The sequence below is a fragment of the Odontesthes bonariensis genome, chromosome 9, assembly GCF_027942865.1.
Source record: "Odontesthes bonariensis isolate fOdoBon6 chromosome 9, fOdoBon6.hap1, whole genome shotgun sequence".
In the NCBI taxonomy this organism is placed as follows: Eukaryota; Metazoa; Chordata; class Actinopteri; order Atheriniformes; family Atherinopsidae; genus Odontesthes; species Odontesthes bonariensis.
In genome coordinates, this window is record NC_134514.1 from 15,207,277 (window position 1) to 15,351,455 (window position 144,179).

At 39.5% G+C, this 144,179-nt stretch overlaps 3 protein-coding genes across 11 annotated transcripts; 1 reads left to right on the forward strand and 2 right to left on the reverse strand.

The window, feature by feature from the left end:
- Positions 1-9,400: 9,400 nt before the first annotated feature.
- Positions 9,401-84,390, reverse strand: LOC142388255 (muscleblind-like protein 1). 9 transcript variants are annotated; one of them, XM_075473297.1, is made up of 12 exons: positions 84,073-84,389; positions 78,394-78,555; positions 58,090-59,105; positions 26,565-26,735; positions 21,570-21,776; positions 18,481-18,720; positions 16,910-16,963; positions 15,962-16,112; positions 14,902-14,937; positions 13,966-14,057; positions 13,571-13,644; positions 9,401-12,305 (listed from the first exon to the last, which is right to left on the reverse strand). In XM_075473297.1, exons 3-11 carry the CDS (start codon positions 58,261-58,263, stop codon positions 13,588-13,590), a joined length of 1,182 nt encoding a protein of 393 aa, XP_075329412.1. In that variant the 5' UTR covers positions 58,264-59,105; positions 78,394-78,555; positions 84,073-84,389; the 3' UTR covers positions 9,401-12,305; positions 13,571-13,587. The 9 variants fall into 9 exon arrangements, with proteins under 9 accessions (XP_075329412.1, XP_075329411.1, XP_075329410.1 ...); XM_075473296.1 differs by lacking the exon at positions 78,394-78,555; XM_075473295.1 differs by lacking the exons at positions 78,394-78,555; positions 84,073-84,389 and adding an exon at positions 77,861-77,966.
- A 31,523-nt stretch (positions 84,391-115,913) lies between these two features.
- On the forward strand, positions 115,914-117,504 carry LOC142388817 (succinate receptor 1-like). Its single transcript, XM_075474378.1, has one exon. The coding sequence runs from the start codon at positions 115,941-115,943 to the stop codon at positions 116,859-116,861; it is 921 nt and encodes a 306-aa protein (XP_075330493.1). The 5' UTR covers positions 115,914-115,940; the 3' UTR covers positions 116,862-117,504.
- Positions 117,505-120,367: 2,863 nt separating this feature from the next.
- aadac (arylacetamide deacetylase) lies at positions 120,368-129,358 on the reverse strand. Its single transcript, XM_075473305.1, has 5 exons — positions 128,968-129,358; positions 126,897-127,125; positions 126,297-126,366; positions 125,168-125,339; positions 120,368-122,793 (listed from the first exon to the last, which is right to left on the reverse strand). Exons 1-5 carry the CDS (start codon positions 129,106-129,108, stop codon positions 122,167-122,169), a joined length of 1,239 nt encoding a protein of 412 aa, XP_075329420.1. The 5' UTR covers positions 129,109-129,358; the 3' UTR covers positions 120,368-122,166.
- Between the last annotated feature and the right edge of the window lie 14,821 nt (positions 129,359-144,179).

Here is a 144,179-nt window from a genome sequence, read left to right on the forward strand (position 1 = left end):
CTGTTGGTGAATTAGTTAGCTTTTCAAACAAATAAGACTCACTTTGATATAACATGTGACCCGCAGTAAACAAGAAACCACGGTTTTACTGCATGAAAAAAGTTGATTGTTTTTTTTGTCTCTTTATCACAACAGACATCAAAAGAGTTTAAAGGATAAGACCGGTTTTTTGACATTGGGCCCTTGATTTCACATTATAACATGATGTTCTACTCACCCCTGCTTGTTGTTGAACATTTGGAGCTGTTCCGAAGATATTCGCGAGGCGTCTGGCTGCTCTCTTGAGATATTCGGCCATGAAACGGTTTCCTATGGGCAAGCTTATACAGGCACAAACTATGCTGTTTATAATTTATTAATTACTGTACACTAGCACTGATAACGTGGAGGTGCGTCGCTTACTTAAAAAAATCCGGGTTATTGTAATTTAGATTTTTTTGTCGTAAAGTGGGTGTTACTGACGTCCTCCTCGTGCTACTGCCACAGACAGCCCACAGACCTGCTGCCTATTTATTCATTCGGCTAAAATTCAAAATTATTAACCCGGATTTTTTTAAGTAAGCGACGCACCTCCACGTTATCAGTGCTAGTGTAGAGTAATTAATAAATTATAAACAGCATAGTTTGTGCCTGTATAAGCTTGCCCATAGGAAACCGTTTCATGGCCGAATATCTCAAGAGAGCAGCCAGACGCCTCGCGAATATCTTCGGAACAGCTCCAAATGTCCAACAACAAGCAGGGGTGAGTAGAACATCATGTTATAATGTGAAATCAAGGGCCCAATGTCAAAAAACCGGTCTTATCCTTTAAGGCAGACCTGGATTCTGGACCTGATGGTGTGCAGCGGTGGAACCAGACGCAGGACATTAACAGGTTAAATCACACAAACAAAAAGAAAGGTAAACAAACTCCAAGGCTCAGCACTGCGTGGTCATGCAGGCAAAGCAGAAGGCAAAAGAAAAAAAACAATCAAAGTACAGTGTAGGATTGTAGGGTTATCAACCAACTCAAAACAGGTGTGAAACAAAAGGCAGGAAGCAAACTTAGATGTACCAGAACAAAAACAGTTTTGGAATAGTTTTGGAAGTGACCTTAAACCTGAATGAAATGCATGAGGACAGTAGCCTGGAAATTCCCATGCTGCTTTGCGCGCGATTTCATTCTCACTGCAAAGTCAGCCTGGAAACCACCGCCCTTATTTTTGCCAGAGTTTGGGAACCAATCACAGAACGGGGGGGGGGGGGGGGGGGGGCAGCAAGACGATGACGACGTCTATGCGCTACACCGAAGCTTGTATAGTGTTAATCCAACATGGCAGCGGACACAACGTTACCGTTCGATGCAGCCTTAGAAAGTGTTTTAAGTGGCTTAGAGCGCAAGTTTACTTTTATTTTAATTTTTTTTCTTCTTCTTCCTCGTTGAATTTCTGTCGTCATCTGGTATAAGTGATACAATTGGCTATGAATCGCGCGCAAAGCAGCATGGGAAGAACCTGACGTCATTTGATAGACATTCGTAGGCGCCCAATAAACGGCTCTAGGCATTCGTAAACCACGCCTCAAATACGAGAAAATGAACACCTAGTTCCCAGACCACCATCTCATCGAGATTGTGGACGCGTCAGCCAGGCTATGAAGACAGAGTGTCTCCCAAAAAATATAGAGACCAAAATAAAATTGTCATGGGTGATTTGAAACTCATAGTTCTCTGCCCATTTCACTATGGGAAGTGATTTCAGTGGACAGAGAAAAGCAGCACATGACTCCGTGAGACTGCACTGCAAGGAGGAAAGGAACACTCAACGAACAATAAAATTCAATTCAATTCAATTCAAATTCAAAAATACTTTATTTATCCCAGAGGGAAATTAAATGTTGATGTAGCTCAATTAAATCAAAGAGTTATTATAGATGCTGATGGCTGTGGGCAGGAAAGATTTCCTGTAGCGGTACGTTTTGCATCCAAACTGAAGAAGCCTTTGACTGAAGAGACTCTGTTTTCTAATAACAGTCTCATGGAGAGGATGTTCAGGGTTGTCCATAATTCTCTTGATTTTATGCAAAATCCTTCTTTGCATTATTGTCTCCAGAGGTTCCACAGTCGTCCCCAGAACAGAACCAGCCTTCTTTATCAGGTTGTTGAGTCTTTTTAGGTCCCTGGTTCTGATGCTGCTGCCCCAACAGATGACGCAAGAGGAAATGACGCTCTCAACAACAGACTTGTAGAAGATCTGCAACATCTTGTTGCAAACCTTGAAGGACCTTAGCTTCCTCAAGAAGTACAGTCTGCTCTGTCCTTTCTTGTAGATTGCTTCACTGTTGTGTCTCCAGTCCAGTCTGTTGTCCAGATGAACACCAAGGTATTTATATTCCTCAACCACCTCCACCTCTTCTCCCATGATGGAAACAGGGTTTGATCTGACCCTGTTTCTCCTGAAATCTACAATCATCTCCTTTGTTTTGTTAACATTCAAGATGAGATGATTGTTCCCACACCATGCCACAAAGCGGTCCACCAGCTCTCTGTACTCAGCTTCTTGTCCATCTCTGATACACCCGACAACTGCAGAGTCATCTGAATATTTCTGTAGATGACAGGAGTCTGACTTGTACTGGAAGTCTGAAGTGTACAGAGTGAAAAGGAATGGTTAAAACAAGGAAGGGGAGCATAAAACAAAACTGACAACACTTAAACAAGTAAGAATTAAATGTAGATGTGTGTGTGTTGACACTGTACAATAAGTAAACTAGCTTACCTATTGAAGGACTGCTTTGTGTTTACCAGTTTAATGAGGTTGTCTCCTTAAATGGTTGGCAGTGAAAAGTTAACTTGTAGAATTTCATGTCTGAGACTCAGATTAGTTGTGCAATACTGAGGTAGTGTTGGCATATGACAAAAGTCCTATTTAGCTTGTCAGTCTATGTGAGTTCCTCCAAATAAGTAGCATTATTTACGGCCTGTTTGTTTGATGTATTAAGAGGCTAATTAAACTCCAGGAAAAAGAAGGAGACTCTCTTACTTTGTCTCAACACCCTGACATGCATATATGAAGCCCACTATATTTAAATATATATTCTATTTCGATCTCAAGTAGTTTTTGCTGATGATTATGTTTTGGGATGATTAGGAAATACCAATGCATAACTAGTATTTATAGTACTGGGTAAATTTCCTGAGCCACCTCATTCCTTTACATAAGGGCAGGAAAATAGAAAATGGGTGCGGTAATTTATTGAAAAATAGATAAAACAAACATAAATGTAAATAAAGTTTGTGAAGCAAACACAGTGTCTACAATTCCAACAAGCTTGAAAGTCAATTTGTCATGCTTAAATGATTGGTCAGTGTTCGAGGGTTTAACAAAAGGAAAAAAAAAAACACACCTCTGAAAATGATCAAAAACTAGAACTAACACAGCAGTCAATGTTAAAAGGAGACCCTTAAAAAGTCTGAAGAACTATTGGTCAAATCCACTTCAAAAGTCTGTAAGAAAGCAAACTATAAAGGAATGACAGGTGAGACAAATGACAGTGACAAGGTGTGCTAAACTGGTCTCTTGGCAGACTCGATACAAATGTGTTCTTGGCGATTTCGTAAAGTCAAGAGAAAAAAAAAGCGTGGACTGCCAGCAAAGTGTTTCAGGAAGCTCAGGTGCAGTGTTCTCTGAGAGAGAGAATGACTCTCTCTGTTTTGGATTAAGCTACACTATAAAACACAGTGAGGGAGACAGAACTATCCAAACAGTATAATATGGCGTCCATAAAGAGATATGGTTGCACAAACTTTAGAGGTCTAGTATTCGAACCGCCTTGAGCAACACAACTCCATCAAAAACGCACCCAAACATCTGGCCAGTTAATGGCAGTACAGCAGCCTACCTCCTGTTAAATTCAGTGATGGACTTCCAGCAGCCTGATCAATATCTCTCCTCTTTCAGCAGGATATATGATTAGCCTAACCCTCTACTCTTCCACTCTGTTGTTCCACAAACACAGGAAAACACACACACTTTAAACACACACACCTGGATGCAAACACACACATACATATACCCACAATATTAAAATGAAAGGTTTGAGCTAGGTGCCGAGAGCACTCAGTGAAAATCAAGTTGTGACTCAGCAATCAGATACCAGCAAAACAAAGACACTAAAGGGGTTTAAGTAAAGACGAGGAGGATGGTAGCTAAATATAAATATCATGGACATTATTTCTGACAAAAAAATTTCAGAGTTAGGAAGATGATAATCTAAGCTATCTCTTTTGGTTTGCACACAAACTACTTACGATGCCTGTTTTTGCTCATTTTTTATTAATCTCAGAGGAAACGCATCATTATTCTTTCACTCACGCACACTTCCTGCCACAAGTGATATTCAAGTGATTTAGAGACTCTCTTAGTCCACCTTATCGTCCTCTTTCATTTTGGCTTTGAAGGATGTTTTTTTTTCTCCTCCTTTCCTCCTATTATTGCCTGCATAATAAGGTCAGAGCGTTAGTCCATTATGGGACTAGTATTTTTTTTTTTGTTGTTTTCAAAGCACTTAAGTCAACTGCTTATCTCCCCACTTTAACAGAACAGACCTCACTTTCTTGTCTGTGTCTATAATTCAAAAGCCAGAAGTGTTTAAATCGTTATTGCGTTCCGGAGTATTTTTTTCACCCTGAGAAGTAATTCATTTAACAACATTTATTGGGTATTAATGAACACTTGCGGCTGAGTGCTCACAGTGCAACTCATTGGTTTCTTTCTGTTTTTTTGCCCACATGACAGCTTAGCCGGGGGTTAAGTCTTTTTGTGCTCTAACAGAAAACCATTCACACACACACACCACACACTATTGAACTTTTTTTTTTCCATTTTATAGGGCGCCTGATTGAATAGCTAGGCATGTTGAGGGGGCCACTGGTGAGCGAGATTCATGATGTGTAGCGGACGGGAGGTCATACATCATATTTTGTGAGGCAGGCGACAGAAGCTGCCATTATTGGATCAGCACTGCTTCATTAAGCCTCCACATGACATAGTTTGCTGCTAACGCCTGTGGATAGAGAGATGGCAGAGAGGGAGGGCAAGGGAATCAAGAATAAAAGTGAATGCAAAAGCAAAAGAAAAAAACTGAGGAACTGAGGAGGTAAAGGGAAGATTATGACACACGGTGCAGACAGGGGAAATGAAAGGGTTGGAAAAAAGAAACCAGGGACATGCTGTACAGCAAAAAGGAAGTTTGAATATCACAAAGAGAAACTAAAACTAAACCTCACTCATCCATAACTTTTCAGCAGTTGAAGATAATTCAATGTTTTTCTTTTTTTAAAGTTTTCTAACAGATACTGTGTGTGAGGACTAGATGCAGTAAAGGCCTGCAGCATTTTGAAAATGCTGTCTTTGTCAACTGTCTCACTTATGTTGGCGTCCCCTCCAACAGCTTGCCGCATTTTTTAAGTGCCACAGACTCATTACTGTCCTTCCATCCATCTTTGACAGAGATTATTGTTCTCCATGTTTTTATCTTCACTTCTGTCGATATGAATAGTTAATAGAATTTATTTGTACAATTTGATTTTACCAATGATGGCTTAACAGGTGATGATAGATTCCTTTGTTGTGTATTTTGTTGAAGTGGGAGCTGAATTTTCAAAGAGATGCTGTCATCTACTGGCTGTTCTGGGAATCACGTATTTTGACCATCAGCGTTGGGGTCTGGGTTACAGAAATGAATTACAGATTAGCTGATTATACTCAGACCTCCTGGGCACCTTTTTTGCTGAAGGGATAAATCAAACAATGTAAAAATGCTTTGGCTGATTGATGAGTTCTTCACAAGACAAAGCAACATTATGAAATGCTAGTATGAACTATACTGCTTCAGATTTGTTGTCAGAATTACCTCAGTATTTGAAAGCGTTCCTGACAACTTCTTTTGCTTTAAAACAACCCAAAAATAATTCAGTCACGTTGAGATTCTGTCAGTACACTAGCATATTGCTCAAAGAAATCAGGCTCGCATGTCCATTACCATCTTTGTTCTTAATTAGAAGCTTCAGTGGTCGTGATGCATCATTCATTGATTTTTCTGAAACAAGATTTTAATGAATACCTCAAAGTCAGTGTTGCCTCTGAGTGCATTTAGAAGGGTAAAAATAAGTCTCAAACATATTGCATTTTTTTCAAATTAATTATTACCCCGTTTTTTTTTTTTAAGAGCGAGCACAAACTTCAAATGGCTTAACTGTAAAGTGCAATAACACTTTAACTTGAAACATAATTTGAATAGTATTAGCTTCTAATCACCCACAGTGGTGCATGTTGAGCCATAAAAATGTGATAAATGTCCTTTAAATGTGTCAGCTTGTTATTAGAAGGCATCATTTGCATTTTCTCACAGTATTCTGAAGCCCAGAGCTATCTCAGTTATGCCCAGAGCTATCTCAGTTATGGATATCTATAGGTTTCTTGTTTGTAGTGCATTTGCTTTCTAGTCTCTTAACTTTTTTGTTTTATTTATTGTATTTACTGTAGTCTGAGTATATCAATATTTGATTGAACTCTGGTAATATGCACATAAACAGTTGTGTGCTTTGCAAAAGATGTACAACACACAGAGGCCTAGAAATATTGCTGTTGCCCCCAGAGGTATAATCATGAAACTATGGCTGATGCGTGTTATGTGACATTACTGTTTATGTTTTTCTACATGATAACTTATAAAATGCTGGCTTAAAATGAACAATTTCCCAAGTCAGTAAGCAATGTTTTTTTCCCCCTAAGGTTAGATAAAAGGATCATCACTACTCACGCATCTGTAGCATAAAGAGGTAGCTACAACCAGCAGCCCATTAGCTCACAACAAAGACTGCAAACAAAAAGCTCTTTCTAAAGAAACATAACTGAGTCTTGGTAACATTTCCAGTTTATATCACAACACTTAATCATTTGTTTGAGTAATTTATACTTAAAACAAAGTGGGAAAGTGCCAGGCAACCAGTAGAACCCCACTCACCATTGCCAGCTGATTCCTGTCTTTATGCTAAGCTAAACTAAGTGACTGCTGGTCAGTCAAACTGTGGTTTTGATGTTAAAATTTCAAAATGCAAAAAGAGACTCTATCTTTCTCTAGAAGTGGTCACTGTTGCTTCTGTTCACATCCTGTCCTCCTTTCTTTATTTTCTCCAATAAGCAACCTGCACTATGACCCAAAGGAGAAGCTGTGGAGACCAATGCCTTTATTCCTCAGCAATGCCTATGCCAGTGTCTATGAGTTGGGATGTGTGAATGGAAGCACATAAGGCTGCTGTGCCAGGGTATATAAACCACGGCCCGTTAATCTTGCTGATAAAAGGTGCCTAATGTTTTCGTTGCATCAACTGTTTCATTATTGAACTGACTATCCCTCAGAAGAACAGCATTTTAGGATGTTATTTAAAACTACCAACAAATGCAGCAGGTGTCACATATTTCAAAACTAAATCCAGGATTAGTGAAACAATATAAGTGAAAGTAATGATTTAATTTAAGGTTTACTCTGGAACAAGTAGTGTGTTTCTTTGATATCACAACCTGTCTTATAGGGTACTGAATGCAGTTTAAAAAAAAAAGTCTTATGCAGTAATTTATTTTTAATAAAACAACAAATTGAAAATGATCTCTCTGTAAGCCACATCAAGCATACCTTACATCAGCACCTTCACAGGTGCAGCAAGTGACACCATTCGGGACATTTAAGACCATGCACCATCATAGACTCTATATGGTGCATGAGAAGGGACTGTGAGAATGCAAGGAGATGCAATAGAACAGACTTGGGTATGTGTGAGTGACCCGATAATAAACTAGTCTGTTGTGGCATTTTGACCCACATTGACTGTTGTCACAAATGTAGTGCAAGTTGAAGTTAGACCTCTTGGTATTGCTGGTACTTTGGAAACACAACTATAATATTTACCTCTGAAGTGGGGATGTCTCTGCCTGCATTTTCTATGATTGTTGTAAACATTGGCAAACTAAAAATTTTGCTTTGCTTTTAAACACTACAAATACTGTATGCTAATTTTGTCCAAATCATGTACTGATGGCTCAGTGGTTGTTTTCAAAACAGTCCAGGACTGTCACTTTTTCTACAAAGTGAATATAAATTTGAATGAAAACATATGAATCAAACAAATTACAGTCAGCAACCACTTCAGACCACAGAGTATATAGAGGGATGCATCAGACGATTCAAATACATTTATAGAATTGCATGTCGATTTAATTTTTTTTTTAAACTGGACTTTTTGAAAAAAATTGACATGCCTACTATATCAAGAGAGAAACACAGTATGAATGAATAAGACAAAACAATACTACTTCTGGGCAATGCTTCTGTCTCTTGATATGGACTGACTGGACTGGACCAGTGACATGCTATTACTGTATCCCCTAAGATGTGAGACATTGAAACGGTTCACAATTTCATATTCTGTTGATATGTTTTATAATTTCTCATGGTTTAAAGTAACGAAAAGATATTCCATATCCCACCCTTTAATACCCACAAAAAGTCCAACTACTACCGGTACGTATTTGACATGAAAACACCTTAAAGTCTTTTGATAGAAAACAAATGACTCGTTTGAAGCAAATTCCTCTTCAGTTCATTTGTGAATTTTTATTACATTTTTTTTTAATTCATAACAGCAAGAATCAAATATAGCAATGCAGGCCCCATGAAAAAAATATGTAAAGACTTTTTTTTCTCAACTACACACAACCATCAAAGTTGGCACAGCAATCCAAAAGTTATATTAACTACCCTTCATGAATTATTACATGGTGATGTAGTTAATAAGACCAAGGCAAACACATTTCTCTAGCTTCAAAGATACTATGTCCCACCTGTTTGTCATTTCTTCTCTTATTTCATTCATATTATTATATTTTATGGCTTTAGACTGTTGCAATCAATGTTAATCATTCTCTACAGTTGCTTTCCAGTCGAGGTGGCCGGCATGCAAACATATGACATCCTTTCAGGGGTCCTGGGAACAGTAAAACAAGCAAAAACAAACTGCAGCAGACGACAGAATACATCATCTCAGCACTACAAGCAGAGAAAACAAATAAGAAAAGAAAAAAAAGTTCTGTTTACATTATATCATAAATGTAAGAGCGCGTGCTTGTAGGAGATGAGAGATGACTGAAATGATCAGGGCAAAAAATTTAAACCAACGAGTTAATGACCAAACCACAGAGCAGTTCTTCAGTCTGTATTTGCCTGATGTTGTACAACATTCCTGTTTGGTCAGTTTCATCAACTAGAAGCACAGCACACACAAACATAAAGAACGCACTTATAGCTATGGTGTTTGTGTTGCATGTATTTTAACTCTCCGAGTGGTGACACTTTAGTGAGTATAGTCTCTGGAATCTTTTTTTTTTTTTTTTAAATGAACCACTATTCTATTTTAGTTTTTTTTTAATATACATATTTGAATCCATTACATTGATAGAATATTGTATAATGTAAATACATCTTTCTGTGTAAATGTTTTTCTTATTCAATATTACTGTGTTGTGATCTTGTTTTTTTTAAAACAGTATATGTATTTCCTTTAACATGCATTCCTCTCTGAGTAAGGTAAAGAGACAGGACGTGTTGTGATTGGTTGGGCCTGGAAGGGTGTGGCCATGACGCAAGACCTGTGAGTACAGGCAGGTTCGGGGACCCCACAAACCCAGTCAGGCTCTTACGCTGGAGGGCAGAGGACGCCTCCTCCGGAAGGTTACCTGGCAAACTACAAGCTGCTGACAAAAAAGAAGAGCAACACTTGGTCTTTTCTGAAAGGGGTAAGAGAGTGAGAACTCGGTGCCCTTTTAATGCAAGCAATTTTGTTCAGCCTTTCATAAGATTTTTGTTGTTATCCTAGCAAAATTCCTCGTCATTATAGACATTATTATTTTCTTTTTTTATTCAAAATAAGATCTCAATATACATGATTCTCTCTTTTTTGACTATGTACAGAAGTGCAAAAAAGTCAACCTTTATCACCTCTATCGCCTCAGTATTCCCCACCCCACCCTTGTTGTTTGCAGTTGGCAACATAAGAAATGAGTGCAAAGACTCAGTTCCCTACTCACCGCGTTCACCTTGACCCCACCAGCAACGCCCATAAAAGTGATTAAATATGCAGCTTGTTTTCCAACATGGCCCAATTTCCAGGGAGAGTAGAAATATTAAAACAATAGTTACTATTTGAAATGGATACAGTAGAAAATAACATCTTTACTCTAAACATCTAAGAACTAGATTTTTATAATAGCTTTTTTTTTCTTATATGACTAGTTACAAACCTTACAATCATTAAAATATTACTCAGGTATTGGCGATGGTTGCCACAGTGACAACTGAGCCTCTCTGTTCTATTATTTCATCACTGTTAGATACTCATATAAAACATCTTTGTTCAAAGAACACAAAAAAAGACTAGAGAAATTAACAATATGCATACGGTTCAACAATATGCATAACGTAGAAAATATCGAGTTTACAATCATAATCATTCTAAAATGAACATTACATGGAATTTCAGGAAACTGTGCATGAGGAACACACAAACACACTGTACCTTATATTCATTATCATAAAGATAAATATAATACAGTAAGCAAAACTAAAAATCAGAACTAATATCAACATTTTTTCCAAACAAAATAAAACACTCCTTGTCTAAGAAAGAAGAAAAGAACTACGACAAAGTTAAGAAAACACTGACAAAAAAGTGACAATTACATAGTGCTCTGTGTGTGTTGATACGGCGTGGATTAGGCAACTGGATGGTTCAAAATGGCATGTTGCATTGTGCTGACCCGATGGTACATTCTAAGGCTTTGGATGAGTAATACAATCGTTTAATATTCTTGCCACTTTCCCTGTACTATCCAACAATTAAATATGCCTGAAGAACACCCAGAACACAAAAACAAAAAGTTCTAGAGATCTACTCTAAACATCCGTACCTTCTTTGGGCTACGCATATTTTCAAAATTTAGCCCCACTAGTCTATCCAAACTCCTAATAACAGTGACACAAATAGACTTTGGCTGACTATCTGAAAAAACAGTTCTCAGGTTTTAAACAAATACTTTTAAATATGTCGGACTATATACACACTACACTGAATCTACTTTGACAACGTGCCTTAAAATATGCATAACCATACAATCGAAAAAACAATTCATGTCATACAAATTACATCTCCGTCGCCAGATGCTTTGCAGATTTTTCACTTGTGTCACACAGCAGTTTCAACACCAACTCATCGCCCTGTGGCTTCCAAGCTATTCTTCATGACGTCTTCATCACAGAGAGAGTCTTTGGTCTCTCACACAGGCCAAAAACTTTTTGCATGGACAGACAGCTCTCAGTTAATACGGATCCAGTCATTTCATGTCTAAACTACTGACATCAACAACAAAGTCAAAGAAAAAAAAAAAGTTTGTCAATAGAAGATTTGGGGAAAGTAATCTAGTTATCAGTGGTGGCAATGGGAATCACAGGTATTGAGAAGTCATCAGATTGGACACTACATGCTGTCCAAGAGAGAAGATAGACGTATTAAAGGGCATTGTTGAGTTTAACACTACTTGAATACCATTTATGTATTTTCTGAGATGTATGGCACTTTACAGGGATGCCTGCAAGGTTAAAGACATGTGCTTAAGAGATAGAAAGGTAGGCTACAAAGGTTTGAAAGACACCTAACAGACATTCAGTTGCTATTTTGCTTCTGAGTGCACTCATTTAAATTCCCTTATCATTGGTTTAACAAAATGAAATCAGAAACAAATCCTGTGCATGCATATGTGATTCAGTCAGATTATTTGTTTATTTTACCTCAGCTGAAATACAAGGTAGGTACACCTTGGTGTAAACGAATGAAGACATTTATGGTAAAAGACCAACAACCAATGAATAAACAAACAATATGTGATTCTTGGTCGATGGACGCACCGATTCAGTCGGTTTTCCTGACGATTGCTTCACACATTTACCTCATATCAACATTCAACATATGTCTGGTGAATAAAGGTTAGTTGCCTCTGCAGAACCAAAGGCAGTCTTTAATGTAATGGCGTTCTTTTCTGCTTTTGTGTGATAGTGAACTTCACATGAAAACATTTCTAACAGACTGCATCTCCTATGTTAACATGCAGATTTATTTCGAACCAGTTCAGATTTGGTTTTCCTTTCCGCTCTTGATGTCACGGGCATGAAGGGTGACTGCTAGTCCTGGACTCGACACCAGCACGCTCCAGTTCCATCTGGACAGAGGTTTACAAGAATACAGCAAATCAATTGTGATGGACATCCAATATCAATGTAATCAGCAGACAGGCCACACAATAATCAACTGAGCAAATCCCGAATGAATGTTCACTGTTGATACTTTTCCAATACTTTGCTTTATAAAACATTTTTTCTTGACAAAGTAACAGTTAAAGGGAAGCATGGCTGCAGTTGATAAAAAATCTGCAGCCGATTACTTCCTTTATTGACTCTGAAATGAATGTACTACTTTGGGATACTAACACTGCGGCCCTGAGGATCAGAACAACAAACAGAAAATATTACTTCACCATCTATGTTTTTTTACAATTCTAATTCAATGTTACAGTGTATAATTGCAGTGCATCAAAATTCTGTAACACAGGAGAGTTTTTACATCTCTATACAAGGGCAGTCATGGCTGAGGTGAAGAGCAAGATATCCAGCCACTGAGTGTGTTGAAATAATCTCGGGCAAGTGTAGCAGACACAGGTTATAGAGAGCAAATATATAAGGAGCGTTGGATGAGTGTGTCTGTAAATAGGTGAATTAGAAATAAAACATTAAGTGCTTTGTAGAACCTAGTAAGGATTAACAGGCAATACATAAATGTTTACCGTCTTGAACTCCATTCCTCACTGAACTCCTTTGGCTATCCATGGTTCCACAAATCAAATCAAAGTAATTGCCGCCTGCCCTTGAAGTGACTACAGGGTCTGCCCCTTGAGATCCGAGCTCACTCATACAGGCTTATGCACCTTCTTGACCAACCCGCTCCTCTCAGGACCACCGTCTTGTACTTCCACCCCTAGACTATTCTCATTTGTGGTTCCACTTTGGTGAAACAATCCACCAAATAATATCCGAGCAGAGACGTCCCTCTCTACCTCCAAGAATCTCAAAGATTAATCTCTTCCTGACACCTCCAACAGCATAACACATCTAAGCTGGACTCACTTGGTCCTCTGTATAGGTTAGGTGTAAGCATTCTGTCAATTACATACTAGAAATTGATTTATCACCTATTGTCAATAAGTGATATTACAAGGACTTATTACAAGGACTTATTACTTAACTGAATTATGTTGTATTAACCCTCTCATTATAATTACAGCAAACATTCCCTGAAGTTCTACATTAAGTTACTGTTGAAATAAACAACTTCGTCAGCTGTAAAAAAAAAAATGCAGTTGTTGAAATTCTGTCACAGAACTTGTGTTGTTGAAAAGTGTGAAATGCTGGAACAAGGTGCAGTACATACTGTTCTGACTGAGACTCCTACATCTGGGTCACATACTTGTGACTAGTCAGATGGTCTGCAGATATTATTGGAATCTGATTGAAAAGGGAAAAGAGAAATAGAGGGGGAGGGGGAGATAATGAAGACAGAGAGAGAGATAAGCAGATGGATAAGTTGAAACGAGGACAAATGGCACTTCAACTAAAACTGAAGGCAAAGATAAGCATGGCGAGTATGTTCATAATCACAGATGGTCAGAATAACTAGCAAAGACCATGGAAGAACCTAGCCTTGCGCACCATACATGCATTTTTAATTAAGAGGCAAATCGGCATCAAAAGATTTAAAAGTCACTGAAAAGTCTGAGTTGATAAGAGAAGTGAGATGGAGTGAGAGGAGGCAGGAGAGGAGCAAACCTGATTGGCTGTTGCTGTTGCAAAGGGAACACTTGTGGCAGATGTGGAGGCTGCAGACACAGTGGCTGGAGAAGCACCGTGCATCATGGGTACTTGAGGAAAAGATCACAAAGGCAGTTGAACCAGAGCAGATTTAAAGCTTTTTTATGCTTCACACCACTTTCATGTCTGTGTATAGAAAGCTGATAAACATGAGAGAAGTTTGTAGTTTTTAAATGGCTATAAGTTTGGCATGTCATTTTTAGTTATTCTAATAGTTTATGCTGTTACTGTTACAGTGATGTATCAATTTGACAAAAGCTTTAGCTAGGGTAAATATGCTATTTACCGGGAGTCCTGGGTAGCTTACTGTTAACTCGAAGAGCAGTCGGACAGCAGCATGATTTCTTTTTTAGTGCAGATGAGGCATTCATAAGAGTAAGAGTTTATTTTTGCTGGAAATATTCTAATGTTGATGAAAATGACTAAAATTAGCCACCACAGTGATTACCTCTAACATTTTCTCTTCTACCAGTAACTATTCCTCATGTTTATGTGGCATTTATAACCAGACAATAAAATGAGGTGCTCATAGGGTTAGAGAGCTTGGGATTGAGGCATAATGAGCGAGGGGAATTTTTTACTGCAACAAGCATTAGGTGACAGACAGACCTGTGGCAGAGCAAACAGGAGGCACATTCCATATCTCAACGATTTATTGCAGATAACAGCAAAACACAGTCAGAGCTTCAAATCAAAATTACAAAATGAAATAAAATAAAGATATACAATTCTTGTTTCACCAACCATAAAGAGATTACATGTGCAACTTTAAGAAGAAGTCAAAGCCTAATTTCTTAAAATGGAAAAACGTGGTCACTTTATGCGGTGAGCTGAATGAGATGTGAGAGACTACAACGGGCTCAAAGATAATCAGTAAGGAAAGCTGGCACCTACCAATACTTGTTGCAGGTGTCATGCACAATATCGAGCCTGCCCATCATGCATTGCAACAGGGAGTGGAGTGAATAGGGGAGAGAAGAAATCAAGACAAGTGTTACAGAGTCAGACAATATTCACACTGGATTTGATATGAACAAATGGTGATCTGAAAATGTTAACCTGCTGGGCTAAATATAGTGACTTCTAGATGATTATTCATATCAACGATCAGTAACTACTCAATTAATAGTTACTACAAAGCAATGAAAGCATATGCATGTAAAGTGGGAAAAAACTCCTGGTCAGCACAAGTTTACTTTTCAATCACTCCCATAAATCCAGATGACAAGAAATTGTTGCAGTTGCCCTATTTTCCCATCAGCAGCTGTTTGTACTATGGAACATTTGAATGACCTCTTTTTTTTAATCCCTCAAGTGTGTTGTAGTGACCTGACAGTCCTAGTGGGAGACATATGAGGATCTGAGTATCTCAATATCACAGTGGGGCAGGCTATTTATAGGCCGTAAGATGAGAATATGGGCTAGAGTGTAAGATGACTAGGCAGTGCAGTAGCACAGAGCAGTTCAAATAAGTTGTGCATTAATGTACGTGTTCATACTATACAGAATATAGTTTTCTCCATCGATGGGCAGGACATGCCCCTTTCACCTTTAAAATGACAGTTTCAGAGTTCCTACTTGATTTAATAAATCTTTTTTTGACATCTGTTGTTCATCTGGTTCACCGTGTTACAGTGTTTGGCTGTAGGATGAGCATGGTGGGGCCGGAAAAGCATATTACCTCCATATCCCAAAAAATCTTTAAAGCATTATCTTTCATAAAGGCCTGACTTTATTTATCCTAGCCACCAAGCCAACATTCATGCTGTATGTGCAGTACATATGCAGATAATTCCATGCAACTTTATGTCATCATTTCCCCAAAAATCAAAACACCCATTCAGCCATTCTCTTCTGATGCCAAAACATAATCTGTGAGTGTGAAACATGTGATCTGGCAGCCAGCAGTGGCATAACAATCTCAAACATGGATAAAAGATGGCCGGGGCCTTACCTGATGGTATGAAGGCAGCCTGCTGCTGAAACTGCATGTTGGCCAGGGCCTGTTGGTACTGGAATACACCAGCATTGAACATAGTGGTGGCACCGTTGGCTTTTTCAAGTGCAGGTCTCTTTGGTAAAGGAGGCAAGACGGGAGGGAGCCCCTGATGAGGGGACAACACCAAAAAAAACAGGATGGGAGTGAGGGAAATCAAAGGATGGTGGCAGTGACATTCAGGACAGAGAGAAGAAAGAATTTACATTAGAAAAATAAGGTTGCTCTTCAATAAAGCTTTTACAAATTACAGCAAGCAGGCAGTAGACTACACTACTGCTGTCAGAGCAAGAGAGGAGTGTGGCGCTATATAATACAAACTGTGACATCAGTCTATCTAGTGACAACAAAAACAGTCCTCAGCACATTGTCATGAACCTCTTTTTAGGATTCTAACTGATAGTTACAGTAAGAAATACTCATTTTGAAGCCTGAAGTATAAATAGACCTTTCTGTAAAGAGAACTTAGTAACAGTGATGATTCAAAATATTGTAGCTACTCATTAATGGACCCTCAATAGAATTGGTCGTTAGGAAAAGCTGCACTGCCAGCTCCATGATAATAGTAGAATGTTAAGACTGTCATGACAACTCTTCAACACTTACTCATGCAGTATGGGAAGTGACAAAATCATGCAAAGACTACCATACACTGTTATTAGATATTTAACAATTGCCCATGAATAGCTTTGAAGATTCACCAAAGGTGATGAACTGACCTTAAAATTTTTTTTTTCATTTTAGTCCTCCTCTCTTTTTTTGGTCTCTTACTTCTTTAAGAAATAAAACTGAGGACTGCAATCAGTTCATCACCTCTCAGTGTTTCCTCAGTTTAGTTAATTAATTACAACCATATCAATCACACCACAGCTACATGCCAAGCTAAAAGGTGAAAGGTCATAGTACCAGGTCAAAAGTTGCGTCGAGGGGTCGCTTCAGCGATTTGACAGCCGACTGAGTCTTAATTAGCAGGCAGCGAGCACATGATGGCAATGGGCCAATGGGGTTCAAGCGCAATAACATAAACCAGCAAGCGGAGGTGCATCATGGGGGCAGCAGTGCAGTGTGGGTTGGTGAAAAAAAACAAACAAACAAAACAACAAACAAACAAATAAAAAAACAAATCATTGGAATGCAATATACACCAATTACAAGACTACGGCATGCACATAGGGTTACTGAAAAGAAACTCTGGCTTTTGACGCCATTTACTTTTAGAGGAAAATTAAGTTTTATTAAAAATAACTTCAGTTCAAGTGAATTTCTGGTCCAAAGAGGAGGATTAGCCAAGTAACCAAATATCTGATGTTCAGTCGATGACTTTTATTATAATATTTAAAAAGTCCAAGTTGGTGATCCAGATAATCTGCTTTGACACAATTTGTGGTGACAGAGTGATGTAAACTATCACAAACAAAGTGTTATGATGGCACATTAACTTGATCAGATCAAGTCTAAAGACAAAGCTTCTGCGCACAACAGTCAATATTTCTGGGCCAGTCATTGTTTGACTGCAGATTGAATGAACATTAAAAAAAACAGCAAGAAGCTGACGTGTTGAATTCAAGACACCAGAAAAAGAAATTATTATTCTACCCTTACTTATGTGTTTTTCTTGAAACTGAAATATAGGTACAAAAAAGTCTAATAAGGATAATTTGGTCAAAATCTGTAGCCCCATTGTTAAGTTAGCATGTTAACCACTACTGTTCATTTTAAAGAATGTACAATCTAATTAAAGGCGTTGATCCGGTCACCACAGTTCACATTTTAAAGAGATAAAAGGATACAAACAAATGGGTACACACTTATAATACTGTTTAACTTTGAGGGCAGGCCTAATCACATTGGGTCTGTTTTGGTTTTCTGGAGTAATCAGAATGTCAAAGGTTAACTGAAATCGAGCTAATCCTCCTTTCTGGATTACCTGATACACAATGTCATCTACAGCACTCGGCTGAACAAAACCTCATTGTGTCTCTTGAGAGAATGATCACTGCATTGCGGAAACACAATTAAACCAAACAGTGCTCTCTACACAGTTGTCCCCTCAGCAAAAATTTAGCACAGCCTTACAAATATACAACTAACAAAGCAGCAAAACAAGGACGGCAGGAAGGGGAGCAGAGGGCTCAGTCACATACTAGCATGATCACTACAGCCTGCTGCCAATAAAGCACACACTGACTCTGTATCTCTGAGCTGAGGAGAGCAGTGACAATAAAGATCTGAATGTAGAGTGTAAAATTTGCTCTGCCTATATCTGTTTTTTTTTGTTGTTGTTGTAGTGCTTGTGCTCCAAACTCACCTCATTGTTACAATCAAATATTTTCATATTGTCATGATTTCAGTCAGCAAATCAAGTGAGGTTTGTTTTAGATCAACAATCTGGACTCTGGGTCCTAACATTTTATTTGTTTGAGATGTCCCGTGGCTTGAGTGGTTCTTGGTGGCCTTATCCGAAGGCAGATACCTACCATGGCTGCTGCAGCCGCAGCCTGGTTGACTTGGTGTTGGGCGGCTTTGATTTTGGCCTGCAGGTGGGCCGGAGGGTGAAAGTACTTGCACTTCTCTCGCGAGCAGCGGCCCTTTATGTAGTCCATACACACGGTGACTGTGTTGTCGTTGGTGTCAATCATAGTGCTATCTGAAGGGTGGGCAAAGCGACAGTCGTTCTCCCCACGTGTGCAGTTACCTCGCTGGTATTCCCGGCATACCTGCATCACAAACACAACAGAAGGATTTTGATCACAAGCCAAACATACGAAACCTTCTTCCATGAATACACACAAACCTCAGGCTAACACACACACACACACACACACATCATGAAGTTACTGTTCACTTTACTTCACATTTGATGAAGTACTCAATCAGTTCAGTCATTTCAGAACTTGACAATCACTGCACCAGACAGAGCTAACCAATCTTAATGACAGGTTCGGCCATTACTGAAGATTGATAAGCAGAACAGATTTTGACCGGCGTTTACAGGCTCATCAATCACATAACATGGCTCCATCAGTCAAATCAGCTGTGTTGTTGTTGTTCTTCCTGAGATGGACAGAAGGGGGCAGCACTTGCATTAGCTGAAGCAAACTGAGAGGGGACGTGATTGCCTCACTATGAATGTCGGGGCTCAATGAGGCTCAATGAGGCTCATGGGAAATATGAAGCTTGTTACCCTCAAGGGAGGCTGTAGTTGACGTAATCCTCAGCCCACACAAAATAAATAACAAGGACAAACATACACACAAGCCAGGCTCACATAAATAATGAGGCAGCAATTTGTATTTTTTTAAAAAAAACGAATTTTGACCCTGAAGAAGCTGACAAATAAGTTCAGATCTCTCCTTGAGAACCAACTGCATTACACTCAAAAGCTATCCTCCATTAAATGAAATGTAATTTTGTGGTGTGTTCTATTGATCTATCTGTTATCGTAACAGAATAAGCAATCTAGCCAACAGGTCTGTTTACCTCACTGCCTTCATGCATAAATGATCTGATTTGTGGAGGAGTGGCTGCCAGACAAAAGGCCACCAGCACCGTCATCTACAAACTAACCCTGTTCTGCCTCCTGTCAAGATGGACAATCATCCACCATCACTGATCAACATGATGGATCTCAGTCTGTTTTTACGCACATCTCTCACACTAACACATTCTCATAAAAATGTTCGCCAACCTGCGCACACAACGATATTAATTCCCCACCACTGCTATCATTACTAATCTTGCTAGTGGCCTTTTCTTTTTTTTTTTTTTTTTCAAAGACAGACTGCCTTGTTGTCAGGCAGAAGTAGGTGAAGCGGGTGGGGGAGGGCGGAAGAAGATGTAAGCATGGTTGATGAATAAAGAGAAGAGGATTGACAGATGGGGATTGAAGAGACAAAGGTGAGTGTGGCTGCCACTGAAAAAAATGAGATGAGCAAGAGAAGATTAAATAGCAGCAATTAGATGTTGAGGGTAGCAGGTGTGGACCAGTCTGATTCTCTTAATAGTTATACATTAGCAGAAGCTAAACCAATAGAACAGCTTCACTGGACAAACAACAATAACGAAAAAAGGTCTGCTGATCATATTTCTGTCCCCATGGTAACTGTCCCCCTGGGACATTTAATACACGACTGCAGGTAAGCACCATATGATTTAATGCATGCTTAGATGTTGCAATGTCCTGTAGCAGCATAAGATAAAGAGTGAGAGAGACTGCAGGAAAATATTTTCTTTAACCAGCCTGCAGGATTGTCTTCTAAAATAGGAATTTCTCAAGGAACCAGTCTGCAACTTTATCTTCGACTGGTATGTGTGTCTGTCCACAGAATTCCAGCTATGTTTACTTTGAATGAAACACACTGAAAAAAACTAAAACATACAAAAAAGATTAAAGAATAAAAAAGTTTTTAAAAAAGCTAATATATGAATGCTCAGAATCAAAACAAAAGAGTAAAAGTGAGATACTTTATCCTTTACTGATCTACTAAACTTTTGTGCCAAATACTGTCAAGCTTTTTGCCAGACTATTTCAATTCTCAGTTGAATTAAGACACACATATTCCACTATTAAAAACAACTACTTGCCTCCAAATATCCTTAACCACCACTTCTTTCATGAAATTCAATCACTGCTATTTCCTTTGTTTCTGTTATCTTTGTCTCCACTTGCTCCAACCTTCGACTGATGACCACAACAGGTCTAATAATTGATTTCCAATTTCCCACTCCATCTCTCCTTCCCGTCATTGACCCGTTCCCTCGCGTTGCATGTTGTCCACTTCTTCACTGCTTGTAGTGACTTACTCAGTCTCACCCCCATTAATTACGCAGCTACCAAACATTACAACTTAAATGTAACCTTGCTAACGTTCTCGCACGCCTCCTGCCTGCCTCCAACGATTTCCCCATTATTTCGCTGCGAGTGTTTCCCGGGTGGAGCTACATAAAGGATGAGATTGACTTACTGTCCAATTAATGTTTATGTGAGGACACAAGAGGAGGGGCCTCATAAAGTTTCAAATGACTAATTGCTTTCATATAAGAAGAAAAAAAATTAATTTAAATGACAAATCTGTACAGAGCAACTTAAGCTTGTCTGGCACAAGCTTAAGTTGCTCTGTATAACGTGTCTCCTGGCTGTTGTGGGAAGTGACAAGGATGTGTGCAGGGAGATTACCGTCTTTCTTTATTCGCTTAAGTCTCTGTAATGGCTACATTATGTTAATAGGATGTAGTTACTGTAACAGCAACTGTGTACCAGATGCATAATTAAAGTCTACAAACAGAAACTGTTATGGCAGGACTCTCCAACCCATGCTTTTAATATTCAAAGAAGTACATCTCACATTTCAAAGCCCGGTCTGTTTGTGTAGCTGTGAAAAAGATCCTTGCTGGGTGCAGCATTTACCGGAGCTTGGTTAATCTGTTTTCTAATCTATAACTGATTTGGAACGGATAAAACAAATATGCAAATCCTGTCGTGTCTGTGATCATTCGGGTTTGTGTATATTCATTTTTCTTTCATGTGCTCACATTTCATCCTTGCATCTCTGTCTGTGAATCTCACCTCCAGTCTGTCCGTCCTCATGAGCTTCTGTGCAGCGGCAGCGGCAGCAGCAGCAGGTACAGGTACACCAGGGTTGCTGGTGACCAGCACAGGAGCACTGGGCAAGATGTCAGCGGGCATCAGCCCGGGCGACACGGGGCCAAGGTAGGGGTTAAATGCAGCAGCATTGGCATTGGTTGCAAGGCCGGGTGTGACTGAAAACATGGGCTGCAGGGTACAGGCAGAGTAAAAATTAGTAAAAATTCAGCTAATTCAGTGTCTCACAAAGTCAGTTTATATAGAAAGTATAGTTTATTACATTACAAGTAATGTAATACTTGGATATACATATGATTGGTAAAGAAATAAAAGATAAAAGCAGTTGTCTTTAGCAAAGATCAGTGAGAATTGTGGCTGAGGAGAAACATAACAATAATTAACTTACAAGCTTACATTTATGAAATATAAATACATGTTCTTTTCTGGCTGAATGACTGTCATTTGCATTACATTTAGAGGAGGCTTAGAGTTAGTATGTAGCACAATCTATTCTCTTTGATGAGACAGACTCAAGTGATCCTTACACCAGATATCCCACAGATAGCAGCAGTAATTATGAGGACGCTAAGTTGCGTGTTCATGTGAGGTGGGAGGGGGGCTGTGCTGTCTGTATGCATTGTGCTGGAGTTCCATAGGGAAAACATCCTCCTTACCCTTCCACAATACTCCAAGAGAGAGGCTAAGGAGTAAGCTAGCTTACATAGCACACTTCAAGTTTTCCCTGCACGTTCCTGACCTCAGCCCCAGTCTGAGGATTGTCTCTTGAGCTCCTGCCAAGAGGACGCAGTGAGTAATAGAGCAATGGCAGCAGCCAGAGCTGGACAGCTACATTCCTCCCAAAACCTCCTCACTGCTCTGGGATGGCTCAATAAATAAGAAATGACGTTGTGGACTTCCTAATTCCTCCATTTCTTTGCCCAGGAATGCCTGAAGAATTATGCCCTATCTCCAGAAAAATAGATGTATCATTTTGAGATACTTGCAGCTCAAGGTTGAGATGGGAGGTGTCTTAAAAAATGCTCACAGTCACGAGGTTTTAACAATGCAGTGATGTCATCCTGCGAAGAATTAGTGACCTTGCTTATCTCCTTTTTAGGGTGTTGCAGATTCCTTCTGTGGTGTAATTTAAAACAGTTAAACTGAGTGTTTGAGTTGTGTAAAATGAATAATGTTTGCTCTAGTGGTGTCTGTCTCTCCCTTATATGACAGGGATCATGCATTTTTAAACAGAATGACTCAGTTTGAATCAATGCAGACCAACACAGTTCTTGATATTTCTTTTACGTGGGTATATATTATCTACTGTAAATAAAAACAAGCAATTTCTCTAAATATGGCATTGGATTGGTAAGCTCATGTCAAATAGATATATTTAACCCTTAAAGACATGTTGCTGTTTTAGAGCAGTGGCTATTTTAACTATGGGTAGCAGCAGAGACCTTTGAGGGTTAATAAAATACCCTGAAATCACAAGAATCGTTGTGACTTAATATTTATATAGAAAGAAAAAAAAAACCCTACATTTTCTTTATTTTGAAATAGGAGTCTCATGGATCATATTGTCAAAGCACACACTGACTCATTTGTCAAATTTCCTGTCCCAGCTATCCCTTGCGTAACTCAGCTAATGTGGTGTTGAGTGGTACAATATTTGATTTTGTTAAACAATTTTGTAGTAACAAGTTTATCCTATGGTGGCCCTGAGCTGCAAAAGATAACAATGATAGCAACGATGACAAAAATGAAACAACTGCAACAGGAATGTAAATACACCTGAGATTTAAGAAAACACAAGAATACAGAAAAGACAACAACGAGCAAAAACACTGAGAAAACACCACGGCCACACAAAATAGAACAATTCTGAAAAGTTTTTGGTTTAATGCTTTACTCTGTTTCGTTCTTTGCATGTCAGGGACATAGTTTGCTTGCAGATTTTATAACTCAAAATATGTGCACGATAGATTTACTATTTACACAACATTTCCAGCTGTTTGTGTAGTGTAAACTGAAATTACTGAATTAATCATTTTAAGGATTGATTGAATTATTTCAGGACTGGAAATGTTAAAAAGTCATAAAAGAAGACATAGAACATTATTATAAGGAACAAAAAAATCTACCAGAACATGCAAGAATAAATCAAAAAATATATTATATATATAATTTTATTATAAAAGAATAACATAAAATCAGCTGACAAACATTTAGAAAGTTGATGTGATTAAGAGAGAGGTATGGCAGAAATCTTTGGAGTCTGACACGAATGGGTTGAAGTATGAAGCTTTTTCATACTTTTTGGACACTCACCATGAGTGTGTCGTTTGACTGTGGATTTTATGGCTTTATTTCTCTAATATTCACGCAGTGACTGTACCAAACAACAACACGTAATTTCCATTACTGTTTTTTTTTTTTTTTTTGTATAAGAAGAAGAGAGAATGAGTAAATGAATCAGTAAGTAAACACTGCGGGTAATTGTGTAATGTCAACTGTGTGCTGAACACCATCATGAGCACCATCGCTCTCAGCTAGACATAATGGACCCTTATTACCTCGCCCTATGTACAGTTCCATTCATAGAAATGAAACTCTTTTTTTTACCCACATTCTGGGGTGATGCATTGCAGCAAATAAAAAGTTGCGGAAATACTGATGAAAGCAGGAAACTAGACACAAGAGGAGAGGCTTATACCTGGTTTCATCCTTTGTTCCTTTAACACACTCTTTTGCTCTTTTTTAAACTTTTCTTTGTGGGGCAGGTCTAAAGGTCTGGTATCATTCTATCGCCTTCACTTTACCTGGCTGCCTTTAGTCTGTCCATTTATCTCCTCCTGCCGCATTCAGTGCTCTCTTTCTTCTTCAGCTGCGTCCTTCTCTGTCAGCCTGACTTCCTCCCCCTCGCTTCTCTCTTTCTCTTTCTCCCAAGACATAAACAGTAAAGGAGGGCTTTGCACTCCCTGGGAGATCTATTGCTCCTCTAAATCCTACGACGATTTTCTCTGTTCCTCTCATTGGATCTCTCGACTCAGCCCATGTTTCCCAGATAAGGGTGATAGTCATTGAATAAGTGTGGACATGCATGTGTGTTTTTCCAAGTGTGCCACATCATAAACTCTTAATAATAGTGTGAAACAAAATCATTCCATTGCTCTCCATTACACAGAGGAGAGGAATTACTCAAAGCCTGACTGGCAGGTCTCATAAACTCTTTGAGGTATCAGGAAGGATTCATTTGAAGTGGCTGACTCGGGCTCTGGCCATCACTTTGAAGATCCTCGAGGGATGCAGCTCAGTAACAGCAATTTCTGATATTGTTTTCTCTCTGTGTGTTTGTGTGTGTGTGTGTGTGTGTGTATTCTTGTTTTACAATCTTTGTGGGGTCTGTAAATGGGAGCCCAAATTGTGGGCAAATCATGTTTAAGGAAATTTGACAAATCTTTTTATGGTTTTATGGCTAGAATTACAGGTTAAAGTTAGGTTTAGAGTAAAGGTTAGGGTTGTGGGCATCCAGTTGTTCTGGTTGGGCTCGGGAAAGGGGCTGTGGAATGCATTATGTCAATGGTGAATCACCACAGAGATAGAAATACAACTTTGTGTGCATGTGTCTGTGTGTGCATGGATTTGTGGGCATGTTGACAAGTGCATGATGATAATATGATTCTTTATTGATCACGGTAATTCCCTGAGTTGTCTTAGACCTAGACTCTGACCTTCAGCAATTGCTCATCTAATTCACTTACATGATGAACTTAAATGACCATGGCTAAATACATAAATTAAATAATGAATACATATTTTAATTCAAGGTCAAGTTACTCGCTTCTTCTGCTACAGAAATGAGCTTTTTAGGTTTTTAGTTTCTGCAGTATTGAGACCCAAAGCATTGAGGAATGTTTTAAGGTCAAGAATAAATTCATGGACTCAATTTATCCATCTATTTATTTGTTTACTGTATAGCTTTGATGATTTTTATTAAAGTAAAAACTCTGAATTTAAGTGATACATATCATACTTTCGCAATTTTCTTCTCTAGTACAAGTTCCAATATTAGGGCTGCACGATGGTGTGGTGGTTTGAACATTCACCTCACAGCAAGTGGGTTCCTGGTTCTAATCCCAGCTGGGGCCTTTCTGTGAGGAGTTTGCATGTTCTCCCTGTGTATGCGTGGGTTCTCTCCGGGTACCCTGCCCTCCAACCACCACCCAGAAATTGACCGTAGGAGTGAGTGTGGATGGATGTTTGTCTTGTGTGGCCCTGTGATGGACTGCTGACCTGTCCAGGGTGTACCCTGCCTCTCGCCCAATGACAGCTGGGATGGGCTCCAGCGCCCCCATGACCCTGAGTTGGATTAAGTAACCATAAAGCTGCACCCATGCCTCTTAACGATATGATTTAGTGACACTCGTGTTTCAGTCCAACTGTCAGGTGAATCTGGAGTAAACTTTTGAAACATTGCTCAGTAGAAAAAGTGCATCAAGTATCGTTCCATTAACTTGTTTTGAGCAAATAAACTGGGATACATAGTGTCGTCAGAAAGTGACGACATAAGCTACACATGGCCATGGTAAACAGAGTCATAGTTGCACAAATTGTTCACAGTGCCTGTGAAGAGAGGCAGGAAGAGGTCTTCTGATTTTTTTTTTTTTTTTAGCAAGGATGTTGTGAATGCTTTTTTTCCATGGCACTAATATGACCACGAATATTGAATAAGATCTTCATTTTCATTCTCTGTCTTTGCCGAGGTCATCAGTTTGACCACATATTCATAGTAACTGCTGATGTCTGGGAACAAACAAATTCAAACTTGTTTTAAATAAACATGCAGATAAATTAAACTAAAATGTCCACATATGAAAAAAAGATACTCGGAAATATTCGTGCATGTGTTATTTTGTTTGGGAGGTGTGTTGCATTGTACTAATTGTCCTTTTCACCTTTTATATGTCTACTCACCACTGGTTGTAGCTGTGTGCCGGGGATCATGGCATTGGCGAGCTGCATCTGCTGGGCCAACATTGCCATGTTTTTCTGCTGGATGAGGTTGTTTCTTCCATTGATCTCCAGCTGTGTCTTTAGGTGTGGAGGAGGATGCAGGTACTTACAGTTCTCCCTGGAACAGCGACCCTGATGGGGTGGGAGAGGAGAACAAAGTTGGAGAAAACAAGTAACAGTCGAAGGGTGAGGAGGATAAAGACATGGAAAGTGGGTAGATTAGAACGGTGTTCACATTAATCGCAGCCTAATGTAAAGAAGTAATGAGCCTTGACTCAAGTTGATGCCCTCACATTTAGCAGGGGCTGACCTTACGTCCCTGACATCTGTGCCTGCCACCCCATTTGTTCTAAAGAAAAAAATCCCTTTCCTGGTCAAAGCCACGGGCTTGTTACTTTACCTATTTTCGAAAAGTCCCACCAAGGGACAAATTAGTTCCAGAAGCCGAGATAAAGGGGATTAACTGTCTATCTGCCTCAGCTAATAGACTGCTTTATACACAGAAAATGATAAGACAAAGACAATGTTGCGGTGTCTAAAGGGCACTTTTATTTTTTTATTAATGTGTTAATCATTTTATCCACAAATTAAAGAAAATTTAAAAATATATTGTTTTGAATTATGATTTGTTAAAGCCCAATGTAACATCTTTAAGTGTATGATTTTGTCTAAACACCAAAACAAAGGACCAGGACCAAAACAAATGTTTGACATTATTTGAGAAGTAATCCAAACTATATATCATACATTAGACAAATATTCCTTTACCTAATTTTCTTCTCCCTTCCCCCTAAATAGGAGTAAGTGGGTATGGAAAATTAATGAAATAATCATTTATTTTCTAGTTGAGCAGATAAAAATAATCACTGAAGCGATTCTCTCTTTCTAGTTTTATAAGATGTGAAACCAACCAGAAAGAGAAAAGGAAAGACAGTGAAAGTGCTCCTGCTTTAGAGATAGTATTTGGGGATTCTCATTTCCCAAAACCCTATGGTCTCTAGCACCTTTGAGGCCTACCAACTTGATGGTGGATGTTTAACAAATCTGAATCACCATTGATTGCCTCCCGAATGAACCAAAAGACATTATTTCACAAAAAGGAAATGTGGGAGTCCTGATGCAGGATCAATACATGATTGGACACTTCTGTGACAGCAGTAAATATACACACATTGTGCCAATCTAAAATTGTGTTTGTATCTTAAAGGCGGATTTACAGTTGACGTGTCGCTCACGGGCGGGGGCGGCCCGTGACGTCAAAATGACGTTGCAGTCCTGGCGCTTGCCTTGAAAAGACGCCGCAGCGCGTTGTCGTGCTCCAGTCGATTTTTGTAACTTGGCTGCGCCGAGAACAACAAACCGGATGGCCCAATGTGAAATCAGGCTCAGTCAGGAGGTGCATTTGTACAGGCACCTGTACGAAATTGCAGTGAAACAGCACAGGGAGCACGTAAACTCCCAAAACCCGTGGACAGAGATTGGCAGAACTTTGGGGAAAGAGGGAGAGTTCTGTAAGAATGTGTGGAAGAAGCTACAGGACAGATACATGAAGGCAATGAAGAGGGCAGAGACTCGAAGTGGTGATGCCGGGGGCTTCAAACATTCACCTCTTTTAACTGAATTAAAAAATTAAAATTATCCAGATACTGCAACAGTATCATTAATGACAGTGTTCCTGCTCTTGACAGTGGCATTGTTTTCTTCTCGACTTTCGTGGTTTTAGAGTAGCGGTAACCTTCGCGTAGCAGCGCCACCTCTGTGACGGAGAAAATTGCAACTACTGGCGCATCGACTTGCGCCACTATATATAGCCGGCACGAAATCGTGACGTCATCAACACCGCTCGCGCTAGCAGACGCGGCAACCATGCTAGAGCCTTGAGACAGAGCAGTGTGTGCTTGGGTTCTAGCTACTTTGGCCTCCTCTACAGAACACTCCCCCAAGAAGGGGTCATTTCTCAGATATCTCCTCCCTTTTTGCTCCCACATTCCTGCCATATATTTACTTTTACTTAAATCACACATGCATCCTGAGCTTCTTGCTGATATTTGTTCTCCTCATCATGACTACAGAGCAGTGCAAGTGCAGAGGTGCTGCTGTGATCTGTGTATGTTCATGCTTGTCTGTAGAGTGTGTAGAGCAGGGGTGCTACTTCCTTCCCGTCTTTTTCCCTTATTTACCTCATCAAAATGCCTCCCCTGTCTCTTCCTTCCCATCGCTGCTTTATATAAATCTCCTTGCAGGAGGATTTGGGGACCAGCCCGGCAACAATGCCACAGTACCACCTCCCATGAGGAATTAAAGGCTGGCTGTCATGCTACTGCTTATCTCGGTGAAATTACCTGCTGCTCACTGCGACCCACTACGACAGCTGCTTTCACAACCGCATAGGCTCTCCAACTCATCCCTTATTCCCAACACCTCTCTCTTTCTTTCCCCTCACGTCTAGTCTCGCTCGATCTCTCCCTCTTAAAACCTTGCATTTCATCACGCAGCCTGTTCTGCCTGGCTACAGCAGCGAAGAGAGTTTGCATTGGAAGCAGCAAAATATTAAGAGTTCCTCCAACATTTTCATTGGCTGACAGCTGAGGGGAATAGTATTCCCAGCCTGCCTCCTGGCCTAGAGGCACACATTAACAATGCTCCAAGTCTGGCTCATCCCTGTCTGGCTGTGACTATTGATCAGTGCTAATTGGTTAATGTCTTTTGATTTTCAGTACTTTCCCTCTGGCTGACTAAACCCAAGCATGTCATCTCAGGCCATGCGTTTGTGTGTGTGATCAGCTGTTACTATCCATAGCTCACAATTACATAAAAGCCTACCACTACTTCCTACTACTCTTTTAATTGATTCTTTGCATTGCTTTGAAGTAGTCAGAGTTGAATAGACTCTAAACATTAACAGTTTAAAAAGTTAAATTGGGAATACAGTGCAAAATAAGACATGGATATATTTACTATTCTGTTGAATTCCTTTATCTTTTATCACCCCTTTCAGAAACGTATTCCTGTTACTGATTGGAGTAGATATTTAGTGGCTCGACAGTTTAAAAGGGAAGGTTTTATTTCACAAGGCACCAAATGTTTTTAGTGAGGTTACACGTCCCAAGTCTTTTTGTTGAAGAAGCAACAAAGTTCTCATAAGGAGGAACTAGGGGGATGGGTGAAAGACAGGCCCTCTTGTGACATGATATCAGGACTAACATATATAAGTGATTTTTTTACCATCTGAGTTGCATTCAGTGAAATAGAATAGAATAGTAAAAGAGTAGGAAAATACTTTATTCAATACGCAACAATTTATGAAAACACATTTGTCACTCCCACTTCTCCAAATAAATGAAGATTATACCATGGCATGTGCACACAGATATATTCCTTTAGCAGAAATTTTCATCCAAAATGACTTACAAGTGAGGAACACATTTTAGAGTATCTTGCCCAAGGATACTTTGATATTTAGACATGGGAAGTTGGGAATCAAACCTGCAACCTTCTGACTGAAGGACAAACACTACATACACACCTATACTTTCACAAAAGTTGGGTTTCAACTGTGCTAATAAAAAAGCTTGATGACATCTTCCCTCTTTAGCCCAGGGGACATTAGTCTTTCATCTTCTAGTTTATGATTTCTGAAACAAATGTCAAATTTTGGTGTGTCTGACCACAGGGCAGCTTTCCTCTTTGACTCATTCCAACTGTGTGCCAGAGAGGGTGGCGGTGTTTTTCTTTGTTTTGTTTTTTCTAATCTTGCTAACAATGTTGATGTTTTTTTTTTTCTTTCCACGTTTGAGTCTTAACTTGTGTTTGTAGATGTAGAAAGTAACACTATTCACTGTCAGTGGAGATCAGTTTCTGAGCCAATGCAGTGATTTCCACTGTAGAACCATGTCTGTTTTTAAAGCATATTGTATGGGGGTCAAAAGATCCCACCTACTTAACATTGGTTTTCCACCATGTCCCCTGTATAGGTATATTTCTCCAAATTATTTATTTATCTTTCAGTTACATAAACTACTGTGAATGATGAAACTGATGTCCCTAAAAAAAATTTTAAACAGTTAAAACATATTTTCCACACAGTCCTTCATATGCTGATGAGCTCTTCTTTATGTGTGAAACTTATTGTTAAAAATAATTTTTTATTGCCACTCATGTTACTGGCAAATTAACCTAATTAGTTGAGGTTGCATCTGCAGTTTTGTTTATATTTTAACTGTACATAACTTTACCAGTCTTGAGTTGTGCCTCCTCAAACTTTTTTTAAATATTTTGCTAAAATCAAAATCAAAGCATTTTTTCATATATCATCATTGCGGTTTTTTCATTGATATTTTACGCAGTATCTAAAGTTTTTTGAAAACCTGGTTGTAGAATCTTTAAAATGACCGCCTAAATAATTTGCCTAACTTTTACTGAAGAGGTTTTACATTGGACAGAGGAGGAATTTGAAGAAACAGAATCGCATTTACCGCTCAGGCTATAATCAGAAATGTCAGCACCCCTTCATGTTCCTTTTCCCTTTAACCAGTCTTCCTACTATCTGTTGCTGTGTTGTTCTCTGGACAAGACAATCATGCATGAGGTCCCTGCTAATCACAGCTTGTGGTGACAATCATCAGGCTTCCCTCCTGCCTCTTTTCCCAGCGGTTTTCTCCACTGTCATCACAATGTCAGTACAGGTTAATGCTGAGCCCTTCTGATCCAAAGCCGTGCTCCCTCTGGCTGAGGTGTGTAACTCCCAGCCTTTACTCTGGCTGACTCTGTTCTGCCTTCACCTGTCTGCCTGTCCTTTCCTGAGACACAAATGTACAAACAGACTACTTTCATCTGTCCCTCACCCTCTCTCCTGATTGCTCCATCTTCTCATCATCTTGTCTTGTTATCTACTTGTCTCCTTTCTGTTTGTATCTCCCTATACAGGTCCAGTTCCAAACATATTCAACGAAGGATTCTTTCTTCTTTTTCAAGCTTTTTGAATAACTGAACTGTAATATTTCAGTTTCTGGATACAAACTCAGTTTCACATACAGACATTCATTTACTACAATTTTTTTTTTGTGATAATAAAATATCTTAGGTTATATCTAAAGAAGAATGGCTATAATGATGTAAAATATATTCCCAGGTCCCTCTATGTGCGATTGCAGATACCCATGGATGCAAATATTTATCCTTATCTTGAGTTACTCCACCTGCCACTGTGGTATTTCCACTCTTTTAGGGTCTCACATGTACCTGGTTAAGATTACGGCAGTAACTTGGTTTCAATCAACTTAAATGATACATTTCAGGCTGCTTGTGTTGACAAATGCCCATTCCTACCAACAGTCTGCAGACTCTCCTCATTTAATAGAGTATTTTAGCAACCTATTTCAGAGTCCTGCAGGTACTGGATTCATTTCAGAAGTGGGGTGGGCCCAAAATGAGCTTGATGGGGTGATTTCTGGTAACTATTTCTGATGTGTTTAGGTGTCTGACAAAAGAAATCTAAAAATATACAAATAAGAACAACTTTATGGGGAATTCTGCTGTGTTAATATACACTTATGCTTCACAAAAAACAAGCTATCTCTCATGGTTATTCATTGTTGTTATCAGTGGGGTTTTTTACGCTACTGGACGGGAACTGGCCAGTTTGAGTCTAATTGAGTGTAAACTTGCAGGATTAATTGGACTCCTGTGTGTTAGTCTGGCTTTGAGAAGCTTTATTGGAGACACTGTCAGTTGCACCAACATGTTTACATGGATTTTAAAAGCCCAGCTTTGGTTGGACAAACATAATTCTTTGTATTTTTCTTGTGTCATGTAAATGTACCAAGTGGAACTTGATACAGAGAGTGAAATTGTTAGGGTTATGTTTGACTGAGCTAAAGCCAAGAGTCTGTTGGAATTTTCTCCACTGATACTTACAACAAGGTTAAATAACAAGAAAAGCTTTAAAAGACTTTAAATAACACATGAAATGTCCTTGAAAGACACCTGTGATGAATTAAAAATATTTTTCTTTTTTTTTATTAGTTTAAACATGGCCCTTGATGTGTTCTTAAGTATGGTGAATTGTCTGGTAGGGACTCTATGACATAAAGGCCATCATCAGATGTCATCAGGATGTATGATGAGGCTCTGTGCTCTCATTCATGTATGAACCAGCTTGTTGTAGCCAGAATATGTTACATGTCCTCCAAGCAAACTAGCAAGCTAGTCGGGTCCTTCTAAAAGAGCCTAACTGCTCCCATCAAGCTGTTTATTAACAGGTAGCTGTTTTCAGCCAAAATATATTATAACTTAGGAGATCACACATCAGAACCAAAGAAACATGTCATTGTTGCTCCTTATCTGCTAGGTATTGTATGTTTTCAGCTTTAGAAGGTGGAAATATGTCACTATTGTGTTGAGTTCAATCGTGGCCTCCAAATAGTCAAAAAAATTATCATAGTAGGTTGGATTTTTCTAATTAATTTAATTATATTTTTCAATAAACAGATCACTGATTATTATACACTTGTCTCATCATACTCGGAAGCACATTTATGATACCATAACATCGTATTTTGTTTTTATTTTAACCTTAAAAATAAGCATTACCTTCAGGGCAGTCTGGTTGACATGTTTATGATGTCAATGATTTTTTTCTTATGTGTGTGTGTGTGCCCGTGTGCATGTTGTAGGATGCCATGATCAAAACCTCACACTGTCAGGGTGCCTGTGGTACTTTGGCAGCTCTGTGAAGCCTGTAAGAATCCAGTGAATAAAACCTGGGGCAGAATTCCTCTCATAGACTGACAACAGAGGCAAAGACAAGAACAGAAGAGAAAGATAGTAAGAGATGTTCAGAAATACAAAGAGGGTGAGTCACAGACAGAGACACAGATGCAAAGTAAGCTTTTCCTATTAACATGAATCAAATCTATGTATAGGTGATTTCAGCAGAGTTTTTGACATTATATCCTCTGAAGGGTGTAATGGGACATTGCCTTCAACACAGCCTTCTACATGCTCACTCCTGTAATCTCCCACTGATGTTAAAGGTTCTTTTTATCTCCCCGTCCAAAATGACAAATTCTGACTCAACCACACATAATCCAACACCTCAAATGTGTTCTGTATTCTCTGTATGTGTGTGTATGTGTATGTATGCGTGTGTCTGAGCAGGCTGCTGCTGCACTGTGAACACCGTGACCAGTGTGACAACTGTACAGCTCAAGTCTGGACAACCAAACCCCTGTACATTATTAATCCTCTCTCAACAGCGCTCAACCTCTCCTTCCTGCTCCCAGAGACAAGCATCAATCAAGAAAGCACCAGCTGGATGAGAACTGTGATGAGAATTCGCAAGCATGCTGGGGTGCCGACATACACAAACATAGGCATGTGATTTTCTGAGCAAAGGTTCTTGTTGCCAAGCATACGTCAGACAAATTATGACATCAGACACACCACAAAGACCAGCCTGTCTAAGGACTGAGAGTGTTGCCAAGATAGGCCAATAACACTCACACAAAGACACTTATATTGCTTTCTTATTATGCAACACACTCCAACTGTGCACTGGCCAATCATGCTGCATGTTAGGAAGTAAACCTCATGACAAACAGGTTTTTTTTTCGTTTTCTCTCTCTCCATCTCATTGTGTACTAATACCAGAAGTCTATATAAGACTCATTATCTCCATATCCGATCATTTATCAAATCTGGAACACCCCTGGTGCAATAGCACAATAGCCTGGACCAGTTAATGACCTTAAAAATCTCATTTTCGTCGGCAGAGAGATAGGCCTCTGAGGCATGGACAAAGATGGATCTCTGGACAGAGGACTCACAGACAATGAGAGACAGAGGTGACAAGCCGCAGTTAGTAGAAAGTATAACAGGGATGAAACAGCTGATGAACTAACTGACAAATACTGCTCCAGAAAGGAGCAGAAAGCTCCTACACGTCATAAATGACACACAGTTCGAGGAAAGCTTTCAGCTGTGGAGCTCAATTAGCCAAAACACCAATTACAGCCCCCAATCGCTGGGAGTGTTAGCATGTTTTGGGTGGGTGCGAGCACAAAATCGTTAGAACCGGAAGCTAATGATGGGGCAAAATCATTAGCCATAATGGCCAATGACATGACTCTGCTCCTGTTGTGCTGAGCTGTTCCAGCTGTGATCCAGTATTAGGCATTGCTGCAATGTCTGCTCATTTCAAATTAACTGTTTATCACTAGATATCAGATATTTTTTGTCATTAGGATATGCTTTTGAAGGCACTTACATTTGTGAAAGTATATCTGATAGTAATATAAGCACTGCAGCTAATAAACATTGATATTTTCAGAAGTTAAAAACAAAGAACCTCTTTATCCAAAGAAATTGGTATGCTGTTGGACTTTTATGTGCTGTGATGTCTCGGGTGGACCCTGAAAAGGATAAAATGGCTTTTGAACTGTACTAAAATAAGTGTTGACCCAAAAGAGGCAACAGTGTTTCTGTATCTTTTTTTCAGCTTTAACTTTCATTTTTTGATGGAATAAATCCTATCATTGACAATGGTCTGGTCAATGGAGTGATTGTCTCTGTTTTTAATGCGGAGCTGCCTGAGGCTACAGAGGTCAAAGCCGTCGGGTTCTCTACACACATACTTACAATCCAACAGCACAACTAAGCTCAACTGTGATTGTATGATATCCTACAGGCACTCAAGTACATATATTCATATAATTCCATATTTCCTTAATTTCTTGTAGTTTGAGATATTTCGGCATCTTATTATACTTTGTATTTGAGAGTTTGGCAACATGTCTAAAGTCCTTTTTTGTCTTTGGATATTATATATAGCACTCAAAGTGTGTTGAGTATTGTCTCAAACAGTGTGCCTGTATAAAATATGTGTGTTGATCTAGTGAAAAGTAAATCCTCTATGTAAGACTAGGAAAATATCAACAGTCAGAGCCAAATTCCTGATTTGTGTTACTTGGCCAATGAAGCTGTTTCGGATTTTTTTTCTTGGCTTGCTATTTTGCTCCAGCCTTCCTGACACTCAGTAAAGACATCCAGGTTATTACCCATACGCGTAATTAACTTGTCTGTTTCAGTGAAATAAGTCTTAGTTCTTCAGAGTATGTGCATCAACAATATACTGTTTATATGGTAATTATGAGCAAGTGAGCTAAAGCAAACATGGGAACTTCCTGCTTTTAATTCTGATACTGAAACTTGAAGATGGAGATAATATACTGTACAAACATCTGCGTAAAATACAATATTTGCACTAAAAAGCTATCATCCTATTTATATAGGAGTGACACCCAGTTTGCATCAATAACTGGACTAGTTTATTCAAACAACTCCAAATTAGAATTTGACACAGTTGATACTTTTTGGTTGGTTAAATATGGTACTACTGACTATGATTAACATTGTAGCAGTCACAGTGCCGTGTGGATTAAGAGTTTTTCAAACTTTGACAAAACCAACATTCCTGTGGGGGATGTTTACGTATGTGGATATAAACCAGATCTTCATTTTCTTTCCACAAAGGAAAAAGAGACAGAAACTGCCTAATTTACGTTCACCTTCTACCCTTTTAAAAGCTTTTTGGGAGTGAAAAAAATAAGCAACAGACGCTTGCAATAAAAATTGGGATAGACTCTAACGAACAAAGAACTCACTCTTGGAAAAGTGGGACACTTACTATCTTATCTGGACCATAACTCGAAAGTTGACACTTTAACACCCCTTTTCACCAGCAAACCGACCAGATGGCTACATACGAACTGAGAAGACTTCATAAGACTCACTTTTAGTCGAATCTTAAAACTATATTAAATGTGTTTGATAACCGTGTACAATTTCTTTCAGGTTTCCAGCTTGATCACAAGACGCATATAGAGACAATTTGTACGATTCTGGCTTAAATATTGACGAAGAAACAAACTTGTTGGAAAATGCCCAACCTGCCTGATGGAACCACATTGCCCCCTAGTGGTCTGCAGTGTTGATTAGTTGAACATTTAAATCCCAGAGGACTCAGTAAAATGGACAATATATGCAACTATTAACTTCTAACGATGTCCCTTCGGTATCTATTTGGTATTTGTTTGGTGTCCCCATTGTTAACACAGAAAATTAACATTGTGTGGTTCACTATTCATATGTCACGATTTCATAGATATTCATCTGAATTTTGAAAGTCATAATTGTCTTTATCATGTGTGTTATTTTGATGTCTTTATATTACAAGTCTATGTTATATCTTTAATCTGCATATCTTAACAAGATGTGGTGTTTTCAGAATCACCGAGACAAATGTTCTATGAGATGGGAGTAATGGAGAAATAAGAGTTTTCTTTGTCTAAATCCAGAAATCCCCATATAGCACAGATCACCTTACACAGACATGCACACAGTTCAAGCATGTCATTGGCTGAAAAAGTAGTGTAAGCCCCGCCTCCGAGAGTCAAAACCCGGAACCCGCGAAAAACACGCGCTCTCTAGTTCTCTCGTTTGCTGGCTCGCTTCAGGCGTCTGCTCTCTTGCTTCTTGCCTCTTGTTCCAAGAGGGTTCCAACCCAGAGTTTCAGAAGGAGATTTGAGCAGAGAACAGCTGCTCAGAGAGTTTTAGAGATGGTTTAAGCAGAAGAGAAGAGCTCACCAGAGTTTGGGAGTTTTCCCATAATCTCAGGAGAGAGCGGAAGGACGTGTGGATAACGATGCAGCGGACGACCGGAGGAGACCCTCCAGAACTCAGTGAGACCCCGGAGACGAGAAAGAAAGACCCGAACAAAGAAACAGATTGAAATACTCTGAAGATGCACGTTTTACGTGTTTTTGTTCGTCCCTCGCCATCCACGTCCTTCTACGTCGCACGTCCTAACCTCCGCTGTTTCACGCCATCATCACCTTTTCCTACCAAGAAAGCCAACTCCAAGCAACCTTTTATTAATCTTCTGTGAACTTAAGTTCACTTCATCAGAGAAGCAACGGACCCACTGACACCTAAAAGATTCGATCATCTAACCACAGTCCTCGGCACCATCGTTTCGGTTTCCCGGTGAAAGAAGCAACTGAGAAGTCCGCTAAAGTCAGCCACCACAGCCAGGAAGGCCCAGAGAGCGGAAGAGAAATCCCCTCGGACCCCGCGTGGCCGCTGCCGTGTTCCGAACCGACTAAACAGAACTTCAGCACAGTAAGACCGACCCGTTTTCACCTTAAAGTGGGTTTGATGGATGTCTCGAGGCTTTCACAGAATGATAAATTAATCCAAAATGTCAGTATTTAGCGTCAAATAGTCAGCCAACCTGAACTATTTGAATAAATCCAGTATCTCTCCATTCCCATATTTTATTTTATATTCACTAAGTGTTTTATATAATCACCCATATTCCATGCATCTCCTGTTTGTTTAAAGGTTCATGTCTAAGATCATATCATTGTAATAAACAGTTCATATATCTATATATATATGTTATAATCACAGATTGTGTCGTATGCTTTCTTTACGTAATGTCTGTCCAACCAAACGAGAACTTCACGAAAGTAGCGAGATATGAGACTGAATATTAATTGATTATTAATTGAAAGATTAATTTAACACCAGGATCGTAAGATTTCGAACAGTTTTCCTACCTGACTGTGACTTAAATCAAGTTAAAAACCTAGGTAGGTGGTGCCCTGAATTCGAGGTAAGGTTTATTTGAGACTGTAAGAACATCTCATAAATCCTTATATTTGATACGTATATAAATACCCGGTAACGCTACAACATCATGGGCACTCATCTTGTAAAGTGTGTGAACACTCTAAAGTCTGAGTGATGGGAAACTGGCCTTTTGTCACAATTGGCTGTAATTGCAGGGATCAAGTTTATGTCTCCAAACAAATGAAGATAGACGGTGCGCTTTCTGAATAACATAACCTGGACAAAGATATTTGTGGAATAACAGTGTTATCACAAAACCATTATTGAGTCGGTCTCCAGTACAGACTTATTACACAGTGGGCCAACCCTGACGCCTTGAGGACACAGGGTGAACACAGGGTCAGAAGCTGGATTTGGGCATCAGTATAGAGGCCTTTGTATCATGTGATCATTACATACCCTTGGCCCTTAACAAATCAGGACACATTGCTCACTGCTCAGGAAGTGAACATTCCTGTGGTCAGTGCTAGAATTTGAAAAATCAAGACGACAGGGAGTTAAGGGATTAAACATGATGTCAACCTCACCAAATCAGCAGCAGTAGAGCCTCTTTTTCATCTTTTCTCACTACACTCCTTTCACCGACCTGACTGCAATCACATAGCCTTGACTTTTTCATTTTCCTCATGCTTGAATAGTCTGCTTTAAACCAAGAAAAGTTCAAATGAAAAAGCCTCTGCAGTGTCTGTCCCTCCTAGAAGGCAGCAGTATAGGTGGCAAGTGCTGTAGGTCCAGCGAGAACGTGACTGTCGAGATGTGCAAGGCAAAGTCTCTAATTAGCTTTGTTCTCATTAGGCCTACAACACTATCTCCCCTCAGACAGACAAACACACACTTTCAATCACAAATGTGTAGACAGGGAGGTAGAGAGAAGAAAGAGAGGCCACCCCACAACCCCTGAGATCTGGCCCTTCATCTCTCTTTCACTTTCAATTAACCCTCTTTCTCCATCCTTTATCTGTTCATCTTTTTCTTTCTGCTTTAATTTCTTTTTCACTTCTAGCCTCAGCATTCTCTTTTCACAATCTGAGAAGTTTAGTTTAATTCAGTTTTATCTCCCATTCACTAAGCCAAGGAGAAAGAGCCATTAGAATGGAAGAGGGGTGAAGAGAAACACTGGATTCAACAGCTTTTAGGCCTAATTATTTTCTGCCCATTTGGTAAAATTCATGCAGCAGATATATGGGCCTCAATGGCTGCTGGGAATAGACCTCTGTTTCATAATATTTAAAGTGCCTCCTTTTTTTACATCTTGTTCATCACCTTTTTTCCCACCTTTTTTCATATTTCTCGCAGCCATTGTCATCAAGTGTTAATCAAGAGAAGGACAAAGAACTTTTGTTGTATGCTTTGCTTGGAAGTGTGGAAAAAAGAAAAAGGAAGAAGTTGTCCTTGTAAATGAACAAAAGCTGACAAAGACTGGCAGATGCCTTTGATTTGTGCCTTCAGAAGCTACATAAAGTGGCTCAAAGTGAAAACAAAAGATGCTTTTGGCAACAGGCATCAAGTAAAAAACTGTATTTTTGGAGACAACTAAACGACACAGCTGCCAAAGAACACAAACATTATTAATCCAGCCATTTGATATTAAGACCTGTATCAAATGACTATTTCTTTTAGCTTTAACCTCCAGATGAAATGAGTCAGAATAAGATGGCTGGAAGTCAGAGGGCTGGAATGTTCTATTGAATTCAACTTCTGATGAATCATGGGGGACGTGGCAGATAATCACAAGACCACACCCTGAAGCTTCTCAGAGGCAAAAGGAAAAAAACTGAGAGAAAGTCTTTAGATGCTAAAAAAAGACATCTCTTTCACATGCACGTTACACCTTAATCCACGCTCGCACACACTCTCCAGTTCTCCTCCGGCAAAGGGTGTCAGTCTACAGACATCAGCAGCTAGTGTCATTGCCTTTGGGTTAAAGCAGATAAGAGAGGATTAGCATTCATTACTCTGCAGAGTATAGGTATACCCACCAAAAGCTCACACAAAGCGATGCACCTTCTCAAACACATACACACAGGTCAGAGACAATTATCTTCTCTGTAACAACAGCTTCTTAGATACTACATTAATGAACAAAGGGAAATAATTAACAACAGCCTGTAATTGTAAAAGCCTGTCAACTGAGGCCTTGAAAGTTCATGATAAGTGCAGAAAATGTTCGACCTGGGAATACCTCAAAAATAGAAAGTAAGTATTACCTCCAAAAAATATTTTCTTCCTATCAAATCTTTGGCTTCATGCCTGCAAAGGACCATTCAACAGATGTGCACTGTGTCTTGTTTCCAGAAAGACGCTCAAGAGAGTCAAAGGGAAAGACAGACAGGAAGGACTAAAAGATAGGCCGAGTCATTTACAGGTTAAGGATATATTTTGTTAGCTCAATATATCATGTGGAGACCAATGACAGTCTGTGTCTTAATTCCTTCCCACACACACAGTGTGCGACAGAGCAGAGGGGCATCACCCCCTCCTTCTCCATGCAGCACCTTCCGGCTGCACACTCATCCACATCGATCCACATTGATCAAAGTCGGCTTGTACCACTTCAGCAAGGAGCGAAGGGGACAGTGGCCAGTGTTATCACCTTCTCTTAGCACTCTAACGAAGTAAACATCCGTTGTCAGAGTGGCTGCTGCCGCATCTAGTATCTGTGGTCACAAACAGAATTTCTTTCTGTCACAGGAGCCAAAACCTAATTAAAGTGACAGAAAATAAATGCTGAACTTAGGTTGGTGGATTCATTGGATGACTAAGTAACTTATAATCTAGTTATAATTTATATTTCCTACTCATAAAATCCTATTGTGCGGTCTGGATTGGAGCAGGTATAGGGTGACAGACAGGAAGATGTCGGCCGACCCAACACAACACAGCTGATGTGGCTCTTTTGATGGCTGAACCTGATACTGCTGTAATCCAGTTAAAGCCTTTTGAGGAATCACAATGTCCAACAGCAAGCCCTGCAACATGCACTATAACAATAAAGGGATATTACAGACATTCTTCAATCTTGAACATTTGGAACTGACGACTGACACAGCTCCCGTTCAATTCCACACTCTGCCCCTCTGTTATTACTTCTCTCCATCCATCCATACACCATCTATCAGCAGTTCCTTCCTCTCCATCTGTCCATCAATGTCCACATTATTTTATATCTATGCACCCATCCATCACTCTTTCAATCTTTTTCACTCCATTCTGTTGCTGAGCAGTCTCTGTTCTTCTGTGGTGTTAATCTGCTGGCTTGACACCACCCTCCTGCCTGTCTTTCTCTACAGGGATCACATTCTTTGCCTCATATCAAATGACATGATAATGCAATTACAGATGCAAGCATTTTTTCAAACAGCATTAGGAATTCCACAGCTAATCCTCCTTTTGCTACAAAATTAGCACGTTCAGAGACTTAAAAACAAGTGGATTTTCCACATTTTATGATTTAGGGTTAATGAATAAGCTTTTGTGAGGAGACGGGCAGTGAAAAAAAAGACAAACCCATGCTGAAAGCAGCTGAAAACATCCGCTCCATAATGGTCGTGCAGGATCAATATTGCATGGAGACAAAGTGCTGCTAAACAATGCAGTTTCTGTTAATTAGCACTCTCCTAATGATCTATTTATTCTCCATTCCTTTTTTTGTGTACTTTTTCACTTTTTGTATCTTTCTCTCTGTCCATTTGCTCCCTCCCCTTCAAACAAATTTCTTCTTTTCTTCACTTCTTGATCCTTCCTTCCGTCCACAACTGTTGACTCTGTCCTCCGACTAAAGTTCTATCTCACAGCAGAGAAAGCAAAGTCAGAGGGGGTATCTGAGTTCTTTTCACAATCGTGATATATATCCCACTTATGTGTTTATGGCTGATGGCTCTCAAGGATGAGATTTAATGAAGCTCTCATCCAACTCTGATTATTTTCTAATTAAAGGAGTGACTGATGGCAATGACTACATTCATGAATGCATGTTTGCAACGGCGTGGGGAAAAAAACAAAACAACAAACACTGTGATGACAAAGAAAGTAATTACGCTCCTTGCTTACTGTACTCCCTCGGGAGCAGAGGTTTTGTTAGTCAATACCACTCTAAAACAAATTACAAATCTAACATCAAATGCAGTCTAATATGTATTGTAAAGTATATTTGCATCTGTACATATATTTCTTAGTTTTATCAATCCATCCATACTTGCCTGCTAACAGACCTGCAGACATATTTCTCAGTCCTCATAGACCGGGTAGGTTTAGAAGTCATTGATTCAATCACGTTTAATGTATCTCTCATTATAAACCTGCTACTGTACAGACCATTTTGTTGTTCTGCCAATGTCTAACTAATGACAAGATCTGCAACAAAGTTGCCTCATTAAAATGTTGATAAGTGCGTGTTAGAATATTTGTGCATTGTCACCAAGGGCAAGCTATTTCAGGATGGCACACAGTCATCCAACCTATTTGACCACATTTCTGCTCAAGATATGATGCAATCCAGTAGGTATTTTTGAAAGTCTATAGTGAAGCATTTACATTTTAGGAAAGGTTGACAAAGTCAACAGATGGAGGCTAGACGGCTGTTGAAATAACTCACAGGACTCTCAATTAGACGAACCAAACATCAAGTCCTGTGATTATATATTATTAAAAAGTATAATTTTATTATTGCACTTTGTTTAAGGTTATGTTTAAGATAATCTTTAACTTTTATTTACAGTTTATATTTAGTTTTGACTCAGTCTTTGGTTAGGTTCAACAAATCTATTTTCAACATCATTGCTTGGGATAAATTGTTATGTCATAAAGCCAAATCTACAGTCAATTGTTTTTTTTTTACATGCTTTTTCACCACTACTAGATGTTGCTAAGATTTAATACAGAAATATCTACTGCGACTACAGTTTACATAAATAAACTAAGCTATCTTATGGATAATCATGATTTTTTTGTAAATCTCTCCTCATTAGCATTTGTCCATTTTTTCGAATTCCAGAAAAAGGCCTGAAGAAGATTGAAACAATCCTTTTGAAGAGAATACTTTGATTAAATAAATCATCTACAGCTGACAACAACATTTTCCATCCATCCATTCATATTTTATACCTGCTTAATCTAATTAAGGGTCGCAGGGGGTTTGGAGCCTATCCCAGCTGCCATTTACGAGAGGCAGGGTACGGCCTGGATTGGTCGCCAGTTGATCACACGGCTAAAACAGAGACAAAGTACCATGGAGTACCCAGAGAAAACCCACGCATACACAGGGAGAACATACACACAGAAAAGTCCCAGCTGGGATTCGAATCCTCTGTTGCTGTGAAACAATGCTAACCACCACACCACTGTGCAGCCCCGGCAACAAATCAGTTTAATTATAATTTTGCTGGATATAAAGCTTTAAGGTGAGCAGACCTTTTTGTGACCTGTAGAAACATTTCATTTGTTTAATTTTATTTCCTGTATGGGTATACATTTCATGCCAGTTTATTCAGTTTGATTTCACACATTTAACAAAAAACACAATAGTCAACTACTAGTGGCAGGCTGGCCACTCCAAACCAGTTTATACATTATCCATAAATGATAACACATTTCTCCAGTTAACTGGTGATGGCACGTGCATGTACGATCAGTTAAAAAAAAGTCCAAAGACACAGGATTGAGAGACATGCCAAGTGCCCCCTTTCCTATCTGTTGTAGCCTACAATACCATTAACAAGGCACCGAAGCCATTATGACACGATTACCTACCTGAGACGAAAGCTCAAGATTCTTCAGAACTCTTTCTGTTACTGAGATCAGTGCTGTAGAGAATAAGTGTTTCTGTTTGTGTTGATTAGTCTGTTTATGTGCTGGAGGTTGAAAATGAATGATTATCCATCAGAGAGTTGAATGCATGGTGCCCAAACTGCCGAGATTATATAAAGAGGATTGGTCGCTGACAAATAGACGGAAAGAGGAGATGGAGGAAAGACAAGACAGAATTACGGTGCTGCCAAACGATGAAGGCGTGGATACAAGTTGGCAGATGACTCCCTGTCCTGTGCTGAATAATGTTCCGTTGCTTCCACCTTTTCCATTTCCCTAACCCGACACCTTACTCGTCTGTAGTCTAATTTAAGTGTTTTGCTGTATTACAAAATTACAAAGGAAGGGGAGGTGATCAGTGTACATAGAGATATACAGGAAGTTAGTTAGGTGAGATGGGAAGGAGGGCGAGACACACAAGCAGGAATAGATCAGGCCATCAGTGATTAGATATTCCGTTCACAACAGCAGTAGCAGCAGTAGCAGCAGTAGCAGCAGTAGCAGCAGGACCAGCGATAGCGATAGGACATCACGCCTCAGCACGCAGAGATGATATTACCTTCAGACTGTCTAAACGTCCAAGGCCCTTTAGCTTTGTAAGAGGACACCCACAGAGGTACACATGCATGGGCATCATTCATATTTGGACAGAGATTCACATGAATAGAGCAAACTTAAGATTAGAAGTTTAAGAATGAAGGGTGCCAAAAGTGAAAGAAGGATGACTGCACGTGGTTGGAGGCTACTTCTCAATGCCCTTGTATGTCATTTGGCTTTGGTGTTGTTGTGTCATGTCTCCATGCTGATGCAGCATGTCTAAAGATGGATGTGTGTGTGTTTGTGTGTCTATGCTGATGCAGCATATCCACAGATGGATGTAGAAAGGGTGGCCTCTGAGGACAGAGAGACATTTAGAGGAGACGTTTCAGACAAAGTTAATAGCTGCTGGCTGTGTGTTTACTGCTTCTTTCGTAGCACCATACTAATAAAAGCCTCTTTTCATAATGTCCTGTGTAGGCCAAGATGAGAGAGCAATCAGATATGGCATATCCTGTTTAGTTAGACCAAAAAATATATTCTATTAAGGGATCTGCAGGGGGTTCGAGATAACAGTTTTTTTAGGAGTGTACTCACTTCCTACCAATGCGGTTTTAATGTATCTTTTAGTCTATATATTTAGGCAATAATGTCAATACACGTCCATAGAAATTATCTCATCAAAGTTGACACAAATTGCTTCTTGATAAAAAAAAAAAAAATCACCTCATCTTGAATTTAATGGTCGGAACATTAAATATGCCATATCTGGCATATCAGGATATGCCAGATATGGCATATCCTGTTTAGTTAGACCAAAAATATATTCTACTAAGGGATCTACAGGGGGTTCGAGATAACAGTTTTTTTAGGAGTGCACTCACATCCTACCAAAATGGTTTTAATGTATCTTTTAGGCAATATGTAGGCAATAATGTCAATACACATCCATACAAATTCTCTAATTGAAGTTGACATAAATTGCTTCTTGATAAAAATAAAAAAATCACCTCATCTTGAATTTAATGGTCGGAACATTAAATTCGGAAAGCTGGAGGGACATATTATAAGTAATTAAGTTATTTTACAACAGGTCTTTTTATATGTGATCATATAACACAATTGGGTATATTGTGATCTTCGGGCCCTCATGCGGCACTGCAGTAAAAAAACAGATTCTGTCATGTAAAACACTGCATGAGCTCAGGAACACTTTCAGATATTGTCAGGCAAGAAAGGGAAAACATTCCTCTCCCAAATGTCCAATAACGAGTCTCTTCCATCCCCAGATGTTTACAGACTGATGTTAAAAGAAGAGGAGATGCTAAAGAGTGATAAACATGGTCCTGTTTATCATTTTTGTCTCTCTTTCAACATTTGGTTGTGAATCAAATATTGGTTTATGAAATTCCAATTTCTTTGGAATTGGATTAATTTTGTGATGAATAATATAGGTGTGGATAATGGCAAATCTCCTGAGGTCTTCACAAAACAAAAACTCCTAAAAGTGAAAGTACAGCCAGTAAATGCTCAGTTTTTATTTTGTCGGTCCATGAACAGTGGCAAAGTGCATATAGTCTGCACAGACATCCCCAGAAGGGTTCACATGGACGATGACAGATTCAGACAGATGACAAATTTAATACCTCTAAGCAGTATCCATCAATGAAATATCATTGTTTGTGTCTTCTGACCGTTGACCGCAGCTGAACAAAAAAAAGAAAAGCTGAGGCAAAAAAAAAAATAGTCTTCCAAACTGTGATGAAAAGCTATAAAAGATAGAAATCACCTCGAGTGAAATGGAAATGAAAGCGTTTGGGACACCTAGAAGAGAGAAAAAGAGGACAGGAGAGCAGGGGGGTTGGAGGATGGGCTTAGTGAGAACAGATTAACAGAGGTAATGAGAGGAGAAGATGAGAGCAGGAGCATGACAGCAGAATACAGATACAGAGCAGATTAACTCCGTTTGAGTACGTTTCCTTTTCAAAGAGTTCTAATCCAATATACTGCATCCCTCTGTGCACTACAAACTGACTCAGTATTTTTTTCCTGGGACTCTCATCTCAATATATATTGCATCACCATTCCTTCTGTTATCTGTTTTCTTTGCTTTCTCTCTATGTTGTATTCACACCTTGATTTTTTTTCCCTTTCTCAAGGACTCGGACGTATATCAAATATGTTGGTCACCGTACGTTTGCAGTGTTAGAAAGCATAATTCGAGACTATGTGTTTAACTATAGGTGAGTTGATTGTTTTAATGTAAAATGCACAATACTAATGTAGTGAAGTTGATCCGACTTGATGTGAGTAAAGGGTATAGAAAACAACAGGAGAAAATTTTCAACTCAATAGAGTACCAAGTGTAGATAAAACAACCAGTAGGTAATATAAGTTTACATATTAAAGTGATCATTCATTAAAACACCAGGTTCTACAACATACCAATGCTACAACGTACCAATAAAAGTAAATCACTTTCGCTGGTTTAGAAGGAAATGAGTCTACAAAAGTAGTACAGTTGTTTTTCTTATAATCTTACATGAATTATATATGTGCTTTTGGGGATTTTGAACAAATATGAAAAAATCCTTTTCATAATGATGTACCTCTCTTACAATGTCCCAAATGATGGGTAAATAAAAGTCTTTTGATCTGTGTACACTAAAGATACATCTGTATGTGTGTCTGTGTGTGTTGCCTTTATGCAAAAAGGGGATTTTAGTGGAGACCTTAGTCTAAACTACCATATTAGCCATTTTAATAACTCATTTTCAAGGTGTTTAGACGTCTCAGGAGCTTGTAAACTTTACAAATGCAACTTTTTTTAAACTATGAGTCACTAGCTCCACTCTATAATGCACTTCAATGAACATTTGAAGACGCTGTTTTAAGTCGTTTTGAGGGCATGATATGCACCTGCCTCATGAAGGTAGGGAATACCCTTTGGCACCGCAATAACATGTTCATCAGTTCTCAAGGACACAGTCTATTCTTTTCCTTGAATGAGAGGCATAATGAGAATGGTGTTAAATAAACATCCAAATCTCTTTAGACAATGATGACACTGATGATGATGATGTTTTTTTTATGTCTTTCTTATTCTTTTTAAAGTATTGCGACACGACTGGGTAGAAACAGCATCTGTCTAAAAATAACTGCATACTGTCTGTATTTCAGAGAGTGTGAGCTAAACACCCCTTGATTTACCTCTAAGTAATTTTGTGTTCCCTTAACACTTGTCAAACCTCAATATTTCATCAACAAAAACAGTGGCTGATCCTTCTTTGTTTAACTGTTTTGGTTTTTTTTGACAACCAAACCTCTGAATACCCATCCATCCATCCATTTTTTCTATACCCGCTTAATCCAATTAAGGGTCGTGAGGGGGCTGGAGCCTATCCCAGCTGTCATTGGGTGAGAGGCAGGATACATCCTGGACAGGTCGCCAGTTCATCACAGTTATCTCAGTTATATGATCCAGTCAATTTGAAATTTTTCTCTGTAAAAATATTCCTTTTTGGAAGTTTGGCTCTACATGATGAGAAAGGTGTGGGTCATCAGCATTTAAACTAGCCAACAAAAAATAAAGAAAAAAACATTTATCTAAAAATATAATTCCCGATAGATTGTTGAGAATGTGATGTACTGGTTTCACACAAGATGTGACACCAAAATCTGCCTCCCTTTAAAAAGTGAAAGAAAAGTTTTAGCTGTCATGCTTCATTGTACAAAAGAGAGAGAAGCAAAAGTTAAGAGGAAGTGAAAGAGTAGCTGCTTTTAACAACAAAGAAAGCCTGCGTAGTTATAACAATGAGCTGTGCAAGGCCAGACAGCTGCATTTATCTGAAATGATTAATAAGAATGTCAACAATTCTCAAACTCTGTTTGTTATGGTTGAAAAACTCACAAATCCTCCTAAACAGTCAAACCCAGACCTCCTCTCCACTGAGAAATGCAACGAATTTGCCAACTTTTTTAGCCAAAAAGTCAAAACAATTAGACAAAACATTCACGCAACACAGACAAACAAGAAAACTAATCTGTGTCTAAAACCTAGAAATAACTCTGACGTTATGTCACAATTTAATATTGTTAATTTAAAAATGCTAGAGGAAACAGTGCGGCAGCTGAAATCAAGAACTTGTTCTCTGGACATAATACCATCTGACTTTTTAAAAACTGTTTTTACCTCAGTAGAAAGTGATCTCCTACGAATAGTTAACAGCTCACTGGCATCAGGCATTTTTCCCAAGTCACTAAAGACAGCTGCCATTAAGCCACTCCTAAACAAGAGAACTCTAGACGCCTCTATGATGAACAACTACAGACCTGTCTCTAATCTCTCTTTTATATCTAAGATTATTGAGAAAGTTGTATTTAACCAGCTCAATGACTTTCTGAATGAAAGTGGAAGTCTTGATAACTTTCAATCAGGTTTCAGACGTCATCACAGCACTGAAACAGCTCTGGTCCAAGTGTTAAACGACATCAGGTTGAATACTGATTCTGGTAATGTTTCAGTCCTGGTTCTGTTGGACCTCAGCGCTGCGTTTGATACTGTAGATCACAGAATCCTGTTGCACAGGCTGGAAAACTGGGCTGGACTTTCTGGAGCGGTCCTTAACTGGTTCAGGTCCTACTTAGAAGGCCGGAGTTATTTTGTTACAATTGGCAGCTATGAATCTGAGCGAGTGGCCATGACTTGTGGCGTCCCCCAGGGGTCAATTCTTGGACCTCTTCTGTTTAACTTGTATATGCTCCCTTTGGGTCAGATATTGCAGAATTTTAACATAAATTATCACAGTTATGCAGACGATACACAACTTTATGTGTCTCTGTCACCGGACGACTGCAGCCCAGCAGACGTACTGTGTCAGTGTCTGGAGGAAGTAAACACCTGGATGAGAGAGAATTTTCTACAATTAAATGAAGACAAAACTGAGATCATTCTGTTTGGTAGCAAAGAGAAGAGAGTCAGCGTTGGTAAATATCTTGAGACTCGGGACCTTACAATCACTGACCAAGTTCGTAACTTCGGAGTGTTGATAGACTCAGATCTGACTTTCAGCAGCCACATCAAAGCTGTCACCAAGGCAGCTTTTTACCATCTCAGAAACATCAACAGAATTAAAGGTTTCCTCTCCCAAAAAGACCAGGAGAAACTCATCCATGCATTCATCTCCAGCAGACTCGATTACTGTAATGCTCTTTTAACTGGACTTCCCAAAAAGAGCATTAAACATCTGCAGCTCATCCAGAACGCTGCTGCTAGAGTTTTAACCCGGACTAAGAGATCTGAACACATCACACGAGTTTTGAAATCTTTACACTGGCTTCCAGTCAGTCACAGAATAGATTTTAAAAGCCTGCTGATGGTTTACAAATCCCAGAACGGTTTAGGCCCAAGATACATCTGTGATATGTTCAGAGAATATAAACCTAGCAGAGCTCTTAGATCCAAGGACTCAGGTCAGCTGGTCCAGTTCAGAGTCCAGACTAAACATGGAGAAGCAGCATTTAGCTGTTATGCTGCCAACAAGTGGAACAAACTGCCAGTGGAGATTAAACTTTCACCAAATGTAGACATTTTTAAATCCAGGTTAAAGACATTTCTTTTCTCATGTGTCTATGCATGAAATATCTTTTAACTTATCTAGACTGTTGCCTGTTTTTAAATTCATTTAAATGATTTTATTTGTTTCTCTTTATATTCTTTTATGTATTTTTAATGCTTCTTACACTCCCTGCTGCAATGCTTTTATTTTATGTAAAGCACTTTGAACTGTTTGTACATGAAATGTGCTATATAAATAAATTTGATTTGATTTGATTTTGAACAACTACGAACAAACTTTCACACGGCCATATCTGCCACCTAATATTACTATTATAATCATCCAGTGTCAGTACAAACCATGCATCCATCACATCCACATTTTATCACAAGATGAATGGAAGAGGTCACCAATTCAAGAAACTTTTAAGTTTGTGTAATAAAATGAAATGTTGGAGCAATTTAATATCCACTTTCAGCTCTGCTCTCTTTTTGAATTTCCTTTATTTGCAATGAAAAAAACATAAACATGAATATTTCATGTCAATGCTCGAAAGAAAAAAAAGAAAAAGAAAGAAATTAAAAAATGAATTTTTTTCCCCAAAAAAGTACACATTGTGGGAGTGAAATTGTGAGAAGATTGCATTCTTCTGATGTGAACAGCACATATTATATCACAGCATTAGGGAAAACAGCATCAGTTATCTTACATCTGCAGGCATCAACAACCCTAAGAGAAACTAGGTGGGAGTTGAATTGTTAAAGTTAGGTTTCCTACAATGTTGTAAATATTTATTTCTCCTGGGGAAATACTGCACCGTGGTGTGGTGGGAAGTACTGTTGCTTCGCAGCAAGAAGGTTACTGGTTTGAATCTTGGCGTTTCTTTGTGGAGTTCAAATGCCCCCCCCCCCCCCCCCCCAAAAAAAAAAAAAAATTGTGAATATTTAAGCAACATGAGCTTGAGGACATGGATGAATACTGGTAAAATTAGAAATTAGTAATTAGTAACTTTCTTTTCATGGCTGGTCATATAACATAGAGTACTTTCCTTTAAACATTGAGTAAAGAAAATTCATACATAGAGGAGCTTTCTGTCAGCCTCATAACAGAGAGCTCATATAAGATAAAATAGTCAATACTAATTTACATGTAAGACCCCAGGCAAGTATGTCATGATTTTTTTGTCTCTAATGTAACCATGTTTGAGGCAGTATGCTACATTTTCAAGATTATAAGCGTTAACAAACTGGTAAAAATCTGTTAACTCAAAAGTACACGTTAAAGCTTTTTCCCCTGTAGGCTTGGAATAAAACTGTTTGAAAAGAAAAAAAGTTGCAATCATTTAGAGAACAGCAACTTCATGGTGGATCCACAATTGACTGTGCTTTAAAAGAATTATCATAAGGCACATAAAAATGATGGAAATCTTAATAAGAGGGAAATCAACCCCCTGTCCGATCATTTTAGGACGTCATCAGCAGCCAGTGAAGCCCCTGTGTCTTTTTGACTCACTCTCACCTGTTTCCCATCACATCACAATGGTGAGTTTATTGTATTTCGTCAGACTAAATACCCCCAGATTTGCTTTTATTCACTTGCAATAAGTAAAAGCTTTGTCTCCAGCTGCTAATTGCAACAACATGCTTAATCCCTTCAGTAGAAGCCAAAAGGACATTCACACACTCCTTCCTTTATTTCTCTCCAACTATACAGTTGTTCAACTTGTCCAAACTTGGTTGTTTGTCTGTTCTTTCTAAAATAGACTGTTTAGCAGCCAAGTTACTGTTTTCTGGGACCCTTTTGGCAAGGGTTCGGTCGTGCGTATGCAACTGAAAATACAGAGATAGGATCAAATCTACTCCTCAATCAAAGTCTTGACGAGTCATTTACTCAGACTTTCATGTAATTCTCAAATGGGACTCAATGCAAAGGTTGTCTTTTTGGCAAACTTTTAGAATTTTAGAGATGACATAACTGCATGGAAACTCATGGGAGAGAAAGTAGTGGGCAATTAGAAATGGGGAAAGAGTCGAGGACCTGTCTAAACGTTGTTTAAAATGGTAAAACTTATTCCTTTGTCTATGTTTTCACGTCCTTTAAGCACAATTTTTTTTTACAGACCCCTTTGATAGATTTGGGCAAGACTAGTTAAATACAAAAAGAAAGAAACTTAAAAAACTTAAAAAGCTACCTATGCCGCTTTGTATTCCTAATGCTGCAGGCCCTCCCTTCCTTTGCCGGCCTGCATTTCAATACCAATAAAGGGTAGGTGGTTTGACAAATTGTCCAGGACTGAGAAACCACGTTTACCAACATCTCTTCCTTTACTCCCTTTTTTTCCCTCCACATTCTCCTGCTTGTCCTTTCCTTATCCCCTTGCCCCATTCTCCAAGCCCTGCTATGTGTTATGAATTCAGATCTATCATTCTATGATAGCTGATCTATCATTCTGTCACAAAGGCAGGGAAGGGAGGTAGACTGTGGAATGCCCTGGCACTGAGAGCAGGGAAGGGCTCTGTGCACGATGCTATGCTTCCTCGCACATTCCCTGCTGCACCTCCACTTACCATCTTCGGCTCAGTTTGCCTGTCTGTTTTCATGATCCGTGCAATGCCCCAGCACCCACCCTTATGCATATTACCTGCACAAAACCAAACCCCTCGCCTCAAGTCATCGGAGCTTTAACCAAACGGTCCATATCTGCAATAACACAGTCCTTGACTTATCAAGAAATCCATCCCCAGGTACAGTACAAACCAAGGAAAGCAGCGGCCTGGGCTGCTTGACTGGGTGCCAGCTCTGGTCTCTTGTTACAATGAATAACACCCTGCTTGCCAATCAGATAGGAGACAAATTAAAGGCCATGCGCACAACATGGCAGACAGAACTGCCGGATTGAGAACCATTGTCAAAGTACCCAGGCTGATTTCACTGATACTGCTGTGTCTGACACATTTACAAAATCTATGAAACAATGAGACAGTGATATGAAATTTGTGTGTTATGTGTACACACTGGAACTTAGAATACTTCAGTACATGTACATGCAACATAGGATTTTTGTATTTGCCATACAAATATTTATGTATGGTTCTTACCCTTATAAAAGCTACCATGTGTTATGATTACATGTGTTTTACTGATGCTTTCACCGTTGTTAGCAAACTGTGTAACTAGATGAACTGCATACTCAGTGTCTGCAGTTTACCAGATCTATGTAAAATAAAGAAATATCGGTCCACGTGTTTGAACGATCTTTACTTGTTTACCGAGGAAGGAGTCTGAGGTAATGAATGGTAATTTGTCCCGTTCAGCTTCACTGACTTGCAAATGAAAACAGAAATTATTTTTATCCCGAGCTGAGCAGTGCTCACTTATCAAGGGAGTTGACAATCACTATTTTTAAGAATTTAGCAGTCGGGGGCTCTTTCTCACACGTCTGCACAAAGCCACAGCTCACAGAACAACAGAGGGACAGAGTCATTCGTCTATTTGCGACCAGCCCGGGCAGAAAAAAACTTAGTCAGGTGAATTAATATCAATCACTCCTCGATTTTGAATCTGTAACAACTGTGTAACACTAATGGGACGGCTGCAGATCAATGCCAGCCAGATGAACCATTTGTGAGTACAACCTATTCGGGTCAATGCATTTAGGATTCACTGCAGAGTTTAGGCAGCATCAAAAAAATGTTGCTAATTTTGCATGTGGGCACAAGTAAGAGGTGACCAGAATGGCAACCAGTAACATTGGTTTCTGGTAATATCATGTTGGTAATATCTTGACAGTGAAAATGTGTTAAATAACGCACATTATGATAACATACAGTCTCATGCTAAAGTTTTTGTTTTGAAAGATTTTGGAGTGAAAAAAAGGAAAGCTTGGGCATCCCAAGATATATTACAGATGACCAAACGTTTCATAACTTTATTTGAGGTTTGTTATGATTTATAGTTGCTCCGATGTGGCAAACCTTTTCAGAGGCCTTGAGCTCCTTAAAACAAACTTTGTAGTACACTGATTTTATTCAAATTAAGGTACCCCGCCTCTCGCCCGATGACCGCTGGGATAGGCTCCAGCCCCCCCGCGACCCGACCGACGGATTGAGCGGGTATAGAAAATGGATGGATGAATGGATAGACATAAGGTTTGAGACGGCTATAAGACAATATTCAAATAGCCTTTCTGAATGACGTGTTTCTTGTGTTGGGGTGGCCGTTGCTCAGCAGGAAGATTGGTTGTCCTCCACTTGAAAGGTCAGCAATTTGATCCCCTGCACCTCCATGTGTCAAAGTGTTCCTGGGCAGGACACAAAACCCTACATCTCCCTTGACATGTTTATCAGTGTGAGCAGATACATAATTCTAAAAAGTGCTGTTGTTTGTATGAAAAGAGAGGCATACTTTAAAGCTTTCTGTAGAACCCAGTAGGAGCTGAGAGGCACAGTATACATGTGGACAATTTGGTATTGCTAAAAAGGCAAACCAAAATCCCAATATGACTTCAAAAGATCTTTGTAGACACTAGAGTGCTGGTGCACTGCTCTACTCTGCAGTAGAGTAGACACTTGCGCAAATAAGATCTCACTGAAAGTGTCTTCAGAAAAATCTTTTCAGCTTCCTCACCACAAAAAAATCAAGTTTGAAAACTAAAATCTAAATGAGTCAAATTCAATTTGGAAATAAGTCCTATAGAAAGGGGGAAGACAACATGGAACGCTTTGGTGACAAAATGCAAAGGAAAAGAAAAATATGATGACATGAACAGTTGTCCAACTGTAAACCATTGTGTTGAATTCAATGGACCAAGAAACATTTTACTGAGAGAAGCAATCAAGTCAAGGACAGTTTGGAAGGGAAACTCACGCTATCTGTAAGAAAGATGAAAATTAAAAGGGAATGGTTTCTAGAGCAGGATAATTGTCCTTATAATTGTCCTTATAACCCACAATGGATTACTTCAAGAGGCACAAACTAAGGGTCATGTCATGGCCTTTAAAGTCCAACAAGCTTAACATCATCAAAAAGCTGTGAAAAGATCTCCAAAGAGCAGTAAATGCAAGATAGAACAAAAATCTCACCCAAGAATCTAGAAACATTTTGCAAAAAGAATTGGTGGAAATCCCCCAAACGAGATCTGAAAGACCTTTTGGTGCCACAGAAAACATTTAAAAACTATATTTGCCAAATAGTGTTCTACTGGGTGCTGACCATGTAGGGTGCTAAAAGTTTAGTTTCAGGTCCTTTTCTTTTTTTCTTTTTCTCTTTTGAAATAGTACAAGTTAGCACTAAATATTGAGTTATTCATGCTCTACTGAGTCAACTGGAAATCTATATTTTGTACATGGCAAACACAGCATGACTAGTTATTTTGCAAGTCACAGCAACCAAATAAGGTCAGTGAAGCTATGTTGGTAACAGTTCATGATGAAAAACACAATGCTGATTTAAATATTGAAACAGAATGTGTTAATTTTTCAGCCATGTTAAGGCTGTTGGGGTGGCAATGTTGCAATGTCATCACTTTGAAGGTGACCCTTAGCCTGGCTGACGCGTCCACATCTCGATGAGATGGTGGTCTGGGAACTAGGTGTGCATTTTCTCGTATTTGAGGCGTGGTTTACGAATGCCTAGAGCCGTTTATTGGGCGCTACGAATGTCTATCAAATGACGTCAGGTTCTTCCCATGCTGCTTTGCGCGCGATTCATAGCCAATTGTATCACTTATACCAGATGACGACAGAAATTCGACGAGGAAGAAGAAAAAAATGGAAGATAAAAGTAAACTTGCGCTCTAAGCTACTTAAATTGACAACAAAGTAGGCCTATATGCTATATTCTACATGAATTTTTATGTTGTAGAGTTGTGAATTTATTTTAATAATGGAGAAATTGAGCAGCCTTGCTTTGTTGTCTACAGTAGTAGATCAACCCTCATCTTACTTTGAAGCTCCCAGCTCCCAGAAGTGACGTCGACCTTTAGCAGCAGAGAAGCTATCAGGCTTGTGTTGATGATAATAATAAACTCCTGGACTATGTACAAACTCCCAAATGCATCGTTTTGTGAGTACAGACCATATTTGTACTACTGTAGAAGTTTGGTGTCATGACATGTGATTCTAGTGTGGTAATTTTGGAGATACTGCCAGGGTCCGTTAGCGCTTGTACTAAGCTATTCGGGATAACTCAGTAACTCAGCTGATGTTCAGCCAATATCGGAAAAACTTCAGGTGGGCTACTTGGCTGGATGTCACGGTTCAAATGACCCTAGGGTGAATCTACTCCGAAACACTTTCTAAGGCTGCATTGAACGGTAACGTTGTGTCCGCTGTCATGTTGGATTATCACTCTACAAGCTTCGGTGTAGCGCATAGACGTCGTCATCGTCTTGCTGCCCCTCCCCCCCCCCCCCCCCCCCCCGTTCTGTGATTGGTTCCCAAACTCTGGCAAAAATAAGGGCGGTGGTTTCCAGGCTGACTTTGCAGTGAGAATGAAATCGAGCGCAAAGCAGCATGGGAATTCCCAGGCTAGGTGACCCTTGCAGTTCTGAGCGAGCTGCTCATGGGATAGAAAGAACATTAGTACACAAATATATTTTCGCTACAAAATGAGCAGTAAAATGTTGTTTTGCAGTGATTTCAATCAATCCAATAGGTATGTTTTTTACTGAATTTCCATAAGCTCTACATGTTTTTGATGTTTGCTTCTTATTGGCAGAAGTTTGCACACCAGCACATAAAAAGATAAGACAGTGACAGAGTTGTTTCTATGCCTATGGACCCTCAGTCTTGAACAAAATTTGATCCGAAACATCCCTAAGAAAATTGCTTAAAACCAAGTCAAGATGTCGACCTCAGTGTACAGGGTCACACCTCTGATCTATATTCTACAACTACACTGTCCTGCAACATATGTGCAATACAAAAATGGCGCTGGGCTGTCAAGAATAAATCCAAATTGTTGAATCCAAGTGACAATCATTTAAAAAAAAAAACAGTTTAGTGGGACATAAATAGATTTTACTGGACGATGGGCTGTTGATATATACAGCCATATAAATAAGAACTGGCATTAAATTTATATTCACCAAGAATTATCATGAAGGTTTCTATTAAGACCAAACTCAAACATTTACAATTTCTAAAGATCAGCTTTGCCACAGCGAGTTCCTCATTTTCATATTTTTATTTTCTTCACAACTTCCCAGCCCAGTCCACTCTATTTTCCCACCTCTTTCCATCCTCTGCTGTTTGAATTTTCTTCCCCTGTCTCTGTGAGGAGCTGCATGGTGGGAGTGTGTTGTCTCAGTGCCAGGGCAAAAATAGACAGAAAATTACAGGGCCTTCTGAGAACACCCCACTGTGCAGTATGACCTCAAAATAACACACACACAGACATATACTCGCGGAGTCACATACAAATTTGAAATACACAGTATGCTGTCCTACTTATGTTTCCCATTCAGCCTCTTGAAGAGACAGTCGAGCAGACTGCCTTTAACAATGTGCCAACCAACAGTCCTGCACTAAAGTTATGTGCCTGAGAAGGAAACTCTGACTCTGATTCACAGATGTTAGTGTGATTACGGCCTCATCTCGGCTTACAAAGACACCCATACACACTCTTAAAAGTATTTGTACAGCTATGTATTAACTCCCTGGCCGAGGCTTAACTTCACCACTGCTATTTCCTTCCTATTCAATGATGATTTTTCAAAAAGAAGCCGCTGTTCAATTCTGCACTAATGTCTGAATCCCCATTTTATACATACTGTTATAACAAAATACGGTCCTGCCTTACTAAACCTCTGACACCACTTGTCAGCACTGTAAGCTTGAAAAAAAGAGAAAACAGGGAAGAGATGAATGAACATCACAGGTGTTTGTCATACTCACCTTGAGTGAGTCAAAACAAGCAATGACTCTGCCATTTTCCACTTGGCAGCTCTTGGCAGGGTGGGCGAACTTGCACTCATTGTCCGGTCGTGAACAAGTTCCTCTCTGAAATTCCCGACAGACCTCCAGCGTCAGCCACTTTGTGTCCCGTATCGGTGTCACACTCACCGCCATTTCAATGCAGGCAGGAGGAGTCGATAAAGGGGAATAGATATCCAACAAATGAAATTATGTTTATGTCTTTGTTTTTCTAATAATTGTAGGACAAATGTTGAGAAAGAATAGATAAAGGACATGGGAGAAAGCCAGAGTTCAGTAGTTTTGTCCCCAGGGTCTAATTGGAATAAAGCCTATGAGGCCTTGGACTTGCCTACCACCTGAGGCCCATCCTAAGAGTCTGTTAGTGGCTCAAATAGGAATTCTTCAGTCCCTGTCACCCAGGGCCTGTGCTGAGGATGGCCAAAGAGCTCTGCTTTGTAATCTCTCTCCAACAAAAACTCACACACACCAGTTCTCTCAACTTGCTCGCTCCTCAGCTGAACTTTCAGATGAGACAAACGGCAAAACACATTATCGATCAAGCTGGCCCATGATGAAAGGGTGCAGGGCTGGAGGAGGGAGGGAAATATGGAAAAAAGAAGCAGAGAAGAAGGACAAGGAAAAGAAAGGTGGAGTGGACAGCAATGAAACAATTTTCTTCCGCTCACAGGGACCGATAAAAGCTGTTTGCCTTCAGAATCAGGCTCTATCTGCAGAGAAGGGGGAAGTGGTTGGCCCCCGCAGAGGAGCGCTGAGTGGCGTCGATGGAGAGAGGTCTGGCTGGCAGACAGAGCAGAAGGGAGGGAGCTGAGAAGGGAGGTGTCAGTGGTGTGGAGACAGCCTCAGTGGACGGGGCTGGCAGTCCTGGTGCTCCTGGTGTGGCTGGCAGCTCCGGCAGACATGGACAGGCACAGAGGCACAGGCGGCTTCAATGGAGCCAAACAGCCACAAGGGTCAGCAAATGAAGGCACTTCTCTCTGTGAAGAAGCAGTAAAGAGTGTCAGTGGAGTAGGGCTTAACGCACGCACATGCTTACAAACACAAGGCTGATGTACTTACACGTACAAACAGATTCATACACACAACTTTATAATGTTTCCCAATCATTCTGTTGTACATCCGCCTTCTCAGAAGCCATAAAATAATCTGTGAGGGTCGAAAATCAAACAGAATATAGCTAACTGCAAAACTCAATTGTTTTGACATAGAAAGAGACAAAGAGAAAAAGAAAAAGAGGGAAAAAAGGCAGAAAGAAGAAGGTTGCAATTATATTCATTATTCTGACTCCTTTTTCAAATAAGATAAGATTTTTATGCATTCCAAGAGAATAATCAGTTTCACAGATATGTGTCGAAATAACCTGCTTTCAGATCTTAAAAATACTGAGATTATAGAAGCTTATGTTGTAACGTTGTAATCATTAGTAATGATAGCTCAGACATCAATAAAGAAATAAGAGTGATTGAGCATGAAGGCAGTGATTAGTGAGTTATCAGTCAGCCTATTCCCTGGAGAGATTGAAAAGGGCCAAACAGCTCGGTAGATGGTTTCAGCATTATTGCTGGCAGGTGGCCAGGTAAGATAGTAGAATAATGACTGGATAGGTCACTATGAAGGGGAGAAAAAGAGGAAAACAGACAAGTTTCTGAAATTCAATCAGACACAGTCATCCAATAAACCCCAAAACTCCATCAATCAATGATTATGTCATATCTATTAGTTTTGTTAAGTTTTAAGTTCCTGCTTAGTCTCTAGTTTTTGCCATGTTTTCATTAGTTTGTCTTGCTCTGCCATCAGCTTCACTCACGTCACCTGTGTTTTTCCCCTCAGCTGTACTCACTCCCCAATCACTCCCTCAGTATTTAGTTTCCAGGTCTCCTCATGTACTTTGCCAGATCCTCACAGTCCCTTGTGTCAAGTGACTGTATTCATGTCAAGTCAGGTTTGTTCTTTATGGTTTTTTCACAGTTTTAGTCAGGTTTTGCTTTTTCATAGTTAGGTTTTTATATACCGGCTCAGCCACACTTTTTGTTGTCAAATTTACAAAGAGGTGCAGCACAATTGGTCAAGTTTTGTTTTGAATATCTGCATCCGGGTCCTACCTTCTCCACGTCACGTGCGACGCATACCTACTAAACGTGACAGATTCAGCTATTTTCGCTTAAAATTACACCCCAAAACCTACGTCCTGAATGTGGTCACATCACTTCCAGGACACCCACACAAATGCAATGTTTTTGTGAATATGTTATCATGCAATATTAATATGACCGTTATCAAATATGAAGGAGCCAGACAAACTGAAATCTATAGAAACTTTAAAATTACTTGACTGAAAAAGATACATTAGTTTATCTGTTATTGCTTTATTCCCAAATATGCAGGCTCAGGAATATGCAACTCCTTTTTCAGTGGTGTAATGAGTCAGTATCAGGCCGCAGTGCAATATGGTAAGAGCAGATCCTTCCCACTGCATCATATTGCACCATAAGCTATTTTTTTCTCTTTTTATATATTGCTACATTGTGATATGGATGTCTGTAATTACCCAGCACAGCATGCAGGCACATCTTCTAATTCTAAATCATCCAAAAATGTCTAATGAATCTATTTAAATAAAGAAATGTATATTGAGTTATTAATCAAGATTATGTTATGTGAAAAAACAGGGTAGCTGTCGCTCAGGAAAAGAGATGCCCTCCTTTGCAAGGTTGTTGGTTCAATCCCCAACTTCTCAGTCTGCAGGTTGAAGTCTCCTTGGACAAGATACTGAACCCCATATATCCCCAAAATGTTTCCCAAACTTTAAATTGCTTTGAATAAAGCAGAATTAGCCATATGGATGGTTTGATTTGAATGTTTGATTAATGAGAAGTGAAACTGTTAAAATAATGAGTAAACAGATTGAAGATGCAAAAAAAAGGAGAGTCTGAACAGGTCAGCTATACATACCTGGCTTTTTTGCAATTGCTGAAATACTAACATATAAGCAGCACTTGAACGAACAAAAGAGATTCTCTGCTCATACCAATGTTGTATTTCACTGATTCAACATAATCCCAGTCCACTCCAAAATGAAAGAAATAATCCTGCCAGTGCTTCAACCCTTCATAAAGTTGCATAAAATCCTCCTTGGATCATACCTTAGCATAGGAAAGAACATGCTAAAACATTATAGCACTTGTGTAAGTGAAACTGATTATGTGTTCCTAGAGACCAGATGTCCTGCACTTGTGTGAAAAACCCACTCTCAGCTGGACCAATTAAAATCCAGGCATTTTTCTTTCTGTACCCTAAAAGGGCATTCTGGGAACAGAAAGTAATATACACTGAAACCAAAGATTACTCTGGTTGAAGAAGGCACCATCGATCGGCCACTGACTGTAAGCCGACATTTTCAGCTTGATAAAGTAGGTCATGACCTCTGACCACCTATTAGACTTAGATATATCCAATTCCAGATCTATGCACGTCAAATTTACAAAGAGGTGCAGCACAATTGGTCAAGTCATACCACGTCTGCACAGTGGCGCAGTAATTTCCCACAAGTTTATATGCTCTTGGGGTGGAAACTCTTTACGCTTTGTGATGCTCTCAATTTTTAATTCATGTGAGGCCAAAATAATCCAAGGAAGGATAATTGTGAAAGTGTTCGAAACATTAACTTAATCGGATACTTAAAACATCATCATGCTGATGTCAGTTTTGAAGAAGCAAGCAAAGACAAAGCAGCTGCAACGAGAGCTGAGATCCAGCCACAAATGGAGTGTGCAACTGTCCGACTCTCTCTTGAAAAAAACAGTGTCCTCTGTTAATTTTTTCATGTTTAATAAGGTGGGATGAACCTAAGGCTGGATGTCCAATAACCTTAATATCTAAAAAAAAAAAGAATTGACATTGCAATCAATGCATCACTTAAAGTCATTTCCATCTTTTCATCATAAAACGAGCCTCGAACATGCTAATCATAGCATATTTCAAACAATTACAGAGCATTCTCTTTTTTTTCTGCTGTCTCTTATCCTTTAATGGGGCTCACACAAATACAAAAATGCTGGTTTGAGGGCAATAAAGGAATAAAGAGAAGAGGGGGCAAATAAGTAAAAATAAGTGGCCAAACATTGGCTGCTTATGTATTACACTCTTCTTATATTTGGACCGGTCACTGGGCTGAACTACTTCTCCAACCAAAAGCTGATATTTTGGGCAGTATGTCTGTGTGGTTGCACATATAAAAGCAATAAGCCAAGCTAGCCAACTGTATATGGTAGGGTGGTTGTGGTAAGAAGAGGAAAATACAGCGAGAACTACCATTTTCAATGCATTACATATGGAGTGGCAAAATGAGTAAACCAAAATGCCTGCTCTTACTCACATCCTGGCCTCTCCTGTTTCCTTTTTTCACTGTGTAACACAACTAAAGCCCTCACGTTGGTGATGATAGATGGATTTTTTTTCAGATGAAAATTAAAACAGGAGGACCTTTATTTTTAAAAAAAAAGTGAATTACTTTAAGAATATTAAAGTTTAAATTTCTTAAAAAAGTGGGTCTCATGTTTGACTGTGTAAAAGATAATTCCATCACATTCTTTAATTTGTTTTATTTATGTCTGATGGAGTGCACACCCCTGTTTATTTTTAGCCTAAAGGCCAACAATAACATTTTTAAGAAGAGGAAGAATTTAAAAGCTTGAAATTAGCACAACTTCATAAAACCACATGGTGTTGTGGAGACATGCAATGGGAAAATTATAGAAACTCAAGCTTTTGTTAGACAGACATTTTCAAGGATTTCTGCCAGTACAAGGCCTATCAAAAAAAGTAACTAAATACAGCTTTTGGTGTCTGAACACTATTTCTCACTTTTTCTTTTTAATTGCTTTTCCTTCAGCTTAAGAAAAAGCAACTGAAAACAAAAGTAACAATGGCCTAATAGATTCGTGAAAAACAATATCACTCGGTAATTAAAGATTTCCCGGTTAAAATATTTGCACCTATGCTGCACTACCAGCACTGTCTCCAATCCCGAAAGAAAAAGGATTATCCTGCTTCTAAAATCGAGCAAACAGTTTGACATGTCTACAACAAGTAAATGTTGTTTCCATCACTAATTGAGACACAGTTTCTGTGGCGCTTGCAGTCATGGTTCATGGTTTCTTTTGTTGAATGTCCTGGTTTTGATAGGTTTAGCATTGGTTTCACTATACTTCTTAATTTTGTAATGCTACTGTTTTGTGGTCAGTTAATATTTCTTTATCTGTGTATTATTATTTGTAAGAGCTTTATGCCTTATGGTTTTTGTTTAGTTTTGCTTCCTGTTCCGGTTTTACACTCAGCCATTATCTCCATAAGTATAAATTTGTGCAGTGCCAAATTGTTGCAATTGTAGGTTTTGTGTGTGTAAGTTGATGGCGTTGATTTATTTGACACATATCCTCTTTCCACCTTTAAGCAAGTGTTTGGGTTCTCCACGACTACTACACCAATCATTGACACCAGCCCATTATTTCTACATATTAAATGCCACCAACATATAACTTTTTTTTTTCTTGATGGCTTGCTTATTTCACAAGTTTTTGCAAGATCAGATAACCACTCTGATCTGATCAGTCTAGAATCAAAGTTTCCTTTTCATTGTCTTAACACTGAGTGAAAACATCAGCATATGGGCGGGTTAAATCCTTGTTCCCAGTCAGAAACTAGCCATGCTCTGAATGAACACAGCCATATGTTCAGCTGCATCTTGGACTGAAAACTTCCGATTCTTGTAACCCTGCCATCAGGAGCAATTCCCTGCTGTCATAGAAATGATCCGTACTCTTCAGATCAGAGCACTGGAAGAGTGATCTTCAAAGTCTCATCCCAGATACAACTGCACAGGCACCAGCCTTTATTTGGAACATGGTTAGTTTCCGTGAATAGATATTTCACATACCTGGATGCTTTCACTCAGTGTAAATCATCTTGCTTTGTTCAATGTACCATGTTATCAAGGTTCTAACCCATGAAGAGCTGAAGTGCCCTGTAAGCATGGGAACAGATTTAGCCTTTGTTGCATTTGGTCTCAGTGGGTTCAGATTTGGAAAAGGGGTCGGGGTATCAAAATCAGAAGTATGTATCAGTACCCATCCTCGAGATGATTTAAGTGTGCCTGTCACTAAACTCCTTTCTAAAAAAAAATCTTCCTTAGTCTGTCCACAAATAAACACTGACATTTTATGTTGCGGATACCTGCACAAGGTGAAACTTTCAAGCAAACCAAACAGTAAGCATGTACAGCATATTGGATGTATTTGTAAAGCATGAATGTATTTTAGAAATGGCATCAAGCACCTAACAGTATAAAAAGCCTTTATTTGGAATGTGTTGAAGTCATAGATTTTGGCATAGAGCCAATGTGAGACCAGAGCAAAAGTCTACATTATATTCAGTAGCACTGACTTGTTTGTGCTCTGATATCAAAGAGAAAATGCACAATTTATAATAACTGCATGGATGAAAAGGAAGCAAACAGCCAGAAAACTCAACAAATTTGATTCGACAAACTTACTCTTGAATCCTCAAGCAATGACATGCTAGTTTTCTCAAATAATTTATGCTTTCTGTGTACTTCCATTGTATTTGTGCAACGCTCTGATGGAAACAGCTAAGTCAGAGTCAATAAATGGAGCTCCAACCTGATATGTATTATTAGTGCCATTTCAACCCAGAAGAATGAATGAGGCTCCTGACATGAGGTTCACCTCAAAACACACCAATGAAACAAAGGGATATCAAATGTGAGAAATGACTCTGGCATTGAGGAAATATATAAATAAAGGAGTCATCAATAAGCATCTTAGCATTTGTGAATAATGCATGTGGCCATTTCCCATAGCCAGAGGCAGAAGATATTATTACACCATCAGATCAACTAGCCAAGGTAATAAGTTGGGGTAGAGGAGGCGGTGGAGATGGCTGTGGATATGACGCATGTGTAAATACCCCATTCCCCTTCAATCCAAAGTGTGCACATACACACATACACTACATCAAAGGTGCATAGGGCAAAATATTGGCTAAACATTTCGTCTCATCCCAACTCAACCTGAGCTGTTGACATGTGGTCCATTCAAAGTACAGTGTAATGCCAAGAGTGCCATCAGGGTTCATGTCTCCGCTTGGTGAAAGAACGCCATCTGATCTTGTGCTAAACTGTGCTAAAATTGTGCCACTTGTTTTGGGCCAAAGTCAGGATTATCTAATGCTTATGACACCACTTGAGGAAAAGACATTCTGATAAAGCCCTGCGTGACACCACTGCTGCTAAATTACTATTCATTATAACCCAAGCACACATACACGCATGATAGGAATAACTTCATCTTATTTATTCTAGTCGACAACATTCATCTAGTTGGTAACAGTCTGGTTGTAGAGCAAAATACATATAAAAAAAAATTATTATTGATAATCTCTTAACCAGATGAAGAATCTCAACCATGCTAGAAGGTACAAGAGGTTGTCTTCAGGCACAGTGGAGCTTTGAAAAAACGTTTTTGATCAAATGTAGAATGTATAACAAATGTTTTTCACAAGCTGAGATGAAGGCGCTTCCAATGGAGTTAGCGCACTGAATGGATGTTATCTGTTGTTATCACTCCCACCGATATAGCCAGTAGATGCCCTTGTCTGCCTCATAATAGGCTCAGAAAGCTGTCATCGTCCATTGTAATCACAGATAAACAAATAGCAACCCAGACTGCATTGAGAATAAGTGCATTTACAATATTCAGAGGTATCGAATTGTATATATTTCAATCCCAAACCGAAAACGGGAACTTTTCGAAAGTAGTTTTGTTGTGTGAAATAGTTTTGTGGCGTAATACAGCAAATGAAAACAGATAGTGGAAAGTCAAATTAAAACTAAACGCCAAAAATAAAAACCAATCGGGTGTCAAAGCAAACACCTTGTTACCCCTCCATATTCACTACTACTGATCATGTCATGTGTATTTGAACTCTGTATGCACTCAGTTGCTGTGCAGAGTGTGCAGTTACCAAAATGTCAGGTGATTACTCTTTCCAATTGTGCGCTCACTGTTACTGTTGATATGTAGCCGTGTGTGTGTTTTGTAGAGACGCCGTTCTGTGTCTATCTAAATGAATAAGAGTTAGCTGCTCTCTTCATAAAAACTGTTTTCACTCAGTCCTTTTGAAAACATGACTGCCGTTCCTTCATCATGTCTCTAACTGCAGACGCAGAATAGGGTCGAGAAGTCGACGCCTACAGATGACAACCCCTGCTTTAGGGAGAGCAAGCATGGCAGACCACCCCAGTCTATCCAAAAACACCATTGTGATAGTACACATTGATGCAGTACTGGGTCTCCTCTGTTTGGCCTGTTTGAATTACCAAAGAAGAAACAGCAGCAGCTTAGTCAGTGTGTCTTTTGAGAAGTATAAGAAATGTGTCACTTCTTTGAGCTTGTTACTATGTCAATGCAATTTTGGTCCGTTTTTTTTTTTTCTGTCATGACCATGAATTGTTACAGCGAATGCTTAGTTATTCGTCTCTATTACAATACCTGTCATTCATATTGATGCAGTTTGGCCCAGTATGTTAATTTTTATCTGTGTAGATACCTATTTCTTGCTTAGGTTTGTCCAACTGTCTATGCAGGATCGCTCTCGCCCAACTCACAACATACACACCACAAACCATTATTACTCTTTGTTGAACCGTTGAACTTTTTTCAACTTGTTTTTTTATAAAGCACACTTTGTATACACCCCTTTGCTTTCCCCTTGTGAAGGATGATACCCGGAGCAAAACTATGAATGCTGCATCTCTGCTTTTACTCTCTCAACTGAACACGAGTGTCCTGTCCTGACACCTTGAAATGACCGCTGCCGCACTTGGAGATGCATTCACATAATCTTACAGAGAAAAAAGAAAACAACAACAACAAGACAACAACTGTCCCTCACAGTAAAACTGTACAATGCAGAAGTCTCTTGGGGTAAATTCTTGCATCAGACCTATTCAGCTATCAGTTCCTTTGCCTCCAAATGTGGATTCTGTGCTGCACAAATAGGTGACCATGGTTTACTGAGTTTCCACGGAGTTAGGGAAGTACAACTACTGGCCATATCTATGGGAAATATGACAAATTGTAACAGAAACTTCATGGGCTAATAATATCCAAATGATATGCTTACATTTAGTGATTACAATTACAGACAAAGTATGGTTTAAGCTAACCCATTATCTGAGTATTAGTCTCGTTGAAATTTTCAGTTGACAGCGCTGTTAAAGAAAAGGTAAAGAAAGTATCACAGAAGTTATTCTAAATCATTCTGAATTACACAGCTTGTAATTAAGCTTTTGAGTACGTTTGGTACGGAAGATCTGTTTCTTCATGCATTTCCTCATTCCCTGGTGTTTGGGCTTTTTTATTCTGCTGTTTTTCAGAGCAGTCAAATCAACCTCATTCGTGAATCTGTCGTCACCACCCTGGTCGAATGGTCTTCTTGCCCACTAGCTCTTATTTAAAACAGTCTTTTGTTCTGTCAGTCCACCACCCAGCCACTCTCATGAAACCTGCCTCCTCTGCATCACCACCTCTTTCTGATAACCAAGAGGTCTCATCAAATGTCTTTGAAGACATCGTCTTCCAGAAGTTGTGAGACAGGCCTCAACTCTGACAATGTTTAAATCCAGGCTGAAAACAGTTCTATTTAGCTGTGCATATGACAAATGAAATTATTTTATCTGCACTCTGCTTTTAATTAGATTAATTAATTAATTTTTTTATGTTTTTTGGAATGATTTTATTTGCCTTCTTGTGATTTTATGTAGCTGTAAAGCACTTTGAATTGCCTTGTATACGAATTGTGCTCTACAAATAAACTCGCCTTTGCCTTCTCTCTATTCATCATCCCAGGGGGAAGTCCTATCTTATCCCATTCCTTCCTACTTGTCACTGCTCCAATGAGATGACCAATCAGAGTCTAATCGCCAAAATGACTGTTTTAAAATAATCCTTTGTGTTCTCTCCTTACTGAACAACCATATAGTCAGTCATTATAACATTTCACTTAAAAACACAAAGCCTGCAAGTCAGCATGCTCCCGGCATCATTGAAAAGGTCACTAAGTCAAAAAGATTAATCGTCTTGGTACTGTAAATGTCTCAACAAAATGTCAAGGGGTAAAAACGTAGTTGTTTAGACTATCTGGTTTAAAGTTGCTGACCAACCATGGACTGGCAAACCAACTGAAAGACTGATACTGCTAACCCTGGACTGACAACAAATAGAACATATACAGGAGTCTGTTCATGACAACGTGAGCACCAATTTTTTAGCTTGACATTGAAGCACATATTGATATTGATGTGCACCATTTGGAATTGCTCATGAGGAATTCCACAGTTAACTCAAGCCAAACTCAGCCCTGCACGTGAGAGCAATATACAGAGAGAGAATGAGGGAAAATGGGGTGAACAGAAGCCAGACATCTGAGCCACTCACTTACCTTGAATAACTCCAACTGAAAAGACAAAGATGACGAAGACTAAGAAAAGTAAGATGAAATGAAGAGAGTGAGAAAGTTGGTTTGTCAATGTTAGATTTCCTATGACACACTGATCTCTGACACACAGCAGGGAGAGAAACAAAAAAATGAATATGAGGTAAGAGAAAAACAATTTGCTTCAAAACAATTATTTCCAAAGAGTCAGTGTTTAAATGAGATAAGTTAAAGTGCCCTCAGAGTGACTGTCCAGCCATCAAAAGGCTTTGTTTGTTTAGGCAGAAAGTTAACAGTTTAGACATTCCTTAAGTGATACAAATTCAGTGAAAAGAATGTGATCATGCTGTCTCTTTGGATCTTGGAAAATAGAGTTTATGAGAGAAAGATTATTGGAATTTAGCTCAAATGTAAACATGCTAAATTGGCAAGTCAGAAGTCGGTGGTGTAATAGATGCAACTTTCACAAAGCAGCTGAAAAAGAGGACGTAAAAAAGAGGAAGAAAAGATGGAAGGAGGGAATGAAATTCAGTAGCGTGAGAGGTTAAAGGGCGCTGGCTGCAGCAGCAAGAAGCAGATGCTGGACGCCTCATATTACACCGTATCACCAGCTGACTAGTATATCATCTATAAACGACCTGAGCTGCCCTTTACACTATTAGAAGCATAAGGGGAAGTTGGAATGGGGGAGGGGAGTAAAGGAGACCAGTAGTTTAGACAGGAAAAGGATAGCTGCTAGCAGCAGAGTGACCGGAAGCGAACAGGAGTAATTAGTACAAGTTAGTGAGAGGCAGAGGTTGGGATCAGGTAGAGAGAATGAGCAAATTAAAGGTAAGTATTGGCAGGCAAGAAACTTGAGGAAATAGAAAAGTAGGAATGAAAAAGCAGATTACATTACAAAGCAGTGCTGGCACTCTGCAGTGATACCATCTTGACATTTCTCATTTCCCTTCATTTATCTTTCTCTGATCCCCACCTGTTCTCCTTTTTTTTGTTTCTATACACTCATATGCTTTTCTGTTTTTAGCTTTTTCTGTCCCCATGTGTTCTTCTTGTTAAAAATCTGCTCGCCCTCTGTTAAGTTGCACTGAGGGTGTCATGTGACATAAACAACTGTGTGAACGTGGCTCTTTTAATAGTAGCTGTCCTCATTTTATTCGCCCACTGTCTCAGCCAACTCTATCTCTCCTTCTCGCCGTCTCTCATCTCGGTCTTTGTTCACACAACACCTTATGCTGCAGTACCACAGTGATATGCTGCAAGGTCATCATTGCTACGGCAACTGGATAAACCATGCTTAAAGCAAGGACAAAGTGGTTAATGGGGTCAGGTCTAGCTTAATATCATAGCCATATGGTGAAAACGGCATGAAAGGCTTTAAATATTGCCAAGACTTCGGAATAGACTCACACCCTAAACTCATTGACTGTCCTTTACGGAGGGAAGGACAATGCCTCTGACACCCAAATTATTGAAATTAAAGGTTCAATATGTAAAATTATTAGTTTAAAAACTGTTAAAAATATCCATAAGAGTTCAAACTATCACAAAAATACCAAGAAACAGCTTTTGTGTTAAGTCAAAGACATATTACACACATATTGGCCAAAGCTAGCATGCTTGCTTTTGCTGTCAGATAGCCTTGTGTAGCCCCACTTTGTTTGAGTTACTGTAACATCCAGTCCGCCCTTGGTAAAGTATTAGAGGAAGAGGTAGCACTCCCAAGCATCTGGGTGCAGTCAGAAAAATAGCCTCCTATATTCTTCTCCAAAGTACTTTTCCTTGACCTTGTGGAAAATGTCATAGGGTCAAGAAAAGGTGTTGGAAGAAATTATTAAGAATTGCACTGCAATGAGAATCTTTCACAAAGCTTTGATGTGCCTCTGCAGCACTGAACCTACAGCTGTTCGAAAAATATTCCATAAAATGAGCATTGAGCATTTGTAGACTATATGTATGTCCTGTTAGAATAAGATACGATATTCCTTCACCACCAAGGTTGGTAATTGAAATAAAAAGAAAAATATATATATATTGTTGTCACAGGCTTTATTTACATCAATCTGTCAGTTCATCTGGATGAAAATAATGGAGCATCAATTAATATGATACGGCAGCAAGGAATTGTAGGACGGTCCTTTCATAAAGGAATGGTCCAGTGTTTACAAAGATCATACAGGAAGTACAGAATCCCCTTTTTTTTCATGGCTGCCACTCAGATACTTCATTTTACTCAGTAAAGGAAGCTTCCTAACCAAAAACTGTCTGTTCGACCTGAATCCATGCTTCTTTTGATACAGTGTATGATTTGTCAGATGGTGAAGGGCATGCGATCAACTAATTAAACAGTAACCACAGTGATGGCTTTCACTGAATCATATCTAAAATTATTTCCCTGACTCAAAACTTGCCTTAATAAACCCAAAGTCACAATTCCATTACCATCTGATCTTACGTCTTAATTTATTTTAAAATGATGTAATTTAATTCATTTTGAAAGAATGTAATGTGATTATTTGCCTTTATAACATTTTATTAATTTGCAGGTGCTTTCATCCAAGGTAACTTAGGGGTGAAAAACTTTATATGAGCTTGCGAACCACTCAAGGACATCTGTCTTTACAAAATAATGTCTAGACGGAGAACAGAAGATCCCCAACCTCTGATGAAAATAAAGTTGTATCTTATTGCAATAACAGAGACAAAATCTAAAATTCCCCTCAACATTGTTGGCAGGAAGATCTTCTTCCTGGCCCATACATAACGAATTCTCATTTGAGCCACATTTGTACATATCAGTCCAGGCTATAACAAAGCCAAATTAGATAATAGCTCTGTATTTTCTCTTTGCCGTGGAATGACTGTATGAGAATACAGTATAACATATGTATTATCAGTAAGTTCCCAGGAAGGTTTCTTTAAGAATCAAATGAACATCAAATGACCTGAATCGAAAAAGTTGGCATTGTTAAGCATGCATTTAAGTTTGTTTAATGGTAAGTGTCATAATTTAAAGTCATGAAGAAAAAAATCACGTCAAAGTTGATAAAGACCTTGTCGGTGAGGTTGTATCCAGGTCTCCTTGGTTAAAAGTTTGTTTGTAGTGATAAAACACTAATTCTGCTATGTATCTTTGCACTGTGCAGGAATGTTTTCTGTTGGCATTAATCTGGATGACACCGCACAGCAAAGCTGATAGAACAAATTTACATGCAACACTATCAAGGTAGGAAGTTTTTGATTTGATCTAGACTCGAGATCTAGATTAGATCTCATAGATTCATAGATTCGTGTTGTTTTTGATTAGTTTGAAACAGCTACATTTACTGTCTGTCCAATCAAATCAATGTTCACTTCTCTAAGTAACCTGAGTCCCTGCGAATATGACCAGCTGACTATGCCAAAGAGTGGGGTTATAATTTAATTTTTCCTTCACTGCAGCCAAAGTTCGAAGTTTAGTTTCTACGCTAATCAATGTCTTTGCATTTAGGCAAATAAACAAAAATCTACAATCAAATGTCTGCAAAACATTGTCCTGCTGAAATAACTACAGACCTCCCAGGAAAAGATCTCACAGAATCACCACAAATGCTGGCTTTTGCACTTTCTCATTGATACTAGCCTGGGCAGTGTTTCTCCTTTTTGGCCTGTAGAACCAGACATCAATGTTTTTTCAAAAGCAGCAGAAACATGGACTCATCCGACCACAAAACACATGTTCACGATGTTTTCTGTCTATCTGAGATGAGCTTTTGTCAAGAGAAATTGCTCGTATTTCTGCTCATAGTGTATACATGGTTTGTTCCTCATGTAATACAGTTTCAGGTTAGTTTTCTGGATACAGTGGAGAAAATGGTTTTCTGAGTCACTCCTGAACCCACATGGCCATATTGATCATGGTGACAAGACGGTTTCTCATGCAGTGCCGCCTGAGAGATTGAAGGTCACGCAGAGTCCTTGGACTTAGATTTCCTCGAACTGAATCTTTTCTCAACTTTATTCACTGTAAATGTTTAAAAAGCCATAGTTCATAATTCTTATTTTTTAAATCCATGATTTTCTTTGCACAAAGGGATGACGATGGTGTCGCGACCCATCCTTGCTTGGAAAGACTAAGCCTTTGGTGAATGCTCCTTTTATGCCCAATCATAACCAGACAATTCATCTGCTGATTGTAGAATCTTCCAGAATGCTATTGGTTGTTTGTTTATTCCATAAACATTTCTGTCCTTCTTTGTCTCTTTCCCAACTCTTTTGACTGTGTTGCTGGTATCAAATTCTAGAGTTGTACATATTTTCTAAATACAATGAGGTTAGTCAGTGGAATTCATTTATTTTGTGCAAGTATCTTTTAAATGAACAAATTACAGATTTCGCTTTTTGTTGCATTCATTTTCGAAGACTTCAAAACTTTAATGGAAATAGATTTGTACTTAAGGCAAAGATGTTGCACTTGGTCTCTGCAGTATCTCAATCAAATCAAAACCTTTGCATAATACTGATCAGTAAGAGAAGAGCAACTTGGTCACAGATTAATAATCTTGGATCTTGTTTAGGTGAAAAGGTTAGATCAAACAAATCCTTGAAATGTGATGCAAACATGCTCTTTATTCAGCAATGAATACTCATGACATTTCCATAGTATGTACCATGGAGGTAATGTTAAACTTAATTTAATTTCCAGTACATAGATTATTACTGACCACAAACCATGAAGCAGCAGATTTCTATCAGCTTGAAAGGAAAATCAACGTTAAAGATGAATGGAAGGTCAGCCAGGGCATTGCTATTCAGAACACAACTACATGAGTATGGTGTGTATGCATATGAGCAGCTATTCCTCATTCTCTTTTTACCTCACACACACATAAACAAACTCAATCTACAGTATTTCTCCCTCCTTCAGCTGTAAGACAAACAGAGGGGAGGAGAGACGAGGAGTGCAGTCAAGTGGCACGTGTGCAAGCTGTTGTCTGTGCTGTGATATCAGCACAAGTGTTTAAAGAGCTTAATGTGCACATACAGACAGCGGGTGAGGCATTTATAGTGGACCAGAGATGTGAAATCACATCTATTTTAAGATATTTCTTTATGTGTGCTATGGACAGAGGTAACTAGATGTTTTCTACACATATGGACAGGTAGACTTGCAGATGCACCGTCACTCCAGTGTGGCTACCTGACTGTTGTGATGCCACTGTGGTGTAATGCAGCGGCAGAAAGGGTGTCACTGAGTTCATGGACATAAACCAACTCACTGCTAGACTAGTCTGCTCAGGAATAGCAATGGAGGAGGTGTGTGTATGAGAATGTGTGTGTAAGAGTGTGGGTGGGAAGATTGAGAAAGATTAGAAAATGGCTAGAAAAAGAGAAGAGCCACGGAAACAGAAAGACAGACAGGCTAAGAGAAAGACAGCGAGTGAAAGATGTCCAGGGTACAGATATGTCATGGTTAGAAGGTAGGGGGACATATGCCAGTGACAAAGTGCCCACTTTGAAAAACAAGCTCCCCAGTGTTGATTCACCACCTTGGCATGTGGCATTTCAAGACACACACACATGAGGTCACTCCTTTTTACTTTGACTGTCTCTCTTTGCTCCGATCCGCAGACACATGTCAACCTGCATGCAGCTGTGAATGAGGGAATTACATAAACAAAAAGGGAGGAAGACAATGATAGACAGATGGACAGACAGGTAGACAGAAGGGAGGTACAAGTGGCATGTCCTGTGAAAAACAGAGTGGAAGTGTTCTGCGAATAATGAGATGGGAGCAGAGTGGGAGGGAGGTTTCAGACAGAGAGAGGTACAATGAGGACTGCAAGATGAGAATATATTATAAAAAAGACTTGGGTTGTGGAAATACTTGATAGGGGACTGGTCAGTAACAACAAGATGAATTCTAATTAAAAGCTGAATGGCTGAAAGCATATTAGCACAATGGTAGTGATCACGAGCCTCAATAATTGAAGAATATTAATGCTTATAATTTGTCTCTCCATTGGAATTTTTCACATTCCAGAGTCTGGAATTTTTGATCAAATCAGGAAATACCAAAAGAGTAGATGCTCCCCAAAATAAAATATCCACAGTCAGCTTTCCAAATCTCTCACTTACACACACACACACACACACACACACACGCACAAACATGCAGTGCAAAATCTGTTACTTGTCATCAGAACAGCATTTGGCCAAACAGGGGATAATCTGTACTCTTCTGCTGTCTATGACCAGTGATTCAGTTTGACACCTTAATCTGGGGAAATCACTGAGGGCTCTTCCATGGAGCCAACTGTATTTACTATAGATTACATCTTCCACTAGCGTGCATTAGTCCAGTGACAGCTTTGCAGACGGCAGGGAAAATAGCAATCATCATACACCATTGACTGACTCCCTGTGATTTCGCCACTCACCAAATGGCCTCGTAGGACTCCCCAAACCATTTGTCTGGGCGACCGTCTATCTGCCACTTTCATGCTCTGTGACGACTTTCTGAGGCTTGGCACTCAACGTGATCTCCAATCACGTTCTCCTGCTGTCACCTTGATCACTGCATCCACCCAATTAGTTTTTTGCATTATAATTGAATAATGCAAATCAGGCTAAGAGCTCATGTGATTTCACACACACATTTATTTTCCCAGACGAACGCAGAGCTCATCTGCATTCGACAGACTGGCCTGTGACTGCCGAGGACAGCAGGGAGATGACATCACTTCCACAGGACAGATTAGTTGGTTTATGAAATTAGAAGGGGTATGACAAATTCATTGGAGATATGTATATCATTTCAAAATTAGCACTATGTGATGCAGGTCAGCTCGTATCCTCTTCTGTATATGAGCCAACTTTTCTTTCACACACTCCAAAGTCATGTGATGTGAGATTCAGAGCCTCTGCGCTCCCTCTGTTGTATACTCTAATGACCTTGTAGATCTGCCTGCTCTGATCTTAGAGAGAAGTTTTTTTTCGGCGGAGCGAGAGCCAGACAGAGAGGAAGAAACACAGAGTGAGCTATAATAAAGCCAAAAGAGGGAGGAATGAGACAGAAAACTGCAGAGAGACACAAAGGCAGAATGTGTGAGAGTGTAGAACTGCGAAATTAAAGGAGAGCTGCTGAGATTAGTGGGTGAGAAGGTAGTGTAGACAAAACAACAGGGAAAAAAGAGATACACGCAGTATGTATTACAGCGTCAGTTTGGTAAATATCAGCATCACATTCAAGAGTTCACACGGCAGTGTTGTAGCTTGAAAAATTATAAACAGAATACTTATTGTGCTTCTACCAACATACATATTAGTGGGTAGAACACCCACGCAGTTCCATCAGCAGTAGGACAACACGATGTCTTCTTTTACAAAATTCAGTTTCACTTTTCTGACTCATTCTCTGTAAAAATGCTTCTTACAGCAGTGAAAGCAACTCTACCAACTCACGTATAAAAAAATGGTCTACACCAAGAAATTTTTTAATGCTAATGTTTTAAAAATATAATGATGATTCCCTTAATTAAATTAAGAACATCAGGAACTTATATGGAGATATTCAACATTTAAAATAAATAAAAAGAGAATTCATTAATTGTTGTAAAAGTCTGACATCTAGTTTCTGCCCCTTATTTTTCTAAAAAAAAAGCTTTTTGAAGTTTCAAAACTTTTATATCCCCATTTTTGTGTCTTGCAATACTTTGGTCCAACTTGTGCTACCACAATCAGCTCAGTACATAAAGCTCTAAATAGGAGCATCTCTGCTCAAGTCACTTAGAGAGGCATCCCAAACCAGATGCTTTCAAAAAGATTACCAGGAAACCAGGAAAGTGTCAGATATATTTCTTTATTTCTATCTCTCACTGGAATAAATCAAGTATATTATTTCTGCATCTTGTTATCTCCATTACTATATTCTTCATATATGTATCTCCAACACATGTACGAAGAAAGAAACATTTGTTGAGTTTTCATTTTAAAGCTGTTTGGTCTATTTGAAAATACTAGATGTGCATTCTAATTGATTAATTCAGAAACTTTTTTTAAATCCTCTCCCCTATCCAACGGTGTCGTTGGATGGAGAACTTAAACCAGGGACGAGTTTGTCACGTTTCAAAATGATCGTTTTTCAGTTGTGTTCATTCATTTCCGCTCTCAATTCCTGTTTGGTTGGGTTTAGGCTCCTCGAAAATGTGGTTAGGTTTATGTATTGAAGACTAGTTGGGCAGGACTAGGAATATACTTGCTAACTTTAAAATAAACACGCTTGCTATGTCGCAGGGATATTGATGAAATCAAGGAAAAAAAATCTATCTGAAAAAAATAACTATAAAAATAATTTCACAATTTACTATTTCACAATTTACCATGAGACCAGCCCAATTCCATTAAAACGTGACAGAAATGTTGCAGCATCTCTAGACACAACATTATCATATCATCAAATATTTTCTGAAAAAAAAAGAAATCTTTGTAAAGAACATTAAGTCCTCTAATCATTTAATGTTCTCTTTTTTGTCATGTTACAAATTTTCTTTTCTTCTTTTTCTTTTATTTCTTTGAGTGGTTTCTGTGCGTTCACTTGTATGTGTGTTTATGCGTTTCTCCACCACCGACGGCCCGGCTGTCGCTGGATTCTTAATAATTTCCTGAGGGCAGCTAAAGTGTAAACACCAGTTGTCTTGTTATTACACATGAGGAGTATAGGGCCGTTCGTATGTGCAAGGATAAGACAATGTGTGCTTTTGAGTGTTTTATTTTCTTTTTATGGTTTTATTATTCATTCATAAATGTGTTTGTTTTAGGATTCAAAGAGAGAAGGAAACAAAGTGTTTTCCAGAGAACTGAATGTGTGTCAGTGTGTGTGTTACTGTGCATGAATGTGAGCTAACTACTCTGCGGAACATTACGCACCAACGTTACCTGTTCTTTTGTCCTCTCGGCTCTTTTCCACATTTAAAAAGTCAAACTCCCAACCATTAGCAGTGAAGCGTGGTGTAAGTCCGCATATGTACACAAATGCAGACACACGCTTACAGACAGACATAAAACTCATTCAAACACACATCAATACATCCCATTCAACATCCAGATGGTGAATAAAAGATCTGACACTGCAGAACAAAGCAGAAAAAGTAAGCTCTGGCAACTGAGCCTTGAGTCTAAACAAACACAAAGTAGCGCACAACCCACACACACATAAACAGAGTAAACAGCAAAGACTTACTGTATCTCTGCAAGGACTCATCTGACTGCTGCTGAGAGGAGAATGGAAAGCGAAAACCTCATGCTTGCTTCGCGGCACTCCTCTCTTTCACTCCCTCTGTCACTGCCCCCTCCTCCTTCTTTTTTTCCTTCGCTTTCACCCTCCCCTGCCTCTTTTCCTTCCTCCTTCTCCTCCTACTCCTTTTCCTCCTTCACTCCTTCCCACTCCCTCCTTCCCTCTTGGCAGAGCCTTACTGTATTCAGCTCCACCAGTCTCCATATAAGGCAGCACAGCTAAACATGTCACACATAATTTATCCACAGCAGGCTGCAAGTTCACCTTTCACAGCTCGCACTTGGACCATATGCAAAAGAGGGAGGAGAGGAAAAGAGGGAGGGCAGCATAGGGTAACGGACAAACTTCTGCCGTCAACAGCCACGTTCTCACAATCTCACACTGTTTGAGTGTGCGTGCATCTGCGTGCATGTGTGTATGTTAACAAATGCTGACAATCAGACCGTGAAAATGCTACTAGAAACCAAAATGCAATTCACCTCCACTGTTCCCCGTCTCTCCACCATCTGTGTCTGCAGGCAGTAAATCTTCTATAGATGCTGTTTGCGAAACCTGTCCACCTGCACGCCCACTTCCCCACCGCTCTCTGGTCTCCCTGTGTGTGTGCTACCACCTTTAAAAGGATGACTGACGGCACGAAACTGCGCAGAAAGAAATTATTTAAAAAAGGATGACATGGAGACTGAAAAAATAGAGGAGTTAAAAGCAGTGTGTTTTGTGATTGAAACGGGAAGATGCTGCAAGTGAAGGTGCAACAAAGGTGAGACAAGAATATAGTGTCAACAAACAATATCCCTTCACGGTGCTTCGTGGTTCTGGATGTGAGCACCAGCGAAACTTCCTCTGATGACGTGTCAGGTTTTACACAATCAATGGCTTTAAAAATACATTCCTGCTTACCACTCTTCTGCCACCTTTACTTCCCCGGTTGAGTTTTGTTCAACTCACAACCTTTACAATGCACTTAAAAAGAAACAAAAGCAGTGCGCAGACAGTAGCTGGGTTGAAAAGATAGAAGGAGGAAAAGCAGAGAACAGAGAGGAAGACAGATTGGGAATTATAATAGCTGCTCTTGAGTAGCGGTGCTGGCTGGTGTTCTCCTCCCTCCTCCACAGCTTCAGTCCACTCACAGGACAGCAAGAGTCACAGCTCTGTTGCCATGGCGTCTAACTCCATCAAACACTACATCAGGTCCAAGTGTATATGTGTAAGCATGTCTGATTGTTGTGCCTGTTGAGGTGTGTAAATGTGTGTGTATGACAAGTGGGTGTTACCTAGTGACTCAGAGCCACATCACCGGCTGTAGCTGCAATATATCAGTATGTTTGGAATTTATCACTTTATTAGCTCGTGTGTGCATGTGTTTGTGTGAGTGCAAGAGTGTAAAGGAAAGGTGTTGATTGAACAACAGCCTCCAGCCTGCCCCCAAAAGAACCTATGATGGATCTCTGTGCTGTTCTATGTGTTAATGTTTAGCTCTAGTTCTATAAATATTTATCAGTTCGTTCATAGAGCCCAAGCAGTACACCAGAGGCCGCTGATGTAGAATTTTGATTTTAGAGCTGGCAAGTCATTGTCTTGTGCCCAAAAAAGGTCCTGCAGTCGCGTTGCAGGATTATGCTGAATGCTGAATTGAGAACAGGATGCAGTGTCTCCAAGTGTGTACATGTTGTATTGTGATTATCTACAAACCAGATGGACTCTAAAACTACAGGACACGGCAGCAGTGTTCTGGCAAAAGCCATGTTTGTAAAATCTCCATGTTGTGCTCTGTAAGAACATATGTATTTTCATCTCCCTTTGAGAACAGATGCAAGCCATTCAGGGACACTGAAGAAGGCATACTGTGGCAGCACTAAAATTTAAAAGTAAAAAAAATTAAATACTGCTTCTGAAATGTTACTTTGGTAAAGGTAAATGTACTTGGGTGCCAAATAAGTTAAAAATAATAATAATAATAATAATAATAATGATATTGATAATAATGAATAATCAAATATATCTGATTGTAATGTTGTTCCTAATTGTACCTTATTACCAATCCAGCAGAAATAGAGAATATCCTGGGAAAAAGTCATGACATGGCAAAAATTTCAATATTCACTCTTTTCCAACATAACTTTCTTTTTGTCACTACCGAATATGCAAAGTAAAATAATCGGCTCTTTAGCAGCTTAATGCTTTATATTTATTCGCCGGTCTCTTCAGCTTTTATATAAATTCAGCTGGCTTTTACCTCCCAATTTTCATAACTTTGTAAGCAGACCGTGGCTTGCATATTTGCTAAACCTCTGAGCTGAAGACAGGTTTCTGTTCAGAGATGGAGATTGCTACAACAGTTCTAAAAGCTGTAAAAGACCATTTGATTACTTCGTACAGTCAGTGCTTCCTGTATATTACCTCTTCTACAAGTATGCCAGCTGTGTACGGAATTCTGTCTCACATGCCTTCATGCCGAAAAAAATGAATGGGCTGACTGCCCACAGCACTTTTAGCACTGACCATTCAAGGAAAAACCGATGTGCCTTTGTTATGCATCGGCATCCTGTTTGAAAGCACAGAGGCTGCAAGGAGCTTCGAAAGTTGCTGCCCGTCGATACGTCTCTGAGCCAGTAACAGAAGTACTGGCTCAGAGACATACAAGTGGCATGTTTGTGTTTAAAAAGAGATGCCGTGTTGTAGCACTCTGCTATTACAGTACCAACAAAGCTCCCTTTCTGATTCTAAACACCAAATGATACAACGCTGAGCTACCTGTGTTCGGTCTGTATGAAGGGGATCAGCAGCAGTTTAAGGAGAACGATGTGGTACAACTGTTGTGTAAAAAGGCATAATGTCTGCTAAGATTCTCAGTTGTCCTGACCATGGTAAATGTAAGTGTTTAGTGATGGTCCATACACACAGGAGATGGTCTGTGATACCACTTATCAGCGGGTTACACTCCGGTCCATGCCAACCTTCCATCCAATCAATATTCACTCTATGCATCCCAAATCCACATTCTGCTTGGGCTCAGAGCAACTCAGAGGAACACAAATGTGTAACCGTCTAAAAACACTATTACAACACTAAAATAGCCCTATTTCTCCATGTGGGACCATTGCTACGTTTCATTCAACAATTCTTGCTGTTTAGTTAGGTTTAGAAAACTAAACTAGTTTGTTAGGCTGGTTCCATGTCCTTTTAGGAAAAACCCCACATATGGGTTGGGTCAGAATAGACCTTGTCTCAACACGAACCACATGTTAGAGGACAAATTTCCCCCGTTTGCTGCAAACGTCTGCAAACAGTAACAACATCACCCCTTTTTTTTATAAATGGAATTCTTTCTTCAACTTATTCACATGACCGTAGAGGTTGCCTATGTGAACATTTGTCATTTCAACTCCCGGCAGTATAAACAATCAAAAAGCATTTGCCATTTTTCTGGTGAGTTTGGATCGGTATGTCTGGCCTTTGGCAGAGTATGAGTTGTGTGCAGCTGCTTTAAGAGCTTCTACTCAAAATACCACTGAGAGGGGTGAGAGCAAACCAAAACAGCACGGGCCACAACATTAAAACAATGAGCCAGGAACTATGACCGTGCTAAAATGCTCTGCAGAGCTGAGGTGAACAGCAGGCTCAGGTGGTAATCTTGCATTGATTTGTTACTTTGCATTAAATATAATAACTGGAGCTTTTGTCAGCAGAAAAAAAAATCAGAACTGCTGCAGAATGCTGCACCAAATATCAAATATCACCAAAAAAAAAAATTGTAGAAAATCAAAGATTTTGTCAATATTAATTGGTGATAGGCTTTTAGTCTAAAGGGAAAGAAACACAGATGAAGAAACAAGGCACGGTAAAAAGGTTTTGGACTTGCAGATAATTGCTGCAATTGCAGATAATTTAATGCACACTAAGGTTCCTGCTCACTGCTCTGCTGATGTCTGTGTATCGAGGAAAAACTGAAGGACTTGTGAAGTTCTGCTTTCTACACGAGTCAGTGTGCCTCATTCTGATCACATCAAAAAGAGGTCACAGACTCCTGAGCATATGTCCTCTGTGTTCCACATCATTAAAGACAGGAATGAGGAAAATTTCTCGAGAAAAAGTACAGAGTCGCTGCCAGTTAAAGTTGAACGGGGAGATTTGGATCTATATATCACCTCGGATTTATTCTGATAAGCCAATCCAGAGCTGGACCAAGAGCAAAAGAGGATCCGCTGGAGAACTTTACAGATCTTACAACATGGAAAATTCCAATGAGGAAAAACCTGAGGGGAGTCTGACAGGTTTTCAACATTCTCAGCAGGCTTCTTCTTCTAATCACAAACGCATGACCTTGCAGAGCCTCTGTGTCTATAACCTAAATCTGAACACCTCTGTGTGCTGGAACCAACATATTCTGGTGTACCAACATGTGATCCTAGTGGAAAATGAAGGAATCTGACAAGCAGTAGAATAAATTAAAGTCATTTGTTCAAAAACATTCTTAACTCCGCAACTAACCATTGAAATAGTTCTTAAGCCAAAACACTTTTTGTATTTGTTTATCTTAGATTTTTAACTAAAGACAGACAGTCTTTTTTTGACTTGTAGAATCACTTAAAAACACGCATACCAAGGGGATTAGGCAGCCACATCTATGTGCACTCTTTTATCCGACTGCTTTTAGCAAAAATACTGAATTATTACAGAGCACGGTCAAAGATATAGATATCACTGTCACATAGAAGTCTGGTGGGTAATTCTATTAGACGATAACACAGACAGACAGTGACAGGTGGATTTCTGCGAGGGTACAGTATACAGGCGCAGTGCTCTATCTGTGCTAAATGGAGACAAACTGAATATTCAAGAGATCTTTTCTCTTCTGATCTGCATCATGGCTTTTATACTATTCATTTCCCAGGACACAAAAGCTTTTTGCATCGTCTGAAAATTTTCAAAATAAACAGCTTTCCACATCAACATGAAACACCCTTTCAAAGGTACAAGATAAAAAATATGTACAACTGTCTCAAAGCTCCTTTGAGACTTTCTGTGATAAAAGTAATATAACTAAGACTGTCTTGAGTTGCAGTGTATTTAAGAGATGGATTCTGAGATAACGCTTCTTATGTTTTCTCATAAAATTTAAAAAATGTCCATTAGAAATAAAGGTTTGATTTAGAAACTCTCCGCTTTATTTCTCACTGTAAGACCTTATTTGGATCCTGTGTTGTGTCTCACAGTACGGTTTTGAAAACAGATTTTACGTTCTGGCCCCAGAAGGGACGCCTGAAATTTCTCTTTTGTGACCTGGACTAATAATATTTGAGAGTCCCTGCCCTGAGCTGCTGCAATCGCCCTTTTCCAGCCTGTCTGCATCTCTGGTGCAACTGATATGGTCACAAGCGTCAGTGGCCGTTAAACCACAAAATGACCCGTAACAAGGAAGCCACGCTTTTACATGTCAGCTTACACTGGTGTCATAGAGATACCTCAAAAATAGAAACAGCCTGTTTTTCTTTTTCTTTTTCTTTTTCGCTTTTGCTTCTGATGTCATGTGCTGGATCCAGATTTTTGTTTTGTAAGTGAATCCACAAAAAGCCTCATTAATTATTGTTGTCATGACATGAAAATGCATCATTAAAGACATAACTTCCCGTTTTGGCAATGACAAAAATGTTAATCACTAACTGCTGTGATGAATTTTTAACTTTTATATAATGCGAACAAGTAACCTAAAAAGTTTTGAATGATACATTTTAATTCTATTTCATAGATAATCTTTTCTTAATAGTTTGACGGTGTTCACAAACACTCCCGTCATCTAAGTACATGCAAAACCACCAGGGCATATTCAAATTTGGCTCCAGTCAAACATTATCTGCAGTATGGAAGAAAAGGCAAAAAGCCCAGTGGAAGACAAAAGAAAGATATTTCACTTGCATCTCAACTATTTAGAGTCTCCGCTCTCGATAGAATCTCTGCTTTTGAGCAGGAAAGAATGAAAGCAATCAGTAGCAACAGGCAAGCAAGTTGTTGGAAGCATAACAGGTCAAATATTAATAACACCCTGGCGTCTGTCTAGAGTTGCTCTCCGTTCTCCTCACCGGTCAGTAACAGACACAGAGACAGATCATCTTGTGAAACCAGCAGCCATCTGCACCATCAGAGCAAAGCCGTCTTACCTGCCTGCTTCTCTGTGTATTTCTCTTGCACTCGGTCTGGGTGTATGGGTGTGTGTGCACTCAAAAACACACAGCCCCTCGAACAGGAACTGATGAATCTGCACGGCTTCAGCCCTGCAGCGTGCAGTGCATTATGGGGTTTCGCTCTCTCTGTCTCTCCTCCTCTCTCTGCTGGTGCTCTGTTAGAGGGGGATGTCCTCACCTCCTGTCTGGAGAGAGGAGGGCGAGCTCACACGCACCACGTCCGCACACACGATGCAGAAGAAGCCTCGTGATGACGACTGCCGCGGCTTTGGTTGCCATGGCAACAGCCTCCCTCCCCCTCCTCGCTCATATACTGTAGTTCAGGCTCTCTCTTGGTGTATTCTGTTAAAATAGGGAAATATTGACTTGAACAAAAGAAAATTTCACACAGCACATTCACTCTGCTTGTCTCTACTTGTATTTAACTTTTGTACTAAGAGCTTGAGCTAAACAGCAGTCACAGATATGAGGAGAGACACGTTTGAACATGTGATCACTAACTGTTGCTTCTGCGTTCTGAGATAAAGAGAGGGTAACATGTAGAAATAAGGAAAAGTGACAGACAAAGATACTGGGGGTCTGTGTGCATGCATATGCATGTGTGTGGTTGTGTGTGTCAGTGTGTGTGTCTGTGTGTTGCTTTGATGGTTACAGGAAGCAGGCTATGGTTCCTGTTAATGGTTTCTTTCCTCTTTTCCATTGCTACCGCCAGTGAACTGAGGCCTGCAGCCCTTTGATAACACACATAAAAGTCTTAGCAACAAGGGATTGACCAGTTAAATGATTGGGTCATGCACTCATATGAATGCAGCAATGCTTAATTTGACCTGCAATGTCATTACCTCAGTTTTCACAACTGCTCATCTTCCTGGAGGTTGATTTTAACCCTTAGTTGGCTGATGAATAATCCTGAAAGGAGATCAATGGGTTATCATGGACGATCGAGCCAGAAGACAGCAAAAGAGCAGGAACAGAGTGAGGCAAAGAAAAGCAGAAATACAGGAAAGGGAATGAGAGTGAGGGAGAAAGGAAGATGAGATCACCTCTTCAGCGTCTCCCATGGCGACAGAGTGGGTGGAAGGCCGTGGCTGTCCTTCAAGCCTTGCAAATCAGCAACTCATAGCTGAGTCCTGTGGAGGAGCCATTACATCAGTAACCTCAAACACAGAGTTTACACATCTAGCCTGTTTTATCTGGTAGCTATTTTCCCCTCGATCTCTCTGTCCTGCAGTGCCCCACTCTGCTCCAGGTCCAATCTGACCCCACAGAAACCCTCAATGAAACTAAGACATAAGACATGTGTATCAAATGTTTTTATTGAGGTGACTGATATTTCCATTATGTCTGAGCAAGAATTAACCGAGTTGGTCGGATCAGTTTTTATTTATTTTTTTATTTTTATTTAACCTTTCTTTAACCAGGAAATGGTCCCATTGAGTTACAATAACTCTTCTGCCAGGGAGTCCTGGCCAAGAAGGCGGCTTAAAAAAAGTTACATTACAATAAAACACAAGAGACAAGACAAAACCACTACTACATCACATCTAAACAGAAGTAAACATATTAAAAACTGAGTCTACACAGACACTAAAAAACAGACAGCGAACAAGGAATGAAATTAAAAACAATTGCAGTGGTCAGTTAATGATAATTTTAAAAGGTCTTTAAAAGAATTTATGGATGGAAGAACTTCAAGATTTAGAGTTGCTTGAAGTTCATTCCAAGCTTTTGGTCCATAGGATGAAAAGGATGTTTTCCCAAGTTCAGTTCTTGTAAATGGAATATGTAAAAGTATTTTTTCTGATGACCTCGTCCTGTAAACACTATTTTGAAAAGAAAACAAATTAAAAATGTATAAAGGTAGTTTACCCATTAGGGCTTTAGCAATAAAAGTCAGCGCATGGATTTTTCTTCGGATGGAGAGAGAAGACCATTGTACAGTTTCATAAAGAGTGCAGTGGTGAGACCTGGCTGTAGCACCTGTGATGAAACGTAAGGCTGAGTGGTACAACACATCCAGTTTTTTTAAGAAAGAATAACCTGGAGTGCATATACAGTATATCCCCATAATCAAGCACTGACAGGAATGTGCTCTGAACTAACCTTTTCCTTGCAGCATACGGAAAGCACTTCCTCATTCTAAAGAAAAACCCCAACTTTGGTCTAAGTTTCTTACAGAGGCTCTCAATATGGACACCGAGAGACATCTTATCATCCAACCAGATTCCTAAATACTTGTAAGACGATACTCTTTCTATTTCAGTGCCATCTAGTGTTGACACACCAATGTTAGGTGAAGAGCGTGATTGTGTAAAAGACATAATTTTAGTTTTTTTAGCATTCAGTACCAACTTTAACTCAATAAGAAATGTTTGTACATGATTAAAAGCAGACTGCAATTGAGTTTAAGAAAGTAAAAAAGAATCCCTACCATGTGTCTTTCCAGTATCCATGGAAATTGACTGGGATTTATTGAGGATTGATTGCTAAAAAAAATTTAAGATGATGATTCAGGCAGTATACATGTTAAAGGAGATAAAGGAGAGTGTGAACAAAGTGGGAGGCAACAGGTGGTGATAAGTTCAAGTTTGCCAAGACACTTGCACTTGTTCACACCCATCTCATGACAAACTTCTATTGTAACAACACAGTTTTTCCCAATTATGTTCACACGCCAAAGGTAAAACTGAGTTGAGTGCAGCATCAACTTTTTTGAGATGTGCTGATTGATCTGAATTCTTTGGAAACACCTTGTTCATGTGGCATTAGGGTGTCAAGTTTTTGGATCCCAATTGAATAGGTTTAGCTTTTTTCGTAAATGATTGTGGTTAGATGATGTAATGGGTTTTTGGCCTTTGAATCAGGCACAAACACAGCTCAGGTGGAGACTATGATGTAGTTATTGTCAGGTTAAGGTGTTGTATTTAAACACTGTCATTTTTTAAATAGAAATAGTCTGGTGGAAATTCTGAGTGTGTTCACAGTAAAGGCGAGAAAGGAGAAAGGGTTGCCGGTTGCCAGTTAAAACTTGCTTTGCTTAAAATCTTCAGAGAAAGTGTCCCTAAGTTTAAGCAACTCCTCCAGATGTTCAGTGATGTAAAGAGAAAACTGATTTGATCTGCAAAGGTATATTTTTGCCTCTGGAAGAAGCACTTATCAGCAAGCATTGTCACTGAACACTCATGGTCCGTGTAATGAAGGGTCCTTCAGTTTGAGGGACACTGAATAACCTGCTCAGATTTGAAAGCCAGTGTTATTAGTCTGCTCTCTGGGACTAATAGTAGTAGCAGGTGTCCACAGGCTCCATGTGCCACATCTACTCATTAGAGACATTAACTCTAACAACTTGCACACATACACTCTCACATACACACACACACACACACAGAACTCACTGCTCATTGGAACTATTCTTTAATGACATTGCAGCTCCCCTTAAGCGCAATGACCATTGATTAGGCTTATGCATAATGATGGTGGCGGAACTGCCTGTGTAATTATTACTGCCCTCAGAATTTTGCTCACCTGGGTTTAGACTTCTTTCTTATAGTACAGCTGTAGTATGGGTATAATGCATCTTTCTGACACTGTATGTTATAGAAAGCCTAAATTCATCACCATGATTTAGAGGTGTGTATCTCTTGAAATGTAATTACTGCTCCAGAGCTGTGCATGTATCTGTGCATGTGTAACATTATTGGGTAAGAAGGTGAGATTGTATGAAGATTCATTTTAAGTGTTACTTGAAGATTGTTTTTTCACTCATAATATAAAGTGGAAATGTGTGTTTGAAATAGAACTAATCAGTTTAATGTGTTTTATGAGACATTAATGCAGACAGAATAAAAAGTTGGCAGTGCACCTAAAAGTTTTTTTTTTTTCCTAACTGCAGCAGCTTCAATGCTTTAGGAAGCCAGGAAACTGGTGTACCAGCTGAGGTATCGACTGACAGCGGGGAGAGAGATCCTGCTCAACAAAGAGGAGAACTGAACAATGTACATCTTGTTTTCTTATTTGAAAGTTTCTCTTTCATTTCTTTAGCTTCGAAGCAGTTGGCTCCTTAAACTGTAGCATTGTCATATGACTAATAACCAATCAGCTGATTCTTGGTCATAAATCTCTGTTTTGTGTCCTATTGAATACTTAAGCACTAAATATCCACATTGTTTAGTTATATTTTGATATGTGATAGCAAACTTTACAGTACTATAACACAACATTAACACTACCTTCACACTTGTTAGCTGACGTAAGATATCAGCAAACTGGCTCAGTTCTCAGCTGTTCTCCTAACACCTGAAATTAATTTATCTCAAATGGACAATATCCCTCCTAATCCTTGTCTTTTCCTGATCTCTTTAATACTTATTGGGCTTATGATTATAAGGCTGTGGTTAACATGTGCATTTGCATTTACATGTCCATCACAGGGCCACACAGAGACAAACTAGACAAACAACCAGACATACGCTCACACTCACTCCTAAGGACAATTTTAGAGACACTAATTAACCTGACATGCATGTTTTTGGACAGTGGGAGGAATCCGGAGAACCCGGGGAGAACCCACGCATACACGGGGAGAACATGCAAACTCCACACAGAAAGGCCCCAGCCGGAAATTGAACCTGGAGCCCTCTCGCTGTGAGGTGACGGTGCTTGAATACACATTTCTTTTAATCAGATTTGTACTGGTTTGCCTTCTCTATCATACTATATCTCTATATATTTCCAAGGTGCACAGAACCCTGATACTGATTAAAAGAAGAATAAACTCTTGGTTGTGCAGATGTAGAAAGATTTTCCTTGCTCTGCATTTCTGCAATTTAAGTCACTGTGGTTGCTAACCTGCATGTTGCACTATAATGACTATTTATTTGCATATACTGAACACTTTTAGTTGTTATGTGAGAACTGCATGTGCTGGACACCCCCCACACTCACCTCAGTGACAAAATACCAATGACTTGTGAAGCTGTTGCACAACCAGTGCTCTTTATTTTGTGGTCCAACTGTTTTCTGCATAAAAGCAGCTGTCAGTAGCTTCCAAAGGTCAGTGCAGTTTAGGTCAAAATTGTATGTGTCCATATAAATTAGTGCAGACCATCCCCATAAATGAGGCACCAATAAAGTAGATCATTAATTTTGGAGGATGCTCATATAAAAGTTGTACTGTGATAATGTGAACATGGATTGTGAACATTTTCAATACCTTCGGTTATCAGGGGACTTACTAGCTATTTTGAAAGATTGTATCTTGCAATGGGAGGTAATATTTTGAGCACTTAATCAAATTGCATGCACAGTGAGAGAAATAGTTAAAAAGAAGCAATATTCATTGTTGTAGATAATATTCGCATTATGTTAGACAGACAACCTGAAAAGTCTAAAAGGTGCAATTTAGGTTGTGCCTGTTTTTTTCATTTGCTTGAGGCAAACATTTTTCTAAAAGTTCAATTTGTTGATGCAAATACAGATCTAGATCATAAATATTTTATACTGCGCATCTAAACCACACGGTATTTCAAAGCTCACTTTGAATGGAAGAGAAATGGATTTAAGATATAAACAACAGAACACTAAAAAGGGCTTTCATTCCTGTCAGTGGTGGTAGGTTTGGCAGATTTTTTAAAAGGTACTTCTAACAGCAAAATAATATTTACACATTTGTTTTCTAAACTTTTCTGAGAAACAGAGCAGGGATGGGAGAGATTACTGTATCTGTAATAATGAGTCTGTTCCCACTGAGTCACACCAAACAGAATGGGCAAGCATCACAGTACTGAATTCTTTTTGATAATTCCTATCATGGAGACTCAACTTTCTCCTTAGTATAACTATGATAATAAAGAGGAACTAGTTTAAGTAAAGGTGTGATCTGGCAAAATCTGGAAAGTATTATAAGAAGTAGTGATTCAAAGACAGTCCAATTTAAACATAATCCACTGATCTTATTTCATAAGATAAGGCTACAAACTATAAAAGTGAAAAAAAGTAATTTTTACCCTAAACTTAAATACCTACTCCAATGAAAATCAGTTTTTTACCTACGTTAAAGAGTCCTTGTGGTGTTTTTTATATGCCAGAAAGACATATCGGGACAAGCCTGGGAATTCCCATGCTGCTTTGCGCGCAATTTCATTCACACTGCAAAGGCAGCCTGGAAACCACCGCCCTTATTTTTGCCTGTTAGGGAACCAATCACAGAACAGGGGGGGGGGGGCAGCAAGACAATGACGACGTCTATGCGCGACACCGAAGCTTGTAGAGTGTTAATCCAACATGGCAGCGGACACAACGTTACCGTTCGATGCAGCCTTAAAAAGTGTTTCGGAGTAGCTTAGAACGCAAGTTTACCTTTAAAAAAGAGCAATGTTTGGCGTTGAAAGATTTCATTGCCTTCTTCCGCGACGAATTTCTGTCGCTCAACATACGTCATCTGGTATAAGTGATTCAATTGGCTATGAATCGCTCGCAAAGCAGCATGGGAAGAACCAGACGCCATTTGATAGACATTCGTAGCGCCCAATAAACGGCTCTAGGAATTCGTAAACCACGCCTCAAATACGAGAAAATGCACACCTAGTTCCCAGACCACCATCTCATCGAGATGTGGACGCGTCAGCCAGGCTATATCGGGACAGTAATAAGCACTCAATGTCATGCTTGAGGATTTTAGAACCCATAAACACGAATTCAGGCAGCCAGAATTTCAAACACAACAAACCTAATAAACCTATCTCATCAGAGATGGTGACCAGGAAAAAGGTGTATCCAACAATAGCAACAAATAACAAAATCTTTGATAATACGATCAAGCTGATCATGTTATCAGTTATCATTACTTATTGCCATGTTGGACCAGAGTCGAAGATGAGTTGCAATCAAACAGCAGAGAGGTGATCAGAAACAGTGGATGGGACTAATTTGGACATCGATCCAAGGTTACTGCTAGAGGTAAACAAGTAGAGTTGCATCTAAGCCACTTTAAGACACTTTTTTTTGCGAATAAATCTAAAATATAAACATAATTTCAATAGACAAATTCTTAGGAATTTAATGTGTGCCAGAGGAAGAACTTTAAAGTTATTGATGTTTGAAGCACAGCACCGGTGAAATGTCAGGTTAATTTTGAGCACTGACAGAGGATATAACTAGAATACAATATCAATGGGGGAGGAGAGGTTGTTTATAGTCTTTAGAGATGCACAGAACATGGTATGAAAGCGGGGTATGCCATCCTCCATGCAAAAGTTAATTTCTATAAAAACTTAATGAGAGAATGCTCTCAATACTGTGTGAACGTGCATTGAGACATGAAAAACAGAAACCTTGTTAAAAATAGAAATACTGACAAGTATCTGGTTACACTGTTTACATGTCCAATAATGATCCGTTCAAACCCCCTCTTATTAACCAGAGATATGAAATTGAAACATGTCATTAATAATATGTAGGACCGTTTCTCATGGCCAAACAACATGACATCACCTGCATGGAAAAAAAATTTTTCATTAAAAAAAAAAAAACACACTTTTACGCCATTTAGGAATCCTGTGCCAGATGGTAAGGTTATGTAGATGACCTTGATATAGTCTTTCGATTATGAGCAACACCTAGTTCACTAGTTTCACTAGTATATGGTTAAGACAGAGCCTTGTCCAATACAAAACTATATGGAGCGTGAAACAACACTGTTACTGAAAGGCAACAAGTATTACAGTAAGTAAACTGTGCAGTCAGATTAATAAGCCTTAGGCAGACACATAACCCTAATTGCTCAAGCTAAAAGCCATTTAGCCAACACTGATTACCAAGTGTGATCATCTTCTGGCTGTCAGCTTGATAACTATTTCAGCATGGCTGCCTCTGACAGCTTTCCACAAGTGAATGTCATCCCATTGTTTGTACAGTAATGTAAAATGAAAATTTCTTGTTAATACCTCTCAAACCTAATGGTGAAAAGCAGTGGCAACCTTGTGAGTGTAATTTGGAAACAAAGATTTTTCAAATAAACAGCAGAACACTGAATATTTTCAACAACACTGAATGTAGAAGTGAGCAATTCTGACTTGACTTGACTTGAAAACATATAATGACATGAGAAAGCAAAAACACTGCATGTGGAACACAGAAGATAAGGTAAGGGGTCATGCCAGCCTTTAGGGGCTGCATGGACAGCTCAGTGTGAAGACAGCTTTGAGGCCTTGAAATCTAGGCTGGTCTTCTCACCTATGCTGACTTTTCACGCCCATTCATTTTAGAGATTCATGCCAGTTACAGTGGCAGATTGATGCCAATTTCCTTTCTCAGGAGGCAGACAATGGTGTGAGACCGGTAGCCTACCCCAGCCAAGGTCTTCGGCCACCCGAGCACAATATGTCCAAGTACACCTCCATGAAACTGGAATTTCTTGCACTCAAGTAGGCCATGACAGAGACAATCCCGGGAGTATCTATTGGGACATAAGTGCGTTGTTTACACTGACAACAACCCATTCAGCTATCTCCAGTCTGCCAAACTGGGAGCCACTGAACAGCAGTGGGCTACTCAACTTGCGGCATTTGATTTTCATATTAAATATCGCTCAGGGCGCAGCAACCGTAACGCAGATGCACTCTCAGGACAGTATGCTCCTGGCTCTCACCAGGTTTTGCAGTATTTGCTTAGCACCTTGGTCCCCAGTAGCCTCCGGCAAGGTGCACCACCAGACGCTGTAGAGCCAGTCTCAGCCCTCCCCTTTCATTCTGCTGCTGACCTTTATTCCTTGCAGGAGGCTGATCCCCTCCTGAAGAACATGCTTGTGTTCTGGCGGTGAAAGGTTCCGCCTACATCGGTTGAGAGGCAACAATGTTCCAAGTCAGCCTTGGTATTGCTTCGCCAATGGGATCGTCTTGTGGAGAAAGATGGTGTCCTCTTCCGCAAGGCCTTTCGCTCAGATGGGGGGGAAGAGTCTCTTCAGCTTATCTTGGTGGGTACGAGAATGTCCTGGTTATGACTGACGTGACTGAAATTTACAGTAGCTGTTCCAACTCAAGATCAATGGGCCCCTACTGTGGCCCAGGTCTTGATCTCCGTGTGGTTTTACAAGTTTGGCATCCCGAGCTACCTTTACTCTGACCAAGGGAGGAGCTTTGAGAGTTCAATGATTCACCAGCTCTGCAATTTGTACAATGTTGCAAAATCCCGTACCACCCCATACCATCCTGCGGGTAATGGTCAATGCGAGCGGTTTAATAGAACTCTGCATAACCTCCTTCGCACCCTTCCAGTCTCCTGGAAACAGGATTAGGCCGCCTGCCTGCCCCAGGTGTTGTTTTGTTACAGTATGACTCCTCACCAGGGCACAGGCGAGTCCCCGTTTTACCTTATGTGTGGGCAGGAACCTCGATTTCCAGTCAAATTTCTCTTTGAACGTGTCCAGGATCCAGTACCGGGCCAGGTACAGAACAGGGTAGCAGAACACCAAGCCAGACTTGGGGTTGCTTTCGATGGTGCTCATGATGGACTGCTGGCTGCTGCTGGCCAACGGAAAGAGCTGCATACTCTGTTGGGGGAGTGGCAGTTTACACTATTGCCCCTGTGGACAACTTACCCCAGGTCCGGAATGTGCATCATGATGTACTGAAGGCTGTGGTCCATCCCGAAGCTGCCGACCTAACACCAAGGGTGCCCCCTCCGCCGGTCGTGGTACCACTGGACGACGAGTTCTCCAGTGATGGCGAGCTGTGGTTTTGAGTCTCTGAAACGCTTCAACTGCCTACAGCTGCCCTGGGTACCTCAGGTCCTGCAGACTATCCGACAGAGGCCCCGCTGCGGGTCAGTCTCCCCCCGGTAACATCTCTAGCACATGCCTTGCCATCAGCCTCGTCTGTGTCTCCCACTGACCAACCGAGCACCAGTCAACTCAACAGGCATTGCGCATAACAGCCCTTGCCACAGCTGGCCGACACACTAATTTCCATCATCTTACCCGGTGCACAGGACAGCCTGGTTAGCCGAGGTCCACATCCTGTGTCTGATGCCCATTAGGTTGAAATTTTTAGGCCTTGGAATTAGGGTCTGTTGGTTTTCTGTCCATCATCGGGACGACGATGCAAAAAGTGGGGGCAGGTGTGACAGGTTGTTCCCTTCCTGGCCACCTGCATCACTGTCCTAACTTGACGTGCGCCCTAATTGAGGGGTGGTGCAGGTACCTGCGCCTATGGGAGTGGCTGCACTGGTGTGCATCTCTCTGGCTGCGCTTCCGTTTCCTCCGTTGATTGTTTCTCATGGTCGGTGGAATTGTTGGCGTGTCTGTTGTGTGCAGAGCCTCCCACATTCAGGTAAAGTACTTTTGTCAGTCCTCCATTATGCATAGGTGCACATTGACTTGACTATCTCTATTTTGCAGCAGAGCGTTAACGGAAGCCTTCCCTGGGTGCTCCTTCTGGATCTGCAATTGAGTAACACGCGACGCTGAGCATTCCTTAGCATTTTAATCCATCTGCAGTCTGTGGAGCAAAGTCCTTGCCGTTCGACCGGCCTGTGCCAGTGCTCCGAAGCACTGCTGTCTTGGTTTTTTGTTTCTTTTTCCACACATAATGCCCCATCATTTTCGCACTTACACAGTTCGACATTGTCTCGGTTCTTCATCAGAACAACATTTGATCAATGACGTTTTGATACTTTGTCGCAACTGTTGATTTTATCATTGTTTTATATCATTGTGTCATGTGACGGTCATGTAGTTCTAGGCATGTTTGTTTAACTTTTGTTTGTTTGATTTGTTGAACGGGTGCTGTGGGCCTCCGGCGGCAGTCCCGTCCTGGTGGTGGTTTTACCTCACAGTGTGTCTGGAAGTGTGAGTGCAGTGGCACAGATGTTTTCTTTGTGGACCTTTTTCGTTTGGTTTTCCCCTGCTGCCCGGTAAGCTCCAGCTCTGTTTGCATTTATTTTGTTTTGCTGCCTAGTACTACTTTTAACTGTGTTTTCTTATAGGTTTGGTATGTCATTTGTTTATTTTTCCTTTTCTTTTTTTGTTCCTTAATAAATTGTTATATTCTAACCTACTGTCTCTAGCCCTGCAGGATTTATTTTGAACCTGTGTGTCTGTTATTGTGTGTTACTTTCCACATTCATTTCCTGGGGGTGAAACTCCCCCAGGTGGCGTTGTCGGTTGACCTCTGTCCCCATAACCGCATGATGATTCCCCCACATTTGCATGCATACACAATAAACAGAGTAGGAGTGAACAAATCTCAGTAGATTGCCTCTGGTAACTTACTGTTGGTAAATATTCATAAATTCAATCTTTAGACTCATCGCAACTAGCAGAATGATGTGTAAATGTGTGAGACATTTGAAGAAAGATATGTGGAGATAATGAATATTGAAGAGTGTTCAACATGAGAACAGATGCTAAGGCAGTGAGACAGAAGGGTGAATGAGGGAAAAACAAAAGCATTGGTTTTCTGGTAGTTTAGAAATAAAGAACTGAAATGCTTTGGCCTATTAGAGACCCATACTTCTTGGAACTAATAGGCAGGGTCTTGCCTCTGATAAAAGTACAACAATTACAGTTCCTTATAAATGCTCGAACAAACGTAATATCCACTTTATTCTCCAGAGATTGATATTTGATTAAAGATACATAAGCAATGCTATCAGACAATTTATGCAGTGCAAATGAATTGCTGACTGTCGGCACTAAAAGCAAAGAATTCAATGCCAAAATTATAATAACATTTTGAAACAGAGCTTACAGGACCATATATATAATTTGTATTGTTTCAAATACAATAATAAGGATACCAAAAGGTTCCCTTCTTTGCACCTTTTCAAACTCAAAAAAACACCTGCAGCAGTCGCAGAGCAATGCTGTATAAAAGAGTTTTTACTGATTAGTTGATTAGACTAAAAAAAATACCTCATGAAGAAATATTGCTATGTTTAATGGAGGTCCTCAACACACACTGTACATATTCATAAGGCTATGTTATTCCCTAAATGAGGTGTAGGGTATTTGATGATTCAGAACACTTTTTATTACTATTTCATAATTCAAAGTCAGAATGTCTTTCCCTGAAGCACTACTCTTCACATAGATGAGGGGATGTGCTGGTGGGCTGAGCGGATCACGTCCAACAGCACTGACATACAGTTACAGATACCTTTAGCTAAGCCTTCAGATAGAGACACCCTTTTATCCTGTGAGAAAACAAAATGCTGACTTATTGAAACTCTGGCCTGTTGTCAGGGTTGAATATTTCAATGCAGTGTTGACTCTGTAATGTATGCCCACAACCCCAGACATAGATCACCTGCTCATATGATAATTTCACAATGGAAAGATGAATGCATTAATCAACTGAGTGACTCACTGTGTGAAAGAGCATGGGATATTTTACATCATGTGACAGACAACAACAGGCTAGACCTCAGCAATGCTGTCATCCCTTTGTTAATCAGTATATAACAAAGACAGAAAAAGTTATGTTTAATACCTATGTACTTATTTGTTTCATCTAACATTTTATTCAAAAACATTCGGAGGTTGACTAAAAGGTTAATTAAAACAATTTGGATGATTGCAATGATTTGCAAATCTCAATATTTAACCAATATAGTAGTCACAGTAGAACAAAGAAAATATTAAATGCAATCTAATTCGAGATTTTACCATTTTCTGAAAAAAATAGCCAATCTTGAATTTGATGGCAACAAGGAGGGAAATGTTGAATAAATAGAGAACATCCAATGTGCTGTGACTCTCCAAAATGTCCCCTTAAGATTTCTTTGTTAATTCTTCAACAAGCATTCTATACAGAAGATAATGAACTAACCTCCTTCTGTTCCTGTGTCACTTTTGATTATTGGCCTTTTCTGAAGAAAAAGTAATAAACACAGCAAATGTCTTTTTTCCACCTAAAAATAAACCCAAGAGGTGCTGGCCTGCCTAAATAGACTAATTAACACAAAGCCCTGGAGACCTGAAACAGCCACATGGAATGAAAAAGATCAGCTCACACAACACTTTGCATAAAATCCAGAGTTTCATTGTATTTGTGTTGGGGTATGATACTTTGTGTGGAAATCCATTGTTCAAATACATGTACAATCCTGAAAATCTTGGTCATGCACAAACTCCTGACGCAATGATTTTTCACTTTTCACGCCCTTTTCCCCATTCCTTAGGAGACAGTAATCCCCAGCTGCAGCACTAATAGCATTAGCAGAGCATATCCAATCCCCTTACTACACCAACAGGGTGCACAGAGCTCAGACCCACCCTGAGACAGACACTCTGAGGGACTACCCTACCCGTGCTGCGCATTACTTAGCCCAACATTGATTTAAGTTAACTAAAACAAAGATTCAATTAAGAGATGGAGATTATGGTATATCTTATCCATGCTATCACACTGGAATTGAGATGGATTGGGAGTTAAAGACGTGGAAAATCTAAATGAAAGTTTATATCTAGCCCTTTTCATTGGTCAGCTGTGTTGGGTGTTAAACAGGAAAATTGACTGAGAACATAAGAGTTCCAGATACCGGTTAACAAAATATGGAAACACTCTTTGCTTGGAGGCATTGGGATTTAAAAACAATATGTTCTTTTCTCTTACATGACAGACATGCTGTGGTTCTAGAGATAAACTGCTGGTCTACAGCGTTTTAGAAGATTCAGTCAGATAAACAACCAAGTGTCAACCAAAAACATTGTTAGATTGTCATCAAAGTTGGCAGAACTCTAGTCTGTAACCATTTACCAGTTTGATGACAGAGCAATTAAATGTACATTTAGTTTTTTGTTTGTTTTTTTATTTATTATCATCCTCATGTAAAATATGGAACCACAGGGATTAGAGAGATTTGGTTCGTGTGTGTGAATTTGTATTAGTGTGTGTTTTTTTTTTTTTGTTTGTTTGTTTTTTTTTTGCTTTTGCTACCCCATAAGGGCCAACTTTGAAGAAACCATGAGTCCTTGTGTGGACAAATGGCTTGTCCTGATCAGATGTCTAATGTGAATTTAGGTTAGGTATGAACTGGTTACAGTAAATGGGCTGCATTTAAGTAGTGTTTTTCAGGTCTTATCAACCACTCAAAGTGCTTTACTCTACAAACCAGATTCACTTTTTAGCATACAGATTCATACAGCGCTTTTGGTAAAACACATGCCAAACTTTCTCTATTGCACACACATTCACAGACAGATGAATCATCACAGGCTTCAGTGTCGTAGGATATTTTGACCTCGAAGCTGGAATTGAACCATTGACTTCCATCTGATCTATCTACTTCCTGATCCACCAGCAAGAGTTAGAATTAAAGCTAAGTGGATGTCCACAATGAATGAAAGGGAATTCAACATTCTCATCAGGACAGCTGCAACAACTTGTATGCGGAGTCAGACAGAGTATCAAAAGTGGAACGCTAACATGAGAGTCTCTTCATCATAACAATGCAGGATCGACAGTTCTTCACAGGCTATCACTTATGCATGTCCAAGTATTCTAACTCTCATGTGGCCCTTTTGTGATAATGAAATTAACAATCAGTTATTTTTTCAAAAAGAGACATTTATATCCGCTATAAAATCACTCAATTATGATGAGGACAACTCAGAAGAGAACCGTGCGCTGAAAAAGACAAAGAATATTCTGACAGAATATGATCAATTTGTGTGGCTGAGATATATTGCAAAGATCAGAATTCCATGTTTATATGTTGAAAAGATTTTACATTGAGGTTTTTGGACTGTGGGAGGACGCCGGAATACCTCTAGAGAACCCATGCATGCACACAGAAAGGCCCTGATTTAAACTAGGAACCTTCTTGCTGTGAGTCAACAGTGCTAACCATGACCCCAAAGTGCATAGGGTCATATGTAAGGGTATAAACAAACAGCCTATATGACCATATCAAGTGGAGACTTTGTTGATATGTGGGCTGCTGCTCTCGGTTTAGCCAAATATTTGCTGGAAAGTTTGCCGACTCAACTGATGGACAGTTGAAAGGAGAGCTCTATAAATTGTTTCCGAGAAAAACAACCGAAAGAAACTCAAATTCAGTACGGCCTGTCACAGTGTGAGAGAAAATCTGTTAGAGTCACACTAGAATGTGAATCTGACGTCTGCAAGCAACAGCATGCATGCAGTTCATTACGAATGTTGCAGATTCACTAAATCTAAATAGAAATTAAAAGATAATTCCTTTAGCTTTATAATCAACCAAAGCAGAAATATAAGCCAACACTTTTGGGGGGTTAAGATTAGGGGACTTATACTTATGTATATAAATAATAATAATTACTGTTTAACCTACCTATCTTTTATTTAAAGTAACATGCCACTTTCTGATTTGTTTTCTTTTTAAATAAATCATTACATTGTTAACTATGTAAACTCTATATATCTTACCAAAGCACAAGGTATATGTTATGTTTAAAGTCATTCTAGGTGATGTCACTAAATTTCATGTCAGCAGAACTAAAACTTCCAGTAGGGAGCACCAGTGAAACAAGTTAGTTTGAAGTTCTGAGAGCATGTTAATGTGTCCTGGATCAGTAAACAATGTGAAACAATTTTAACATAACATTTCACACTGGAATTCACAACAGCATCCTGATGTGCTGGGTTTGCTGAATTATTCATTTACACACTGAGCGTACATGCTTTGTTGTTTGCCAACGCAAAACCGTTGTATGTACATGTGTTTGTCAGCACACAGTACAGACTTTTACTGTCTGTGTGCTGTGTACAACTGCAGAAAAAAGAAAAGGCAGACAGGAAAAAACACAAGGGTGCATGTGCAGGCATCTGAAAATGTTCCATTAGGCTAGAAACTCAAACAACCGCTGTCCTCAAATACAGCCTTCTAAGGCAGAGTAGCACCAACCAGCCGAGGACTTGTCTGCCTTTGTCCCTGCCCTGTAAGCAAGCCTGCCAAGCACTCTCCCTCTTGACTTCAGCTCCATCTCTCAGCCATTACCAATTGCTCACAGTGAGTCACTGACTTGAAAACAAGCCGCAGTCTGCCACGGCTTCAGCTTATAAGTAATCATCCTACTATGCAGAGTCAATATTGTTTGTGTCTGTGTGCGTGCATGCAAGGGAAAGATGGAGAAAATTAGGTATACAGAAAGGGAAGTCAAGGAATTACGAATGAATGAAGAGGAAAGGAAGAAGAAAAAAAGGGCAGGCAGTTGTGTGTCAGGCCTAAGAATGAACTGTAACCTAATGAGTGCAGATGAAAGCTGACTGTCTGGGTTAACTCAATTCTTTGCTCTGCTAGTCACAGTTCTTAGTTTAATGATGTTTGCTCCAGACTACTGATGCAAGAGCCAATGCTGGATTGTCTTTTTTTGGTCATGTGTTTTCATGTGTGCGATGATCCCCGCTGCTGTTTGCATGTGTAGAGCGTTGAAGTTGGCTCAGACAGCACACAGGATGACATCACCCACACTGTGCAGCAGACATCCGTATAAGACATGTTTACAAAGCTTAAACCACCAGCATGCCTCTATCCCTGCTCATATAAACACAGAATGTGGCTAACCATGTGCACACTTGTATGTGCACACATTGTTTACACAGAACAGATAAAGAACTATAACCAGAGTGAGGGGGAAAGGGCTGCAATGTCTGAGGTTGTGATTAAATACAGAGTAGAGTGGGTGAGGATGTTCAAGGGAGGTCTGTAAAGGGTATCAGAGATTTTGAAGGGCAAGGTGTAGTGTGTACATAGAGGGGAGGGGGGTGCATTGGTTCCTGCTCAGGAATGTAAAGCTGTTTGTACAGTCAGCAGGCCAAAGAAAAGACTTAGGTGTTGGACCTCAGCCAAATAAGTGATAGCAAGAAAAATGAGAAAAGAAAAAAAAAAGGGAATGGCAATGAAAATATTGAATTGAATCTAACATGTGTTGTCTGTGGAGGAGACTTTCACATTCCAGTCTTAGCTTCAATGAAATATCTTAAGATCTCTTTAGAAATAGATCTAAATCTCAATCAACTCAATCATGCACTATTTCGACTATGTATATCTTTGTTTCATGTTGCCATTTAGCAGCAGAACTGTTTCAACTCATTGGGTTTACAAAGCAGATTTCAGTCACCATCCTTGTGAGCAAACAGTCCATATGTTCTACACATGTAATAATCAGGACTATTAACACAGTCCTACTAATACAGGTATTTTCTGCATTCCACACAATCATACGGGATATTGATCATGGTCTCTTAAGATCTGTGTAATAAGCAAATGAAAGTCAATTCAAAACAAATCAATAGGTTTTTACCGGCTTAAGGTTTGAGCTGTAACTTAGCCTCAGGCTGTTGTTTAATACCCAGGTGACTGACTACGTCTGCATTCAAAAATGTGTTTTGTAACAGTAGTGATAAGTACAGCAACAAGTTGCACTGACACTATTGGATTCTTGGGTGGATATCACTCAGTGATTAAAAAATGTACTTAGAGTTGATTATTGTTGTTAAGTAAATATCAAGGTTTACAAGAACATGCAAAAGTTTGACCCCTGGATAAAAATTTCTGCCTCTGTAGTAAAAGATGACTTTCAAATGGCTTACAGTTACAGTTGGTAAATGTATTTAATATTTCAACCCAGCTTACTATTTGTCATTTCCAAATTTCAAAATAAATAAAAAAGAAAAAGAAGTGACAGCATATGTGAAAGAAATAGTTGCAAGTTCAAATGATTTCAGGGAGCAAGTGGCATGATTAATTGCTACAGAGAAAATTAAATTGAACCTTAAAAGTAAACCCGAATATTCAAAATGAAACCTAAATAGTAAAAGTTATGTGTGTGAACAGCCACAAAAGAGGTTCTGAGAGGCTGTTAGCATATAATAAAGTGTAACAATAATATTAGCATTAAGATGTTCTCAGTGTTCAAGGTACAGTGTGTAAGATGCTGTGACATCTATTGACATGAATTACAGGCTGCAATCAAATATACATATTGTTGATGTGTATAAAAACAGGCTTTCAAACTTGGTCTTTCCTGTTTGTGATGTGTGATGTCATGGAGCTTAAACTTCTTCTAGTGTTGTATTGGATTTTTCCTATTTGGAGACTGAAAACATGGCATTTTGTATTGTCAGTGAAGGCAGCATGACAACAGAACATTACACCAAATAAAACCGAAACTGGAAAATCAGAGGAATATAATGTAATCTGCTGGTTGTTTCATAGTGGTTCTGCTCTAAAACACACATAAACACCTCCACGCAACCCTTAGGGAAGCTGTTTTGTCAGTATATAAGTCCGTTTTCCACCAACAGAGTGTTTGTGCATGTGTACAATGACAATTCAAACTAAATGCTGTTGCTGTCTAGTATCTGTGCTACACCTTTTTTGCAATAAATAATAAAGCCCAGACATGTCCCACACACAGCAAATAAGAAGAAACAGGAAAAAATTCCAGAAGAGGGTTGTGTCTATTGGGGAAACAGATTTACATGGACTTCTATGGGGCCTAAGAGGGTGAGAGGGATTACATTGGTATAAGTTCATATGTTATTTTTTTTTTAAGTATGCCTTGCAGCAGAGCTAATGTAAAAATGAAGCTGATGATACTATCATCAGTTTTTGCAGGTATTTCATCACAGTTTGTGTTGGGAAAATTCATACTTTTACATCACTACTTTATTATTGGAATTCAGCCTTGATTGTGTCTGTCAAAAATTTAATGTCGGTCCAACGAGCTGTTATACAGGTATTACACTCGACTTTGCACATCTAACTTATGATGTAACAGTGTAAAAATCAATAGATCCCCATAGTTATTAGAATTCATCCCCTGAGGAATTTTTATTCTTATTTGTGGCAATCCATTTTTAAACTAATTTAGTCATTAACAGATTTGATGCATTAACTGCTGACAGACATCCTGTCAGAGTAAAATTAACATTCACAGTGCAACACTGAACCAAATGTGGGCAATTTAAAGCAAGAGTAGACTTGGTTGGATATGAATTGCAAGGCAAATGATGAGCTGTGGCACAGAGAGAATAGAGTCTTTTGCAGTTTCTTTTTTGATTTATCTCCGTCTAAGCAAAAATCCAATTTAGATACATCCCTCCTTGACCACAGACCCATACGGACTCCCACTAACGGTGAAACATAACTCAAGGACAGTGAGTCAGCCCAGCAATATGAGCCTAATCTAATCTGTGGTACAGAAATTGGAGCCACCATGAGACAAGCAGAGAGTTGTAATGTCACCGGGTGAGACCTCTGCCCTGTTTACCTGCTGTGATAGCTGATGAGAAAGGGAACAGAAGAGATGGGAGACTGCTTCCCCTCTCTGAACATTTACCTATTTTTCCTTGTCTGTGTGGAGCAGAGCACAAAGTTAAGAAATTCTAATCACATGATACATAATATCCCCAAAGCAAGTGAAAGGAGAAGAGGGCATCGAGACAGACCTAAAAAAAGAAAAGAAAAGAAAAAGGAGATGAATTTTCAGGAGAAGGTAGAAATTCTGGATTTAGATTTTGGGTAAAGCTGAAGATCAAGTGCATAAATACAATTATATACGAACATGCATATTTCAGAGACTTCTCATTCTGATTGTTTCCTCTTACAGAACTCAATCAAAAAAAAACAGATAAACTCTTTTTCTCCACGGCACAAACATCTAACATTTTAGTGATTCTTTTTCTGTTATATGAACCCCTCCTATTTCCTCTCTTTATTTTCTGAAAATCACGTAGAGCCAGACAAATTCCTGTGGGTGCGCTATTTTGGAAAACTGTTGACCACTTTGACAATGACTGGCAAAGTGAGTGCTGCCATTTGGTGCCAACACATATAAAACCAGGAAGTCCGACCCGACAGAGATAAAGCATCATGCTCCATCTCTAACATGCCGATCTGTTAGACAGAGATTCAGATTTAGCCTTTAATGTCTCACACTAAAAAAAAGTGACTTTTTGGTGAAGTAATCTCTATTAGAGTAACTGTCATAATTTCTACCTTGTATTTTCAAGATTCAGTAAGAACTAGAGCTTATTAAGTAAAATGAAACATTTTATTAACGAAATACATGAATTATGGGGGAAGAGTAAGTTTTACATAGGTTTCCTCATACAATTTAAATGTTTAATAGTTGTATGTACGTAAACCTAGAAATACTACATAAACTTTACTCTGAAAGTGTATCGTTAAAATCTACTAAGTTACTTCATAACAGCAAATACTACAGCTATATAAAATTTACTTAAAATTTTAAGTAAAATTATGTTCCTGCCAATGAAAAACAAGTAGACTTTACTTAATTTGTTTAAATAAATATAACTCAAAACTTAGATGTAATTAAGTAAATGGTACTTAATATATTTGTCATGGTTTTGCTGATTTGTCTAACCCACATTCAGAGAGCCTCTCAGGAGTTCAGTAGCGGTAAAGAGTTTTATTTAAACAGATAGGGAGGAATCTCCTCAGGAAACGGATCTGGTTCCACTGCAAGATCTTGATGGGCACTTGAAGGAGAACACAGGGTTAGTGGTAGAACGTAGATGGAAATTACTTAGCTCTAAATTAATGGAGGCTTACTCGGAGGATGAGGGGGTCCTGCTGTGGGGGGGTCTGGGAGAAACCTGGTGGGTTCTTGAGTTCAGAGAGGCGGCTTAGTTTCTTGTCAGGAGCACGGTGGAGAGCGGACAGGGTTCGATCAGAAGGCTGAGAGAGCTGTGAATCATAGGCTGAATCCAGGCTTGGAGGATGCTTCAGGAGACCACGCTGGGCACGTTCTGAAGATGGAAACACTTTAGGAATCAAAAAGCACAACAGTAAAGTTATTCTCAAGGTTTTACAATATTCAAAGGCTTGATGCAAGGGTTACCACGTACGGTTGACACTCAGGCGTCGAAGGACTGGCAGCATGCTCCTTAAATGCTTCCAATAATGAGGAATGATTGAACCCAGGTGTGTCAGGTAGATGGCTGGCTCACTCTCTCACGCTCCCAACACCACCTGCTGGACTCAAGGTGAAATGCCACTCCCAGACCCCAACAATATTCAAAACTGTTATGTTTTATGGTAAGTAAAATTTACTTGATACTGGCGAGTGTTACTTGATATTGCAGCATTAAAGGTGATAGAGAATGGTTGAATGGGGCATTAATCCTTGTTCTGTGATGTGATATGTAGCCCAAAAAAAATAAAAGGCTCTCTGAAACAGCTGTTACTATGCTGGGTTTGGAATGCGTCTTTTTCCGTCGTTTCAGAGCTTATCTGGCAACCTCATTATGAAATGCAGGTTGCCGTTGCTTGATTGGCTGCCCTTGCTCTCACTGAAAACAGAGCTATAGAATAATACACTGACTGAAAAGAAAGCTCATAAGAATCAGAATTCGTTTTATTGCCATTGTTAGTGAACAGTGTTCACTAACTAGGAATTTGCTGCGGCGTAAGGTTCAAACATGTAACATAGGATAAAAAATAAAGAATAAAAATATATGAATATAAAATGTACAAGGTGTGTACAACAATACACAGTATCCAATATACAGAGCAACAACAGTGCAGCTTCATTAGTGCAATTTTAATTATGGTAAAGTGACTGGGGCAGGTTATGAGGTGATTATGAAGTGTTCATAAGTCCGACTGCAAGGGGGAAAAACTGTTTTTGTGACGGGAGGTTGTAGTCCGAATGGACCGAAGCCTCATGCAAATAGTCCATGTGCAGCGTGAGAAGGGTCAGCTGTGATCCGACCTGCTCGCCCCATAGTCCTGGAGAGGTGCAGCTCATAGCGCGCAGCGAGCTCATAGCGCGCAGCGAGCTCATAGCGCGCAGCGAGCTCATAGCGCGCAGCGAGCTCATAGCGCGCAGCGAGCTCATAGCGCGCAGCGAGCTCATAGCGCGCAGCGAGCTCATAGCGCGCAGCGAGCTCATAGCGCGCAGCGAGCTCATAGCGCGCAGCGAGCTCATAGCGCGCAGCGAGCTCATAGCGCGCAGCGAGCTCATAGCGCGCAGCGAGCTCATAGCGCGCAGCGAGCTCATAGCGCGCAGCGAGCTCATAGCGCGCAGCGAGCTCATAGCGCGCAGCGAGCTCATTGCTCGCTGCAGTCTGGGTCTGTCCCTGTGGGTCCTGACAGTGCAGGTCTGCAGCCAGACTCTCTTGGAGCTTTGTGAAACTGTAGTCCGTGAAATGCGCAGCGCAAAGGAAAAGTCGGCGGTTGGGGATGCTGTTAAAAATAAATAAAAGCCATTGATCGCGAACATTGCTTTCCGGGGGAAGAATATGTAACGATCGTAGTCCGCTTTCACAGCCTTGGAAGGCTCACCTGTTCCTGTTTCTCACCGAAGGGGCGTGTCTAAAATGGAGTGGCTGTGGACTTGGGTGCGGGGGGGGCGATTTCTGAAAAAGTGACGTCACTTTTTCACAAAAACGGATAGGGGGATATATTTTAAAAAGGGGAGTACTTGAAACAGAGGTCCTGACGCTTGCTGGCACTTCGTGTGTACTCCCCACAGCGGGGAGACTCAGGACTAACACCAAAAACGGGAAAAAGACGATTTTGATTCTCTATCCCCTTTAAATATTACTTAAATCATTTGAGTGCAAATACTTACAAAGGGTTTTTTAAGTAAATCTTATGAGTTGTTTTTTTCAGTGCAGGGTTATTTTTCTCAACTCAGTTTTTTCTAGCATTGGGTCAACTCTTAGTTTATCTTTTTATTTTTTAAGTTTACAGAGAAATAGCCTACACATAAATAACATCCTCGCTCGATGCACTACTTGCTTACTGAAAACTCTTTTTGCGGTATGGAGACAGATTTCATGGACTACCCGCTCCCCTGGTGCTGCTTGACACCAATTAGGACGCTTCTGATATGACAGCCCAATGGTCCAAACAGTGTAACTGACAAAAACAAAGCTGTGTTTCTCTGAGACTGTTACAGTCAGGGGAGAGGGGCCAAAGGGGGACTGGGTTAAGAGAATTACAATTATGAGGAGGGAGGAGGGAGAAAAGCCCTGACAGAAAGAAGAAGTGGAGCAAAAAAAAGAAGAAACTGAGCAGAATCTGAGCAGCTGATGTCAGTGCTGCAGAGTGAATTTTCCTGTCGTCAGCCCACACTTGACTGTCAGGTGACAGAGCTGCCGATCAGACCTACGGCAAAGAGTGACAGGAGAGCTGATATGCAGTTACAGTACTCCTGAGATATGATGGGTCCTTCTTGCTGTTCAGAATGATGTTTTACAGTCACCACAGAGGTTTACGAGACACACCGTCATCACAAACTCTGCAAAACTATTACAATGTGCTTTGCATAATGTAACCTGTTTCACAGCTCCCAGGTTTCCCATCAACAGCAGTATGATGTCATCGAGTCACGAAACAGAACAGGAGGGCTATTATTTTTTCTGTGCGGAGCGGTAATGCTCTCATTCGTAAAACCTGGTGATGCCATTAATGAAGCAAGAGAAGACTTTGCAAAGGCCCTGAGGAGTGTAGTGTGTAAGTGTGAGAGTATGTGTGAATGTGTTTGGAAATCAACTCCTGCTCAGAAAACATACAACTGCCACCTGCCAAGTGACTGATGACGGTTCACTTGAACTCGGAACACGAGCAGTCAAATCATATCCAGATGTTGCTGGTTGGAGAGCACCCCCTGTGTCACTCAACTGCCAGTTTAATCAAGGAAACGAGTTATGTAGACTGTGGAAAATATGTAAAGGTTCACTCAGGCCAATGTTTAGGAAGCATACAAGCAGGTAGCTACTTACTGCATCTCTGACAGTTCACTGTATGAGAAAGAATGCAAAGCCATATCAGAGAGCGTTGTCTGAAAATCTACTTTTGGCCGCAAACACAGCAGGGTGGCATTAAAATTTGCATGAACTTAACACACAGCATCTGGATTTAGCCACAGCATGACATTAGCTGTGCTTGACTGACCCTCAGAGCTGGCTGAAATGAAAACATGGCAGGTTTAGATATTAGCCCCCACTGAGGCTTGGAAGTCTTAGCTCTGAGATGTGTCCAGTGACGAGATGACGTTTAGTTGACCTGACAGTGGTTTTGAATTAGTATGTCCCTGCAGACAGCAGAGGCAATCATATCAGTAACGCAGAGAAAGCCTGACACAGCATACACCACCAGCATGTGTAAAACAAGCCTCTGGCGCGGCCGTGACTGAAAATGAAATAGATTCACAGCAAAGGAAAGAATACAAAAAAGATATTTGGGATATTCCCACTGTGGGGAGCTGTAGATCCTAGACCCCCCCAGGAGGCTTAACGCAGAGCAACATGGTGATCATGGGACTTTAGTTACGTTTGCATCAGATCAACCCAACATTACTCCCAACCCAAAGGGATGCAGGTCAGAATTCCTTGGCATCACATTTCAACCCACAAGGTACCTAGTTAGCGTACTTTTTCAAAGTGCTAGGTGTACCAATAGACTTAAATAGAAGTCCCCTCAATGTCTGTAACAGAAGCCGCCTTCTGTGCACCAACCAGGATTCCAGTGTTGATTACTAGCTGGGAACTGATATGAGCTTGTCACCCTCCTTGCAAGCAGTTTAAATGTGTGTCGACATTAACAAAAAAAAAAGAAATTGAAGTCAGAAACATCAGAAAAAAATTTTACGAAAGGTTTTTATACTATGCTCAGTGGAAAATGAAATTACCATTTTTCAAAGCATTTGCCCATAAACTCATATTGCACTGACAAGCAAAATGTCTAAATGTGGATAAAATTTCAACGGAAATACAGGCCTTATGTGTATAATAAGTATGGAGACATATTTAAGCTGTTGAATAAATATGTAGAAAAAAAGCTACTTCAGTAGCTCACTTGCACAAAGACATACATGTAGGTTTAGTCTTAACCTCACAGGCAGAACATCCTCTTTACTTTGCCAATATTGACAACATAATATTGTTCTGTTCCTTAATAAGGCAAGTTGGTTGTTTATCTGAAAAGGGTTGAGGAGAGCATATCTTGATGGCCTCCTGGTTTTGATTCCTATTTGAGCCTTTTTATTTCAATTTCACAATTCTAAATACAAGACTTAAAATAATCTTTTTTAAAGTTTTGCAACTGTTTTTCAATGTATTTTTTTTAGTGGGCAGGATTGTTTCTTAGACTGTGAAAAAGCTCATAGGGTTGACAAATGTTCTCAGCTGGCGTTGTCACTGTTGTGGGACTCAACTGTTAACCAAGAAATGTTGGAGGAGCTTGATGCAGAGGGGAGAAGTGTGCCATTTGACATGAGGTTGACATTATCAAAGATTGTATTTTGAGGCTAAACTATGTTTTCCTAAATCTCACCAAGCAGTTGTGGTGTAAAAGAACGAATGATTCCAACAAATAGAAAATTAGAGCCTATAAAGATCAGGCATGAGATAGAACCTCCAGTAGAGGATGGAAGGGGTCTTTGTCAGGTTTTAATGTTCTCAACCATTAGAATTAAAATTTTGTGCTTTAAGCTATATGTTGAAAAATTACAAAATAGGGGGTATTACAGTAAAAGGGGTTACTAAAAGGGGTTACTAAAAGGGGTTAGTACAGTATATGACTGTTTGGGAGAGAGGAATAAGCAAGCACAGAAGGCAATAGCAATAATCTATTTCTGAGGGAAACAATGTGTCCCAATTGAGACTCATACAAGATTAAACACATTAGGAACATTTGTTATGCTAAGTTTGACAATAACCTTTCAAATTAGGGTTGAAAACTCTTTTCCTTCTGTAGCAGTGAAGAGAATGATGAGGAGGAACCTGATCTGACCCTGTCTCTGACATAGATAAACCAGTAAACACCCAGCTGCTCTTCTCACTGAAGTGAAACTGGAACTTATCCAACAAAACTTTTATATTTCCACAGCTAAAGATAGAGTTTCACTTGGACAGAATGATCACACATATGCGAAGAATGAAAACCAGGACAGTTTGAGTGCTGTGGAGAGTAGATCTGAAAACCAATTTGCTAAACCGGTTCTGGCTGTGACCTCAACAAGGAGACTGGAGCAGGTGAAGCCCTCTATTTCACCTTTGTCTGAGAGTGCCGGTTTAACTGTTGCTCAGGCAAACACTACATGAATGACTGAATTACAACTTGACTTAAGCCTTTAAGAACAGTCTGTTCTGCTGAGGTTTAAAAGAGGATAAAACAGATAAGGTTGAAAAAATAATAATAATAAGAAGAAGGTGAGAAAGAAGGTTGAAATTATGATATTGGATGACAGGAAAGTAGGGATGAGAAAGATTTAAACGAAATTGAACTGTTCAGACAAACAGAGCAGATAGATCTCAAACAGAGCACAGAAAATTAGAAGTATTTATGCTGCATTTACAGCTCATGTAACATCATTGGTATTCTGCATATCTGACTTTCTAAGCATTGTGTCATTTGATAGACATTAAAACACCCATAAAGCCATGCACTACCTCAGACTGCGATCCATTTAACTCACTGTCAACCATGTTGATAATTAGTGCAGAGTTGTAGTGATAAAGCTCTAAGTGTGTCACCTTCCAGAAGTAGGACATCAGTGTAAGCTATAGGGACTAATGGGAACACTCGCTCACAACTGGCCAGGGTGTGAGGCACACAATCACTCACACTACATTCATCAGATTGTCGAACGTGACAATCTGCTCAAAATAGTACCAACACCTTCATTTCGTTTCATCAGGCTAAATGATTTTGGTTTCCTTTTATTCTCTCTCTCTCACTGTGTGTGTGTGTGTGTGTGTGTGTGTGTGTGTGTGTGTGTGTGTGTGTGTGTGTGTGTGTGTGTGTGTGTGTGTGTGCGTGTGTGTGTGCGCAGTGTGTGTGTGTGTGTGTGTATAAGTTGTGCAACACTCATTGCTCATCTCAGGGACAGCAGGAAAAATAAGTGCAAGTAAAACAGGCAGATTGTGTCAGTCATTTCAAAAAGAGATCTACTGACACACTCTGTTATGAGGGCACGGTGACATGATTGGCACAGATCTCCTGACTAGAGATTTCCTGACATCACAAGCTGAATTATATTTTTCTACTCTCTCACTGTTCCTCATTCTCTTTGTCTCTAGGCAACTTTGTTACCATTACATACTTACATACAAAAATATACATATCTATATATATGTATACACATACATATATGTATATGCGTATATGTTTATAGACACAGGACAATTATAATGCTTTGGTCCAGTATTTGAGTTCTGTGCTTTGGCTGCCCTCTTCTGGAGGAAAATTTAAATGAAGGGTATTGCTGATCAATATTTCCTATTTAGAATTTTCTGGGTCATAAACTGTCCTTGTTGCGATCGATCTAATTCATAATCACACCGTGAGCCGCATGGTTCATCTTCCAGTTTCTTGTTGTAAAACCACAAATTATTAACTACAGTGACGTACTGTACACTCTGTACATACAGGTGTTTTATGGTTACTTCATTGGACATCAAGGAGCATATTTTCAATAGAGCAGCTGAAGCAAAAGTTAACACAGTATAAAATGTTAAGATTAAAGCGTAAAAAAAATGCTAAAAAGAAGAAAAAAAAAATCCCTGGGGTCTTGGCACGGGTTTTGTTTTCAATATGATTATGATCATTACGATCATGATGATGATTGTTTTCATTATTTTTGTTATAATCATCCCAATTATTGCTTCAGATATCTCTGTTTAAAAGTATAAAATTGTCCGACATTGTCTGATTTTACAAATCCCAGAACGGTTTAGGCCCAAAATACATCTGTTATATGTTCTGAGAATATAAACCCAGCAGAGCTCTTAGATCCAAGGACTCAGGTCAGCTGGTCCAGTCCAGAGTCCAGACTAAACATGGAGAAGCAGCATTTAGCTGTTATGCTGCAAACAAGTGGAACAAACTGCCAGTGGAGATTAAACTTTCACCACATTTTTAAATCCAGGGTAAAAACATTTCTTTTCTCATTTGTCTATGCATGAAATGTGCACGGTATATTTGAACTTATCTAGACTGTTGCTTGTTTTTAAATTCATTTAAATTGTTTAATTTGTTTCTCTTTATATTCTTTAACGTATTTTTAATGCTTCTTCCACTCCCTGCTGCAATGCTTTTATTTTATGTAAAGCACTTTGAAGTGTTTTGTACATGAAATGTGCTATACAAATAAACTTGACTTGACAAGCTCCAAGATATGTTGTAATTGTGTATTACTTAAGTATACCTCAAGAGAGCAGTCTTGTTCTATGTGAAATGGTCAAAATATTGAGTGATTATGGGATGCACCATTAGAGTAAACTAAAGGATACTATTACATAAACAATCCAAAGTCAGTATTAAAACAAACTTGCCCCACCGTTGACCTTCACAAGCAAAAATCTGAATATTGTTGAAGCGCAAGAATGCTGCAAAATTACTTTTGATCCCTTAGAAGCAAAGCCAAACAAACCACGACCTGACCCAGGCTGAGTTTCTTCAGGGCATGCCATTATAACTTGCACACTTTTTCTCCAGAGCAAGGTAAGCAAAAAAATATCTGACTTTGTCTCACGTGTCTCTCAGCAGTGGACCATGTGCTTTCTAAAGGCCTCCAAACATTCTAAGCTCTGTTGCCAAAATATACTCCTATCAGAATCAGCATCATTAACATCACAGTGTGTTGTGTAACCATGGGATAGGTGGTAGTAGACAGCATAGATTTAAATGTAACGCCGTGTTATTGGAGTGCATTACAGTGACACGCCACATTATAACATATTTTGAGTAAATATTCCCTTTCAAGCGAAGTAATGCCCTTTTTTTTCTTTTCTCGTTTAAATGTTCCACAGATGATTCGATAAATATGTGCAAATATTGTGTTCAATTTGAAATCTACTGGAAAAACACTCCTCTTATTTCACAATCACAAAAGAACACCAGGTTTACTCCCTCAGAACAACATGCATGCCTGAAATTAGTCATGAATGATGCATCATTGATCACATTATATTAGATTCATTGCTTCCTCTAAAGAGTTAGAAAAGGTCTTTATAGCTAAGTAGTTTATTAAAGTTAGCTTACTTCAACCCTTCATGAAAATGGTACCATAACCAGCCCACTTTCACACCGGAATATGAAATAGCAACAGTATGTTGGTTCAGAGCACATAATATTGTACTTTCACAGTAAGGGTTAAATGATTGTAAGATTATATTACATTTTATGGACTACAAAACTACTAGATTGCCCTGCCTTTTTGGAATGTGCATCAATTGGAATGTGCATCAGGTTTGCATTATGTGAAAGTGTTGTGCATACTCAAAAATTGAAAACGTATTCGATTTTCAAGGCATGCTTCCGTTTTACATTGAACAAAACTGTCACAAATGTGATCTTCTTGAGCTATTATATGTTCAAAAAGTACGTAGGAGGGGTTGGATGGTGAAATTAGAGTGTTATGCAATAGATCCATGCTTGAGTGCCATCCAAGCCAATATTTTCCAACAACTTTTCACTTTTTGACTCCACTGTCAGTCACGGTTGGTTATACATGACTAAACTTAGATATTAATAATAAAAAAATATGGCTCCAGACTTGCATTCCGTTGCCTGAACTCTCTGTTTGACAAAAAAAAAAAAAACAGACGATAAAAGACTTGTTGTGGGAACTCGTGAACAAACATATCTTTAACATTTTTCTTGTGAGACTGTGTGTCTGTCACTACTAAATCAAAAGTTATTCCTATAATTATTCATATTTTTAACACAAAAGAAAACAACAACAAAAATATTTCAAATACATGCTCGACATGTAGGTTGGAAAAATCAGCTATCAATGCTATTGCTGGTGTTTTCTGCTTTGAGTCCACAGAGCACCACTTGGAGTCTCAAAAGAGCCCCTGTATTTGTGAAGTTTAATATTGAAAGAACCAGTCCAGACTACAGGATCAGGGCTTTACAGCTAAGCCATGTGGAGAAGTGAACACAAGCAAGATGGTGAACACACAGGAAGCAAGATGAGGAAGCTACTTTGTGTTTTATGCTCTTGTGATATTGACAGACCTGACGTGTTCTGTTTATGGCTGTGATAGCATGAAATCAAACAATATAGGCCCTCGTGTCTTATCCATAGATGCTAAACTATGACTGAAGTTAATTCAGTTTGTTTGAAGACATTTCAGTGTCCCACCAAAACTACCAGAGAGGATAAGTCTTCAGTCCTCAGGCACCGGCTTTGCTAATTTGACCCCAAAACAGTTGGGTTTTGCCATTAAACCAATTGTAAAATCTGACGCCGTTCCAACAATTTATCCAGTCGACCTAATGCCTGTGAGTGGGCACGTCCATCTGTTGTTGTTTTATTTTAATGTGCTTTTTCTCTTTCATGGTGTCAAGTGGTCTCTTCAGTATGAAGCTACTAAATATATCAGCGGTGAGATCAAGCTTGAGCTCATCATTTATTTTGGGGGGCAAAAAACTCCAGTGATGAAGAGAAAGTCCCTCTCGTTGTTGCATTTTTGGGTGATGGTGATGGTTTTTTCTCTTTTTTTTTTCTTTCACGCTCCAGCTGGAGTAATAGTGGACAATGTATGTTTGATCGTCATATCTACAAATGACAATCTGTCCTCTGGCAAGGCACAGAACCCTAAGTTGCTGCTGACCACACAATAGCACTTTGTATGGCAAGTTAGCCATCACTTGAGTGTTGATTGTATGTGAGTTTAAAATTCTAAATGACAAATGTTAGAAGTCTTTTGAGACAGTGATGTTCAGGGTCACTATATATATAAATATATATACTACAGACTCACGTGTTGGTTTGAGACTTGTCAAATATCTAATATGTAAATAGGCTGTGAAAAAAACTTTGAGGTGCTCCTGTAAAGTCCAAAGAGCTACATTGAAAACCACAGCCGATGAAAAAAAAGGAAACAGATCACTGAGCATTTCCAAATATGGGCAAAATAATTTGAATATATAAACTTTTCAATTTAGAGAAGTAGTTAGACAGCAAATCAACTGCGAAGGGACACTGCATCACTTTACCAAGGAATTTTCTACACGTTTTTAAGCTGGAAAGGGCTTTCCATTAAACGTGAATTCTGGATAAAAGTCTGCTGCTTGTTGGACATTGTGAGTAGTTTTTTGTTGTTGTTATTCATACAAATGAAGACCATATATCAAATGTTACTCGGTAAACAAAACGATGGTAAATGTCGTTAAAACCATGTGTACTTATTAAAAGATACTGATTTTGGTGAGAGTAAAGTGTAGATTTTATGAAAAAGACAGCTGAGCAGAGTTCGACAACTCCATGCTGCATCAGCCCGTATGAAACAGAGTATAGATGACAGATGACAGAGCTTGAATCAGCATGGTAATTCTGCAAATTTAGGTGTAATCACATGAAATGCACATTTTAGGGTCATAATAAGTCATAAACAGTCATAATCTTTACATCCTGAAAATGCAAATGATACTCAGAGCTTCTGTTTGTTGAAAACCATAAAATGAAAAGCGATAGTGATCAAATAATCCATCTATGACATATTAGAGGCACTATTACCCTCAGTACTCTTGTTTACAGTTTCCAGAGCACAAATAGTGGCAGCGCCGGCTCATGGTCACACTCTCTCTTCACGCCACCAGAAACAGCTTGAATAACACAATGGTAAGTCTTATCTTCACAAAGAATAATCTTTATTGTGCTTAAATTGGTAATCTGTGACCTTAAAATGAATTCTAAATCTGTTATCAGTTTAGTTTTCCATTCAAGGTCGTAGCCCTTTGTTTTAATCATTACTCACCTGTTTGTTTCTTCTTCCCCTACTCTTTTCTCCCATTCCTTCCTTCCTTTCTTCCCTACTTTTTTCTATTTTCTCTCGTGTCATATCCAATATTCTTCATGGTAGGTGGTCAATTGCATGGAGATAGACAAAGTGCTGGAGCGGTACTACCTGTCACCCTGTTACGGAATCGAGTTCTGCATTGGTTTCCCAGGCAACCTTTTGGTTGTACTTGGCTACATTTTTTGTTTGCAGGAGTGGCAAAGTTGCAATATCTACCTTTTCAACCTGGCAGTCTCTGACCTTATTTTTCTCTGCACACTGCCACGCCTCTCTTACCTCTATGCAAAGGAGTTAAAAGAAACTCTTCCTGGCGCCTGCATTGTCAACCGCTATGTTCTGCATGTCAATCTTTACTCTTCTATCCTCTTTATGGTTTGGCTGAGTATGGACCGCTTCCTGCTCGTAAAACATCCTACAAGGAACAACTTCCTGCTGAGGCCACGGACGGCCCTGATCGTGTCGGGGTTGAGCTGGCTGGCTGTTAATGTGGAAATTGTCCCAATGATAGCACTAATGATCCAGGACTTACAGAATCACAATTACAGCCGTTGTGAGGATTTTGCAAGCCTAAAAGGGGATGTGAATCCCTTAGGGTACAGCTTAGGGTTAACCATGACTGGTTATATTGTCCCTCTGCTTGGACTTTGTGTTTTTTCCTACCAAATTGCACATCTGCTCCAAATGCAGGAGAGAGCTCTACAGCGCAGGACATCATATAAGCGGCCTCTTAGGGTTGTTACATCAGCTGCTGTCATGTTTCTGGTTCTCTATACTCCCTATCATGTGCTGAGAAATGTCAGAGTAGCATCTCAGATGTCCTGGGCAAAGTTGCCAGAATGTACAAAGATGTATATAGAAGCGGTTTACATCTTGACCCGACCATTGGCCTTCTTGCACAGTGTCATCAACCCCATTTTCTACTTCCTCATGGGTGACAAGTTCAGACAGCTCCTGATCTCAAAACTCAGAAATATCGCAAGAAAGACACAGAGCTGAGAACAGAACGACTCTGACTAAATTCAGCACAGGATGTGTACAAAAGCCATACAGAAATAAGACACATCCACGCATGTAAAAACAATTATATCTTTACATAGCCAGGCTTTTATTCACTTTTTACCCTTTACTTCTTTTATATTTTCAAAAATGTAAAATGTATTTCATTGCTGATTACTTTATGCATTGTATAATATCATGTTTTTTGGTGTATATATAAACTTTCATTTTATTTGAAGCATTCTATTACACTGAATGTGCAGTTATTTGTAATTTGTATGTGTAAATATATGAAGCATGTTTTATCAGTGTTATTACTATGTATCATTTCCCAGGAAATGAAAAAGAGCTATACTGATGACAATTTAGCATTCCTATAGTACTTTTGAAGGTAATAAATGTTATTGATCGATTTCTTTTTATTTGACTTTGTTTCGACATCATTGCATTATCATGGCTTGCGTTTTTGTAGTCAGTGTAGTCTGTCATAGGCATAATTCTTTGTTATGAAGTGGTGATTTTGATTTCATATCTGAACAATAGGGACATCACCATAACCATGATTAAGGTAGTCACAACGATGAAATTTCAGCTAACGATTAATTGTCAAGCAAATAATTGTGATTGAATTAAAATATTTTAACTATCATATTGTCTATTTATTATACATATTGAGAATGGCTGATTCTTGATATATACAAAAACTTATAGTCTTGTAATAAATATTTCGTCACTAATGCTTTCATGTTATTTTCTTGAGTGTGTTTCTTTTGACATTGTTTTGAACACAGATTGGTCTTTTTCAGTTGTGGTTGCAGAATATAAACATTTTTTATTTATTTTCTCTGACACCGAAAATGAACAGAGTGTAATTCATTTGCTAAAAAGAGTCAAAACATACAATAAATGGAGATAAATCATTTTAAGTGCAGCAGCAGAACCACATTTTAGAACACATGCTCTCTCAGTTCCTCTTCTGCTCTACTGCGTCTATCTTCTTTGCAAGTTGAGAAGGTGCTGCCGAATTAAATTTTTCTCACAGCATTTTTACCTTCTCATCAGCATCATGCACATGGTGAATTTATTTACAATCATATGCACATGAGTAATGCTGCGATTTGTTCTTGTGAATCAACTGTGAATAAACCTAATAGCTTTTTTATTTTTTTATTTTCTGTAGACACTGTGATATCTTCTGGCCCTAATAACTATGTAGTAAAAATGTGATGTTGTGCCAGCCCTGCAGCATAAACAAATATAAAAGAAAAAAAAAACTCCCCCGATGGTTTGCTAGAACTTTCCTACATTTGTTTCATCATATCATTACTGTCACTTCTTAATCTGTGAGCTGATCATTGCTGCAGGAAGTGACAACGTGACAAAGGCCAGACAGCAGGAATCAAGAACACATTTGAATCTTCTGTATTCATATAATGATACATTGTATGAAGCTTACTTGAACTCTTTCACTCGGTGTCAATGGAAATTATTCAAATCCTGCTGAGGAATTGTTTTTCATCATCCGTTGTTTGTACTGTGAATTATAAAAAACCCTGTATGTTGTTACTAATTGCATACTGGAATAGGAGATTACTGTACTGTTCCTAAAATGAATAAGCTATCTTTCACATTTCACACATAGTACGAGGGGATTGTGCGACTGTGCTAAAAGTCTTCAGTTATCTTTGTTTATCAGGGATTTAGGTTATCCTAGCTTCCAAGTTGAGCACTGTAGTGGCATTCAGTTTGACCTTTTCTGGTGAGTCATCAGCAGACTTCTTTGTTTCATCTTGACAAGCGCCACAGTGTTTTAATAATAGATGTGCAGTTTCCCAAGTACTCTCAGGACTTCAGCCAAAACACATATATACTGTATGGGTGACTTACTTAGAACAGAGCAATAAAGTTTGGATTTGGCTGATTTGGAAGCAAAACATTTTTTTTTCAATTGTAAAATACACATTTCATTACAGAGTCAATGTGAAAGAACTTTAAGGTCACAATAGTACAGTACTTCCCACTTTTCTTTCCCTTTTCATATTTGAAACATTAACATTAAATTGAACCACCCCATTATTTTTCTCTCGTTCTTGCTAAACCTACTTTTTTTGTTGCAGCATTGAGAATATTCATATTTACAAAGGGCTGAATCTATTTCCTAAAACCATCTAGTATAAAGTATGGTACTTTTTAGAGTTTTCTCCCATAGAGACATACTGGCCTCCTACTGACCTATGATGTTTCCTAAAGCTCTGAACTCTCATTAAACACATTACGTGGCTTTAATAAAACTAATAGGATTTCATGCTTTTTTTTCAGTCATGCCAAGTCACACCATGGTTGGTCCATCTTTTCATTTAGATTAGAATCTCCCGTGGAATGAGCAAAGAAAAGAAGCAAAGATTAGATACTGGGCCCTGCTCCATGTGTGCACTTGAAGTTTCATCATAAAAAGCACAAGAATTGTGTTGAGAGAGAGCAACAAAGGGAAATCTGTCAGAAAGCATGTGAAGATAAATAAAATCCACAGCTTTATATTACATTTAATGTGATAATCTAGTATAATAATACGTTGGGAATATTGCATTTCAGAAATCCAGGGCTACAGAGGCTGTAAGGGTCTTGAAGAGCACATGCTCATTACACAGCTTTTGACTATCACTTTTTCAATATTTGCTATCTAAAATGACATCATGTCCTGTCAAGTCTGATAAACGATGTTCGACCAAAGCTGATGTTCAAACAAAGTTCGTATTCCCAATTCTTACTTTCACTTATGCAATGCTTTGTGCATGAACAGAGTATTTGTGTATACAGGATTTATGTATAATCCTTACAAAGCCGCTACACATTATTAAGTTTCTGTTGGAAATGTTTGCCATAATCCATCTCACATTACTGTTATTAGCGCTACAATAAAGAAAAGGAATTTGGGGAAAAAAACACTATTCATGAGATGTATTTTTCTTAAATTAAGAGATGAAAAACTGCATCTAAATGCACAATACCTGCAAGAATAAAAGGCTGGGATAAAGAAAAAAACATGATAAATACAGTGTAGCATTAAAAATTTACACTCTGCACCCTGGAGGCGTAAAGTGTTTTGTTGAATATCTCTTGATGAACAAGGTTGCCCTATTTGAATCATCATTTTGTATAAATGAATAATTTGCACTGATGTGTCCTCTTTTCTGCCATTAAAAAAGAAAAAAAGAAAAAAAAGAAAAACAACATGTTTTTCCAACCTCTTGGATAGAAAGTGTGTAGGTGTGTTCAGTGGAAGATTCAGAGATAGATTTGTGAACACAGTCTGCAGTATGTTTGTAGATCAAATTGTACACTCCCTCAGCTATATTATTATTACCCTTGAACTTATCCACCACAGTCGCCAAATGAGTTTTGCATGTTTGCATCAGTCTGTGCAGGATATGGTTTACAACATGCTATCTGTTTGTATATATGTTCAGCACTATCATGTACCAATATTTACCACTCCTTAGTCAGTCTAAGTCATTTTATTGTCGGATAACATTGAAATGAAAAATAATGCAAATACACTTTCCATGAGAGAAACATAGACAAAAATAGAAAGTCATATTTACAGTGAAGAATGTAGAAGTGTTTAAGCAATAGAGCCAAGGTTCTCTGTTAAGCTCGTGTTAAAAGCTACATGTTTAATGTAGGACAGAGAAATAAGATATAAACAGTAGTCTTACAATAAACAATAGCTTTGCACATATTACCCATTACAATCGCCAGCTCACAAGATTATTTGGGTTTAGGATAGAAAAACACATAATTTTTGCTAAGTCTTTGTCATAGCAGACGTTATGGACAAAAGACTAACTGAAACAAACAAATGACTTATAAATACACAAATCACAGATAATTGAACAGTAAATTACCAGCGCTATAATCTTCTGTGTGGACTTTGATGCATGCTACAATTTTCATTATCAAACTGGCACTTGGTCTCTTACTCACAACTTCCTCTAACAGTATCAGCATTTTGTTTCATCACATACTGTACACCCAATGTCTCAAAAGCAGGTCTACACTGGACCTAATATTAGCTTGTAAATGACAACATGAAAAAGGTCAAATCTCTATTTCAATGACCACAATTCTTGTTCCCACATAAAAGGATTTTTGGGTCACCATCTGTAAAGCTGCTTTTACATACTACGGTAAAATTATTCTTAAACAAATACAACGGTTAGCATACACACAGTTACACGCACTCACACATGCTTTTAAATAGTTTCTTTTTAAACTCTGAGTCTCTTGATGTTCTGTAAACTTTAAGGCTCAAATATATATATATATATATATATATATATATGTATACAGTATGTATATATAGTTTCTTATCACATTTGTTTCTAAAAACTATTCCTCTCTGCTATATTGCCACAGCACACTAAGCTATGCTTAATCACACCAATATGCAAGATGAGAAGCATCAGTTTGTTACCAGTACTCTGTGCGGAATGTGGATTTCACTGGTTTGCAACTAGGGAGCAAACAAGTGTCATGGTACGCTGCTTGCAGAAATCAAAAAGCAAACCAATGCCATGTTGATGTCATGAAGTGGTGAGAAGTGATGAAAATTCAATTTATGTTGTAGCTATAACCGGGGTGTATAACGTTTGTTTGGTTTAAAAGAGTAATTCTGTCTTTCCATGAGAAAACTTTTGTCGCTGTTTTTAACACAATACCACTTGCCAATTTTTGACAGAGGCTTGGAACCATAAGTGAGTTAGGGTTTCAAACAATTCAAAACAATCTTAGGTTTCAGAAAGAGCTGCACTCAGTGATAATTGTTGACCTTGGCCAAAAGGTGTGTTAAGAAAATCCTTTCCCGTTTTGAAAAGATTTAGGATGAAATCTGTAAATCCCTAAAGGGGTCATTACACATCTATTGGTATGCATTACCAACTACTAGTACCAATATTGATACAATGGATATTAGATCAAATGGCAGGTCCTGTGGTGAGAAGTAATAACACTGAGAACCATGCAGGGCAAGCTATCAAACAAAACAAAAAAAGCAGTCCTAAAAAGCAAACCTTTTATGATCGTCTACAGTTTTAAGTGTTACAATGACATAATGGTATAATATAATGTCTTGTAACGAAGTTCATCTCATAGGAAAAATATGTTAATTATTCTTACATAGAAATAGCATGACCAAAGAAAAGTACACCACCAAAAAGTTAAACACTACATGACAAAGACTTGCACACAACCAAAGACTAGTGCATTGTGTTGACACACTGAAACAACTACTCATAGTCAAGAGTTTTTACAAATTTTCCTTAAGCCATTTGATGTAGTTGTCTGCCATGCGACGAGCAATCAGGAAGTCAGTTGGCCATATGTTGAACATCATTGCTCCGTGATATCCTGTGTCATAGTGTTCGTGTGTCACCTCAACACCAGCAGCATGAAGCCGTGTGGCATACATGATCCCATCATCTCTGAGAACATCATACTCACATGTCAGAATGTAGGCCTTGGGTAGAGAGTGCAAGTCCCTATCTGGAACCAGTAAAGGTGATGCTCTCGGGTCAGCAAAAGATCGAGACGGTTCATCCATCCCAGATACCTGCCCTTCAACTTGCTGTGACACTGCTGGAGCACTGTAGTTGTATTTTCTATGATATGTCTCTGGTAGAAAAGCACTCCAGTTGACAAACTTTAGTAGGTTGGAAGATTCGGGGCTATTGTGGGTGTTGGCCATCATAGCTCTGAAGAGGGCCTTGTCACAAGTGAAGTACTCACTCCAGAATCGTACCATGAGGGTGCGGGGCAGAAAGGGCATGTCCTGGTTCTGCTGGTAGGAAGGTGTGTTTAGGTCCAGCGCTTGCAGTACGGGGTAGATCAGTGCTTGAGCCTTTAACTTAACCTGCTGTCCAGGCACTTTTTGCAACTGGGAAGAAAGACAAAGACACATTACATTAAAGACGAATTAACATTTTAAAAATAATTGAGTTCATCATTATTCACAGGAACATTTGACAGAAATAAACCTGTATCATCTGATCAAATCTTCCGGTAATGGTTGTTTACAAGCACTGCAATAAATCTTGTCAAGTAAAGTCATTATTTCTCAAATTGTTTACTGCTGTACTTACACTTGCTACTTAGAGAGTGTAAATGGGTTCACATTGAGAAATGTGCTTTGATAAAGAGCAATATCAGTGTATCAGAAAGTTGAGCTTTAAATTCTCTAAATGTCTCTCACTTCACTCCTGATGGTCACCATCTGGCAACATGCTGGAAAGAAATGTACCACAGAACACTGTTAGCATCACAGGTGATGCTAATGCTGGGATGATCCTATATGAGTTGAAGTGCTGTTTTTTTGTCTATGTTTGTTAAATAGTCATCTTTAGTATTAGATGTGGCAAAATAGTCTCAACAAGATGTAAATAGTTGCAAAATGCTAAGAGTGAATGCTATTATCAAATGTTGCAATTAACTTTTCTGGTATGTGTGAAACTAGCAGTTGTATGTTTCAGATCTGCGGTTTCTTGCCCCATGTTTCTTGTTTTATTGCTTGTTTTTTCTCCACATTGTTATAGTCTTTCTTTTCTTCATCCTCACCCATACCAGTCAGGACAGATGGCCACTTTCCCTCACTGCACCTAGTTTTGCCAGGTGTTTCTTCCTGTTAAGAGAGTTTTTTTTCCACAAGATACCAAGTATAGCTCAATAGGAATGGTTAGGTTTCTCCTAATAATACTGCTTTCACCTTTCACCTTACTATTTAAAGCCCCCCTAGATGACTTCTGTCTCATAGACAGTGCACAGCAGAGGTCTGGATGTCCAAAAAGCTAAGTCTATTTAGCCTCCTTTAGGACAGTGTCTTCATGTTGCCGCTCCAATCCTGGTTACTGTCTAGCACTCGAAGGTAATCATGTCAGAATATAAGTTCCACCTCAGTGCACAGACTGGCAGCTGGAGCTGGTTTAGGCAATTATTTTGACCTAAAATCATCCACGATCTCCTTGGAATCTGCCATGTAGAGTTTTGTGTTGTTGCGGGTGCACCAGTCTACAAAGTCTCTAGTCATACTTCTCTGCTCAATTCTCCAATAACAGACTGAGTCATTTGTGAATTTTTGGAAGAAAAAATTGTCTGAGTCATACTTAAAGTCTTTTATGTAATGGGTAAACAGGAATGAGGACAATTCAGTTCTTTGTGGGGTCCCAATGCTGCTCAGAGATCTTCCAGAGACAGAACTCTTGAGCTGTACATGATGCCTTGTGGTGTGTGGGCTTAGACTATACAATTTATTTCCTCGTAGAGAAATTTGAACTCTACCTTTGTCTTTCTCATCCTCTCACAAGGAAACCTTGCCATGAGCCTCACTTTTGTACAAGTGATGTTCAAATGTACCTGCACCCTTTGGAGCATGAGAATGAAAGTGTCATCCTCACCAAGAAGGGGCTTTAGGTGTCATTAGCTTTCGGTTTTAAAATGTTTTCAGGTCTAATAATAACTCCTAGGGTTCTATGTCCTTGTTGCATCTATTCTTTAATAGTAACATGCCCCAAGCTACACCATCTGTTTTTAATAAGCACAGAAAGTCCAATTTCTTTCCATTTTCCACTTGCCTCAGGATCCCTTTCAGCCCATAATATCAGGAAGTCGGTAATGCTGGCGGCAGAATCAGGGACAGTGTCGAATCCCAGTGAAACTGATTGCTCTCCCATTAAACAATATGGCTCCTTGTAAGGGTCTTCGGCTCATCTGTCTTACTGGACAAGGAGAGGAAGTTACCCATGGTAAAAAAAAGGTTGGGATGGTCCTCTCCTCCATGTTCTTGCTCTCTGTCTCCTCGTTATCAGGGGAATACAAAATTTGGCCAGGATATTTCATTGTGCGCAAACTAGCATAGCAAATAGTGCTAAGTCTAACAAATCCTCTCAGCAGTAAACAATAGTTTACTATTTATAGTTTTAGGAAATTTCTTATCCACTTTCTTTAAAGGACTAATAAATCATATGAATGGGATGACCATTTGTGAATGTGGAAAATTTAACACGAAAAATACTTTATTTATCCTGAAGGGAAAACATATTTTATCAAATTACATTGTATGTTTTGGATATTGAAATAAAGTCTTTAATACCATCAAATCCTGGAAATTGCTTATACTGACCCCAAAAGGTAAAGAACAGTTGCTCTTGTGGTTCCAATAAGTTATGTTTCTAATACTGGCTCATTGTGTACTGTGTTCGTAAAGTTCTCATGTGAACCAGAAAACGAGATGAGTCTATAAAGTCAAGATTCAGCACCTGCTGGGAGACTGCAGCTGCAAGATTTCCTCCAGCACTGTCCCCTGACACAGCAACACGCTCAGGGTCCACAGAATATCGGGCCAGCACCCCCTTCTGGAGAAAGTGTTTGACCACACGGTAAACATCCTCATACGGGACTGGGAAGTGGTGAGCAGGGGCAAGTCGGTACCTGAAGAGATAAAACAGAGGCATAAACAAATATGAACAAGAGCTGATAACAGTTTAAGCTCCCCCGTCAAAAAAAAACATCATAACGTTTCAAGTTTAATACACAATGCAAAGGCTGTGACTGAAAAATATTCTTCTATTTGTTAGCAAAGTTATATTCTTACATATCTATATTGACAAGACAAAACAAGAATGGTCCTCCTCATTTCAAAGGCCAGTAGTCAGTGTTGGCATGATATAAATATTTTGTAGTCCCTATAAACAAAGCTGACAGTATTTAGTAGAAATCAATAAAGAAATCATAAAATAATTCTCTATTTTTTTCTCTATTTACTTTAAAATATCATAATGTAATATGTTAAATATCCTCTGAAAAGACATCTGGAAAATAACATAACGCAAAACGGCAGCTGTTCAAAATTGTTTCTGCACTTTCATAACATGGTGTTGTATTCACAGAATTTCACAATTTTTACTGACTCATATCCTGTTCATGACAAATGCTTTCTCTACAATTGTTACACATGCCTGAACTCCTGGCAGGAATTCAGATTAGGCAGATAAGGCAAAACCATACACACCCCAAACCAATATGCTGATGCAAACTCATAATGATCATGATATTCACTCAAAAAGAAAGTTTGACTGAATGACCAACTACGTATCTTCCACCTAACTATTACAGTGAATAACTTAGAAAAGTGAATTACAGTGGGAAAAGATAGTTGGGGTCCTGATAGAGTAAGAGTCGGACCTCTGATCTAACAAGTCCCAAATGAAAACCTGTTATTTTCACTCTACTGCATCATCACTATGAACAATAACAGAGAGATGAGAGGCAGAAATGAACGAATAAAGCAGGATAATTATAGCTAAGTAAATGTTCTTTTTACACAACAGATTGAGCAATATGTTGCTGCAGCTGCATATAACTGCAAATGAAATAAGAAATACTTACTCTACTGACAGAACAACTGCATCAAGCTCAGTGACAATATTTCTGGCCAGGAGATCATATGGACTCATCCCTGTACAGGAAAGAGAAGAAAAGCAAAAATGAGACAACAACAATGATGGATTCATCCATTCCTGTCCTGACAGGACCTGATCAGCTTATGTGAATGAAAAACAACACAATGAGAGATGATCCTGCCCTGCAGTGCTTCCTCTGTAGTTGTTACACCCATTCAACAGATTGCAAGAACAGCATGAAACATGTCAAACTGCGTGTCATGACTTAACATTTTGGATTAGCAAAGGAAACCACCCTCTGAGGTTCCCACCGTTCCAGCATAAGGCGTGTTATTTTCTATAGGAAACTGACAGATTTGTGACTTGATAGTTTGTTCGTTATTCATGAATCTATAATAATAGCTGTCATTGGGGTTCAGTGTGGACTTGTGCCGTCAATAGTCATATTAATCAAAGGATGACCATAATGTATGACAACAATGTGTTACCCATCCAGTCATCTTTCTTTTCATACTTACAATTTCACAAAGCTTTAATTTAGTGTGATAAACAAGAAGATAAGTAACAACTAAACCAATCAACTTACGGGAACTCCCCAGACACCATCCTCCACCATGCAGGTATATGACAGCTCTCCTGAGATCATTATCACCACCCTGGTGCTTTGGCTGGTAGAGCACCGCCTCCACTCCATCAAACTTTTCCTCTGTCACCTTGACATGCTCATCAGACACAGGTACAATCCTTTCTAGCAGAGTAATGACATACATCACCCCCATGTAGTCCTTCAGCCCCAGTAATTCGCTTAGGTTTGCCTGAAAAAGGAAATAGAGATGATTTAAGGCACAGAAAAGAAGAGAAACAAAAACCATAAGGACTTATTATTTCATTTATTGTAAAGAAAAGGCACTGCTATCCAGTCTATCTGTAAACAGTCACCTTAATCAACATGATATTCATGTGATATTAAAAATAAAGAAGGCCACAGATGCAAAACTATTGTAAGTGGAAGAGAGGAAAAAGGAATAATCACATGAATGTTGCCAAGTTAAATGCCAACTGTCTCCGTAAGTAATTTATTCTGAGAAGTCACAGCTAAAAGATAAGTTATAAAAGCATGACTGAGCTGATCATCTGATGCCCAATTACTGTGACCCCAACAAAACTCAACAGATAGTCATCTCATCCTAAGTCTACATACTGTATATATAATCAGCCATTCGTATCAGTGTGAAAGAAGAAGACTGATGTAGTCTTGAGATGTCAAAGAACAAAACAGATGTGATCATCTGTAGGGGTATCATTTTAAAAAAGACCTCATACTAAAGGTTACAGTAAGTGCATTCTGAATTCAACTTAAAGCTGCAGTCTGCAAGATTTGTTGTTGTCATACGTAAAGTACTACTTTTTGGCATTTTAAGAGTTTACATGATCTATCAGAACGCTTGAAGTTGAAAACGGTGACCTCCGTAGTCGCAAAATGCAAGAAATGCTTATTTTTTAACCGAAAAATAAAAAGTTATTCAACTTCCTGTCCCGCCCCTTCAAAACACATGAGAACTCGTGCACGTAGACGTGCACGCCAGATGCGCCTACACGACTCCTCATTCATCAACTCACCTGTCATTTGCGATCATGGAAGACACAGTAAGTAGACAAGCCGTAATGAAGTTCAATAGTCTAGATAAATAAGCGTGGGGACGAGCCTACCTTGTATCGCGCGTGCACAATCGGTGATTGACAGGCAGCAGAGCCCAGCTCGTAAACCTGATTGGTTACCTTTTACCGGTCCGGTCTGCAATTTTGTAAACAAACCTGCTGGCTTTGGAGGGACCTAGCGGGACATATAGGGGACCTAGAGAACTCTTTTTTTTTTGTATTGGGGTATTTAATGTACTACTTTCAGAATCCCCGGACAGTTCCAGGCATTATGCTTGAAAAAGAGTTGCAGACTGCAGCTTTAATGTAAAAATACTAAATGTCTGACTTTAGACAACATTACATGGAAGAATTTCTTTCTGATCACTCTGAAATCCTTTAAAACATATATTCAAAATGATGCAACATACTGAGGTATTTTAGACTACATTAACTCTAATAACTCTAGAAGTTATGTATGAATATGTGATGTTACAACCATGTTTCCAAACCTATTCTATACCCACTGTATTAGCTGCACTACAACGGAGAGTAAACCACAGACATCTAATGCTCATAAACTGAGGGGAGTTTCCTTAATAGGATCTATTATTAGAACAGGTGAGCAGGACTATACAATACATGGATTAGCATCTGACATAATCTGGTGTAACCAGCATGTATATCTACATCAGCAAAAAACAATGTTTAATCTACATTCTTACCTTCTCTGAAAGAATAAAGACAACTCAATTTTACACAATTTGCCATTTAACATCTTAACTTAACCAAACCATTTTGTATATCATACAGTAGACATTGTATATACACACACATATATACACACACACATATACATATATCTATATAGATATATAGATATATATATAAGCTATGTGTGTATGTGTGTGCAATATAAGCTCTCAATACAACCGTTTCCATGCTAAAGCTTTTATTTCAAGGGAACTATGAATACCAGCAGACCTACATCAGGATAGAGAAGAATTTTTGTTTCTTACCAAGTGACTGAGAGTTCTGAAGACAGAGTTGGTCAGCATGAGTTTCCATCTTTCCTCTATTTCCTCGGGAATTGGCTCGTAAATATAATAAGCAGTAAAAGAGCAGAGAGCGACGAATACAATTATGCTTCCCCACCTCATTTTCCAGCGGGCGTCCCCAGTCACTGACTGCAGGGTACAAACGCAGATGGATTCTTAGTTGCGCTTGTTAAAAAGTCACGCCGGTGCGCAACAGAGCTTACGCTCAGAAGCAATTTTAGAACCAGACAAGTTAAATGTTACAGCACGAGGTTGGTGTCATTTGATGGTTATCGGCGTGGGGCGTTTCTTCGCTGCTTATGCGCGTTCTATAATGCATGTCTGTCTCGTAGAGCAGCAGAATTAATTAATGTGTCAGTGGTATAGAGAGCGCGCGCACGCTGAGTGCTCACGAGGCAGAACCGTCCCACCTTGGCCGGCCACGCACATTCCTCAGGTGCCCTCTAATCGTGTATAGATTACACAGGACGCACGACAAAACTGTGTGCAAGAATGAAGCCGATGCACACATTTAACTTTGATTTATTCATTCAGCCTTGCGGACCGATTTTTTTTCTCTAAATGTTCCTTTGTAAAACATACTTTAAAGTCGCAAACATTTGGAATCTAATGCGTGATTGGAAAGCCACTACATGACACCGCAGTTTATCTAAAACACTGACACATATCTTTTAAACATCTGTGACTCCCTGGTATATGTTACCAATGTTGCTTTTAGCTCTTAGCATTCCTAAGATTCGAAACTTAATGGCCATGGCAAACGAATCTGTTGTGCAGATAAATAGCTATGGTTGCAAGGCAGCTTTAGCTAATTATATTTGGTGACAGAGCCAGATAAGATGTCAGGTTTCCTGGCAGTGTCAGGAGCAACATGACTCTGGTGCACTCACATTTTAAAACGCTCCAGGAGTATGTTGTAAGTTTTTGACTGGTGCACGTAGCTACATGATATTATCTTGTTTTGTGTAGTTAAGGCCCACACAGATGTGAGTCTGGTGTTTTGGCAGTTTTGAGGTGTCACATGGGAAGCTTTGGGAAGTAATAACTGACAAACCACACCCAAAGTTTATGGATAAGAAAGCTTTTCATAGCTTTTCACCAGTGCATTGTGAGAGATTTACTTTGGTCGAGACTATTTTACTGTACCTATCAGGGATATTCCATATCATTGGATAAATTATAGAAAAACACTTTAGGAGCTTAGGATGTCAAACTTTGTTCTTTGATGTTTTTAGATAGACAAAACAATGCAGAGATATGACCTAAATGAATCCTTGAAGGTGAGAGTCCATTCACTCTAAACCACATTCGCTGGATTCAGAGGGAGTCTGTTTAAAATGTGTTCACTCACACTGTACAGTAGTCAGATTTCTCTACATGCTTCTTCTCAGAATCCTCAACCACATGCCTCCACGTGAGTCTGTGTTAACCTCTGTGTAATGACCTTTAAAAACTTTTTTCTCTGTCAAGCTGGAAGTTGTAATTGGTTTGTGTTTCAGAGAGGGCAAGTGCCTCCTTCCATCAGCCATCAAACTCTATTGAGATGTAGTCTGCTAGATCCAGGGCCTGACGGAGGGTGAAAGCCTTGTGGGACTGCTCACTGCTGAGCAGCGGAATACTTAATCTCTTCTATGAATACAAAATCACACTTCAGACACTCAGGGATCCTCCCTTGAATTCCCTCCCTCTGTTTCGCCTCCAACCACCAGCCTTCACTCAGCTTCTGAGGGAAACCACCTAAGCTCACTAGTAAATCTTTCATGGAGCTCTCTTCACTCATTGCGTCTTGTTAGTGGCGAGAACGGCAGTCAAGAGAATGAGTGGGTGGGAATGTTTTCTTCATCTATGAAGAGCCATGATGTGCAATGCTGTGCCACGTGGCTGCCCAACACCCTGCTGTGTGGGGATAACAAGCAGATTTCAAAATGTCTGAAGACTGAAACAAGTCCTTTGAGCACTGAAGTGTGTGAATATGTGATCATGCGTTAGTCTTTATGCCTCTCAGTATAATCCCATGTAAGCCCAAATATACATGCTAACAGGCTGCTTTGTATTCCTTCCTGCAGTCCACTTGTTTGAGATTAACACATCTACAAAGGCCCATCAAATTCTTATAATTAGGGAACTCTGCACAGACTTCCCTTGCCAATGATGACTGTGAGTGGCAAACTTTGTAACTTTTTTAATTTGCAGAGCCCCTGCTGGGGCAAAGTTGGCTGCATGTCAGGAGGGATCTAAAGGCAGTTGATTCCTAATTTAGTCTGAGATGAGTGGAAGGAACTTTTTTATATATGATGATGAAGAAACGTACCTTGCGTACCTTGCTATCTATTCTACAGACTTAACTGAATTAATAAGATTACATAATCTTCAGATGAAAAAACATATATACAGAAATATGTATTAATAAACAAACATTTTCAGCCTAGATTTAATTCTAAACTCTCTCCTAACAGATTCTCAAGATATTTAAAAGTGTCTTTGACATAAAAAAAAAAATAAATCATTGCATTCCTTTTAAACCTCATATCAGTTGTTATACCAGAAAACAGGCATGATATAAAGTATATTTACTTAGTGGCACAGAATCAGGTAATTACTCTGGACTTTATAAGAATTTATAATCTTTTAACCAGGTCATTTCCTAAAAGCTCAATGTGGTAAAAAATATATTCTCTCTTTCACGTTTTAAAGTCATTGAACAATATCCCCTAATTAGCATTACAGTCAGCTGTTTAAGATTTGCTGCAGGGGAATGAATAATTTAATATTGATCAAAATCTTTTAGCATTACATCAAATTACTTCTTGCTAAATGAATAAATCATAAAGAAAACCTACAAGCCCAGGCTGGACAATGTTTACAGCATTTAAATGGAATGCATCCAAACCAGCGGGTTGCAGATATAATAGTTTGAAAAGGAAAGATACCACTGAGAAGAAGAAAAAAAGAAGTGCCAAAAAAACATTATGAAATTAGTCAAAATGAGGTCAGATGCTGTTAGATCCATCAGTGCGCCTGCATACCTGTTTACTCTGGTTGTTCAGGGGATTTCAACAAACAATAAATGCCTGACCAACAAGTAGCATCTGGCATGGCTTTGAAATGCCCTTCCTCACACTCTCCTCCTCTGCCAGCCAGAAAACTCTTCAGGGGTGAGTGAGGAGCAGCTTGTTCCCACATTCCCACATCATATTGGTTGGTAAAAGTTGCAATGACAGAGCATGTAAATCATAAACAAAATGTGATGCTTAGTAAATATTTAAACAATGTATGTAATTAGAATTGCTCAAGTGAGAAATTTGAATTTAAAGCCAGGATTACATTGAAAGAAAATATTTGGATTAGAGCTGTTAAAGTTGTGTCTGTATTTTTTTTTTGGGGGGGGGTCACCTTCTGGAATCCAACAAATGATTAAAAAAAAGAGTATCTGAGAGAGACTGAGTCTTCAGATGAGGAGGACGTCACTACTCTGTGAAAGAATGTGTGGGCAAATATTTCGAGAATTTAATAATGCATGTTTATTCTTTGAAATTTATATTGGTATTTCATCACCAATGATTCATACTGAAATATTTAAAGAGCAAGACAAATATGTGTGTACAAAAAAGAATGCTGCAAACCAACACTGAACCACGTTGATTTCTATGGACACCAAATTAAATATAAATATAAATCAGTTGAGGAAATTACTGCACAGGCTCAGGAACACTTTTGACAACCACTGACAGGTCAACACAGCACCTGCGAGTTAAAACTCTACCGTGCAAATGAATAAACACATCTACTCAAGGTACACACACATGCACACTCTGAAATATGAAAAACGTGAACAGTCTAAACGAGCACCGTTCGTTTAGAATAGACTGAGGCAAAGTGGAAAAGTGTCCTCTAAAGTAAAAATAATATCAAATCTGAAATCCTTTTGGAAATCATGGACAATCCATTCTGCTGGTGAAAAAGCTATGGGACCATCAGTCTTATTATCAGTCCACATTTCAAAGTCAGCATCTGTGATGATACTGCACCAGTGTATCTGAGACACATCAATGCATCATTATCATGAATCTAGCATCATCCAAATGCAAGGGCAGCTTTAAGTGTGTGTTTACACCTTGCATTAAAATGCATCATATGCGTCTTGAGTTGCGGCTTGTAGCCTCTTCCACACATGGATCACTTTATCGATGTAAAAAAAGATGTCTTTGTTGACCCACGATGCCGGGATTCCACAATGCTGGCTTGACAAATGTAAGCTCATACGAGGACGGATCATTTCACCTCTGTCAATATCTCCTTTGAAAGCTCAGAGGCATATCAGCAGCATTTCGACTTTGATTCCCCCATTCCGCCACTCTACTTTCACACATGACATGATGTACAACAAAGGCACATCAGTTCTGGCGTAAAAAGCCATGCGTGAAAGAGGCCTGCGATTGGATCTCAGTTACCCAATGTGTATGCAAATACACAAATACATAGTTCACAGTCAGATGTCAACAGAGCAATAAATATGGCTATCAGTACGTCTACCGCCATTTCTAGCAAATAACAAAAACATGACATTTCTTAAACCTGCATTTTTAACATTTGAACACTATTTAAAACTTAAAATGTTTTATATTAATCTTAATTGAATTTAGGCTGTCTCAAAATTATTTGTAAACTTCTTAATAAGCCCAGTTATGTAACAGATACAATAGAAAGAAAGAAAACACAGAGGTAAAAAAAAAGCATAAAGTAGTACATTTGCCAACACAACACACTAAAAATATCTGCTTCATAAATAAACAACAACATTACTACCTGCACCGGTTCTTAAAAGGTAAATCCCAGGTATGGCAGGACGGATTCTGAATGAATGAATGAAAACTTTTAATGCGGACTCAATGTTCCATAAGAAAAAACACATACAACACATAAAACAGACAGTACAACACAAACACCAGGTAATTAGGACACAAACACATACAAACATCTATACCAGTGCTTCCGCATTTCAGAGAAGTATCTCGTATCACTCTGCCTGGTATCACAAAGTAAAGATAAAATGGCATTGCTGGACCCAACAAGTCTACCCATAAATGCATACATAAAGTTCCTCAGCAGAGCATGAAAAGTGGGGACGTTAAAATTTACAAATAAAGTGCTAGCACTTGTCCATCTTGGTAGCTTCAGAAAAATCCTAAAGGCATCATTATATGCCACCTGCAGCTTCTTCAGCTTACCTGCATGGTATTTACACCATAGGTTTGCTGTATAAAAAGGAGTGCAGTAGGCTCTGAAGAGATTGACCTTAACTTCATCTGTGCACATATGGAACCTGCGTGCCAACATATTAGCTTGTGCATACAATTTACGACACTGACGCTGGATATCTTCATCATCACACAGGTCATCAGTGATGATGTGACCCAGATACCGCACTTTACTCACTACATCAAGGGAGCCGTTTGATAAAGAAAACAAGGGAAAGTTTTGTTTTTGGTCCTCCTTAGTTCTTACAATAACGATTACACTTTTTTTATGATTGAACTTGATGTCAAATAAAAGTCCATATCTGGAGCACACATTAAGCAATTGCTGTAGCCCAGCACTATATGGGGACATAATAACCAGGTCATCAGCATAAATGAGATGATTAATTATCCTGTCACCCACCATACACCCAGTTTTACACTGCTTAAGATTTTTGGATAGATCATCCATATATACATTGAATAAAACCGGGGATAGAATACCACCCTGTCTCACCCCATTAGTTACATAGCAGGGTGTAGATATACTACCACCCCATCTTATTTGCATGGTTTGATTGATATACCAGAATTGCAGGATCCTAATCAGGTAGGATGGTGTACCTCGCTGTTGAAGTTTGCGATATAATTTCCCATGGTTTATTCTGTCAAAGGCCTTAGAAGCATCTAGAAAGAACAGAAAAACAGTAGAACTATGTCTTCTGTACTTGCTTATGATTTCTTTGAGAGCATAGATACACTGGTCAGTTCCAAGTTTGCTCTTAAAGCCAAACTGGTTGTCTGTGGTTTCAACATAATCACTGAGCCTATCTAAAATAATCATCTCTACCACCTTAGAAATAATGCTAGCCAGAGCAATCGGCCGGTAATTATCTATGCTGGAAATATTGCCTGTTTTGTCTTTAATCACTGGCACTAGCAAAACTGACATCATCGTTTCAGGAAGTATTCCATGCATTAAAAGACCAGTAAAACACATTGAAAGCAGGATTGGTAGCCTCCGACAGGCATGTTTTAGCTGCCCAGCTTATTGTCCTCACAAAACCGCAGAAGATGCTGACCAAACAGTGATGACTTGTCTGAAATATCAGCATTCATGTCACCAACAATAAATAAAGATGTATAAGCAGATTCTTTAATAAATGAGCTTATGAAACCCAGCCTACTGATGTATTCATCGTCATTTTTTGTACATTCATAAGGTGTATACACATTTAAAACAACAAAAACTGTATCATTATATTCAAACTTAATGGCAATAGCCCAGTCAACATCAAGCCTAATGACACTGATCAAGGGATCATATCTTTTATGCCAAAAATGGCCACTCCCCCGGGAATTCTACCCCTTTGGATTCCAGAGCTTAAGTCTGTAGTAGATTCCCCTGCCCCATGAAATTCATTATTTACAGAGTTCAATCGATCGAGATCTTGCTTCGCTAGGAATGTCTCCTGTATGCACAAAATGTCAGTGTTCTCCATGAGTTTGTCAATTACAAACCGTTGCGCTTTATCACCTGCCCCATGTCCGAGGCGCAGGCCACGGGAGTTGTATGACACAACTCTAAGATTAGTTCGAGGACACACAAGCATATCCTAACTACATTTCAGGCCCGTTTCCAGTCGGCATATCCCTATGCACTGGACCAGCGGCAGCCCTGGGTTTACGAGCCTCAAAGAAGCGTCTCACATAAATCCCCTCTGGCCACAGCTGCGGCTCATACATTTCACCAACCTCCCTGCAGATGGCGGTGACTTTGAACGATCCAAATCGTGCACTTACAGTGTCAATTTTTTCACAGGTCACATCACGGCCCAGTTTATTTTTCAAGTAGCTAGCCAGTGCGTCTGGTTCCAAGTCAAGTGAAAAGCGAGTAGCAAAAACACTTACCGACTTTGTTGTTATTGCCTGTATGTTACCTCCAGCAGAGGTCCCAACAATCCCCGCTGTCTTCTTCTCTCGCGAAGAGTTCGGTCTAGGTTTAGACGGCAAAGCAGTTCTATGTTTTCCAGAAGGATGCTTTTGTCGGCCCTCCTTCAGAACTCGGGCATAGTTGGGAGACATTACGATGCCATTCTCGCTGGTCGCGGCCTCAGCTGCTTTCACAGTCCTGCCAGGTAGCAGGGTAGCAGAATTCAGGCTCTGAGACGTCTCCGAGTCGCGGGCTTGGTTCTCCCCACTCCTGCAGGGAGTCGGCTGAGCCGAAGTCAGTCCATTCGAGTCCAGCTTTTCTACTGCACACAGACGTTGTCCTATATCCATTGTTACCGTACGAAGATCCTCACAGGCACTTGTCTGCATTGACATGGCCTGCTTCATAACACTGATCTCCACAGTGAGGTGTTCAATTCTACCAAGAAGACATGATACGTCCAGGCTACTGAAAGTGACTGGCGGTAGTTCGTCGAGGTAATGAGATACAAAATGGGGAATATTTTCACCAACCTCGTTTAACAACTTCAAGCAGCTTTTAACATTGCTGACATCTTTGTTTGCCCCTTTGTGTGACACATTTCGCTGAGAACTTGGACACAGTTCAAACAGCACTCTCTTAGAGTTCTCAATCCACTCCGATACGAAGTGGTTCACTGCCATTAACACGATGTCATCATGAGTCATGGTTTTCATTTTTGTTACCAATAAGTTTAAAAGTTCATCCTCCACAATTGTTTTCCCATTAGAAGTTGTATAATCTCCGGTTTTGTGCGAATTTTCACGCCACCAGCGGCACATCTCCGCAATCTCCGCCGCCATGATTATTCACAGGAAGAAAACATACCCCAGTAAGTTCACCCAAAGGTCTGAGACTTAGTGCTGCTTTGTTTACAGTTGCTGCAAAGAAGATCACAAAATAATTTTTCTGTGAATGACTCATTCTGTAATAAGGAACAATGTTTTTAAACAATGCATTTGGTCCAGAAACCGGAAGAACGATTAAGATACTCTGACTGAAACTGCACTGATTTGGAGAGTTCTGTCCGAGGAGTAAGTGGTAGTTCAAGTGTGTCCCAGGAGATATTTGCATCCATACTTTTGCAAAAATGTGTACATGAGTGTCCAAGAGCATCTCTGAGTAGCATGCATGACTGGATATGAATGCATCGATCCTGAGTCACACTCGTACTTAGCATTGTCCACTTGTGATCTGATCACCCAAGATGCATATTAGCACCAAGTATGAATTGGGCCTAAGCCATTTTAAAGGCATAAAGGAATAATTTTCCAGGAAGAACACTTAAACATCAATATAAAGCTTCACATTTTTGATCTCTTGCCAGACAGTGATCTGTGTCTGTGGTTTAGTTTCTTCTGTCGTCCCCGACAACCTCTGCATTTTCTCCTTATATGCATTTGTGAACAAATTAACCCTAGCAGGACATGGAAAGTGGACATGATTACACCGGCCTAGGAAGCTGCATAAGTAAAAAGTTTGCCATGAATTTAGGAGGAAACACACACACACACACACACACACAAATACACAAAAATTGAAAAAGAAAAACTAACCTACATCAGTTTCCAAAAGAAATATAATAGAAGCAGATATATCAAGTCTGGGCAATATCCTTGAATATCTGTTACAGCATCTAATAAGGTACGGAATAGATAAATGTTTCTTTCCCGTGCCATCTGTTCAGCTAAAGAGATAACAACACATCTATTACATTGGCATGGATTGTATTTTTATTTCCAAGTAATCTTGTGTGGCTGAATAGGGTAAATCAGCTTGCTTTGATCTCAAGCTGTTGGCCAAAACAGAGCCACAACCTGTCCATCAGTAATTATGAGCCTCGCAGGAAGTCTTGTGTTTTCTGGTTCATCCTTCTGTCAGTTATTCAACAGAAATGAGCTAGTTTTTTTTCCGATTTAGTTCCTCTTTCTATTTTTATACACTAAAAGCAAAGTGATGATGCATTCAAAAACAATGCCATGTATAAATTATTTGGCATGCTTTTAAACACAGTTTTCCAAGTTACTTGGCAAGTAGGGAATAGGGACACCTCTCAGATTTTAAAATAAAGTGAAGTCTGAGCTAAAAGGACTCTTTATTTCATACATTATTTAACACACAAAAAAAAACTATTTGCAATAAGTGCTGAGAATCAAATAAGAGGTTGATGAGAGCACAAGCCTACAGGAAACGATCCATTCTTTCATCCTCTATACCTGCTTAATACAATTCAGTGTCACGAGGGGGCTGTAGTGTATCCCAGTTGCCACTAGGAAAAATGTAGGGTACACCCTAGACAGGTCACCAGTCCATCAGAGGGTTAAAACAGAGACAAGCAGGAGAAACAACCATGCACACTCACACTCACTGTCAATTTAGTCTTAACCCAGTGCGAGTCTCTGCCTTTAGTGGTTCTGCCGACAATGCCAAATGTGACAAAGAGTGGTGCTTATGGGATTTGGGGGTAATTTAAAAGGACGACTACCCCACCTGGGGACTTACACCCCAGGTTATAGAAACCTAAAAAGGCAATGCAAAAAAAAAAGAGGAATTGAACAAGGACACAGGTTCGGGACTGAGGAGACAGTAGGTTCAATGAGAAAATAAGTTTATTGAAATAATACTACGAGTAATCAAAACTAAACCTAGACGAATGCAAAGAAAATGCAGACAAAGTATAAGAAAGATCATTTTATTCACATAAATGAGCTAAAATGACCAACTATAATATAACATTTTAATAATTATAACAGAAAACTAAAATCAGTGGGCTGGGGCCTCAGTTGGAGGCAGACTACTGGGAAAGTGCCCCTACTCACTCGCCTGGGTGCAATACTATAAAACAAACACACAACATGCAATAAAAAGTGCCCCAGTGCCTTGCATGCAGATGTGAGGTCCTCACCACAGTGCCTAGCCTCCCACCTGAAGACACCCAATCAACACTGAAACTAAAGAAACTTCCTAAAACACAAAAGAATGAGAGTTTGACAAAATCCAACAGAACAAAGCCAACAACCCAATCTATAGATAAACAATATCTCAAAACCCACACACAAATAAACATGATGGGAAAAGCTGGCCAAAGTAAATCAAAAGCACTCAAGAGATCAAAATGGTGCAAATAAGGCCAAAACAAAAGAAAACCAAACCCAACAAACCAACAGGGCAGCCACCCTTAGGGACCAGCAAGAGAGAACTCCAGAAAGTTGGCCATGTGAGGCCTTATATGATGCACCTGGGCAGGGGGAGGAGCTAGAAGGAGCCTAACTGAGCTTCCTAGGTGGGTTCATAACACCTCACTACAATCTACCCCCGGGTTTTCAATCATTGGCCCGACGACTGACACTCACTGACAAGGCCTAAATACAGTAGAGCCACTTAGCACAGGTCTCAAAGAATCAGTAAAAGCTAAAACACAAATCCCAGTGCACTGGGCCTGGAATATTGCTGTGGAAATGATGGTGGCTCTACATTAAAGTATCCCCCGGCTAAATTCATGAACTTTAAGCAGAAACAGCCCTCTAAAAGCAGATTAAAGTGTTATAAAACTACAAACAAAATCCTCACCTTGGTCAGTGTGGATTTATCAGTTTGTTACTTCGACTGGAGACGGATTGATCCCGACATCTACAGTGAGTATGCTAAAAGCAGCCGTTTAAAAGATACAGCTGAATATGCAGTCAGAGTGTGTTGCAGGGGAGGGTGGTGCTTGTGAATGCACTTCACTCTTCCCCTCCACTCGTCACACTGGAGCAGAGTCAGAAAGAAAAGAAAAGAGGGGAGAGAAAGCCGAGCACAAAGACCGGCTGTCTTTAAAAAGCTCTCTCCTGCTTCGCATCCTTCTCCCTCTCTGGGCCTCAAGGTTCAAAATGCAGCAAAAAGAAACTCTCAGTTATGGTTGACACCATTGATCCAGTGTCAACTAAACAAGGGACAAGTACCCCTCCCATTAGCACAGGAATATTAGGACATGCAGATACCATCCTTTCATGACTGGCTGTATAATTCTCTCTACACTCCCTGGCAAAATGCCCAGGTTTGTGGCACCTCAGACAAATCACTGCCTTCTTTCTACGCCTCGATTGAATTCTAGGGCCCTCCGTAAAGGAGAAGTTTGGTTTTTTTTAAACCTGGACCCTGTTTCTGGCATAAAATAGGTTCATCTACTCACCGATAACAGTTTGGTGAAAGTCGGCGTCCTTCGGAAGATATTTAGATCACTCGAGATCTGCATATATCCATATAACGGGAGAGAACAGGGCATAGACAATACAGCCTCTAAATAAGGCAATATCTGTCTTTATTTCACCAATACTTTAAGCCGAATTAATGAATGAACGCGTACTATTGCACTGTTAGCTCATAGCTGCCATTATTTTGTTATCCGGGGCTATCGGGGGGCTTATAGGAAGCTTTCTACACACGCGTGTAGAGGGATGACGTCATCGTCGTGCGCCGCTGCAGCACAGCTTATTTACTCTGTGCTCTGTGACGGTCGGCTAACTTCACACAGAGTTTGCTACTGCTAGTTTTGTGCAACTTGGCAGGATATTTATCAGATTTTGACGAGTGGACGACGACTTTGAGTACGATGGACGTCCTTACCGGAGTAAATGAGCTGTGCTGCAGCGGCACGCGTCAATGAAGTCATCCCACTAGACGCATGTGTAGAAAGCTCCTTAAGCCCCCCGATAGTCCCGGAAAACAACAACACAGCAGCTATGAACCAACAGCGCAATAGTACACGTTCATTCATTCATTCGGCTTAAAGTATTGGTGAAATAAAGAAAGATAATGCCTTATTTAGAGGCTGTATTGTCTATGGCCTGTTCTCTCCCGATATATGGATCTACGTGTATCTTGAGTGATTTAATTTTTTTTTGAAGGACGCCGACTTTCACCAAACTATCGGTGAGTAGATGAACGTATTTTATGCCAGAAATAAGCTCCAGGTTTAAAAAAAACAAACTTCTCCTTTACGGGCCATAAAGCTCTTAGTAAGGCGAGTCAGCTACTCTTGCTGGTTCCTGAGGATTTCCTTCAGTTCAATCAACTCAGAACTGAAAGAGTTACCTACCCTTTGGTGGTTGGACCGTTTATCTTGAACAGCGTGCTGATAGCCAAATGTGTTGGGAACAGAATAGCTTCTGCCCCTTGTACCCCCAGCCATCCCTTCCTGTTCCCATCTATGGCTTCACATACATCTATCAAAGTGGCAGTAGGATGCCCCGTAAAAACTGTTTGAGCTTTCTGCAAAAGGAGACAATCAGACACATGTTCGACAAACTTATCTCTCAGCAACACCTCCCTATTGACTGCACCATGAGGACAATTTTTTAGAACCTTCTACATCAAACACATCAATGCATGAGAGAACTCTTGCAAAGTTTCACCATTGTGTTGTTTCCTTGAGAAGAAGTCTTCCTTTAAAGACACATATGATTTGGTACATACAGTTGCTTTGATATGGACAGGACCTTGTCTGGATCTCCCCTTTCCTCTCCAGACCGGAACCAGATTTCCTCCCTTGCTTCTTCTTCCAGATGATCATAGCGCTAGGTATGCTGGAGACAGGTGTCGAGCCTGGATACAGGCTTGGACCTCTTCGATCCACTCTCCAATACTTAGTCCTGTCCTGCCCCGAAACAGCAGGCACTTTCTGTCCCTGGGGAGAAAGATCAGTCTATCAGTTACCAAGGCAAGAGCTGAGGATTGTCCAGAAGCTGAGGAGAGTCCAGGAGCTGATTAACTGAATGATGCGGTGCTTGGCCCAGGCTGGTTAGCCTCCCGTTCTTGTCGCATCTGTTGGTTCTTAGCCTGCAGCTGAGCAACCAAGTCTCTTAACTGGGTGATCTCCTCCTCCATGAGGAAACAAAACAGGAGGGGTAAGATAACACTGATGATGCCAAGAGCCACGGGACACTTACTGCAGTCCTGCCAACAGAAAAAAACAAATCACTACATAGTGAATTGGGTTGTGGAAAAAAATAATAAATAAATACAAGTCTCTGCCTTCAGTGGTCCTGCCGACAACGCCAAATGTGACAAAGAGTGGTGCTTATGGGATTTGGGGGTAATTTAAAAGGACGACTACTTACTACCCAGGATTTAGAAACCTAAAAAGGCAAATGCAGAAAAAAAAAGAGGAATTGAACAAGGACACATGTTTGGGACAGAGGAGGCAGAGATAATAGGTTCAATGAGAAAATAAGTTTATTGAAACAATACTACAAGTAATCAGAACTAAACCTAAACGAATGAGGGATGAGAACTGCTGGGAAAGAAGAAAATGCAGATATAAAGTATAAGAAAGATCATTTTATTCACATAAATGAGCTAAAATGACCAACTACAATACAACATCTTAATGATTACAGAAGACTAAAATCAGTGGACTGGGGCCTCAGTGGGAGACAAACTACTGGGAAAGTGCCCCTACTCACTCTCCTGGGTGCAACACTACAAAACAAACACACAACATGCAACAAAAAGTGCCCCAGTATCTACTTGTATGCAGATGTGAGGTCCTCACCACAGTGCCTAGCCTCCCACCTGAAGACACCCAGTCCACAATGAAACTAAAGAAACTTCCTAAAACTCATTGGGCTGATCACCGGTGGAGAAGAGACAGCCTACAGGGAGGAGGTGGTTCAGCTGGTTTCCTGGTGCCGGGAAAATATTCTCTCCTTAAAGGTAGGGTAGGAGATCCTGGATTTTGAGTCCAGCGAAGCTGCATTTTGAAAATACACCGGTAAAAAGTCCCAACCCTTTTCTTCACTTTCCCCCCGAAGGCACGCCTCTAGAGTACATGAACGCGCACGAGCACTAAGGTGCACGAGCGCTGTTCTGACAGCAAGCATCGATCGTTGCCGTATTTAGTATTTAGTATTTAGTATTTAGTATTTAGTTTATGCTAACTATACGTTTAATAATGCTAGGTGCTAGCCAAGCTGGCTCTAGTTTAGCTTCCTGCCAAGCTTCTGGACGCGTAATTCGTTCACGGAGCAGGGTACGCGCACAGGGGGGGGGGGGGAGGAGGGGGAGGGAGGAGCAGATTGCAGTTTGATAGACGGCATCAGTATCCAATCATTGTGAACGGACCGTTCAGTATGATTGGATACTGTTTTTCCTAGATTGTACGTTCTAGAGGCCACTAAAACTTTTCATATTTGTGTCAAAACTGGGGTGTGAAGAGTATTTCAAGCAATATGTAAAAAAATGTTCCAGAAAAAGATCCCCTACCCCGCCTTTAAATGCTGAGAAGACCAATGAGAGGATTATCGACCCAAGGAGGAGGAGAGAACAACATGCCCCGCTACACATCGATGGGACACAGGTGGAGAGGGTTAAAACCTTCAAATTCCTCAGCACTCACATCAGTGAGGATTTTACCTGGACACACAACACACATCAGATCATAAAGAACGCTCAACAGAGACTCTTCTTCTTGAGGAAGCTGAGGAAATTTGGACTGTCCACCAAACTCCTCAGCAACTTCTGCAGATGCACAGTGGAGAGTGTTCTGATAAACTCCATCACAGTGTGGGATGGGAGCTGCACAAACCAGGACAGAAAGGCTCTCCAGCGTGTCATTAAAATGGCACAGTTCATCTGTGGAGCTGCCTTCCCCTCACTACAGGACACCTAGACACCCGGGTCACTAAAAGGGGCCCAAAACATTGTCAGGGACCACACCCACCCACAACACAAACTGTTCATCCCCCTACCATCTGGCAGATGGTAAAAATAAAAATAAAAAATAAATGTATATAAACATTTTTTCATTTTTTTATATTCCCTTTTTAAAAAAAAAAAAAAAAAAAGTGTGGTGTGTTGTAATAGCATAGTTCTTTTGGTTGGGAAGTCGCAAAGTAAGATTTTCATTATCCGATAGTGACCACTGTGTCTGTATTGTGTATATGACAAATGAACACCTTGAATCTTGAATCTTGAATCTTAAA

Bases quoted from the DNA above. Each gene is read 5' to 3' on its own strand.
- LOC142388255 (XM_075473296.1), bottom strand. From the start codon at position 58,263: ATGGCGGTGAGTGTGACACCGATACGGGACACAAAGTGGCTGACGCTG. The intron at 26,736-58,089 runs GTGAGTATGACA...CCACCCCATCAG, and splicing joins CTTGTTTTGACTCACTCAAG to GGTCGCTGTTCCAGGGAGAA. The intron at 14,058-14,901 runs GTAGGTGCCAGC...CTTTTCCTCAAG, and splicing joins GACACCTGCAACAAGTATTG to TACCCATGATGCACGGTGCT.
- LOC142388817 (XM_075474378.1), top strand. From the start codon at position 115,941: ATGGAGATAGACAAAGTGCTGGAGCGGTACTACCTGTCACCCTGTTAC.
- aadac (XM_075473305.1), bottom strand. From the start codon at position 129,108: ATGAGGTGGGGAAGCATAATTGTATTCGTCGCTCTCTGCTCTTTTACT. The intron at 126,367-126,896 runs GTAAGTTGATTG...TTTCCTGTACAG, and splicing joins ATGGTGTCTGGGGAGTTCCC to GGATGAGTCCATATGATCTC. The intron at 122,794-125,167 runs GTGCTGAATCTT...CTTTCTTCCCAG, and splicing joins CAGCTGCAGTCTCCCAGCAG to TTGCAAAAAGTGCCTGGACA.